The sequence below is a fragment of the Apodemus sylvaticus genome, chromosome 13, assembly GCF_947179515.1.
Source record: "Apodemus sylvaticus chromosome 13, mApoSyl1.1, whole genome shotgun sequence".
Classification (NCBI taxonomy): Eukaryota; Metazoa; Chordata; class Mammalia; order Rodentia; family Muridae; genus Apodemus; species Apodemus sylvaticus.
Window position 1 is genome coordinate 2,485,629 of NC_067484.1, and position 144,179 is coordinate 2,629,807.

General features: G+C 40.2%; 1 protein-coding gene and 2 pseudogenes across 1 annotated transcript; 2 read left to right on the top strand and 1 right to left on the bottom strand.

Moving 5' to 3' along the window:
• The first annotated feature begins 48,568 nt into the window (after positions 1 to 48,568).
• Positions 48,569 to 108,020, top strand: LOC127663591 (PRAME family member 7-like). The gene is given in 7 exon segments (XM_052155277.1): positions 48,569 to 48,960; positions 49,582 to 49,721; positions 93,955 to 94,247; positions 104,844 to 105,157; positions 105,577 to 106,167; positions 107,043 to 107,156; positions 107,158 to 108,020. Coding segments are annotated over 4 exon segments (1,440 nt in total). The 5' UTR covers positions 48,569 to 48,960; positions 49,582 to 49,721; positions 93,955 to 94,247; positions 104,844 to 104,870; the 3' UTR covers positions 107,606 to 108,020.
• On the top strand, positions 60,718 to 61,680 carry LOC127663596 (40S ribosomal protein S15-like; annotated as a pseudogene).
• Positions 108,021 to 129,331: 21,311 nt separating the features above from the next.
• On the bottom strand, positions 129,332 to 142,358 carry LOC127664128 (serine/arginine repetitive matrix protein 4-like; annotated as a pseudogene).
• Between the last annotated feature and the right edge of the window lie 1,821 nt (positions 142,359 to 144,179).

Consider the following 144,179-nt stretch of genomic DNA (forward strand, 5'->3'; position numbering starts at 1 on the left):
CAGAATGGTGTCAAAAAACAAGTGGAATTTGGGCTAGGATTTGTTTGGTTCTATGAGCATTCCAACAATGAAGACTATCCTAACAACAATGCAATCTCAGATTAGATTTTACAGAGGCCTCCGTAGCCTACCAGCAATGCACCCACGGATCTGCATCATAAAGTCCCTCCTTCCTCCAGCACTGGTACATCCTGGCCATTCCTTCCCTCTGAGTTGGAGGTCTGCTCAGGCTTTTGCATTCATGGCAGCGATGCCTGGGGCTCACACCACAGTTCTTTAGTTTCCTCCCGCTGAGGCTCATCCCTGCCTTTCCCTCTGTCTTGCCCTCAGTATCGGGACACAATGTCTCCCATACTCCTTTTTACTTGTTACTTATTTTTCCCTTCATATACAGTGCCCCTTTCCCTATGTGACTCTACAGGTGCTCTGTTCACACTTGTGTCTGCTGTTAAAATAGCAGCCCAGGTAGACTGAGAAGGGGGCACTTGTCCCAGTTTGGAAGCACTTTGTCTTGTGGCTGGTTCAGAAAGTCCAGACCATCAAGTAGGAAGTTCCTTAACTGTTTACAAAACAGTAGAGGTGATACAAATCTAGGATTTCGCTGGTTTTCTTGGGCCAGGTATAATGTAGAATTATGATTTTATGAGTCTGCTTTCTCACATTGACAGGGCTTAGCCCAGGGAAATGCTGCTAGAATCTGCCCTTTCTGCCCTTCCAGTGCTGCCTGTGCTTGTTAGAGCTTACCTGAAGCTCTCCATCCAGGAATTCAGTCTGCTAGAGAGCACTCAGCTTACTGCTTAGTCTAGTTATTTGCCATTTTCCTGAATTACTATGTTTTCTTATTTGTGTCTTTAGGTCACTTAGTATTACTTTGTTTATATTGTTGTGAAACTTTACTCCTTTATATGTTAACTAATGCGTATTTGTTCATTTTTTTAAATGGTGGGGTTTACTTTTGAAGATTAATTTCTATGTTGTCTCAGGAAGAAAAACAAAAATTTTCAGAGTTAATGTGTTTAAATATGTAACTCCATTCCTTTAACACCAATCGAAAACTAATAAACTACATAGGAAAAAAAATCTCTTCTCCACAACCAATCAAGTTTCAATGATTACTTATACCTATAAAGTCAAACATACAATCTGCAATGGCTTTTGAAGTTGAAAGGTCAAAACTTTAGATATGGGTTTGATTCTGGCTGTATGACCTTGGCTAAGTTTTTCATTCTTTTTTGAATACAAAAATTTCCTTTAGTTTTTAAAAGGAAGGTATTTCTTAAGACTGAATTTGCAGGTTCTAGGTAAGTGTTTTCTATGGAACACTCTAATAGCTATGCACTAAATATAGCCAGATATGCTGGAGAAAAGACCATGAGAAGAAACTAGTCAGAGGAGACCTTAGGTACCTGCTGTCTACAAGTGAACGGATCCTGAAATCTGGTATGGTCCTTAGTGTTTTATTAGAATGTAAGGGATTGTAAATCATAGTATAAACTGGCCTTGGTTAATCTCAGCACTAAGTAGGTAGAGGCAGGGGGATCTCTGGTAGTTTGAAAACAACCTGATCTACATAGTGAGATATAGACCAATTAGGGCTTGCATAGTTAGACCCCATCATAAATAAAGACCAACATCAATCAAAGGGTAAATTAAACAGAATATTGAAACACAAACAATCAAAAATATTTTTTTACTTATTTTCTAGTAACAATAATGCCAACTGAAGCATTATTAATGTGGATATTAATAGATATCTAAAAATGTAATTTTCTTTGAACAGAACTTGAGAGTATAATATGCATAATTCAAATAGACGTTGCGAGTTCTTTTAGTATCTCATCTCCTTTTAAACCATGACAGATTCAAGTCTTAAGTTCCAGCGTTATCTTCCTTAGATTGCTGGGTTAGCACCCTCACTGCTGTCCTTATTTTGCTTGCTGTTCCTCACATAACAGTAAGAATGGTGTTTTTAAAAAGAACTTGGATTGAACTATTTGTGCTCAAATCCTCCAAAAGCTCTGGGTTACATACAGAATTGAATCTAAGCTGCTTCTCCCTGCCACTAGGGCAGCTTCCAACCTAACCTCAGCCTTACCCCATGACTCTCAATCTCACTAGGGCTTTAGGATGCTACCCTGGCAGATGTACCGGGCACCATTTCTGGCTGGTGGCAGTTGTTCTTGACTTCTATTGCTGTTCTTTACTTGAGAGAACTTCTCCTGGTTCCTAACATAGAAGCAAGTCTCTTCCTGTTGTTTGACTCTTTTGTTTGGCATTAAGTTAAATATTTTTTCTTTTTCTTGTTCTTATTTATTATCAGATACACTTTTCACTTGTTAATTATTCCCATTAGACTTGTTGGCTTTCTCTTCCTAACTACGGGGTAGAGATTGCATTAGATTTAGTCATAATTTTATCCCTAGTACTTAGAACTATGCCTGGTACCTAATAGGCTCTTGGTAAAAATTGTTAACTAAATGAATCCTGTAGTTGATTTGAACATTTGACATCTTCATTCCAGATTGTGCCTGCTCCCACTTACTGATTGCATGACTGTGGACCGGTTAATGACTTCTGGGGCTTCATTTTATTCATTTTCTAAGGGTCTAAGCTTAGGTTCCCATGCTTGCAGAGCAGGCACTTTATTTATTTAGCATCTCCTAACCCTTAATAGCAAATCAACCAAACTCCTCCTCCTCCTCTTTTCCTCTTCATCTTCTTCTCCTCTTCCTCCTCATCTCCTCCTCATCCTCTCCTTCCCCTCCTCTCCTCCTCCTCCTCTTCTCTATCTCCTCTTTCTCCTCCTTCTTCTCTTTCTTCTCCCTCTTCTCCTTCTTCTTTTAGATGCAAGGTTTCTCTGTGTAGCCCTGGTTTTCCTGGAATAGTCTGTAGATTAGGCTGGCCTCGAACACAAGAGATCTATCCACCTCTGTCTCCAGAGTGCTGGGATTACCATTGCCTGTCTTCTGACAACATATTTTTTATTGTGGTCCTAACTTAAAATAGAATTAGTTTTTATTTTTTATTGTTTTAGGATTTATTTATTTATTTTATGTATATGAGTATACTATAGCTGTCTATACATGTCTAACACATGGGAAGAGGTTGTTGAATTCTATTACAGATGGTTGTGGGCTACCATGTGGTTTCTGGGAATTGAACTAAGAACCTCTGGGAGAGAAGTCAGTGCTCTTAACCACTGAGCCTTCTATCCAGCCCAGAATTAGTTTTTATATTTAGATTTTTGAATGAAATTTTGTGGTCGCCAAAATTTACTTGACTTTCTGTATAGTTTCTCACAAGCAAAGACTTTCCCTTATGGATGAGAGTGGAGGCACCAGTGAGCTCACCTCGGCCTCACATCCCTCTGTCAGCTTCTTCCTTGAAATCCTCATTAGTCTGAGATCTTATTTCATGGACACTGATTGCATTTGAGAAGTGTCATTCTTATGATGTGAAATATTTGCCATGCGTTCATTTACATTTCAAGTGGTTCAACATGAAAATTGTACATGTGGTAAGCATCAATCCTTTATTAGGAACAAATATATTTAAAAGTTCCATATTTTGTCCTGCTTCATTTGAAATGAGTTACTAAATAATTGCTGGAAACATTTTTTGAATTTCCAACATCCCTACAAGCACTATTCTCAATGTAGGGAAGTTTATGTTACATGGAAATAAGCTTAACGTTTTAGATAAAAGATTGTACTACAATAAGTTTATAAAACTTACATGTTTTATAAATATAGCAGTAGCCACAGCTGCTATAATCGTACCTCTGAAAACTAAGAATATCTTCAGTAAGGTTTTATGGAGTCCACAAAGACACAGAATAAATCAATGACAATTGGATAGATTGTAGTTTCTGTAGGTTTGTTACTCTGATAGCATCTTTCTACACTGAGAGCTATAAACACTTAGAGTATAGAGAAATGAGTGATTCAACAGATGTTTCATCAATAAAACCTTGAGAATCCATATATAAGCTGCATTTTAAAAGAGTGCAGACATACAGGAAGGCTGAATGGGGTCTTATGCAGTCAGCTAAATAAGGACAAACTAAATAGAACAGAATGACAGACTGTGGAAGGGTTTACCTATGAAAGAACAGCAAAATTGAGAGCAAAATTTCCAGGGGCTTGGAGGCAGAGAAGTCTGATTTAATGTAGTCAGCTCCCTGAAGATAAACCTGTGATCTAAACACATTTTCTGTTTCCAGGGTTAAAATTTAGAGTTCTTTGAGGAGAAAATACTTGAGTTTCAACCCATTAGTAATAACCTCAGAATCCCAAAACTGTGTTGGTGTCGCATTAGGAAAGGCAATCAAATTATTTCTCTTTAGGGTAGTTTAAGGAAGAGCATACCCAGAATTGCATGTTCTACCCTGCTTTCTGTGTCTTCTGTCTAAGTACTGTCTGTCTGTCTGTCTGTCTGTCCATGGTATATGTCTGAATATGTACCTGTTGAGTTCTTTCTTGTTTGTTTCTCCCTGTGGTTGAAATCCTAATAAAAAGCGTTGATTTTTATTGAACAGATCAGAAATCATCACATTTGGAAAGAACAGGAGATACTTCACAGAAATCTTTAAGTTTTAGAAAGGATGAATCTTACTGACTCTAAGTAGCCTCATTTGTTGGGATCCATAATGGGACAAGCTTATATACTAGCAGCTGACCATCCTAAAATGTCCTGCTATGGATTATTATATAATTCAGCAAGGCTGTGTGGTACTAATTTTACAAAAGTTTCCTGCTATTAATATGCTTTTCCTGTTATTATTAAACATATAAAATAATCAATAAGGAATAGCACATCCCTTTGGAGCAGATCTCTGCAGATCCATAAAGATGTACTGTCTTATAGTGATGCTATGTAGACAATAGATGACAAGTTTTGTTAATGATCCTATAAGAATTCCTAAAATTATATCTGTGATTATTAAGCTCTTTAATAGTGGAACTTCTATTAGGTCCTTTTCTGATAGTCACAACTATAAAGGGAACTCTGCCAGTCTCCCAAATGTCACCAGTTAATTGCTCTTAGATGGCAATCAGACATTCTCCTACTCAGCACATTCCACGAGGTTGGAAGGCAGTTAACCAAAGGTCATAAAAAGGGGAACTAGGATTTACTATAGGTGTTAGGACAGAAGATAAAATATTGAATGGGTTTATCTATACAAAACTTCACTTATAACTTAGTTATGGTTTTAAATTTTCTGTGAACCTGTAGAGAAGACAAATGATAAATGTCTAGCTAGATAATTACTCCTAATAGATATGCATGTCAACATTCTGTTGTAAACTTTGATTTCAATTTATGACTTTGTATTTTGTGTGAACTTGTGATGAACTTTGTAACTTGTGATCATGTATTCTGAAAGATGTTTAAGGACTAAGGACAAAGAGAAGAGAGACCAGGAGAATTTAGGTGAGTGGAACCGAGCTGAGAGAAGAACTGAACTGAGGAGAAGTTTTTAGTCATAAGAGAACAAGATTAGAAAGAGAATGCAGAGTGGAATAACTTAGAAATTATAGGTAACATAAAATTACTAAGAGAGCAATGTGCAGGATGCAGAGGCAAAGAGGGGAAAAAGATGTTGCAGGGAACAGAAGGAGCAGGCAGGCTTCTCCTTACCATGGGGCGGGACAGGTCCCATGGTAAGGACAAGACAGGTTAAGTCTTATTAAAAGAAACAAAGCTTTTTTTTCCTTACAAACATGGATTTAATTCATTTAGCATTAAAGGGGTGGGAACTTTTTCTTTCTCAATGCAATAAATATTGGAGTCCATTTTTCATCCAGAATGAGTGAGTTCTTTCTGCACTGGTGTTAGTCTTTTGTCCCATATGCATATGTAAGTATGGATGTGTGTATAAGTATGTGATTGTGAGAATGTATGCATGTGTGTGTGTAAGTATGAAATTGTGAGAATGCATGCAAGCTTTGTCTTGCTGACTTTGCATGGAAATTTGTATGTTTGAAGCTGTGTATTAATTTATGTAAGATTATGCATATTCACTTATGTAGAAGTTTTTCTTTCTGCAAGTGTTATTCTCTTCTCCTGGTTCAATAGAAGTTTATTGCTCCTAACTTCACCCTAGACTGACAAGCAAGAGGCATCTGGACAATGGGAAAAAGGCTCTAGCAACTAATCCTTTCCTTAATCTCCTGCTGTTTTAGGGTGAAGTGCTAAGTGCCTGAAACTGCAGTCTCTGGCTTCAAAGGAACACAGAAGGCAGGTCAGCTACATTAGCATAGTAACTTAGACTTAGATAAGTAACCCTTTTATTATACAGCAACCCTAAATTTTACATAAAACAAAGTCTTACCCCAGAATTTTGTAAGACAAAGTCTTACCCCTGCAGATGCTCTTCCCCCTTCTGCTGCCTCAAGAAGAACCAAGAAGAAAGAAACACCTCTGCTGGGGCTGGCTCAGGCACTCATTGATCCAGATAATAAATGAAAGAGTATATTAAGCAATGTACTATCAAGCAGTATTTATAAGCTGCATACAGTATTCATGGTAGATATTTCTTATTAGGACTGCTATCAACCTGTTTTCTGGATTAAAGATTACCATCTCTCACTCTCACTTTCTCTCTCTCTCTCTCTCTCTCTCTCTCTCTCTCTCTCTCTTTCACACACACACACACACACACACACACACACACACACACACATACTCACACATACCCCTCTTGGTTCAGAGTCATGCCAGCTTTTGTAATTTAATATTAATGCTGTATTTTTTATTATTTTTTTAATTTTTTTATTCGATATATTTTTATTTACTTTTCAAATGATTTCCCCTTTTCTAGCCCCCGACTCCCTGAAAGTCCCGTAAGCCCCCTTCTCTCCCCCTGACCTACCACCCACCCCTTCCCACTTCCCCGTTCTGGTTTCACTGAGTCTTTCCAGAACAAGGGGCCACTCTTCCTTTCTTCTTGTACCTCATTTGATGTGTAGATTATGTTTTGGATATTCTAGTTTTCTAGGTTAATATCCACTTATTAGTGAGTGCATACCATGATTCACCTTTTGAGTCTGGGTTACCTCACTTAGTATGATGTTCTCTAGCTCCATCCATTTGCCTAAGAATTTCATGAATTCATTGTTTCTAATGGCTGAATAGTACTCCATTGTGTAGATATACCACATTTTTTGCATCCACTCTTCTGTTGAGGGATACCTGGGTTCTTTCCAGCATCTGGCAATTATAAATAGGGCTGCTATGAACATAGTAGAGCATGTATCCTTATTACATGGTGGGGAATCCTCTGGGTATATGCCCAGGAGTGGTAAAGCAGGATCTTCTGGAAGTGAGGTACCCAGTTTTCGGAGGAACCGCCAGACTGATTTCCAGAGTGGTTGTACCAATTTGCAACCCCACCAGCAGTGGAGGACTGATCCTCTTTCTCCACACCCTCTCCAACACCTGCTGTCTCCTGAATCATTATTTGCAGATGACATGATAGTCTACCTAAGTGACCCAAAAAACTCCACTAGAGAACTCCTACAGCTGATAAACAACTTCAGCAAAGTGGCAGGTTATAAAATCAACTCAAGCAAATCAGTGGCCTTCCTATACTCAAAGGATAAGCAGACTGAGAAAGAAATTAGGGAAATGACCCCCTTCACAATAGCCACAAACAGTATAAAGTATCTTGGGGTGACTTTTACCAAACATGTGAAAGATCTGTATGACAAGAACTTCAAGACTCTGAAGAAGGAAATGGGAGAAGACCTCAAAAAATGGGAAAACCTCCCATGCTCATGGATCGGTAGAATCAATATAGTTAAAATGGCCATTTTGCCAAAAGCAATCTACAGATTCAATGCAATACCCATCAAAATTCCAACTCAATTCTTCACAGAGTTAGAAAGAGCAATTATCAAATTCATCTGGAATAACAAAAAACCCAGGATAGCTAAAACTATTCTCAGCAACAAAAGAAAGTCTGGGGGAATCAATATCCCTGACCTCAAGCAACACTACAGAGCAATAGTGTTAAAAACTGCATGGTATTGGTACAGTGACAGGCAGGAGGATCAATGGAACAGGATTGAAGATCCAGAAATGAACCCACACACCTACGGCCACTTGATCCTCGACAAAGAGGCTGAAAACATCCAATGGAAAAAAGATAGCCTTTTCAACAAATGGTGCTGGTTCAAGTGGAGGTCAGCATGCAGAAGAATGCGAATTGACCCATCCTTGTCTCCTTGTACTAAGCTCAAATCCAAATGGATCAAGGACCTCCACATAAAGCCAGACACTCTGAAGCTAATAGAAAAGAAACTGGGGAAGACCCTTGAGGACATCAGTACAGGGAGAAAGTTTCTGAACAGAACACCAATAGTGTATGCTCTAAGATCAAGAATTGACAAATGGGACCTCATAAAGTTACAAAGTTTCTGTAAGGCAAAGGATACCATCAAGAGGACAAATTGGCAACCAACAAATTGGGAAAAGATCTTCACCAATCCTACATCAGATAGAGGGCTAATATCCAATATATATAAAGAACTCAAGAAGTTAGACTCCAGAAAACCAAACAACCCTATTAAAAATGGGGTACAGAGTTAAACAAAGAATTCTCACCTGAAGAACTTCGGATGGTGGAGAAGCATCTTAAAAAATGCTCAACTTCATTAGTCATTAGGGAAATGCAAATCAAAACAACCCTGAGATTTCACCTTACACCAGTCAGAATGGCTAAGATTAAAAATTAATCCTGTATTTTAGTTGAAGTTGTAAAGTTGATTTCATGGGAAGTCCAAGGCAAATAAGGCTGGGTGATAGACTATTCTCCTCAAGGTAGAATAAACAAACAGGTTGAGCATACTGCAGATTATAGGTCTTAAATCTTAAATAACCTCAAGGTATATTTTTAACTTGCCACTGAAGTCCAAAAGTGAGCAAAAGTTCCAGTCTCTTAGAATGTAGGAGGTATTTCAATATTAATGTATCATCACATGGAAGAAAATGTGTGTGGAGGATCAGGTACAATTCAAAGTTCCCACTTTCCAGCTCTAACTCTGCAGTCCTGTATAATGATACAGTGAGTACTATAGTAAGGCTCACACTGTAGGTCTGAAAGGGTGGATCTGCAATGGCAGGTCCTTGGCTTTCTCCCATATAGGGTATGCTTCCCTCCCCTCTCTCTCTCTCTCTCTCTTAAAGATTGTATTTATCTTAAGTATGAGTATATTGTAGCTGTCTTCAGACACACCAGGAGAGGGAATCGGATCCCATTACAGATGGTTGTAAGCCACCATGTGGTTGCTGGGAATTGAACTCAGGACCTCTAGAAGACCAATCAGAGCTCTTAACTGCCGAGCTGTCTCTCCAGCCCAGGTATGCTCTCTCTTATCAGTGATAAAGACACAAAATTGATATTCAGAGAGTTGACCAATACAAGATCATGCCAGGCCCTCAAAGAGAAGCTGGACGTAGGAGAAGAAGCATACATACTCAGGGATTCTGCATGTTGTGGCATCTGCTGTAAAGGTTAGGGAAATTTTAGTATCATAAGGATCATAATGAAGGAAACTTCATTATGAATCATTATGTATCTTCTGGGTGCTCTGATAAAGTACCATGACCAAGGCCATTTTAAAAGACAATCTATAATGGCTTACAGTTCCAATGGGATACTGTGGCAGCCTGTGGCACTGACACATGGCTAAGAATAGGCTTGATGTACTGAGGGAATCATGTCTTCAATGGCAAGCACAAAATAGAGAGGCACTGGAAGTCAAGCATGCCAATGAAGTTTGCAAGCATGCATTCAGTGGGAACCCTCCTTCAGCAAGGCTGAGCAACATCACAAAACATTGCTATTAGCTGATGATTAAGGGTATGGAGATAAAACATTTGAAGGTCTGAAGAATTGATCACAAGGCTTCAATTTAGAGAAGTTATGTTTGAGACTAAATGCTGTACATATCAGGTCTTACTTGTTTGTAATCTCAAGCCACCTTCTTAACATCATCATTGAAAAGTACAAGCATTAGCCAGGCAGTGCCTTTAATTAATGTGCCTTTAATTCCAGCACATTAGATAGGCAGAGGCAGGCATATTTCTGATTTTGAGGTCAGCCTGGTCTACAGAGTAAGTTCCAGGACAGTTAGGGTTATACAGAGAAAGCCTGTATCGAAAAATCAAAAATTGAAAAATACATTTTAAAAAAAGTATAGGCACAATAATATCAAAATTATTAATGAGATACTCTTTAAAGTACAAACTTGTCCTGCAGAACACTTGTCAAAACTCAGAATCCTGTATTTGAGTTCAGTACTGTCTTTCTCATGAATGTATCATTCAAAAGCTATACATTTTGAATTAAGAGAAAAATTACAAAAATTTGACATTATAAGCAAACATTTGTCTCATTTGAAATCTATATACAAGGACTATTTTTCTCAAATATATTTTAGAGAATTTTTATTCTTAAAAGAGATTCATCTTCACTTCCAAAACTCCAAAACTCTGTTCTTAGGTTTCTAGTCCCAGTGCAGTAAATCCAAACTTCTGTTCTTACTGTGCCAGACAGTAGAGTTCAGGCAATGTTCTGTGTGGGACTCATGTAGGGATCCGTGAAGGGTTGGGGGCTAAGGTGAATTCTTCAGTTGAATATTTCTCTGTAATTGTTTTCTATACAAACAGCAATTTCTTAAAATACATATAAGGATTTCCTTTGTCATATCCACAGAGGTAATGAGGCACTATTTGTTCGTTGCACAACAAACTTTAAGGTTTTATATTCTTAGAGCTAAAATTGTGGCAAAAAAATGACACATTTTATTTGCTTCTACATGTGAATAGTGTTTTGGGGTTTTTTTTTTGGGGGGGGGATTTGGTTTTATTGAGACAGGGTTTCTCTGTATAGCCCTGGCTGTCCTGGAGTTCACTCTGTAGACCAGGCTGGCCTCGAACTCAGAAATCCACCTGCCTCTGCCTCCCAGAGTGCTGGGATTACAGGCATGAGTCACCACTACCCGACCTGAATAGTGTTTTGAATAAAGAACTACATCCTAAGTCCTGCATGATGGCACATACCTGCAATCTCAACACTTTACAGGCTGAGAGTATTTCTTTACCAAGAGTTAAAAGCCAGACTGGGTCACTTCACCATTAATGGATAGTCATGACTACAATGGCAGATACTGCTTCCCAAATATTATATACTTTATGTAAAACCTCAATTATAGCAATTCTGACTACTTAGAGTAGCTTATAATTATAAACACCAAAACCACAAATGCTGTATGTATGTATGTATGTATGTATGTGTGTATGTATGAATGTATGTATGTATGTATGTATGTTAGTTCTTTTGCTTATTGTATTGACAAAATACCTGACAAAATCTGAAGAAAGACGACTTTATGTTAGCTCATGGTTTGGGGTTATCCAGCTCATAGTATGTAATAATATCAGGAGCATGAAGTGCTCTAGTAGCGTATTCAGTCAAGAAACAAAGAACAATGAAAGTGGGTGCTCACATTGCTTCCTGAGTTATCACATTTTTATTCAGCTAAACATTACAGTCAAAAGATTGTACTTCCACATGCAGCATAAGTCTTCTGCTCTGAGTTAAAGCTCTCTAGGCCATCATATCGATAACCAAACCAATCTTCTAGGCCATTCCAAATCTATTCAAAGATGCAATGACGATAAGTCACCATATTACTTAATTTGACCATTAGCTTATTGTGTTTGATTGACTGTTTGGTGGTATCTTACAATTTCTGTCCAGTGTAATTTTGTAAATATAATTATTTTAAAGAGGAAAGTTGCTCACACACACACACACACACACATACACACACACACTTATATATATACATGCATATATATGTATATGTATGTATATATATGAGTATGTATATGTGTATATATACACATATATATATGTATATACATATATATATGTGTATACATACACTAGTATATGGTACAGACCACCCCAGTCAGGTATGGGCATCCCTGGGATGAGGGTCTTTGAATTCCAGGTGGGTAAGGATTTGTCAGTGACAAACAGAAACAAACACAGCAGTCTGAATCTGAGTGTATTTTGCAACTCCCAAGCAGGGGATTTTATACATTAAAAATCAAACATATCAACTCTTAGAAACCTTATTCAACAAAACTATCATGAACACCAACAAAAATCATTTGGCACAGTAAAATACAAAAATCATCTACAACTCTGAAACTACATGTTCAGTAAATCTCAAGCTGAACAGGTAACATTATTATTAATAATATAAGTTATCAAAATATAACAATTCTATAAGAATGTATTCAATAGAGCGGTCATCCAAGGCTAGTAGCATATTCTCAAGAACAGGCTAATAAATCTTTATAGTCAGTGCTCTTAACCATTGGGCTAATTTTCCAGCCCCATATGGTTAATTATTATTTAACATCTAATGCCTGATTTTTTATAAATCTTTATAATACACAAAATTTAAACTATTTTGATTAAGGCTTTCTTTAGCACATACTGAAACCTACATCTAATGACACACATGTAGCCATATGAAATCTTATTGTTGGGAAAGCTTTTATCTATCATAATAATTTTGTAAACGATTTGAAAAGAAAAGCATTGGTTTTCCCAGAGATAAGGTCATGTTAGTGACCCCATTTCTAGGGATGGTTTTGTACCCAAACCTGTAACTAATAAAAGGAATGAAAATTTGTTGCCATGAGAACTACAGCTCAATATGTTTGCTTCTGGTGAGGGTTCCACAACCAGTTCCAGGAGACCTCCTTCTTTTGAAGTCTAATGCCTCAGTCGTCTGTGGAACTTCTCACACAGATTTTATTGGGATCGATGTGGAATATATATATATATATATATGTGTGTGTGTGTGTGTATATATATATATACACATATATATACATATATATGTGTGTGTGTATGTATATATATGTGTGTGTGTCTATATGTATATAAAGATTTATTTTATTTATATGACTACACTGTAGCTGTCTTCAGGCACACCAGAAGAGGGCACTGGATCCCATTCCAGATGGTTGTGAGCTACCATGTGATTGGTGGGAATTGAACATTGAACTCAGGACCTCTGGAAGAGCAATCAGCACTCTTAACCATTGAGCCATCTCTCCAGCACGCTCATATATTTTCTAGCAATGAAGTTTTTCCTCTAGATTCTGAATTTTACATTTTTCTAAGCTCTAAAACTCTGTGTCAAATGTGATTTACAACTCTGTCAAATGACATCATGACCTATTTGCCCTTTGTTTCGTATTTCTCTCGTACAATATCTCATTGAGAACTACTTGAAAATACTTGGAGAAAACATCAATACATTTTTTGGGCAAAAGTTTGGTGATGTGTAGTAACACTAAGGGGATTTTGGATACTTTCAATAACTTCATCGATTTTGATGTGAATGCTACCCCATATGCTCACTTTGGCTGTGCTAGTGAAAGGACACATACCAAGGGGAATAATGGACCACTTCTGTGAACTTCTGTGCCTAGTTACAAGGCTTGACTCACAGGGGAGAGAAGGTTTCCTACATAATTAGATTTAAAAGCAGTGTAAGAGGCCATACATAAATCTAGATAGATGCTAATCTCCTTTTAGAAGGATCACAAAATACCATTTTTTTCCATTTAGCACCTGTTTAACCAAAACTAAGTAATTTTCCAGGAGTATGGACTTTCCAGGAGTTTGTGCATGATCAATATTCGCATTTGAATCCTGTGTGAGGTATTCACTGTACTCAAGCTCATGTCTTACCTGTCTATTCACTTCCTACTAGCCCATGGGACTACACAAGATGGCACAGTTCTTTGAAATGTATGAAAGTACCAGGATCTTAGAGAAAACAATTACTTGATTAAAATATCAAGCTCCAATGAACAAAGCTCCGTGCCACTATTCATCTATTATCTGTGCTGTTACTTTCAAAAGGTTCTGTCACACTTCATCTCGATGCACATAAAATACTAAAAAATTATCTTTACAAACCGGGTTAAATGTATGTCAAAAATTAGCCTTACGTTAGTAAGGCTTAATAAATAATAAATAGTAAGGCTTAAATAAATAATAAATAAATAAATAATAAATAGTAAGGCTTAAATAAATATTACAAAATGAATTTCTGAAATAATAGAATTATTATCGTAAAGTTTTCTTAGCAGTCAGCAGTTAGCATCATAAAAGCCCAGGATTTATAGTGAATGAGCAGTTCATAATTCACTGTCTAGAATGGAGATGTGTTTCAGAATGTGAAGTTACATATCTTTATGCCTTTCATCTTCAGATTCCAGATATGTTTTCACTTGATATTTGTCTAATTGTTTGAGGAAATCTTTAGAATCAATTTCAACAAGAACTGAGGTGAGTCTAATGTCTGAGAGGATATTTGTAACATCAGCAGTGAATATGGAGCAACCTGTTGGCACAAGGCCATTAAATGCCGTACTGTTCGGCAGGAGGGACAATTGTAGTAGGCTGTCTGAGGTCTCTTCTGGATCTGCCCAGTTAGCTAGCTGTCCATAATTATTTTTTCATTTATTAGAGACTAAAATCCCTATAGCCACACATTTCTTCATTCTTCTTTTGTTTGAGTATTCTTTCCACAACTCCTTTTCAAAATGCTGGCAGGATTTGTTAGAACTTGTCTTAATTGATTTGACAATTTTTCTGTCTTAATTGATTAAAATTCTATAAAGTATAGTATATAAATTAATTGTATTTGCTTATTTATATTGCACATATTCTTTATTGTAATAATAAATATCCCATAATTTCATGCCTGAAGAGTCCTGTTTTATTCATGACTCACGTTAATTCTTTGTACGATGATCAGATCAGCATTTTATCTGATCAACTGGGGTTTGCTATCATGTCTGTCATTTGAACTGGGTAGTGATTTCTTCTACATTTATGGCTAGCTAGTCTAGCCTGCTTTACATGGTAGAAGAAGAGTTTTCAGAAACTGGAGAGGTCAGTGTTTACTAATGTCCCATTGGTCAAAGATTACTGTGCCCAGTTCCAATCTAAAATAAATTTAGGAGCTCCCTGTAAGATGCAATATATGATCAACCAGACAAGATAATAAAAAAAAGTCATTTATGGGCCAGGTGGTAGTGGAGCATGCCTTTAATCACAGTACTTGGGAGGCAGAGGCAGGCAGATTCTCTGTGAGTTCAAGAGCAGCATGATCCACAGATAGATTAGCAGGATAGCCAAGGCTATAAAGAGATTTCCTGTCTTGAAAGCCAAACTACAACAAACAATCAAACAAGCAAAGACTTATTATTTGGCTCTAGGTATATGTGTTAACAAAAACAACATAACATCACTAACAATAACATAATTGTCTTCAGCTTTAGATACTTGCTGAATGCATTAGAAAGATAGCTGAAAAGAATTGAACAATTTAGAAGAATTGAACAGGTTTCGGGAATAATTTAGTTATTCCAAATTGGACAACAATTGCAGTGATGCAAAAGCTTATTCAATGTTGGTGTGTTGTACACTCCTTCGTTATTGAAATAAAATTCTCAAGCAAACTGGAGGGGTCAAGGACACCATAAGAAGACCTACAGAGTATGTTGTAGAAAATATTTAATCCCATTTGGGGCTTGTTCCCTGCTTTGATCATTTAGTACCTGGATCAAAAACACACAACTTTTATTATTTACAATAAGCCTAAATCAGTGCTAGAGTTGGGCAGATATCTAACATCTATACTGTTAGAATCTACTTTCCTGTCGATAACCCCAAGTTATTACTTACAATGTTTTATCTGGGCTGCTCTTAACTACAATTGGCCATACCTCAGAGCCATGCTTTCTTGACTCCTAACCAATGGTGCTTTTCTCCTCTCTCCACCTTCTTCTCCCTCCCCTTTAGGCCTCCTTTGACCCCAACCCCAGAACACCAAGCCTATGTCAATTCTGCCAAGCTATAGGCTGTATTCAACAGTTAGAAATAACTTGGGAGTTGGGTGTCAGTGGTGCATGCACTGTAACTCCAGCACTCTGGGAGGCAGAGGCAGGTGGATTTCTGAGTTCAAGGCCAGCCTGGTCTACAGAGTGAGTTCCAGAACAGCCAGGGCTATATACAGAGAAACTCTGTCTCAAAAAAAACAACAACAACAACAACAACAACAAACCAAAATCCAAAAAAAAAAAAAAACAAAACAACAACAACAAACCAAAATCCAAAAAAAAAAACCAAAAAAAACAAAAAAGAAAGAAAGAAAGAAAGAAGAAAGAAAGAAAGAAAGAAGAAAGAAAGAAAGAAGAAAGAAAGAAAGAAAGAAAGAAAGAAAGAAAGAAAGAAAGAAAGAAAGAAAGAAAGAAAGAAAAGAAAAGAAAGAGAGAAAAAGAAAGAAAGAAAGAAAAGAAGTAACTTGGGGTCAAGTTCACATTGTATCACTTGGGTCTACTTGAGGACTCTTGCTCTGGGGCAACTAAGTCTTGGAGTTTGCACTTAGCATTACAATACATAGCAACAGGCCAACCCTAAAAAGAGTCAAGTAACTTGGGACCCTGCAGGCTTACTGAGCCTTGGTCACCAACCAGGGAGCATATAGGGGCTTGACCTAGGGACTATACATATTTGTAGAATATGTGCTTCTTGGTATGGGTACTAACAAGTGGAACAGGGGCTGTCTCTGTCTTTGTTCTCTGTCATTGAATGCCCTTCCCCCTACCTGAATGGCCTGGTTGGGCCTCAGTGCAGGAGAATGTGCCTAATCTTGCTGGGACTAGATGTCTCTAAGTAGGGTCTATCCAAGGAGTACTCTCCTTTTTCTGAGAAAGAGAGGGGGAAGTTGGGGGAGAGACTTGCAAGGGTAGGACTGGGAAGAGAGTAGGGGATGTGGTGTGTTATTTTGATGTAAAGTGAAGAAAAAAATCAGTTATTGGAGCAAAAACAAAATGAAATTCTCAAAACTCTGAAGAATTCTGGACCTTGGGTGATTTACAAGAACAAATACAAATAGGATCTTGTAGACATAGGCATAATTAAACTTACAGAAGCTCAAATCAAGAAATATTTGCTATAAATACGTATGGTTAATGTAAAAGGATAAAGAATTCTCACTAGCGCATCTAAGCATGGTATGTCCCCTTATATACAAAACATTACAATAGTAAATCTCTTCAATACAATATTTTAAAAATGAACAGAGTGAGTTATTCTTAATAAAAATCAACATAATCTACAGCAAATTCCAGGTTTTGAAGGCTGATAATTTAAAATGCACTTTACATTATTCAAGAAAAATAATATAACACTTAAATGGCTATTTAAGGAACCTCATTTTGTTTCCATATTCACTAAATTAACTGCAGTTTTCTCCTGACATAATTGATCAGTTCTCCATAGGACAGGGATGAACATCATATCCCAGAGGAAAGGATTCAGACTTTCTTAAGCATATTTTATGAAAATTTTATCTATGCATCTCACAGTCATCTAAAGTTATGTGATTCTAATTGTTCATTAAAGTTCCTGTCAATTATATTTGATGAATAATCTGTAAAAGTTAGAATAAGTTTTCAGTTTTAATAGCTGGCCTGATGACACTTAGAGATGTTAACATTTTGTATAATACTTGTGCATTTGTGTTTTAAACTTGTACAAATTCAAATCATAGAATAGTCTCTGTAGCTTCATGTTTTTCTTACTAGTTTTCTTCTGTTTGAATGAAAGACTATGGTCAAAACCATCTTAAGAAGTAAAAGGTTTATTTCAGCTTAAATTTGCAGTCCAGCATTAAGAGAAATTAAGGCAGAAACACAAAAGTACATGCAAACATCTCTCTCTCTCTCTCTCTTTCTCTCTCTCTCTCTCTCTCTCTCTCTCTCTCTCTCTCTCACACACACACACACACACACACACGAAAGGAAGTCATAAGACATGTGGAACACCATCAAATACACAAACATTTAAGTATTAAGATATATAAAAGAGACACCAAGTCAATGGCATGGATATCTTCAGCATGCTCATATATAGAATGTCTGAACAAGGCTCATCTATGCATAACAACCCCCCAAAGAACAACAAATAAACAAGACAAGGAAGGAAAATCCTTTGAGCATTATTAAAACACTTAAATATATATAACAAAGAATCCATTTCCTATACAGATACCAAATACAAAAATTAAATCAGGACCAAATAGATCATCTAAACAGTCCCATAACCCCTAAAGAAATAGAAGGGGTCATAGAAAGCCTTCCAACCAAAAAAAGCCCAGGACCAGATGGCTTAAGTGCAGAATTCTATCAGACCTTCAAAGAAGACCTAACACCAATACTCTTCAAACTATTCCACAAAATATAAACAGAAGGAAACTACCCAATTCCTTCTATGAAGCCACAATTACGCTGATACCAAAACCACACAAAGATCCAACAAAGAAAGAGAACTTCAGACCAATTTCCCTTATGAACACCGATGCAAAAATACTCAATAAAATTCTTGCCACCCGAATCCAAGAACACATAAAAATGATCATCCACCATGATCAAGCAGGCTTTATCCCAGGGATGCAGGGTTGGATCAATATACGGAAATCCATCAATGTAATCCACTACATAAACAAACTCAAAGAAAAAAACCACATGGTCATTTCATTGGATGCTGAAAAAGCATTTGACAAAATTCAGCATCCTTTCATGCTTAAAGTCTTGGAAAGAACAGGAATTCAAGGCCCATACCTAAACATAGTAAAAGCAATATACAGCAAACCGGTAGCCAACATCAAACTAAATGGAGAGACACTTGAAGCAATTCCACTAAAATCAGGGACTAGACAGGGCTGCCCACGCTCTCCTTATCTTTTCAATATTGTACTTGAGGTACTAGCTCAGGCAATTAGACAACATAAGGAGGTCAAAGGGATACAAATTGGAAAGGAAGAAGTCAAACTATCATTATTTGCAGATGATATGATAGTCTACCTAAGTGACCTAAAAAACTCCACTAGAGAACTCCTACAGCTGATAAACAACTTCAGCAAAGTGGCAGGTTATAAAATCAACTCAAGCAAATCAGTAGCCTTCCTATACTCAAAGGATAAGCAGGCTGAGAAAGAAATTAGGGAAATGACACCCTTCACAATAGCCACAAACAGTATAAAGTACCTTGGGGTGACTCTTACCAAACATGTGAAAGTTCTATATGACAAGAACTTCAAGACTCTGAAGAAAGAAATAGAGGAAGACCTCAAAAAATGGAAAAACCTCCCATGCTCATAGATCGGCAGTATTAATATAGTTAAAATGGCCATTTTGCCAAAAGCAATATACAGATGCAACAGAGTACCCATCAAAATCCCAACTCAATTCTTCATAGAGTTAGAAAGAGCAATTCTCAAATTCATCTGGAATAACAAAAAACCCAGGATAGCTAAAACTATTCTCAACAACAAAAGAAATTCTGGGGGAATCAGTATCCCTGACCTCAAGCAATATTACCGAGCAATAGTGTTAAAAACTGCATGGATTCCCAGAGGATTCCCCAGCATGTAATAAGGATATATGTTCCACTATGTTCATAGCAGTCCTATTTATAATAGCCAGAAGCTGGAAAGAACCCAGGTGTCCCTCAACAGAAGAATGGATGCAAAAAATGTGGTATATCTACACAATGGAGTACTATTCAGCCATTAGAAACAATGAATTCATGAAATTCTTAGGCAAATGGATGGAGCTGGAGAACATCATACTAAGTAAGGTAACCCAGTCTCAAAAGATCAATCATGGTATGCACTCACTAATAAGTGGATATTAGCTTGGAAAACTGGAATATGCAAAACATAATCCACACTTCAAATGAGGTACAAGAAGAACGGAGGAGTGGCCCCTAGTTCTGGAAAGATCCAGTGTAGCAGGATAAGACAAAACCAGAACAGGGAAGTGGGAAGGGATGGGTGGGAGAACAGAGGGAGGGAAGGGGACTTATGTGACTTTCAGGGAATGGGGAACCAGAAAAGGGGAAATCATTTGAAATGTAAATAAAAAATATATCGAATAAAATTAAGAAAAAAAAAGGAAAGAATGCATATTGAAAGCTGTAAGAGAAAACTAACAGCTGATTTTTCAGTGAAAACTGAAATCCCCCAGAGGCTGTCGCAATACATACAGTTCTTAAAGACTATAACAGCAAACCTAAAATAATATATTCAGCAAGACTGTGAGGATTTAAGGAGAGTGCATAATTTTCCATGACATAAACAGCTTAAACAAATTATATTCAAGAAACTAAAACCTAAGGGAAATATAGGAATCATTATTTCTCCCTGAAAAGAGGATTCAGCATTCTCTTCTCCCTGAAGTCATAATGTGGAAAGTCTTCATTATTAAAGAATAAAGTACACTAAGAAGAAAACATCAAAAATCAGCGACAGGATTGGCCCTGCTTACACATGCATATCAACTGTAAATATCAGGGTCCTCAATTCTACAGTCAAAGCACAGACTAAATGAAAGAAAGGGACAGGGAAGTAGACCACATAGACACATATGTAAATATGTAGATATATAGATAGGTATCCATACATTCTGTACAGACAGGCATATATGCATATATACACATTTGATGGATGGAACAGAGTCCTAACAGGCATCCTTTATTTTTAGAATCAGCCTTTTTAAAACTTGTTAGACAAAAGTTATTTTTATAAAATTACCTCACAGATATAATGTTACACAAAAGGGAGTTACAGAAGGCTGTTGGTAGTTCAAAGCAAGATTTCATTCTCTATGCTCATAAGTTCAAAGAACAGTTTCATATAGCCTTATTTTTTTAAGATTTTATTTTATATATGTGAGTACACTGTCAGTGTCTTCATTATAGATGGTTGTGAGTCGCCCCGATGTGGCTGCTGGGAATTGAACTCAGGACCTCTAGAAGAGCAGTCAGTGCTCTTAATCACTGAGCCACCTCTCCAGCCCCCATATGACCTTATTTTATTCTAATGCACACCTGACCTGGAATTATTGATTTTCCACGATCATTAATTTGTTCCAATCCTATTTCTCTTCTTAGTGCAGTTTATGAAAGCTGATTCTATTTCTTATTACTCAACCTTTACTTACTATTCTGTGTGGAGGGGACACATTCTATTCTTGATTCTAACTTCATTATATGATTCTGAGAAAAAAAAAAACTAAAACCATCTCCTTAAACATTCTTTCTAATAATATTTGAACAAAATCAGGAATTCTATAAAATCAGTAATTCATCTAAATAGTGTTATTTCAATGAAAGTTCTTCTTCATGTTGATCTGCAGGAAATTTGTCCAATAGGGTAGACTGATGCTCAGGAATCGTTAGGATATGTAAGACCATCAGGAAAGGCATATCATTCGAGAAGGAATTCTTGGATAAAGTATCTGACACCCATGCCTCTCAGAGCTCCCCCATAATAGGCCATTCAAAGAGGTGGACCAACTCTAGAAAGCTCATTTGCCATGTCCTATATTGCTTGTGCCACTGGATATTCATTCTTTGGTTGCTTCTAGGAAGAACCTGGACATCTAGGCAGCTGTGCTCAGTCTTAACACTCATGTTACATGGGGACTGGGCTCATGACAGAGCATTTCCTTAGTATGCATTCTCTAGTTCCAATCCCCAGCAACAAACACACAGAAAAGGCTCAGGGGGAGGTAGCATAGTACGCAGTGTGTAAATGGGAATCCTGATTCAATCCCATATCCTAGAGAATGGGACTCAAGAAAACAAGGGTGAGACCAGCAGGATGAATGGTGCCAGTCCTACAGAGAAATCCTATGATAAAGAAATAGGATGTAAAACAAGAGGCACATAGGCAAGCGGCTGGTGAGATGAGGCCTTGAAGTCTTGTGGGACCTGCTTAAATCCAACATAACTCAAATATCAGGTCTAGGCAGCTAACAAAATATGATTGTCATCAAACTGCTACTGAAAGATCAGGGCAGCAGACCAGACTTGGAAGCTGAAGTATGACCCTTAAGGGATGTTCTGCAACACTTTGTTTTTCAGGACATTTATTGCCATTAATTGGTGATGTGATAAGACAGTGTTCAGGAGGCTTGAAAGTTGTTCACAATCACAGCGAATCCTACTCCAGCCTAGCATATACAAGGGAATATAGAAATCAGAGAGATGTGTTCAGGTATGTATCAGGATGTATAAAAGTGATGCCACACATTTATACAGCTTCAAAAGATAGAGGGCCAGCCAGTGTCACTTTGCTTCAGTCAACACTCACTTCACTATACAAAAGGTATCTTTTAAGCTGTCATTAAGATTTCTGATGACTAGGCAGTGACATGAAAGTATAGGGAGCTGCTGTCAAGTCTGTAGCACTTACAACTGGAAGGAGGCAATAGGGAAGCAAAATAAATTCGGCTTTAACAAGTACCCCAGAAGGAATATTCATGCTTTAGATAATGTCTTTATGTAATACTTTGTGAAGAGAACAACATACTGTTAGGAAGAAGACCTGGTAATTAACCGCTCAATTTATTTTGTGGCATTGAAAACAACATGATTATGACCATTAAAACTTCACCTCAGAGAGCCAAATGTTACTTGGCCTTAAAAGCTATGTGTTCAATATTAGGAAGCTCATTGTTCCCTGTTCTATTCATTCAGAATACTTAATGAAGTTTAGTATAAAACAGCATCATTCTAAGTTAGTCCCCCTAAAGCATCTATATTCCCTTTTAAAAAAAAATGTATGTTGTATACAATATGGGTCTTTGGTATAAATTTGGTTGCTTAAATTTTCAATAAACTTTCATTCATTTGATCTGTGATGTGTCAATTCCCTTTATTCTTATGTATTCTGAAATACTATTCTAGGCTTTGGTTTCATTAAAACCAGGATTCACATAATTTAAGTTTTCTTTTAAAAGTACAATAGCAAATGTATTTTGCTAAATTGCTGGATAATACATGTATATAGATGTATTTTTCTATAAGCACATAATTATGAGACTGACCTTAAAACATTAAAATGTCCAGAAATGGTAAGTTACTTTTTCTACATTTTCCTAATTCATATTTATGTCCCTTAAATTATCATTTGATTAACCAAAGTTCCCTTTAAAAAAATTGAGTAGGCCTGAATGAAGCAGCTCTGCAAAACACTAATACTGACCAGACATCACCTTACACCATTAGCTAACATTGACGTGAGAGGCAGTGAAGTGCAGTATGAAGTGCCACAAGAAGTCATCAGCAGGGGAAAACAGCCATTGGATTATATTTTCTTATTTGTATTTTTTTGGAGGAGACTCTCTTGCTATATACCTGTGTGTTTTTTAGGAAACCATTGTTCTACAACCCCACCTTAACAATAGAAACTTCTTATTTCTGGCAGCTAGGGTAGCTCAGATATAGGGCATTCATAGAATTGTAAATTTTGTATTCCTATCACAAAGATGAAATCCCATATCTTTCCTTTCTTCAGTACAACCAGACATTTAGAGTACACATCAGGGAGCAAAGGTCAAAATGAATATGGGTTGCTGGTCTGTATTCACATTAGCTAATACCTTCCCTATCTGTTTTCCTCAGTTGCCATATCCAAGACTGAGGACAGTGGGGATTGAATCCTTTATTCATACCAAACACAAGTCTCAAAAGAAGGTAGAGAGGCAGGTAGCAGAAGGATCTGGGGTCTCTATAAAAACCTTAATTTTAATGGCTCATAATCCGGAGACAGTCTATTTGGCAGCATCTGTGGCTTTTACTTCCTTGACTTGGGTTTGGTAGACCCATGGTGTAATGCCAAGCTACATTCACAGCCATAGGAATGGAGAGAATGATTGTGCAGGGATTTTATTTACAAGTTTGCTTAATTTCTCCTTCAGTTATGCATTTGACCCAGATAGGATCACTCTACTTGAACAAGGGAAAAGTAATAGTGGACTCAGAAGTTGGCCAGGTCACTTGAATAGTCCAATAAATAGTTTCTTTGGAGGACTGGATGACTTTTACTTCTTGAGAAAGGAATGATTAGAGAGTTCTGCCAACTGTTGGTATCAGAACTTGGGAAACAATGAGAAAGGTCTTTCAACCATAATGTCATAGGGAAGACAATACCTCCCTATGTGAGGTATAATGGACCCAAATCAAAGCAAAGGAAGGACATCTGTGCATCCTTTTCTGGACTCTAACAAAAGTTTTTGGTAGAGTTTCCTTCAGTGTCCGGTGTTTGTTTTGTTTTTTGTTTTTCTACCTGCCCAAACTCGGATGTTTATATGCACAACGAAGTTTCCCATCTATGTCTAAAACTTTAGCTATTAATTGAGAAGTTTTGGCTATGAAAGGACTAACATCTGAGAAGTATGAATGGCCCTGAAAAGCAAGAGTCCCCTAATTATGAGAGCAAGAAAATTACACTTGGGGAGGACTATGGAAGATCTGCTCCTCTTTGCTAGGCCAATGCTAAAGATAGTGTACAGAATCCAGGGAATGGTGAAATAGCAAGTGCCAATATGGTCCAGAAGAGAAGGGCTTTGGTAAAAATTAAGAAGCCGTGAAGCTGAGGTGTTAGAAAGATTATCAAGCCCAAATGATCCTGGTTAATGGTAGTCTTAGAAACAGTGACTCAAAACCGAAAGGAAATCCTTGAGACTCTTCAGGAAAGAAGAGTGAAGGTTGGTGAGGAAAAAGTGGCAAACCATCAACCAACCTTTCCTTCTTCTTATAACCATAAGTTGGCAATTGTAACTCTGCCGCAGATCTCCACATCAAAAAAGTAATCAGTTTCTCCAGGTCTGTTGGTGCTATGCATAAAGTTTATTTCAGTGAACGGGCATAATTGAACACAAATGATGGTCTATCCATTTGGAACCAAGGCTGCAAAAGTCTTAAATGCTACTTCTTGATGAGACACCAGCAAATCAGTCCAGGTTAATCATATATGTTTTTGCACTTCCTATATATTCCGGTAATATTTAATCTGTTCTTAGATCTCTGATGGGGTTGAAGACTAGTTATAATCTCATAATCAAACTTAAGTTATGTAACATTAAGACCATCTAGATTTAAATAGATGGTTTTTAGGTGATTTACAAGTTAAAGTCAAAATATAATTCAAATATAAAATATACATTTTTTTTGTTTGTTTTTTTGTTTGGTTTTTTTTTTGGATTTGGTATTTTTTTCAAGACAGGGTTTCTCTGTGTAGCCCTGGCTGTCCTGGAACTCACTCTGTAGACCAGGCTGGCCTCGAACTCAGAAATCAGCCTGCCCCTGCCTCCCAGAGTGCTGGGATTACAGGCGAGCGCCACCACCACCCAGCTAAAATATAAATTCTTAATTAAGATAGATGATAGAATACTATATCTAAATGTACAATATTGATAGACTAGATAACATCTAGTCTATGAGTAGATATCATACCTTATAATTTACATAATTATTATAATTATACTTGATTTATATGTGAAAAAAAGAGACTTTTTAACTGGAAAAAAAGCAGGAAATGGGGATTGGTCTAATGCTGCTTGGACTATGTTAATCTGGATCCGCAAAATTACACAAAAATTGAAGAATGTACTGTTGACGCCCGGATCAATTTGAGTGATTAATTGAATTCTGCTACCTCCTGTGGTTACATAGCTGTGTGTCTTTCCTGAAATCCAAAGTGCAGGTGCCAACTATACTGTGAAAATTCAGTTTACAATTTTGCATAGATTAGAAAGAAGTTCACCATTCATTATGCAGCTATTTCGAAAGTTAATTAGTAGCAGAATCTTCTAGGAAATTAATTAAGATTTCAGGTATTTATCTTGTAGATTCATCTACTGTCATGCTGGGTGTTGAGTACATGGAGTAGGAAGCACATCTTCACCAGCAGCTGAGAGCTTACTCTACATGAAGATGGCCAGCTTGTAGTTCTAGAACAGTAGACCCCTAATAGAAGCCACAAGCTGGGAAATCTCCCCCAAGTAAAAAATTCCTTTTCAGATTTTCAACTTTAAAGGAGGTATCTTCCTAGACTTGTGTCAACTTGACACAGGCTAGAGTTACCTGAAAGAAGGGAAACTCATTGAGAAAATGTATCCATAATATCCAGCTCTAAGCCCTTTTCTTACTGAGTTGTTGATGAGGGTAGGCCCAACCCATTGTGGGTGATGCCATCTCTGGGCTGGTGGTCCTGGGTTCTGTAAGAAAGCAGACCATGCCAACCATGGGGAGAAAGCCAGTAAGCAGCATCCCTCCATGACTTCCATCATCTCCTGCCTATAGGTTCCTGCCCTGTTTGAATTCTTATCCTGACTTCCTTAAATGATGACCAGCAATAAGGAAGTATAAACAAAATAAACCCTTTCCTCCTCAACTTGCTTTTTGGTCATGTTAAAAACTCTTAGATAGGGAATTGAACAACACTGTCTGACTGAAGAACAACAACACTTGAAATTCAACATTGTAGCATTTTCAGGTTTAGGAGCAGTCATACTTCAACAACACTTTAAGCCTTTGCTAGGCAAGTTGTTAGGAAACTTTTAAGCTATAGAGAGCATGAGAGGCAACACTTGAGACAAAGGACAAATTTAGCATCCGGAGTGTTATTGAAAGATGTTTGTTTAAGAGGGAAAAGTATATGGTAGAATCTTACCAAACATTTCTTGACCAGGACTTTCAGTCTCAGTATGTGAATTCACATTTTCTCTCTTTCTCTCGCTGCCTCTGTCTCTGTCTCTGTCGCTCCTCTATCTGTCTCTGTCTCTTCTCCATCTCCATCTCTGTCTCTGTCTCTGTCTCTGTCTCTGTCTGTCTCTCTCTCTCTCTCCTTATCACCATAAGCTTCTTTTTTTTCCATGGGAGAAGCAGCTGGCAGGGATATGTAGCCTGCTTTGAGGAACTCCATCAGAGTGGATGACAGGATGCAGTTTTTGCTGTGCTCTGCAAGGAAGCAAGCCTTGTGAAGAGGATTGCCAAGTCAGTGAAGTTGTGGAGCAATCTGGAGTGGAGGATCTGTCATTCCTGAGGTGAGGAATGCAGGAGGAGGACTGCCCTACCTAACAATTCAGTACTGAATTGTTGCATTATTAGTGTCTAAGTGAAGTGAAATTCCAGGAAAGGTCCTGGAATTTAGGTAGAGATCAAGAAAGCAGTGGCCTCTAAGAGGCTACATCTCAAGGATTGTTTCCTGTGGTCAAGTACCCTTTCCCTCATTCCACCACCATCACCCCCAGCCCTCTGCTCTGAATTTTGCAACTGTTACAGAGTGCTAAAAACCTGCTGGAAGAAACCATTCTGTGGGTGTTTGGTGGTAATTGAGACCTTAGAGGGGGTAGGGGAGAGATTCAGGAAAGGTAGGGAGACAGGCCACTCCCAGGAAGACTGAGCTAGACTGTGTTCTGCAGAGCAGGCTGAGTATCTCTGCACTCTCCCAGTGTGAAGCTGCTGCTTTCTCTGCAGCTGTGGCTTTGTTTCTTCTGCCCAGTATGGAACTTTGGAGTTCCATTTGCATTCCCTAGTCTGTTGCTTTCCTTTTCTCCACATTGTTTTTTTTTTTACAAGACATATAATTAATCGTCATTCCCACACAACTAACTCTGCAGTGTCCTAGCCAAACTACTCACACCCCCAAACCCCTGTAACATAAGAATTAGAGGCTTCTGACATCTTTGGGCTCTTCTTTCCAAGGAACATTTAGCTACTGGCTCAAGAGTGTTTCTGCAGAAGGATCAGCCTCTGAGGTATTGATGTGGATACACTATGCCTAAGAAGCTGCACAGGTCCAGCTCAAGCTGACCGCTCATCATCATGGAGTTTCCGTACCCTGTCTTCTAAGGCTGGGCCCTAGCCATTGCACACTCCCTTCTCTAGGGCAAAGTCTGGTCTGCTGTAGAAAATCCTCGAGGGTGTCAAGCAAAAACTTCAGTTCTACCCTGGAGTCTCTCAAATATAAGGTGTTAATACAATTTGGAAGGTATCTTTGAATTAATGAGGTTCTTAGGAATACAAAAAGGACAAGGTAGGTCAAGAATATAGATGGTTGTTTAGCTCTCTGGCAGTGCAGGTAGAAGCCAGAGTCTTACACAGGCCAGGTAAGTGCTGTACTAATTGCATCTCTCAACCTTCAAGAACACTTTCCTGAACTTAGAAGCATGTTTGACAAGGAGGATTCTAGAGAGTTTATTGTATGTATTTAAGATGTATTTCAACAAATCTTGAATAACAATCTATTATTTTTTGACACTGAAAAGCCTGTCATTCTTTAATCTGATTTTCACCTCTGTATTAAATCATTATAAAAATGTGAGTTTTCATTATGGCGTATATGTACTATTTCAATTTTTTTCTAACTATTGCTTACAATTAAGTTGAATTTCCCTAAAGCACACGTCATTTTTGTTTTTCTTTTGTTTGCGTTTTTAATCCTCTACCTCGTCTGCTAATGGGACCTTGAAAAATTTTAGGTTTAAAGTATTTTCATAATATTAATTCTTAAGGCTGTTCACAACTGAGGTGAGCTATTGATTTTAATAGTTGTTTTTTGTTTGTTTATGTTTTATTTGTGTAAACAAATGTAAATCTCAAGCCTACAATGTAAATTGGCTCTGTAAGGTTGCAGGATGCCACAGTTGGCAGCTCTAGGCATCAAGAGCATCAGAAAGGATTACCTCAATCTTGTTATGTTCTGAAAATGTTTTTATTCTTTAAATGTGTTTGTGACTAGCTGAACTCCTCATTTTCTATTTGCCCAATGTAGTAGAAAATCTGCCTGAGATTCCCATTCACAGCAAGTTGAGTCGACCAAGACCATGACTTCTTGGAGCTGGTGATGAGACATGGAACAGCACAGTCAGGTTCTTTTGTATCCTGGACAACAGGCTAAGTAACCAAAGATGACCTTGAACTCTTGATTTTCCTTCCTTCGAGCCCTCCCCAGTAGTTGAGATTACAGACCATGTATAACCACTGGGCAATTTCGTGCTTTCTTCACTTGGGGATGAAGTGAATAAGAGTAGAAGTAATATTTTCCCATCTCTTATTTTCCAACAGAAAATGTGATTTAAAAATAAATGACAGTTCAGGTGGCCACCATTTTATGAACAACTCTCCAACTCTGTGTTTTACAGGTATATTTCATTCCTCTCAGGACTATTTGGCTTATCTTTCTTAAATGAATAAAGGACAGTTATCATTGCATTGAGCACACACTTTTCCCAGTGCAAGGCCTGGTGTATTCCTTGCCGTTCATGTCACCATCTGCCAGTAATGTCAGGGCCACATAGCTGCTCTGGGGAGGAGAAAGCTAGCAGGTGCTGCTGGCTTATGACAGACGCTTGCTTTGTTAGTCATGTAGAACTCCTTGGGAGATGTAAGACTGCTAAAAGTTCTAGTTAATGTCTCTCATTGTGTACACTGAACCCCGAATGTGTAGGACAAGTTTTGTTACAAAGATTCTACAATAGACAGCCTTGTCTAGTTCCAGGCCTAGGCAGCTACTTGGATGTTTTTGCCATATGTGTTGAGGGACACTATTAGTCTGTTGTTGCTGCTTAGAACTCCTTCCTCCTGATGTTGTACTTCAGTTTATCACATGATGATGATGACTGCCACCAACTCCAAGACTAAAGAATCAGATCCATCATTTTAGGTATCCCCATTTTCCTTTCACCTGTGAGACTCTGGATATATAGTTCTATAATAGAGTGTTGGTCTGACAAGTTTCAACTCTAGGTTTGCAAAAATTTGGAGTGCTGGTTCATATCATTGGGAATTAGAATCAGGAGGATCAGAAGTTCAAGGACATACTCAGCTGTATAATAAATCCAAGCCCAGGCTTAGTTATTGGAGACTCCATCCTAAGCAAACATGTGCAAGACTGAAATAGAGCATCATTATACAGATCGGAGAATAAGAATGCACTGTTTTTGGGTATAGAATGTTAACCACAGAACAGAAGGGATGCCTGCCTCATTCCAGTACTGCTACATATGGAGTAGTGGCCACTCTCCAGGGAGCCTGCCTTTGCGAACTTCAAGTACACAGTTTTCTTTTGTTTAGTTTGTAAATGAAAGATTAGAAAGATCAGATATGTGTCACACAGCAAGTTAGGAGGCACTACACACTGGGCCCCCCACCTCATGAATTCACTTTTCTCTTTTCCACCTGCCAGTAAGTTGAAGCCCATGTTTGTGTATTTTGGAAAATATCTTCAGAGATATCGTTAGGGAGGCTGTGGCATTCTCTTGGGATGTGTATTCTGGACTGCAGGTTGTGCTCCAGATTTCAAAAAGCTGATTGATGTGCAGGTGATGACATCACAGACATCTTTTATCCTGTGGTCTGGTTTGCATTTGCTTCCATTTGAGGTAAGTAAGAGGTTAAATATTCAGTTTTCAGACTTTCCATTTTTTCAATCAACAAAGACCAAGTTTTATAATGTCTGTTCTGTGTAAATTCTTCCCTGATGCGATCCAATAGATAGCACGTGTGTAATTTTATATTTTTTATTATTCTGTAATAATCAGATAAGACATACTAATTTATTAGGTGTGACTCTTCAGAACTTCTCAAATAACTACTTGTCACACCTATGTACATGTGGATGCCAAATTACACCTCTGCCAAGGTCCACAGGGTAAAGCTGTAGAGTTTTTGGATTTTTTCCAGGGGAGCCCGGCAGTGTGAACCCACGAGAGCATGTGACATGAAACAAGTCCCTACATCTGTGTTGTCTCTGTGGGAACTGCTGTTTGGCATGATAAGCTTCTTCTAAATCTGTTACTGCTGTGATTGAAGGGTTTGTTGATAGTGTGACCAAACTGTTTATATATGTTACAGTTTTATAAAGAGGCTGTTTGTATCTGATAATAAAGCTGGCTGAGTGCAGTGGTTTAGAGCTGGATGGAAACTGAGTTGTTCAGAGAAATAACTACATACAGTGTGCACAAAACATCTCCCCTATTTTTTCTAATTTTTAACTCCATTCTCTTGTTTTCTAAATAGAAAGAAACCCTGTCATCTGCTTAAACCCCAGCTAACCAAATGTGTTATCTTAGAAGCTTGTTCTGGGATGATACATCTTGTGATGGTTAAACCTGTTTGTCACTTTAATTAGTTTGAAACACACTTGAACTATTCCCCATGAATCTGTGAGGGGATTTCCAGAAGCAACTGGAACATGGCTCAGGAAGGAGTGGAATGTCCACCCCACAGGCAGCATCCTTGGATGGAGCAGGTACAGAGAGTGGAGAGGCTCGCACAGGAGTCTGTGTTCTGTTCACCTGCACTGGGGTCTGGGTCTGCGGCTCCATCAGCCATGGATATCTGACTTGAGTATGTCACATGGTCTCAGACTTCTGATCCCATCCTCAGGTTTCAGGCTTCAATATTAGTTGGTACTGTAGTTCCAGCCTGTCTTTTTCTGATGTTTCCTGTGCATTGAACTGAGTTGCTGTTATTTAGGTTAGCTCTCAAGCCTAGAGTTGCCCACTAAAGGACTCCTCACCTTCTCAAGTATAGGTCAGTCTCATCAAGACTCCATTTTGGGAGGAATTGGGGAAGGGAAAAACCTGATCAAAATATGTTGAATGAAAATTTAAAAAAATAAATAAAAAGACAAGAATCCACTATTAATTTAGAAATTCTTGGATTGATCACGTACACAGAGTGATATAAATCTCAGACATGGAAAAATTGTTCTCTCAGCAAGGAGTGAAGTGGTGGCTCCAGCTTACAGGAAACTGAGACAAAGGAACACAGGGACAGGCTCAGCTCACCTGGGTCCCCTGCTGTGACATGAGACAGGATGGCTGCTCTGAGGCGGAGAAACAGATAGTAAAGCTAAAGCTGCCTGCTTCTTACAAACAGGCAATCAAAGGATAGGGTTCTAAAGTTTGGTTTAATTGTTCTTAAAGCTAGATGGGAATATAGATTTTGCTGGAGCCACGAGAGGAATTCTTCAATTCTTCCTACAGTTTGGAAGGATTAGAAAGAGCTGCTCACGGGTGCTGGTATTCCTTGCTGTACAAAGATAGGCTGTTTGGAGGAAGGCAGAGGCAGACAGTAAAAGGCTGCTGGCCTCCAAAAAGCAGACAAAGGATAGAGATGAGGAAATTGGATTTAATTGTTTTTAGGGACAGAAGGGATTATAATGGTTATTGTTTAAGTATACAGAGATATTAAGCTCCCACAGAAGAAAGACTGAGTGAAAAAATGCTTTAGAAGTGATATAAAAAGGTCTTGCCTGGATATTTCTTTTTTATTTTCTTTTTAAATACTTTTTTTAAAATTTCGATATATTCTTTACTTAAATATCAAATGATTTCTCCTTTCTTGGATCTCCCCTCCCCGAAAGTCCCATAAGTCCTCTTCCCTGTCCCTTTTCCCCAATCAACCCCTTCCCACTTCCCTATCCTGGTTTCCCCTAAACTGCTGCCCTGAGCCCTTCCAGAACCAATGGCCTCGCCTTCCTTCTTCTTGGGCATCATTTGATATGTGAATTGTGTCTTGGGTATTCCGAGCTTCTGGGCTAATATCCACTTATCAGTGAATGCATACCATGTGTGTTCTTTTGTGATTGGGTCACTTCACTCAGGATGACATTCTCCAGTTCCACCCACTTGCCTAAGAATTTCATGAATTCATTGTTTTTAATAGCTGAGCAGTATTTCATAGTGCAAATATACTACATTTTCTGTATCCATTCCTCCATTGGGTTCTTTCCAGCTTCTGGCTATTATAAATAGGGCTGCTATGAGCATAGTGGAGTATGTATCCTTATTATATGCTGTGGAATCCTCTGAGTATATGTCTTAGTCAGGGTTTCTATTCCTGCACAAACATCATGACCAAGAAGCAAGTTTGGGGGGAAAGGGTTTATTGAGCTTACACTTCCACATTGCAGTTCATCACTAAAGGAAGTCAGGACTGGAACTCAAGCAGGTCAAGAAGCAGGAGCTAATGCAGAGGCCATGGAGGGATGTTTCTTACTGGCTTGCTTCCCCTGGCTTGCTCAGCCTGCTCTCTTATAGAACCCAAGAGCACCAGCCCAAAGGTGGAACCACCCATAAGGGGCCCTCCCCACTTGATCACTAATTGAGAGAATGCCCCACAGCTGGATCTCATGGAGGCACTTTCCCAACTGAAGCTCCTTTCTCTGTGATAACTCCAGCCTGTGTCAAGTTGACACACAAAACTAGCCAGTACAGTATATGCCCAGGAGTGGTATAGTGGGGCCCTCTGGCAGTATCATGCCCAGATTTCTGAGGAACTGCCAGACTGATTTCGAGTGGTTGTGCCAGCTTTCAATCCCACCAGTAGTGGAGGAGTGTTCCTCTTTCTCCACATCCTACTGAAACTACTAGAAAAGAAACTGGGGAGAGCCTTGAGCACATGGGCACAGGAGAAAATTTCCTCAACAGAACACCAATAGCTTATGCTCTAACATCAAGAATTGTCAAATGGGACCTCATAAATTTACAAAGTTTCTGTAAGACAAAGGCCATTGTCAAAAGGACAAAACAGGAACCCACAAATTGGGAAAAGATCTTTACCAACCCTATATCTGACAGAGAGCTAATATCCAAGATATACAAAGAACTCAAGAAGGTAGACTCCAGAGAGCCAAACAACCCTATTAAAAATGGGCTACAGAGCTAAACAAAGATTTTTCACCTGAGGAATGTCGAATGGCAGATAAACACCTAAAAAAATGTTCAACATTTTTAGTCATAAGGGAAATGCAAATCAAAACAACCCTGAGATTTCACTTCACACCAGTCAGAATAGCTAAGATCAAAAACTCAAATTCTTTAAAAGTGGACTTCATGGGAATTCTGGAATTGATTTCTGGCATGACAGATTTAGAAGCCTAAGAAATGACTTATTCAGTAAACAGAAGGGAATTTATAGATATTAGAATATTGAGGCACTCAATCTTAAAAAATTAGAATGAAGGCAGGGAATAGAGTGCCTAGCCTATCTCAGACAGTAGAAACGTAGGCCTTGAGAATTATATCAAAAGAGAGGCTGGAAATAGGCTCATACAGTAAGCAGATAGAGTTATTAAATAAATAATTTAGACCTTGATCTCAGGAAGGTTGGGGCAGGGGACAGTACAAGCACTGTCTCAAAATGTAATATTTGTTTAGATTGCTTTATTTGCTTTGAATTATTTTAATTATCAAAATGAGTGTCATTTTAAGTTTGGTGGTTATATTAGATTTCCTCTGGGAGAGAAGTCAAGCTAAACATTTAATGATTTCCCATTGCTGGACCAAAGACTTGCTATTTTTGGAGAAAGGCTCTACATTTGTGTTGACAGGAAAGGAGAACAGGCTCTGGACCCCTTCCAGAGTGATATGCATCCAATATGACAGGGACAGACCCCTGAAGAAGTAGAGATATTCAAGAGAATCAAAAAGGACAGGTAAAGAGTCACAGTGCCATCCTTCACGTGGCAGGGATAAAACCTGATTATAATTGGTTATTAATAAAATTAACTCATATTACAAAAGACAGCTGTCTTTCACATGCTCAAACAAGAAACAGAATGTCATCCTTCACTAATCTGTCCACTCTGCACAGTCTATATGGATGTCTTAATGGTACTAAATTTTTGGTTGTGAGATTTATATATGACAGAATGTACAGCTTTGGTGAGATTCATCCTCAGATATGCTGAACTGACCTGCTTAGACCCCATGTGTTATGGATTCCAGGTTGTCTTGCCTCATTCAACCTTTCAGATGGATCTAGTCAGAACTTCAGTCAAGCCCTGAGCTTTCTAAGTGTACAGAGACTGGATAACGGTTGCTAAAGCATGGCTTTCTGAAGTCTAACAAAATTTTCTACTTCTCCCCAGCCCTTCAATTTTCCATTGGCCCTGTTCAGCTGGAAGAAGCTACAGAGAGTTTTCAGACCAATTCCCTGGATTTGAGTGTCTGATAATAGTTATTTTACAAATTATAGAGTTGTCATTTTAAGGGATAATTTAGCAATGGTCATAATTTTGGAAATAGATGGGATGGTTTGTGTAGCAATAATCTTATTTGGTAGAAATCTTCATATTGATGCAAGGTTGAAGTTATAAGTTATTACATTTATATAGAATTTATTTTGATAGAGATTTGTAGAGAGACTTGTTGGGGTGCCATGCCACCTGGCAGGAACTTGACATCAACCAAGGTGAAGTTCCTCTCCTAGCCTTTGAGCTGGAACTCTTGTGTTAGCCATTATCCCCTCCACTTAGGGTGGACCTCTCAGACCAAGGTGAATCCCATTGTTCTTCCAGGACCTGCAGTTTCCTGAGATACACTAGCTTCCTGCTGAGCAACCGAACAGGTTCTGTGGAAAGTTCCCAGCCTTTGGGGGAAGGTTCTCCCCTGCCTATGTATTTGGAGTCCTCCATTAAACCTTGAGACCTTGAACAGCAACTGCTGTCTTGTTCTTGTTCTCTTTTTGCCGCTTTCCCATACATCCCCAGCTTCCCTTCCAGGTAACCTGTTCCATGTAACTGCGAGCAGTTACAGAGATGTAAGGTTTTCATTAGTATGGATTTCTTTTATTGATACAAAATGTGAGATTGATATTGTTACTCTTAGATAGACATTGTGCCATGCAATTCCTCTAAGAATAAAAAGCTTAGACCCAGTCCTTCTAAAAACTGCAATTATAGACTGTTCTTAGAGGATTAATCGCTACAAGTTAAGGGCCAGATAACAACTTCATGTTTATGTTAGATTCCGACTTAATTATAAAAGCATGTTTTTCATATATTTCAATTAGAAATAGCTAAATAGTCAATGTTTAACAATATATATATATATCCTCAAAAACACCAGAAACCTACAGAATGTCACATTTAATGTTATTTAATCATTTAACAATGAGAGATATCTGCTCCTGAGAGCATACCTTTCTTGGTTCAAAGAAGATATCAAGCATCTTCACCTCCAGGCAAGGTTGCTTATCATGGCAGGGTGACCACTGGGCAGAATTTGCCTATATCATCTGCAGGCAGGATGCTGTCCAGGAAAAGGATACATTATACAGAATAGTATAAAGTGTTAGCTCTGCCAATATAGGGTAAACAGTCCTTAATAATTCTACTCTATAAAGGTCTGACAGATGATCCTGGGCCAGAAGGCTGAAGACTGATGCATCAATGTTTTTGAGGAATTGGGGTTGCTGTCCAGGTAAGTCAGCTGTCTCTACAGTTGTTTAACTTTGAGAAGCTACGTTTGGTGCTTCTTATATAAACAGGAAACCTTTGAGTCATTTTCAGATTTCTGACTGGGTTGAAGACTAGTTTTAGTCTTGTAATCAATCTCAAGTTTTTAACATTGAGAGAGAGGTTATAGAGTGGAGGGCATGGTTTTCAGATGGCATAACAGGCTAAAATCTAAACATAATCAAGGGATAGGATCATAATTCTTGCCGGGTATGGTGGCACATGCCTATAATCCTAGCACTTGGGAGGCAGAGGCAGGTGGATTTCTGAGTTCGAGGCCAGCCTGGTCTACAGAGTGAGTTCCAGGACAGCCAGGATTACACAGAAACCCTCTCTTGAAAAAAAAAGAGATGCATAGTTCTTTCAGTTAGAAATGATGGTAGAATTACTTTTTCTAATTGACAAATATGAAGGATTGAATGTTATTTGTATACCATACTGTGTAATTTACATGATTGTTATGGTTTTGTTCAATTTATGTCTGGGAGAAGAGATTTTTTTTGGATAGAAAAGGTGAAGTGTAGGGGTCGTTTTTGATGCTAAGTTCCTGTTTCCCAGTTGGTTCTTGATTTGTTAGTAAAGGAAGCCATAGTGAGACCTCCAGGTCTCTGGAGATAGGCAGGTAGACAAAAGGATGGAGAAGGAGATTTACAATGCTTTGGAGGGTAAAGAATCCAGCAGGCATGTGAGCACTGGGAGGAGCCAGGGCCTCTGGCCACTACTACAGGAGGATGGTAAGGGATGTTGGCAGGGGCTAAATGGAACTAGCCACTGAAGTTTAGGGCAGATGGGAGGAACAGAGCTAAGGGTAATAATAAGGGTACATTTTCCAGGCAAGAGATACTAGAGCCAGCAATAGTGTTCAAAGGCAAGTTGCAAAGGAACAACTGTCTATGTGTCTTTTATCTGCAAATTTAAGGGAAGCTTGGTGGGAGTGGGTGGTGTGGCCACTTCCTGGAACAAAGGGAGGAAGTGCAGAACTAAACACAACACTGTATCTTTTCCTAGAGCAATTTCTTTCTTTCTTTCTTTCTTTCTTTCTTTCTTTCTTTCTTTCTTTCTTTCTTTCTCTCTCTCTCTCTCTCTCTCTCTCTCTCTCTCTCTCTCTCTCTCTCTCTCCTCTCTTTCTTTCGGTGTTTGTATTTGTTTTATTTATTTTTTTTTTTGAGACAGGGTTTCTCTGGATATCCCTGGCTGTCCTGGAACTTACACCACCGCCCAGCACTAGGGCAATTTCAAATACATCCTTCCTTTGATGTCCAGTGACTTCAGAGTACATTGTTACCTGCTTGAGGTCAGGTGTTGGGATCCTGTAATACTCAACATATCGCTAGCAAAGAACAGGCATTTGGTGGATGACATCTGGATGGAATCAAGTTCACAACACTGAATTTTGTTATAAGCCTACTCACAAATTTCTCTTTTCACCATCAGTGTGTTGCTTATGTTAACATTGATTTCCCAAAAGATAATGTTAGCAAGAATTCTTCATAAATGAAAGAGTTGTACATTAAAAATATGCTAACATAGACCATATAACTTCGAGAAAATTGTGCTAAGTGAAGGATAGTGGTTGCTGTACTGTCCATCCAACAATTTAGTATCATATACTCGCTTTTCTGCTCCTGTAGGAATTAGTAATGGTTCCCAAAATAGCTTATATTCTTTCTTCCCAGTTCTATTGTATGATAACTCTTGAAAGGAACTTTCGTTTTAAAGATTTATTTATTTAATATACATGAGTACACTGTGACATGCCAGAAGAGGGCATCAGATCCCATTACAGAAGGTTGTGAGCCACCATGTGGTTGCTAGGATTTGAACTCAGGGCCTTCAGAAGAGCAGTCAGTGCTCTCAACCACTGTGCCATCTCTCCAGTCCCCTTGAACTTTTTTTCACAGTTGTTATTTTAGTATGTAAGTTTGCTTGCTAAACATCCAGGAGTTGCCTTGAGGCTATGTCCATAAAGTGAGACTTACTTTCCCTTGGAGGAAGGGAAATTTGGCTTCTCATTCACCTTTATTGTCATGGATTGCCTTCATTTTTCTCTGTCCTACCATTTCATTACAGCATGAGTCCATTTGACACCTGAATCCAACATCATTTAGAGTCCAGATTCTTCAACTGTGTGTTCAACCACATATGGCAACCAAACATGAGTGTGGTAGAAAAGTTGATGATACCAAAATATACCTGAAAGTACAAGAGGCAATAGCAGAAGATTCCTGCCTAAGGAAGGTTTTTTTTTTTTAAATTCAATATATTCTTTATTTACATTTCAAGTGATTTACCCTTTCCTGGATTCCCCCTCCCTGAAAGTCCCATAAGTCCTCCCCCACCCTGTTCCCCAATCGACCCCTTCACACTTCCCTGTCCTGCTATTCCCTGACACTGCTGCACTGAGCTTTTCCAGGACCAGGGGCCACTCCTTCCTTCTTCTTGGACATCATTTGATATGGGCATTGCGTCTTGGGTACTCCAAGCTTCTGGGCTAATATCCATTTATCAGTGACTGCATACCATGAGTGTTCTTTTGAGACTGGGTTACCTCACTTAGGATGATGTTCTTCAGTTCCATACATTTGTCTAAGAATTTCATGAATTCATTGTTTCTAATGGCTAAATAGTACGCCATTGGGTATATACCACATTTTCTGTATCCATTCTTCCGTTGAGGGACATGTGGGTTCTTCTCAGCTTCTGGCTATTATAAATAGGGCTGCTATGAACATAGTAGAGCATGTATCCTTATTACATGTGGAGAATCCTCTGGGTATATGCCCAGGAGTGGTATAGCACAGTCCTCTGGAAGTATCATTCTCAGGTTTCTGAGGAACTGCCAGACTGACTTCCAGAATGGTAGTACCAGCTTGCAAACCCACTAGCAGTAGATGAGTTTTATGCTTTCTCCAGATCCTCACCAGCACCTGTTGTCTCCTGAGTTTTTGATCTTAGCCATTCTGACTGGTGTGAGGTGAAATCTCAGGGCTGTTTTGATCTGCATTTCCCTGGTGAGTAAGGATGTTGAACAAATCTTTAGGTGCTTCTCAGCCATTCAATATTCCTTAGGTGAAAATTCTTTGTTTAGCTCTGTACCCCATTTTTAAGGGGTTTATTTGGCTCTCTGGAGTCTACCTTCTTGAGTTCTTTGTATATCTTGGAGGTCTGGATTTGTGGAAAGATACTGTGTAAATTTGTTTTTGTCATGAAAAATCTTGGTTTCTCCATTTATGGTAATTGAGGTATTTGCTGGATATCGCAGTTTGGGTTGATATTGGTGTTCCCTTAGGGTCTGCATGACATCTGCCCAGGCTCTTCTGGCTTTCATAGTCTCTGGTGAGAAGTCTGGTGTAATTCTGATAGGTCTACCTTTATATGTTACTTGACCTTTTTCCCTTACTGCTTTTAATATTCTTTCTTTGTTTAGTACATTTGGTGTTTTAATTATTATATGACAGGATGAATTTCCTTTCTGGTTGAATCTATTTGGAGTTCTGTAGGCTTCTTGTATGTTCATGGGCATCTCTTTCTTTAGGTTAGGGAAGTTTTCTTCTATAATTTTGTTGAAGATATTTGCTGGCCCTTTCAGTTGGAGATCTTCACTCTCTTCTAGGCCTATAATCCTTAGGTTTGGTCTTCTCATTTTGTCCTGGATTTCCTGGGTATTTTGGGTCAGGAGCTTTTTGCATTTTTCATTTTCTTTGACTATTGTATCATATATCTTCTATATGTTATTATACATATATTTGTATGTTATATACATAGATATATATTTCTATGTATCTTCTGCATCTGAGATTCTCTCTTCCATCTCTTGTATTCTGTTGTTGATGCTTGGATCCATGACCCCTGACTTCTTTCCTAGGTTTTCTATGTCCCGAGTTGTCTCCCTTTGTGATTTCATTATTGTTTCTACCTCTTCTTTAGATCCTGGATGGCTTTGTTTAATTCCCTCACCTGTTTTGTGTTTTCCCTTAGTTCTTCAAGGGCTTCTCGCTGTTTACTTGTGTTCTCTTGTATTTCTTTAAGGCAATTATTTATGTCCTTCATGAAGCTCTTCATGATGCCCTCCATCAGCATCATGACCTGTGATTTTAAATCCAAATCTTGCTTTCCTGGTGTGTTGGGGTATCCAGGACTTGCTATTGTGGGAGAATTGGGTTCGGATGGTGCCATATTGCCTTCATTTCTGTTAGCAACGTTCCCACCTTTGCCTTTTGCCATCTGGTAATCTCTGGTCTTAGCTGGGCCTGCTGTCACTGGCAGGAGCTTGCCCCTCCTGTGTGTGTGCCTGTAGGTCTATCTCAGCAACCTTGGGTGAGCTGCTTTCTCCTGGCACAAATTGCTGTGATGCTGCAGAGTTCTTGGGTACAGATGGAGTCCTGGTGTGGTATGTCCCAAGTGATCCTCTACTCTGGTGAACCCTGCCTACCAATCTGTTGCACAGTCACAGAAGCAAAGATGACAGCCGAGACCTACTCTCTTGTAGTTGTATTTGGGTATGTACCTCTGTGGCCCCGATCAGCTCTGAATGCAGGCTGTGCTGGCTGTCTCCTCTTCACTGGCTGCTTCGTTTAGAGTTGGCTTCCTGCACTGCTTAGAGATGGCGTGCTGTGGCCGAGGCTGTTCCCAATCCAGAGGCAGAGACCAGAAGGTTCTTGCCAGAGGCCTCCGGACTGGATCCTTCGCTCTGCAAGGCCAGACTCAACCTGTGCAGGCTGCCTCTTCCTAGCTGGCTGCTGGGTGTATAGCTGGCATCCTGCAGTGCTTGAAGATGGCACACTGTGGTGCTGCCTAAGGAAGTTAATTCAAGGTCACATTTATGTTGGATCTCAGGTGTCTGCAGAAGCAGACATAACTGTGTGGCAGCTCTCAGCTTCCCAGAAGCTGTGGGTCTGAATTCTTTTTGTACCGTGCATGCCATCACTCTGTGCAGCACCAGCAAACACTGTTAGGAGCTCCTCTGCTCAGACTCAAGCTGTTGTTTCCACAGAACACGCATGGTTTCCTGACTCTAGAGCAATGTAACAGAAAACGGAGAATTCATATTTGCCTACCATCATTCCTCAGCACACATCAAAGTAGTGAATCTTTTGGTTATGTTTAAGATTTTAAATTTGTTTAAGTTACTGTTTTGCATTTCATGCAAAAAAGAAATCAGTCAATGAATCTTGGCTGGTGTCTTAGCCAGGGTTTCTATTCCTGCACAAACATCATGACCAATAAGCAAGTTGGGGAGGAAAGGGCTTATTGAACTTATACTTCTGCATTGCTGTTTATCATCCAAGGAAGTCAGGACTGGAACTTGAGCAAGTCAGGAAGCAGGAGCTGATGCGGGAGGCCATGAGGGATGTTACTTACTGGCTTGCTTCCCCTGGCTTGCTCAGCCTGCTGTCTTATAGAACCCAAGAATACCAGCCCAGAGGTGGTACCACCCACAAGGGGCCCTACCCCTTGATCACTAATTGAGAAAATGCCCCATAGCTAGAACTCACAGAGGCACTTCCCCAACTGAAACTCCTTTCTCTGTGATAAGTCCAGCCTGTGTCAAGTTGACACACAAAACCATCCAGTACAGCTGCAGAGTAAGACAGAATCCAGCAACTTCAGATTTGGGCTTACATGTAGTTCCTCCATTTTGTACCATATTTTTCTGTATTAAAAATTATGAAAAAAACTATGAAATTGGGCTGGAGAGATGGTTTAGTGGTTAAGAGCACTGATTTGTTCTTCCGGAGGTCCTGAGTTCAAATCCCAGTAACCACATGGTGGCTCACAACCATCTGTAATATGATCTGATGCCCTTTTCTGGTGTGTCTAAAGACAGAAACAATATACTTACATATAATAAATAAATAAATCTTTGGGCCTTAGTGAGTGGGGCTGGAGCAAGAAGGGGGGGAACCTATGAAATCTGAATGTTAATCAGTTGTTAAAGTGGTGAAGGTGGCCCTTGTCCTTCCATATAAAAAAATTGAGCCAAGAATTAAGTCTTCCTGTCAAAAGAAATAAATGGCCTTAAGATAAATTTGCTTCCAACTTATAAAGGAATGTTTGAATTGCTTGTTTTGTATTCCTGTAAGTCAGAGGTTGTATAAAATTTTCTTGGTTACAAGGGGAAAGGGATTAAGCAGTCCTTGCATACATGATGACTAGGAAGTAAAGCAACAGACAGGAATTCTGAATGAAGAAACCACCTGACCTCAAAGAGATAACATGGAGCTGATCTGAGTTCTGATCCTGGCCCAGACTCTATGATACTCACAGCATTATGAGCTTATGGGACCAGCCACTTGTATTTGTGCCATGGACTGACCCAGCCGGGGAAGTCATGACCATGGGAAAACCAGGGCTTTGGTACTCAGGAAGGCATAGGTGTGGCAAGGTAATGACAGACACACAAGAGAGCGGTTTGAATCTGCTGAAACTTTAATTTTTCAGTCAGGCATATTTTTAGTATATTGAGGAACAGGTCGAGGTTGGAACACCTCCAGAAACACTCATACAGTTACTAAACAAGGTACACTTCCATCTTAATTAGAACAGTAAGTAGACATGACATGGTGCCCACAGGAACTATTGCTCTGTAAACCATGGTCAAAAGCAGACTTAGGTCATGAACTTTAGACATGTGGCATTTGAGTCTAATTTTTGGTTACTTAAAGTTGTGTTAATAATCAATAGGAGAACCTGGGCTTTCAGGCCAATTTGTATGATATAAGCCTTCTTCTGCCACCATAGTCAAAATGCTTTAAGAATGAGCAATGTTCATTACAAGAGTCCTCTGTACTGCCCTGGAAAGCAAACCCCAAGGTGGTCTGGCTCAAGCTAATATATCTCTAAAATTTAAAGAATACTACAGGACCTCTGCCCTTCAATGCTATTACCCATCTGTAACCTTCTTTACCATAAGCACTTGTATAAGGCAATGGCTCATCAGTAGTCCTATATTTTCTCCTACTGTGTTCTTCCTGCTACAAACTATCCATAACATTCCCTAATATCTCATATTCTTTGGTCACTACTTTTGCTAAGGCTAGTAATAAAGAGGGGCCCTGATGAGAAACAATCCAAGACCTTCTTTCAGTAAGGTTCAACATGAGTTCATTGAGTTCAAGACTGGGAGCAGTAGGCATAACTGCCACATCCTCTTTTCCTTCTACCAGAACATCAAATCCTCCTTTATCAATTAACCAGCTTGTAGGCTTGGATCATGCTATATAAAGAATTAAGAATAGGAAGAAGAAAGACACAGTGCAGAACCCATAACATAGAAAGCACAGTATCTGTGGAGAACATCGAGGCCCTTTTCAAGGCCAGAGGTGGGCACTCTGCCAGAGACCTCCAGGGAGCCTAGCCCCAAGGGGCATTTATCTCTCGTCTGCCTTAATGATGTACTGTCCTGTCGCACAGATGACACTGGAGTTGGTGTGGCATATTTGCACATTTTCCAGAAGACATCTTGAGCTACTCAGAGGAGTTGGTTTCCTATTTGGGAACAGTCTCAAGCCTCCTAGGCCTCAGCTTCTTTGGTCAACCCTGGGAACATCCCCTCTCGGCTAATGAGCACCTGTTTCTTCGTTTTTTTGCCCTGCCTCTTCAGCTACAGCTGCCTCTTCAGAGCACCCACGGCCTCCCTTTGTTTCTGGTGTGCCACGTTGATGTCTCCCAGGACTGGATATGTCTGAATGCTTGGCTTGTGGCTGCATATGGATATGGAAACAGCACCTGACTGTGTTGCCCAATCTGGCCTCACATTCATAGTTGCAGGAGAATCTCCTGCCTCAGCCTCCCATGTGCTGTGATGATATGTGGGTGCCATCACCTTGGTTAGAAAATACGTTTGATCAAATACAGTAATGGGCCTGGCTACTTCCAACAATGGGGACATCAAAATTCGGAGCTTCCAGCCATCTTAGCCTATGTCTAAAAGTGGGGGTCTCCATTGTCACTCTGTGGATGAGGCTTTGTTAAGAAAAAACAAGCCAGGCAGTGGTGGTGCATGCCTGTAATCGCAGCACTTGGGAAGCAGAGGCAGGCAGATTTCTGCGCTCGAGGCCAGCCTGATCTACAGAGTGAGTTCCAGGACAGCCAGGACCCCACAGAGAAACCTTGTCTTGAAAAAAACAAAAAACAAAAAAACAAAAAAAAAAAAAGGCAAAACCCCACGAAACCAACCAGGCAGCATGTAATCTTCTCAGAGGTTACAAACAATACTGCCAGGCTTAGGTCATTCAGTGATAAGGTACTTGGCATGGTGAGGGCCCTAGTTCATAGCCATTACACAGATTGGACAACAAAGTCCAGGAAGATCCCAGGTTTTCTCTCCAACTCCCAAGAAAGAAATTGGAAAACATGTGTAAGCACACAGGGCAACCTGTCTCTTTGAGTTTCAGGCAAGAGGGTGCCACTACCATAAACAAGTATGTGGTAGAGAGATGGCAGAGACAGAGAGGTGGAGAGGTTTGTATATTGTGGAGAGGGGCTACACTGGAGATGCGATGGCAGTGAGGCTCAGGCTGATGTGGATGGCCTGTGCTGCCACCTAAAGCCATGTTGATGTAGGAGGGCCCAGCTACCACTGGAGGCCACACTGATCTGGGAGGCAAGCCCTGCTCTAAGGGTGATGTCTTGGTCCTGATGCTGCTGACAGCCAGGTCTGCTTCTTCCATAGCTGGGGGCTGTGACGATGTCTATAGTCTGTGCTGTGGTCTCAGGCCAAGTGGATTCTGTGGGGGGTGCTGCTCCTTGAGTCCATGATGGTATCTTGATCAGGTCTGAGTAGGGCCTGTGGCCCCTTATAACACCAAGGACTTGTGGATGTCCATGGCTGCAGCCTGAAACCATGCTGACAGCAGTGGCTGTGCTGACTCTGGGGGGCCATATTGATGGGAGTGGTTTGCACAACCCCCTGAGGCCAAGGTGATACCCATGGACCAGGTTGTCTCCAAGGGTCCACTGTGGTTCTGTGGTCCTACAGCTGCTGGGGTGTTGTGCTGATGCAAGTCACTTAAGAATACTAGGTTTAAACCCAGTCCTTTTAATTGCTGCTATTACAAACTGTTTAGGATAGACAGTCAAACTCATGGTCATATTAGATTCTCATTTAGTTAATTATAATAACATGTTTTCAAGGTTATTCAAATAGTAAATAATTAAAAAAATTAATGATTAGCAATTCAGTCATGCTATATGTAGATAGCTTCAAAAGCATCAGTGATCCACAGAACATGGCATCGAAAGTTATTTCTTTTTTTTTTTTTTTTTTTTTTGGTTTTTTGGATTTCTTTTTTTTTCGAGACAGGGTTTCTCTGCATAGTCCTGGCTGTCCTGGAGCTCACTCTGCAGACCAGGCTGTCCTCGAACTCAGAAATCCGACTGCCTCTGCCTCCCAGAGTGCTGGGATTACAGGCGGGTGCCACCACCACCCAGCTATTTCATTATTAATGATCGTGTGACTATAATTTTCTTAATTGTTGTAATTGGATTCAATGCATATTTGAGAGAAAAGGAGGTTTGGTCTTTCTGTCTATTGTAATGCTAAGTGCGGGTCCCCAAGCCCTGGAGTCTGCATATAGACCTGTGACCCTACCCCCAAGTTATTTCTGATTGATAAATAAAGACAGAAACAGCCAATAGTTAGGCAGAGGACACATAGATGGGTGTTAGGTTTCTCAGGCTTGGGGTCCAAGGAGAACCACGAGAAGAAGAAGGAGGTGCATGAGGGAGAAGGAGAAGCTGCCTCAGTTTAGGTGAGCCATAATCACATGGCTCCGCGGGCTGGCAAATTAGAGCTACGAGCAGCCCAGAAGAAACAGAGAAAATAGTAAGTAATAATTTGGGGTTATCAATAGGAAAGTAGATTCTAATACCAAAGAGGATTCTAATCCTAGCTTTTGTGCCATTTAAGGCTTATTGCAAAAATAAAGGCTGTGTATATCTTTTATCGGGGAGCTAAAGGTTAGAAGGTGGGTTAGAAACCTGGGTCGGGATTAAAAACTTCTACAACAATCTGCCTTCAGAGTGCTGACATTAAAGGTGTGCTCCACCATGATAGCTCATTAAACAGGAATGGCAGCCCAACAACCACAGAAGGAATATGTATTTAGAAAAGCATCCTTTGCAACTCAATAAAATAGTTGACTGAGACCAAGTTTATCAATAGAGGCTGAAACATTAGATGTCAAGTTGTTGGTGAGAACTTAAGGCTGATAAAAGCATTGTCAAGTTAATGGCCAATATAGAGGAAAATGTATTTTTATATTTTAGTAAGGAAAAAAAATTTGGCTGTTACCACTCAACCAGGCAGTTCTATTTTGTATTCTATTTGTAGTGAGGAACCTGTCCCTTTCACTATGATAGAATATTAAGTGTAGAGCAGTGTGCTTGACCATTTCCTGCCAATGTAGAGTGGGAAACAATAGTGATAATGTCCCATAGTCCCAAGTTTGAGAAGTGGCACATTCCCCAGTGGCTACAGATGTCCCATTAGTAAATAAAATTTGTAGTTTTGTTTTTGACTTAAGTATATTACTTTTTTGCCTGACGAATTACCAACCTGTTAAGTTACAAATACTTAAGTTATGTGGCCTCATTTATTTGTAATCACAGAGTTACATATTTATTTTGGCTTATGGATAATATTTAAAAAATTGTTGAGCCATAATTGCTAGGAACAGAATGAGTTTGTGAATCCCAGTGTGTAGGGTAATCACTGTATTAGAATTTAGCACGTTAGATGATATTCATAATTATGACTTGATTCAAAATGATTTCTTGAGTCATTGTCTCCAGTCCTGGAATTCACTTATTTAGCAATTTGACTGTTCAGCTCCTCTGGAAATCCTGTCTCTGCTTCATGAGAGTTGGGAGTATAGGCAAGCACCCACCCCTGCCCTGCATTTATGTGGGTGCTACAGATCTGAACTCAGTTCCTCACAGTTGTGTAGCAAATTCTTGACCCACTAAGCCTTCCCCCAAGCCCTGATATCTGATGACTTTAATATATATAGAGATGAACCATCTCTGTCCTGAACTTTCATATCTTTGAACATCTCCTTTAAAATGACTTTGTCCTCCATTTTATTTGTCCTCTCTCATGGCTGCAGCCAGGGTGAATTACTAAAGTTACTTTTACTGTTTAACTCTTTCATTGATTCCTCCTCTGGAGTATAGGCTCACCAGGTCTCCAAACCCTGCAGGACCTTCATTCTCAGTCCTCCATTTGCCTCCCTAGCTTCCTCTGTCTGGATACTCTGCAGCCTATGCCACTCTCTGCTTCATGCTTCACAGTTCCTAGAATACATGCTGTCCTCCATCCTCTGCCCATGCACATGCTGCTCTGGATTTTTTCTACCTAATAGAACTAATCATTCAGTTCATATTATGACTTTATTGACATTTTCTAGCTGTGCCCCCCAAAGCTTTCCCTCAGATGTAGCTCTGAACTTATCCTGCAGCTGTTGCCTCTCTCACCACACTAAATGTGTTTTAAACACTGGGAATCGATGTGTTTGTCCATTGGCACAAAAGATGTGGTAAAGCGAGTGGTGGACAGAATGTATGCTGTGACTAACTATTGGTTAGAATGAATTTTTGTGAACTGTGGTGGAACATGCTTTTCTCAGCCTTAAAAATAGTTTTTTCATTTTTCTTAGTGGAAATAACAGCTGTGTAGAGACAATTTTTAAAATATCATTCCCCCAAATCTTCATTTTCTTTTTTTTCTTCACTGTTACATTTCAGGACATGACCTGCTGGTAAGGCAGCTAGGAGCTCTGTCTGTTACTCCTGAAATTAAGCTGTTTCTATATTTTCAGTTGTGGGTCCAGAGAACCATGCTGCTTTTTAGGGATAGGGATGGAATATTGAAGTTGAATTTATGAAGGAGGGAGAATGAGAGCGATTTTATTTGAGTATCTCCTGTTTTTTCTGGGGGAAAACACCTCAGGTTTGCAAAGTCAGTTTTGAAAACAGTACTGATTGTTTAAGTGATTGCAAACACTTTCAAGTCTCTAAGGTGGAGGAAAGAAAGAGTTGAACTTTGGGAAAGGAGTTGGTTGGGAGAGGAGTTTGAATATTTCAACAGTAAGGACTATTGTCATAACAATGGAGTCTCAGGTCTGATATCACAGAGGCCTCCTTTGCCAGCCAGCAATTTACCACCGAGGCTATGTCACCCCCAGCTCGGGAGAAGGACCTTGACTGGGTCTCTTTTCTCTCTGTGCTAGCAGCTCGCATGCACTGTGTCTACTGAAAGTGTCAGCTCTCACCCAGCAGGCGGGTCACAGGCAGGATGGGGGCGGGGCGCGCTAGAGGGATGTGGGGGAGGCGAGGAGCGGGGCGGAGCCATTGTGAAGCCAGAGGCTGAGCTGACCAAGGGAGCTAGGGGTGCGGCTCGGTGCCCCTAGGAGGCCTGCTGACCTGCTACCTTCTCCGGCCTTCCTCCTGGCTGGGGCGAGGTCACTGAGTAGCTGCGGTGCTGCCGAGGCCTAGGTGCAGTGTTTTGCGGCGGCGACCCCCCGGGCCGGGGGGCCGGGGAATGGCGCTGACCCTGGAGACCTCGATCCCCTGCGCTGCTCTTGCAGCTCAGGCTGCAGAATTGTGTAACCCGTGACCTCCGGTTCCCCCTCCGCCGCGACTGCAAGGCCACCCCGGCCCTGCCACCCGCGCTGCGTGGTTCGCTGACTTGTGCGCCCACGGATCTGCTTCGGAGTTCCGCGGCTGGAGATGCCTCCTTCCTCCAGCGCAGGTCAGTCCTGGCCATTCATTCCCTGATAGTTCTGTGCTTGGTCGCTCCTCAGGCTTTTGCAGATCTTGGCAGGGCTCCCTTCCTCTCCTCCCCCAGTCTACCCGCACCCCAGATGCAGTTCTCCAGCTTGCTGTTCCTCACATAACAGTAAGAATGATGTTTTTAAAAAGAACTTGGATTGAACTGCTTGTGCTCAAATCCTCCAAAAGCTCTGGGTTACATACAGAATTGAATCTAAGCTGCTTCTCCCTGCCACTAGGGCAGCTTCCAACCTAACCTCAGCCTTACCCCATGACTCTCACTCTCACTAGGGCTTTAGGATGCTACCCTGGCAGATGTACGGGACACCATCTCTGGCTGGTGGCAATTGTTCTTGACTTCTATTGCTGTTCTTTACTTGAGAGAACTTCTCCTGGTTCCTAACATAGAAGCAAGTCTCCCTCTCTTTGTCATTTGACTCTTTTGTTTAGCATTAAATTAAACATTATTTTCCCTTTCTCATTCCTATTTATTATTAGATACACTTTACACTTGTTAATTATTCCCATTAGAATTGTTGGCTCTCTCTTCCTAATTACAGGGCAAAGATCTCATTAGATTTATTCATAATTTTATCCCTAGTACTTAGAACTGTGTCTGGCACCTGAGAGGCTCTTTGTAAAAATTGCTAACTAAATGAATGCTGTAGATGATTCGAACACTTGACATCTTCAGTTCAGATCCTGCCTGCTCCCGTTGACTGACTGCATGGCCATGGACCGGTTAGTGACTTCTGGGGCTTCATTTTATTCAGCTGTGTGTGATGACTATAGTATTACCTACTCTGTAGCTCTACAGTGAGTAACTGAGTTAATCCATGTTAAAGATCAGAGGCCTGAGTTTCCCATGCTTTGTGTAGAGGTCAGAGGTCTGAGGTCAGTGTCTTCCAGTTGTCTCTACCTTAATTTCTCACTGAACCTGGAGCTTGTATTTCAGCTGGCCTGGCAGACTCCCAGGACCTGTCTCTTGTGAGACAAAGAGTTGGAGTTAGAAAGAAATGTGCAGCCCTGCACCAGATTTTATGTGCATAAGGATTTGTACTTAGGTCTTCATGCTTGCAGAGCAGGCACTTCAGGAAACCCTGGCTTTTCCCAAGTAGCGTATATATCAGGCTGGTTTCCAAGTCAAGTGATCTAGCTACTTACTTCTGTCTCCACAGTGCTGGAATAAACGGTGTGTTACCATTGCCTGTCTTCTGACAACATTTTTTATTGTTGTCATAAGACAAAATAGAATTAGTTTTTATATTTTGTTTTTTTTTTTGAGTGAAATTTTGCTGCCTATCAGAATTTATTTGACTTTTTAAGTAGTTTCTCTGTATGTCTAGAATAAAATAAAAATAAATTTCTGAGAATGAGAAAGCCACCAGAGTGGCTTTCCTAGGTTTTGCTTTGATGTTGGAAATAGGATTGTGGTGATGAAATAACTTACTGGGGCTTCTTGTTTCCAGACAGGAAAACTTGAAGATCTCAGGGAAGTCTGTTTCTTGAAGTATTCAGGAACGAGAGGTGTTTTATTATCTTTAGTGTGATGTTTTCTACCATTTTTGTACGAGGAGTTTTTCCTGTGTTGTATTTTGGTTCTTAAGTTGGAAAGTAAAGCAACCTAATAATATTCTTCATTCCTACCTTTGCTCTCTTTGTTTAATGTGTTGTTTTCCCTTTATTGTTTGTGAAAATGAAACCATATCTTTGTAATAATAAAAACTTTGAGGTGATGCATCAAATTATTCTAATAAACTTATGATTGTGCCTATGTCAATTATATTTCCATAGTACTAGATATTTTTACTTAGCATTTGTCCTTGGCAAAATGGCTTTTTGTAATTCCTTTTATGTCTCAGTCTCAACTTTAAGTCAGGATTCTAAGCCTTGTGCCTGACAGTTAAAAATAAACATGAAACACTACTTGTCTTTTTAACATTTGTTCCAAAATTTAATAATTAGTAAATTACTCTGTATGGACTATGTTCCAGGACTCTTTGCTAAGTGGTTTCCCTTTTGATATTGAGAAGCAGCATATAAATTTGGCACACTCAGCAAGAAACAGATTTGTAGAGATAATAATGGTACTTGGTTGGGTTACATGGTAGGAAAGGAACCAGGATTTTCACTTACTTCCCTTTCATTCATAACCCAGGTCCTAACTCTTTTGTAGGCTATATTTTAAAAGAACAGAGTTTTGCATTTTTGCCATACATTTGTAAGTGTTTTTTCCTCCAAATAACTGGCAGTTTTTCATTATTTCTTCCTAAGACAATGTCTGTTTCCTGGAAGCTATACTCATGGGTGTGTACAGGATGCTGGAATTTGGACTCCAGGCCTCATGATTGCACAATAAGTTCTTTTAACCTGGGGACCATCGGTCTAGTCCCCAGAACAGTAGTTTATAAAGAGTTTAATATAGATTTAAACATGGAGATTAGGGAGGAGAAACACATGCAAGCATGATAGGCATGAGATAAGGAGAGGTAGATGTGGGGAAGCGAGCTATGTAAACCAAAGACAGAAGTGAGTCTGGGCCAACAAGAGATGATGTGAAAAACCTTTAATTAGTTAATTAATTAATAACTACATTAATTTATTCTGTGTTCATATGTGTGTGTTAGTGTGCATTTATGGAGGCCAGAGGATAGTGACTGGGCAGGTTATCGTCCTACCACATGGGTTCTGGTGATTAAACGTAGATCCTCATGTTTACTAACAAGTGCTTTAACCCCCTTTGAAATTACATTTATTATTTGTGTATGTGGGGGTGGGCAGGAGTTGTATATGTGGATGTTGTAGAAATTATTTAATCCCAACTCAGGTTTTTACCCTGCCTTTGACCACTTAGTTCTCAGATAAAAGACACACACAACCTTTCTATGTACAATTAGCCTTAATCAGCACAATAGCTGGGCAGATTGCGCACCTCTCGCTGTTGTCTATTTCCCACTACTAATCCCACGATAGAATGTGCCATGTTTCATTTGGACGGCTCTTATTTACAGGTAGCCAACCCACATGGTCTTTATTTTACGACTCGCCTAACCCATGGTGTCTTCCCCCTTGTGCTTCTTCTCTGATGCTGGAAGTCCTGGAATGCTAAACCCTGCCTGCATGGGTTTCTTCTGCCCAGCTATTGACTGTTGTCATCTCTATTCACCAATCAGAAATAATTTGGAGGCAAGGTCACATAGCCTCACTTGGATCTACCTGTGCACTTTCTTGTCTCTGGGACAATACATACAACAGACCAAACCTCATCAATAGAGGTCCCAGGTATTGGACAGGTTATATCAGACTTGGCTGCAAGAACCTTTACCCATTGAGCTCTCTTACAGCAGCGGATGAAAATCCTTTTACAGGATAGTTTGGTCCTGTGGCCCTGCACATGTAAGCTTGTGTGTGGAGACCAGAGGACAACCTTGGATGTCATTCTTCAGGTGCCATCCACTGTTTTTTGTAAAACAGGATTTTTGATTGGCTTTGAATTGGATAGGTAGGCTCAGATGGCTGGCTAGGTAGGACATGGAGTCTCTGTCTCCCTGGCACAAGTGTGTGCCACCAAACCAGATTTTATTATTGTTGTTATTATTATTATTGTAATTGGCTTCTTATGTTTGGACTGAGTATCTGACTCAAGGCTTTCCATGAGAGCAGGAGGACAAAAAATGTCTGTGATTGATATGTGTGTTGTATATGATTGTACTTGAGCCTAGTATAAAAGGGAAGCAGAATGTTGCTTTCTGACTTAGTCTTGCTTGATCACACTCAAGATTTAACAGAAACTTCTTGAAGGTTTAGTTATACAACAAGGGTTGTATAATTCTCTAAACTCCATCATTCTTACATATGATAATTCTAAGAATATACTTTGTTTCATTTTCCCCTTTTAGGCACAGTCTGAATTATGTAGCCGAAATGGAGAATAAATTACTAATACTAAAATTATTAAGTGTTCTTAAGTTTATTAGGGTACAGGCTAGGTTGCTGAAAAAGATTGTGGATGCAATACAAACAATGTTGAGACTTTTGCCTGTTGTAGTCCAAACGTAGGCAGCTAATCCACAGAGGGCAACATTTCTCTGGCTATTCAGGACCACAGGCCAATCTCTAGGGATCACAGTAGAAAGTATTTTACTTTACTGTGGAGAAATGGCATGATAATGCTCCTACCTTGCTAGCTGCAAGGCACCCTAGGATGGTTCTGTCACTCTCAGCATACTGAGATACCGAGGAGGTGCACTTCCTCAAGCAGAGGATCCTGGTGTTCTGCCAAGCAAGCTGCAGACCTGAGGAAGTGGCTTCATGCTCATTTTTTTTCATGAGAAACTAACGTTGTTTATAGCTTAATTAGACAACACATATAACACATCTCAGAGTTGGACTGCTGACAGATTTCTCAGTCTGCAAGGAGATTTGGGTCACTTTGAACCGAGATATGCTATTGCTAAGGAAACAGCAGCTGGTGAGAACTAGAAAATGTGGGAAAATCTTATTCTGCTTTGTCTTTAAAAAAAAGTTGAAACTTTGACTAAACTGTGTATTGACTGACTGGGCTCTGTACCCCCTGTGTCCAGGGTAATGTGAAACTCTCTTGGGACCTCAATGAACTAGACTGAATTAATTAAACTGCTTTGGCTTCTGACATGTAGTGCAGTCACTGCACCTGCCCAAGAGTTCTCTTGATTGGTAAATGAAAGACACACCAGACACACACACACACACACACACACACTAGCTAATTTTGATATGTCTTAACTAAGCTCAATAGCTGGACATTTGTAATCCTGCTGATGGGTAGCACACATTTCCCTCCAGTATCCCTGGTTTAATGCATTTTAAATTTATGTTGTATCTTTGCTGCCTGTCATCTTCTGCGCCCTCTCCCCATAGGGTTGCATTCACTTTCCACCTACAGTGTAGGATGCTTTCCCTCTTTCAGCTCTTAAATCTGATCCTTCTCTTCCTCCCCCCTCTCCTTCCCTTGCACTTGAAATTTAAGTCTGCCCCTGTCTTTCTGCCCAGCCCTTGGCTGTATGGCAACTTTTTATTACTCATTCGAATCAGGGGAGGGAGGCAGGGACTCTCAGATCTGGCAGTGCAGCTTTTCTGGAGCTGAAATAAGCATTAGAACCAATACCCAACATCAGATGTTAACATTTTACAAATGTGGGGTTTTTTTTTTTTTTTTTTTTTGGATTTGGTTTTTTGACACTGGGTTTCTCGGTGTAGCCCTGGCTATCCTGGAACTCACTCTGTAGACCAGGCTGGCCTCGAACTCAGAAATCTGCCTGCCTCTGCCTCCCAGAGTGCTGGGAAAATCCTCTATTCTTAAAGGAAGTTTTGTTAATTCAATATCAAGAACACATTTGTAGAGCTGGGCGGTGGTGGCGCACTCCTGTAATCCCAGCACTCTGGGAGGCAGAGGCAGGCGGATGTCTGAGTTCGAGGCCAGCCTGGTCTACAGAGTGAGTTCCAGGACAGGCAGGGCTATACAGAGAAACTCTGTCTTGAAAATTCAAAAAAAAAAAAAAAAGATTACAGGAATTTGATCCTCTGTACTAGGGAAGGTAAAAATAAAGAATATGGTAGGCATTTTGCCTATGGTATCTGTTCATATGTAGTCACAGGTGATTGTGATCCCCTATAAAGGTACTAGATGCAAATCTTTTTTTTTTTAAACAATCATTCAGTACTCTAAATTGTGGACCCAGTGGGACATTTCTCTAGCCCATGAAGGGATTTGTGTGTGTGTGTTTGTGAGTGTGTTTGTGTGTATGTGTGTGTTGTTTTCTTTAAGTGTATAGAATGATAGTAGACTGTAGAGTTGGTTAGGTTCAACTCTTTTTCCTTTTTCCTTTTTTTTTTTTTTGGTTGTTTGAGACAGGGTTTCTCTGTGTAGCCCTGGCTGTACTGGAACTCACTCTGTAGACCAGGCTGGCCTCAAACTCAGAAATCCGCCTGCCTCTGCCTCCCAGAGTACTGGGATTACAAGTGTGTACCACCACTGCCTGCTCCCTGATGACTTTGAACTTAGAGATTTCCCTGTCAAAATCTTCTGGGATTCATAGCCACTGTGTCTCAAGATCTCTAAGCCAAGATCCAGGTCAGAGTTCATTCCAGATATAGTCAAGTTGACCACCAGGGATAGCTACTACATGGAATATAGTTGGTCTTGCCAGTTGCTTCTTGCCAGTTACTTCAGTCCACTTCACAGATAAACTAAAGTGAGGTGGGGTTTAATTTCTGGAAAACTTGATTTGTTTACTTCTAGTTTGTTCTTATTTCTGAGATACTAACCCCTTATATAGAGATCAGAATATTTGGAAGATTTGTAGACTGCAGTCCTCATTCTTTTAGTATGGTGTTTGTTAAAAACATGGCTACTTTTCAGCCACTCCTCTGGAGTTGACAGATTGGTCTCAGAGTGGAAAGAACCCCATTTGGGGAGAAGTAGCAGATCTTTGTAAATTTTGTTCTCTTCTGATACTTGACTAATTTCCATTACTTGGGAGGTGTCTTTGGTTGGGACAATTTTGTATAGAAAACAGTTTTAGTTTCTTGTGGGCTTTGCTTGGTGTTGTTTTTCCTTCAATATAGACACCAAGCTCACAGCCTCTTGAAAGACAGGCAAGTACTGCACTCCTGAGTGATCCATATCTATAGTCTAAGCATCTATCTGAGTATCAGACCTGTCTACCCTCCTTATTACACCATCAATAAGGATTTTCTCACTGGCTTTTCACAGCAGAAACCTTGGTGAGCATAGGTGCTCTTAAATGAGCAATCAAATGAATTACTATTTTTAATTTTTTATGTATATATGTATGTATGTATGTATGTATGTATGTATGTATGTATTCATTCAGAACAGATACTGTTTCTGTAGTCTAGCCTGGTCCTGAGCTCATTATGCAAATGAAGCTGTCCTTGAACTCCTGATTCTCCTCATTCTACCTCCCAGACACTGAAATTATAGGTGTAATACCCCATCCCTGGCTTCAAATTTGAAGATATATTTTATTATCTGTAGAGAAATGGCATGAGGAGATTGTTCCCAGCTTGCTAGTTTCCAGGCAACCTAGGGTCTTTGTCATTCTCAGCCGACCAAGACAGAGGAGACACTTCCTCATGCAGAGAACCTGATGTTCTCCCAAGCAAGCTGCAAACCTGAGGAAGCAACCTTCCTGCTCCCCTTCCCATGAGAAAGTAACTTTGCTTATAGTTTAATAGACATCATGATGGGCAGCAATGCAGCAAGCAGCAGGCGTGGCAGCTGGAGTAGAATGCAGAGAGCTCACATCTGCAGGCACAAAGTGTGAAGCAGAGAAAGCAGACTGAATATGGCAACAGTCTTTAACCTCTCAAAGCTGACCTCTGGGGATCCACTTCCTCCAGCAAGGCTGCATCTGTTAATCCCTTCCAAGGAGCACCACCAGCTAAGTGTCCAAATATCTGAGTCTGTGGGGACATTCTTATTCAGTTACATTAATGACTGTGACATACATATTAGCAGAATTCTCAAGTCATTTGCTTTTAAAAGTAGGTGTATAGATTCAGAGTTTCTTGGAAACAGTAATTTTCTAATAGGAATTTCTCTGACTCTTAAGTGATAAAGTCTTCAGGACTGGTAAATAAGCTACTTAAGGAGAATTTAAGAGAAACATATGGCAGTTCTGGGCTTGTAATGAATACACCATTGAACACCCTCATGCCTGCCTGGAGCAAATTTGAAAGCAAAACTCTTCTGTTCGCAGAATTAGTAATTTATCCTCAGGGCCTTTTCCATATGCCCCTAAAACATTTAAATTTTCTTTTTTACTCCTATGACTTAGCTGAAAACTTCTGTGTGTCTTTAGCCATATTTCATGTATATAATATGTCATTAATACAAATTTCAGAAAGAGAAACCAAATCAAAGGTCATTTCAAAAACTAAAGAGTCATGTGTGTGGATAAAATATGTTTTAAGTGTTAAAGATTCTTATAAATCTTATAAAAGCTAATTTGACTTTGATAGGGTATTTAATGCTTCATATAATAATCTTTGATATAAACATGCATAATTACCGAAAGCACTGTAAATATTGTATTAATTTATGAAATATAATGCAGTGATAGCCTAAGTTGTGGCTAGAAAAATTTGTCTTTGTGCCTCTTTTAATCTAATAATGAGCTTACTAGTTAGTCCCTAAAACTGAAGCTAGAGACGTGTCAGCGTTTGGTAATCCTGGTGTTGTATGGTACAGTTTAGTTCTGCCAGTGTTTTCTGTCCTCTGGCCCCCTCTTCCCTTATCTGCCCTCATGGCTCTGCTCTTGTCTGCCTCTACCCAGTCTGCAGGTCCTCACCCCTCTGCCATCTCCCAGTAAACCTCCTCACACCTGACCTCTTGCATGTAGTAATTTCTCAAGAGCACATCTTGGCATGGGTGTGCAGTAATACCCCATTGCTGTATTATATTTCAGCCTCATGTATTACATTTGTTTTCATGATAATCAGTCCCTTGTTGTGTGTTCTTTTAATGAACTTCTTACGGCGTGCAGTTTGTATGGCAGATGTGTTATACTGTGTGTGTTTTCTTGAGTGGCTAGTATGACCTAGTTTAAGAGCCATTTTCTGTCCATGAGTGAACTAACTTTCTTCCTTTTTTTTTCCTTGAGACAAGATTTCTCTGTGTAGCTCTGGCTGTCCCGGAACTCACTCTGTAGACCAGGCTGGCCTTGAACTCAGAAATCCGCCTGCCTCTGCCTCCCAAGAACTAGGATTAAAGGCGTGCGCAACGGGCTATAAGTGAGCTTTCTTAGTGTTAAGGACTAAAACAGTTTTTAAGCAATAGTTACATAGTGAATCGTTTCAATAATAGGAAATTTAGGTATTTATAAATAACAATTTAATTTTTTTACATGTAAATAAAATATTATAGAACAAAGTATACTTTCTGCATTAGTCTTTATAATGGATGACCTCACTTCTATTTCTTTCTTTTTGGTTTTTGAGACAGGGTCTTACTATGTAGGTTTGGCTAGCTTGATGCTTGTTGTATAGAGGTACTCAAACTTACAGAGAAACACTTGCCTGTACCTTCAGAGTGCTGGACTTAAATTAAAGGCATATGCCACCATACTTATATAACCTGTTCTAAATCTTAAATACTGGTTGATATGTTTAAGTGTAGAACTAAACTGTGGCTTTTAGATAATTATTAGCACATTAATATATTTACTATAAAGCAATACTAATAGTTCTATATGTAGCTTACTTAAAATAATACATATTATATTTTGTGATATTTCCACATGTTTGTGAATTAAGGATCCCTTAATTATTACTAGAATGAAAGCATAATCCATAGAAGAAAATATTGATACATTAGACATTATCAAAACTAAAACCTTTGGGTGTATGAAAACTTTTAGGGAGATGAGAAGATAGACTACAAGGTTGAGAAAGATGGCTCTCAGTAAGAATGCTTGATGTTTAGGTATGAGTTCAAGCTCCTAGCACCCATGCAAGAGCCTATAGCTGCAAATGTCTGTTAATACAAGCATAGATGTGGATGGAGACAAGCTTATATCTGGATCCCTGGAGTTCCTTGGCTAGCCCTTCTAGCCAGGTGAAAACAGGGAGCTTTAGTTGAGGTTCAGTGAGAGACCCAGTCTCAAGAGAAAGGCTCTTGGCATCCTTTTGTACCCTAAGCATGTGAAGGTATGAGTCCACAAACCCTCATGCATTTCATTCACATAACCACCACCTACAGATAATACTACATATACACAAACACTAGTTATGAATTGGAATGACTTTTTTATTATATTTGATATGTGTTTGTGGGTTCATGCATGCCAAGTCATGTATATGAGAGTTAAAGGACAACGGACAACTTTTTAGAGTCTTTGTTTTCCTTTCCATCTTTGTGTTGGATTCAGATATCACACTTAGGTCATCAGGCTTATATGACAAATGTTTTTATCCAGTGATCCTCTGTAGTCCTAGAGTATCAGTTCTCAACTTTTGGGGGTTGGGTGGCTCAAGCTACCCTTTCACAGGGTCACTGAAGACCACCAGAAAGCATAGTATAACAGTAGCAAAATTACAGTTATGAAGTGGCAATGAAAATAATTTTATGGTTGGAGGTTACAATAGGAGGAACTGTATTAAAGGGTCACAGCATTAAGAAGGTTGAGAACCACTGTCTTTGTAAGATATGTTTGGCAAAAGCCAATGTGTAAGAAACTGAACTATACAGTAAAAACCAGTCACTTAGGAAACAAACAAAAGACAGACCTTTCACTAAAGAAGGATGGATACACAGATGGCACATAAGCAAATGAAAAGATGTTTGGTATCAGTAGTCATTAGTCAGTAGACATTAGGGAAAATACAAATTGAAAGCACAATAATATATTACTATGTTGACTATTAGAATAGCTAAAAATAAGATGTGAGTAGACATAGTCACCAGTTGTTGGCAAAGATACTAAGAAAATCTTTTATATATTATTGGTGGGAATATGGAGTGGTGCAATCATAGAAAATCTTTTGTAGTTCTTTTCTTTCTCTCCTTCCCAGTCTATGGTAGCCAAGGATGACCTTGAACCTCTGATCCTCCTGTTTCTGCTTCCCATGTGCTAGGGTTATAGGCTTGTGCTACTACACAGAAGATATTTTTGTTTCTTTGATTGTCAAAACATATTTATTCTTGTAGCCATTTAAATTTATGTTTATGAGTATACTGTCCCTGGCTTCAGACACTAGAAGAGGGCTTGGGATCCCATATACAAATGGTTGTGAGCCACCATGTGGTTGCTGGGAATTGAACTCAGGAGCTCTGGAAGAGTAGTCAGTGCTCTTAACCTCTGAGCCATCTCCCCAGCCCCTTATTGTAGCCATTTTAAACCTTTAATTTTAATTAAATTTTTGTTTGTGTGTGTTTGGGCACATATGTCATGGTATGCTTGTGGGGGTCAGAGGGGCAATTTGCTGGATGGAGTCTCTTTTCTCCTACTATGCAGGTCTTTAGTATCAAACTGATGTCCATTTAGCCATCTAGCTGGCTCCTAGTCTACATTTTGTTTCCTGTTTTTGTTTTTGGCCTTTTCCAAACAGGCTTTCTCTATGTAGCCTTGACTGTTTTGGAACTTGCTTTGTAATCCGGCTGGCCTTGAACTTACAGACTCACCTGCCTCTGTCTCCTGAGTGCTGGGATTAAAGACATGTGCTATTATGCCCTGGCTTCTTTCCACTTCTTTTCTTGTGATTAGTGCAGCTGTTAATATATATGCAAAAATTTTAAGACTCTTCTTTCATTTCTTTTTTGTCTGTACCCACATATATGGTTGCTTTATTATTTTTTGGGACAGGTCCTCACTATATAGCCTTAGCTGGCCTACAGCTCACCATGTATATCAGGAAAGAAATATACCTGTCTCTCTGCTTCTTGATTGCTGGGATTAAAGATGTGCACCACATCAGCAAGTCCTGTCTTAATTTTTATGAGCTTTATTTATTCATTCATTTATTTATATTTTTGGTTTTTTCAAGACAGGGTTTCTCTGTATAGCCCTGGCTGTCCTGGAACTCACTCTGTAGACCAGGCTGGCCTCGACCTCAGAAATCCGCCTGCCTCTGCCTCCCAAGTGCTGGGATTACAGGCGTGCGCCACCCCTGCCTGGCAGCTTTATTTATTTTTGAAGAGTATAAGTTTTCAATAAAGCTGAACAGCAGATACTATTTGCAATATGCTTCCTTTCTTAGGAATAAATAGGTTCTTCCATGATCTATATCATCTACTAGAATGTAGTTAACATTTGTTATTAAGAATAGCTTACAGGAAGTTCAAGATAACAGTACAGATGCAGCCAGTGTTTCTGAGCAGCCACCAAGATGGCTGAAATGGAGAAGTGGATCTTCTGCAAATTCGCCTGCCGTGGTGTGGATCTGGACCAATTACTGGGCATGTTCTATGAGTAGCAGATGCAGTTGTACAGTGCTTTCTAGAGGCAGTGGAAGCAGTACTTACATTATTCAAGCATTTGAGAAAGACCAAGTAGGAGGTGCTACCCATGGAGAAGCCTGAGGTGGTGAAGATCTACCTGAGGAACATGATCATCCTACCAGATGGTATGCAGCATGGTGGGCTTATACCTTCAACCAGATGGAAATTAAACAGAGCTGACATGCCACTACTTGTGTGAGTTCTCCAATACCTATATGCCTTTTAAGCACAGCTGGCCTGGTATTAGTGCCACCTACTCCTGCTTCATCCTCAAGTGGCTGAGGCAAATACTCATGTTTAGTCCCTGGAGGGGAAAAAAAAGAAAGACTGGCTTACAGGTGGTGATTCATTCAAATAGTTCAACAGTGGCTGATTCCTAATGGAAAGGCCAGAAATCCTAGGAGTTATTCAGTTTATGAGACTAGATGTCACAGCAGTTCCAACCTGGTACTGGAGTATAGGATTCCAAGAGAGTGGCTGGTCTTTAGTCTTTGTTGGAATCCTGAAGAATGTATTTTAATTCCAATGAAGGAATGGGTCTAAAACAGGTTAGATGAAGTTCAATGAAGTCAAGCAGACAAAAAGCAGAAAACAAACACTCCTTATGTGTCCTTTTATGTGGGGCATAAGATTTAAGGTGGATCTTCCCACTTAAAATGATCACGAAAAATTCCTCACAGGCATGTCCAGCTATTTGTGTTTTTATTTCAGATGTATCAGTTGATAACCAAGATGAATCATCACAGGTTTACACTTTAATTTTAGACCCATGAATCCTAACTTTAAGAAAAACTATGCATATAGTCAAAGCATATATCACCTTCAGGAGAACTCTGGTCCTATAGGCATGTCTTTAAGAGGCCATCCCATTTTTTTTAACAGTCTAGCTGTTCAGGATAGTGACAAACATAGTAAGAAGCAGTGAATTATATGAGATGGCCTGCACCTCTCTGGCTGTGAAGTGAGCTTCTTGGTCAGAAGTAATGCTATGTGGAATATCATAGTGTTGGATAAAATATTCTATAATTCCGTGGGTTTAGTTTTGGCAGAAGTTTTATATGCAGGAAGGCAAATTGAAAACCAGAATATGTTGTATTTCAGCAAGGACAAAACATTGCGCTTTCCACAATGTAAATGGTGCAGTGTAGTCAACCTGCCACTTGTAGTTGCTGGCTGGTCACCCAGGGGAATAGTGTCACATTGGACTTAGTGTTTGTTTCTGCTGCTGGCAGATCTGGCACTCAGTCGTAGTGGGAGCTAGATACACCCTCAGAATACCTAGGATTGTAGAGATAGATCATGGAGAGAAATTGAGGTTTCACACTATGTGGCAGGGTTCGAGTCCCTGAAGAAAAAAACTATGAGGGTATTGGTGACAGTGCAGCCCAGTTGTAGTGGACATGCCAACATTTTGGAGATGCCTGTACTGTGAGATGACCAGGATAGCAGCAGCTATGGAGTGGAGACAGTCTGAGCCTACAAGAAAAGCTGCATGTCCTGAGAAAGACAGAGCTGGATAAATGCTGCTGCCAAGGACCCTTAAAGCGTAGTGGATCCTCAGTGGGTCCCAGACATTAAGCAGTGACTCTTTATACGTTTGAACTTTGATTTGATTTGTAACTGCCCTGATTCTGACCTCTTAAAGTATGTAACTTATTTTTTTATTTTTATGTGAGCCTACAGTTGAGGCATTTCGAAGTTTTAGAGGGAGTTTGGATATTTTAAAGAGACTGAATTTAAAGTTTTGATGTTTTGTTTTGTTTTTGTGACAGGGTTTCTCTGTGTAACCCTGGCTGTTTTGGAATTGCCCTGTAGATCAGACTGACTTTGAGATCAGCCTACCTCTGCCTCCTAAGTGCTGGTATTAAAGGTGTGTGTGCCACCACCATCATGTTCCCTTCTTTGATTTTTGAAATGGGTCTGTCTATATAGGCAATCCTGATCTGGGACTTGTTTATATTCCATGTTGCCTTCAAAACTTGTGCTATTTCTGCCCCAGCCATCCAACTGCTGAGACTATAGCTCTGTGTCACCTTGTCCCACTCAGTTTTCTCTGTACTCACATACTGGAAACACTATGAAGCTCCACTTGGGAAGAGGGATATCTGCTAACTCCTAGAATTTTATAAGGGAAGACTTCTATCTTTTCTTCCACTTAGTTGGAACTAAGTAGAATATACATACTTATATTCTGAGTTTGTATATTTCTGTCTGTCTGTCTATCTATCTATCTATCTATCTATCTATCTATCTATCTATCTATCTATCTATCTATCTCAAGACAGAGTTTTTGTAATAGCCTTGCTGTAGGCCAAGCTGTTCTCAAACTCACAGAGATCTGCCTGTCTCTGCCTCCTGAGTGCTGGGATTAAAGGCAGGTGCGACTACCTCACAGCCTGATATTTTATTTTATACTTTGGGATAAACTCTGTGTTGACAGTTTTCCAGGGATTGAAGAGTTGGGTCACATGATTGTGAAGGCTTGACAAAATTTATATGTTGCTCTTTTTACCCATATAGACTTCCTTCTGAAGGCTTAGATTTTTCAAAATCTACTTTATCTAGGGTTCTTAAATGTTTCAACCTTTCTTCTAACCCATCAACCAGGGGTAGGGAAAAAAGAAGGACAATAAGAAAGGGTGTTGTGGACTGTTCAGAAGTAATTCCTTGGGACGATTCCATTCTTCGATGTTAGGATATCAGCAGTCCATTTCAATAGCAAGTACTAAACATGAATCAGTAGTGACAGCATGATCCAGCAGAAACAGCATGACTCTGCCGAATGGCACAAGTCAGAAAAGTGGCCAGAATGAGCGGGAATACCACGAGAAGTTCTTTTGTGTGTTTCTAAGACCAGAAAAGCATTGCGGGCCTGTAGCAGTGCAAGAGTGTCCTCATTGTGGGGTTCTATTTATGTCCTTTCTAAACATCATGTACCCTCTGAAGTGTCTGTTTTCAGCAAAACAGCACATGCATGTTCTCTCACACGACAGCTTGCAGAAAAAAAACACGACACAACTGAGTTGTTAAAGAAACCAGATATTTCCACTTCATCCTCCCCTTTATTTTCCAGATTAGTAGCTTGGTTTTCATCTATGCCTGTTTTATTATTTAGACTGACCATTTAATTTTTCATTTTGGCAATCGTTTTAAATTTACTTTCTTCCCTTTTTTCTTTCTTACCTTCCCCTTTCCTTTTGTCTCCTTCCCCCCTCCCCATCCCTACCACTCATTTGTTTGCCTGTACTTGCATATGTAATATGTGCATGGAGGTACAGGCCCGTGCAGCATAGGAGACTCATCAGGCATTTTCTTTATCGCTGTCTGGTTTATGTATCAGCCCTTGAGACAGGGTCTCTTACTAAACCTGAAGATTAAGGTCTCAGCTAGGCTAGTGAGCTCCATTAATATGTGCTTGTTTCTATCTTTTCTCTATGTGTGGGTTACAAGCATACATGGCCATGCCCTGCTTTTTTTTTTTTATTGCACTTAGGTCCTTGTGTTGGCAGAAAAAAGCACTTTTACATACTCTGCAATTACCCCAGTCCTCATTTCTAATTTCTTATTAAAAGTTTTGTTTATTGTGTATATGGTGTGTGTATGAATGTGTGTGTAAGGGCACATACACATAAGCTTACATGTGTTCATTTCTTCTACTATGGGTCTAGAGATCAAACTCTGCCAGGCACGTATGGCATGTTAGGACAGCTAGGAAACTCTGTATAAAAATGAAAACAGGGGAAACAACAACAATCAAAAGCCAAAATACCTGAAACATATGCCCTACCCATCTCCGTCTTGATTGGTATATTCCCTTTTCTTCTCAGCCTTCCTCTAACTAGAATACTTTTCACTTACTGTGTGTATCATTCCAGGGGGCCCTTGGAGACTATTGTCTTTTTTAAATTACAGTATAGACCCTATGGGTCAAGTAATAAATAACATTGGAACAAAAAGGGAGGTATTCTGACTGATTTCCTTTAAAATGGTTCTTTCATAATTTCATTTTTAAAATGAGCTAGATAAAAAGTTATTTTTTTCTGTAGGAAGGGTAAGACAATACTCTGAAGATAATGTGGTTATTTTATAGTGGTTTGAGTAGATAACATTGATCCTCTAATTTAATTAAATGGTTTCTTCAGTCCCTGGGTGCATATTTTTATAAATAGTTTAAATTGGAGAATTAACAATGCCCAAAGTGAAATATTCCATGAATCCTTTATTACTTCAAAATGTTATAGATAAAATTTTCAATGAAGATTTATTTTTATTAAAATGTTTTTGATTTGTTTGTTTAATGTGTGTTTATTTTTTGTTTTATGTGTGTTGATGTTTTGCCTGCATGTATGTTTGTGTGAGGGTGTTGGATCCTTGGAACTGGAGTTATAGACAGTTTCAAACTGCCTTGTGGGTGCTGGGAATTGAAGTCAGGTCCTGTGGAAGAGCAGACAGTGCTCTTAAATCTTAGCCATCTCCCCAGCCCAATGTGTGTGAGTGTTAATGTGTGGTTTTGCCTCCATGTATGGGTTTTTTGTTTTTGTTTTTTGTTTTTTGTTTTTGTTTTTTGTTTTTTTCTGAGGCAGGGTTTCCTGTGTAGCCCTGGCTGTCCTGGAACTCACTCTGTAGACCAGGCTGGCCCAAAAATCCGTCTGCCTCTGCCTCCCAAGTGCTGGGATTAAAGACGTGCGCCACTACTGCCCGGCTCCACATATGTTTTATGTGCTACATTCATACCTGGTGCTAGCAGAGGTCAGAAGGCATTGGATCCCTTAGAACTGAAGTTGCAGATGTCCTAAAGCCACCATGTTAGTCCTGGGAACCAGTCTGGGTTCCTTTGTAAAAACAGCAAGTGCTGCCAACAGCTAAAGCATCTCCAGCTTTTTCATATTTTTATCTATTTTGGTTTTCAAGACAGGGTTTCTGTGTAGCCTGGCTGTCCTGGAACTTTCTTTTGTAGACCATGCTGGCCTCAAAGTCAGAGATCCCACTTCTTCACAATTGTCAGGATTAAAGGTGTATGCCACCACTTCTAGTTATTACTGTTTTTGTTTTTTTTCAAGACAGGGTTTGTTTGTGTAAACCTGACTGTCCAGGAGCTAGCTCTGTACACCAGACTGGCCTTAAGTCACAGAAATGCATCTGACTCTGCTTCCCTAGCACTGGGATTAAAGGAGTGTGCCACCCCCACATCCTCCCTCCAGCTGTTTTTATTTGTGTGTATGTGTATAAAATGTATTTATGTGTACTCATATATGTGTGTTTGCCAGGTATATATACCTGCAGAGGCCAGAAGAGAGTGTCTGATCCTCTTTAGCTGAAATTGGTGGAATTACCACCTTACAAGGGTGCTGGGAACTAAACACAGGTTCTTGAAGAGCAGCATGTACTCTTAACCACTGAGCCTTTTTTCCAGCCTACTTTTAGGTAAAATTTAACTCCATTGAGAGTTTTCTAAATTAGTTATCTTTATATTATATTGAACATCTGTCTACTTGCCTATCTGTCCTTTATTACTAGAATGACAATTAGAAAATTGTCCTAAGAATTAGTTCTTTTTCAAAGTAGTTTTCTTATTTGAATTGTCTTTAAATATTGGGTTTATTAGACACTAGTAAAAATGCTTTTGTTTAGTAAAGAAGGCAGTCAATCTTTGTAATTTCTATAAAATAGTATAGTAGAGAGAGTTGGGTAAAATATTGCTGTGGCATCTAGGGGTGAGACAAAACAGTAAAGTTGAAATGGCCCACAGCACTTGAGCGTTGCAGGATATTTGATTATACTGTGAATCCCCAAAGACTTTGATATTTACTGAAAAGACTTTGTGGTGGTGTATCTCAGCACTATCACACACCTTTACTCCAAGAACCAAAGTCAGTGCGAGGTCAAGAGGCAATGAGCAAGTAATCAGCCAACAGGCAGTGAACATAAGTAAGCAGGAAGGAGGGTCTTTGCATTGAAGGGTATTTAAGACAGTGTGGAGGAGAAAGTTTTTCCTTTTGGGACACTAGTTGAAAAGGAACATCAGCTGGATGTTTTGTTTTTCTCTGCTACACACACACACACACACACACACACACACACAAGTGCGAGTTGGGCAGGGGTTTGTTTTTATTTTTTCCAGGAGAATAAAAGCAAAATCCTGTCCCAACCCTTGCTTGGGAATACTTAAAAGTGGTCTAGCACACTTAGGTTGTGGAGATGGATCACCAGCCAATGCAGAACACTAAGCTCTTGAAAGTATCCTTTGTTACTAAGTGATACCTAAGTATCCTAAGACTTCATTTCAAGAAGATGTTTACCCTAAGTTTCCTTTAAGTAGGTCAGTTAGATAATATATAACTGCTTTATAGATCCTTGGCAGTAAATGCAGTTTGAGATTTCTTTCTTTTCTTTTTTGTTTTTGTTTTTTGTTTTTTGTTTTTTGTTTTGTTTTGTTTTGTTTTAGTTTTCTTTTTTTTGAGACAGGGTTTCTTCTCTGTATAGCCATGACTGTCCTGTAACTCACTCTGTAGGCCAGACTGGCCTCGAACTCAGAAATCCGCCTGCCTCTGCCTCCCAGAGTGCTGGGATTACAGGCGTGCACCACCACTACCCCAGTTTGAGATTTGCTGCCATATTCAGGTTTGCCAAGATGAGTTTAGCTTTTCGTTTCTTTTTATCCCTCCATACCTCCCTCTTTTCCTCCCCCACTCACCCCCCAAAGAATTGGCCAAAGGCTTAAACTAATCCATATTCTTGTAAATCAATTATTTTTTGTAGTCTAGAGATATGTGGATGTGTTTGGATAAAGACTGCAGTCTGAAAACCATTTACTTTTATCAATATTGTCCACATGTTTAAGAAAATATTACTTAAAAAGGATGGGAGAAATGACTCAATAGTTAAAGGTACTTACATAGAGGACTCCACATTTCCAGTACCCATGGTAGGGGAGGGAGGCTTACAACTGTCTGTAACTCCTGTTCAAGGAGACCTGATGCCCTCTTCTGGGCTCTACTGGCACCAATATGATCTGTGACATACTGTTTTAAAAGTATTAATTTAAAAATTAGCTTCTAAAGTAATAGGTTTCCTTACAGCATTTTTAATATATACTTAGTTTTGGCTGATTCTTACCCATATCTCTATCAACCTGTCTGTTCCCATCAGTCCATCTGCTTTCATATCTGTGTCCTATTGCCTCTCATCTTGCTTTCATTTAAATTCACATATTTAACAACTAGAAACTAAGATTTACATATGAAAGTGTACTATTTATCTTTCTGTGTCTGGGTTAACTCAATATACTTTAATTTTCTCTATTTTCCTGTGAAATCCATAATTTCATTTTTTATTATAGCTGAATACAAATCCATAAAAATATGGAAAGCTTCATGAATTTCTATCAGTTTAACATAAATATCTGTTCGAAACAATCACAGTCCACATGCTTTTGGTGGAGAGACAAAAAGATAGTTTTTGAAAACCACTTGCTTATTGCTTTCCTGTTATTTCTCTTTTGTGGCAACAATTTAAGTATCATGTTTTAGAGTCTCTTAAACTCCCCACTTCCCCAGAAGACAGAAAGCTGTATACCTAACCTGCTATAAGGACCCGAATAAATTGGGTGGTTGTGGCACATGTCTTAATTCTAGCACTCAGAAGGCAGAGCCAGGAAAATCTGAGTTTGAAGCCAGCTTGATCTACAGAGAGAGTTTTAGGAATGCCAGGGCCACACAGAGACATCCTGTCTTGAAACAAAGCAAAAGGTGTCGAAACAAAATTATGCTCTGGTGTGTGGGTGCCTGCATGTACGTGTACCATAGGCATGTCTGGTGCTGCTGAGGCCTGAAGAAGGCTCAGATCGTCTGGGATTGGAGATGGTTCTGAACTGTCAAGTGGGTGCTGGCAATCAAACCTGGGTCCTCAGGAGGAGTAGCCTGGACTCTTAATTGATGAACTACTTTTCCAGCCCCCAGAACCCTTTAAAAATTTACTTGATGTTTACAAGTGTTTGGTTTGCTTGCATTAAATGATTGTGTGCAGCCCATGTGGGTGGTAGGAACAGAACCTGGGTCCTCTGCAAGAGCAGCTAGTACTCTTTAACAACTGAGCAAAATTTCCCACCTATAAAAGTGACCTTTAGAAACACTATGTAGAGCCCGGTGGTGGTGGTGGTGGCGGCGGCGGCGCACGCCTGTAATTCCAGCTCTCTGGGAGGCAAAGGCAGGCAGATTTCTGAGATCAAGGCCAGCCTGGTCTACAGAGTAAGCTCCAGGACAGCCAGGGCTATACAGAGAAACCCTGTTTGTTGTTTCAAACAAACAAACAAACAAAAAAAACAAAAACAAAAACAAAACACTATGTAGCCTAGATTGTTCTTGAAGTCTTTCCTATCTTCCTGTCTGCCTTAACCTCTCCAGTTCTAGGATTTCAGACATGAGCCACCACTCCCAAAAGATTGTATTTGTAGCTTTGTATCTATGTTCCTTAACTTGGGTTTATTTACTTTCAAAGTACTTGGAATTACTTTAAGACATTGCTTTAAAAAAATATGACATTGCTATATATAATAAGGTTGTACCAAGAACAGGAAGGGAATAATCAATCACTAAGTTAATTGAACAGAATTTAGAAAGTTTTCTGTGGGTTTGAATGATCATTTTCTTTCTTTCTTTCTTTCTTTCTTTCTTTCTTTCTTTCTTTCTTTCTTTCTTTCTTTCTTTCTTTCTTTCTTTCTTTCTTTCTTTCTTTCTTTCTTTTTGTTTTTTTCGAGATAGGGTTTCTCTGTGTAGCCCTGGCTGTCCTGGAACTAACTCTGTAGACCAGGCTAGCCTCGAACTGAGAAATCTGCCTGCCTCTGCCTCCCAAGTGCTAGGATTCAGGGCCTATGCCACCACCGCCCAGCTGAATGACCATTTTCTAAAAATTAAATAGAATGATGTATTAGGGTGTCTTAACCAGTCTGAAGTCAGATACCTAGTCATAGGTAACCTTGTAACTTACACATAGCCTTGCGTTGAGCCTTCTTAAAATTAATTAATTAGTTAATTAACTGACACTAGGTGTATCTGTGGCTGTCATGGAACTCGCTCTTGTAGACCAGACTGTCCTCACACTAAAGAGATTCACCTGCTTCTGCCTTGCATTGTACTTTTACTGGATATATGTCTCTGTGGGGGAGGTGGGTACCCTGGAACTGAAGTTACAGACAATTGTGAGCTGCCTCGGAAGTCCTGGGAATTGAACCTTGATCCTTTGGAAGAGCAGCCAGCATTTTTAACTGCAGAGTCATCTCTTCTGCACCTTGTATTGACTGTCTGTCTGTCTGTATGTATGTATGTTTGTTTGTATGTATGTACCAGTGTTACTTACAGGAGCATAGATATCTTACCAGTGGTTACACCACTGAAGAAAATGTCTCACCATTCTCCAGCAACCACTAACTGCCTATGAATCCTCAGAGAGGGGGTAGAACTTCATGAAGCCCTCCTCCAGCAATTGGTAACTACTTATAAATGCTCAGGAAAGGGTGTAGGACTTACAAACCTTAAAAAAACAAAAAGGCAAGCTGGGTGGTGGTGGTGGTGGTGGTGGTGGTGGTGGTGCACACCTTTAATCCCAGCATTTAGGAGGCAGAGGCAGGCAGATTTCTGAGTTCGTGGCCAGCCTGGTCTACAGAGTTTCAGGACAGCCAGGGATACACGGAAAAACCCTATCTCAAAAAAACAAAAAATAAAAACAAAAAAAAACAAAAACAAACAAACAGAAAAACCAAAAAGTTTTGAGAAACCTCAAATAACCTTAAGATCTCAATGGCTTCAAACACAGGGGATTCTTTATTTGTTAAAGTTGGCAAGCATCTCTAATCCATGATATTACTGAGTAACAGAGTAACCATCATCTGAAATGTTGGTAGAGCTTTCTGGAAGCTCCCGCACAGTAATTTAAATACTCTTGACTACAAATAATTTTGATGTATTGTGAGGTTTACGGTGTTAATTGCATCTAGTCACAGTGTTATGTTAGCCACACACCTAATCACAATTATGTTGAGGCCCAGTAAGATAACCTTAGCTTTTCACAGCAGCATTAATAACTACTACATTTTATTACAACGTATTTGTAGAACTTGGCATATTGTAGATACTAAGTAAATATATGCTAAATGAATTGTAGTGATAAGAATCTGTTTAATTTTGCCTGACAATGGTGGTGCATGCCTTTAATCCCAGCATTTGGGAGGCAGAGGCAGGTGGATTTCCAGTTTCAGGTACAGAGAAACCCTGTCTTGAAAAACAAAACAAAGCAAAACAAAACAAAACAAAACAGAACAAAATGTCATTTAAAAGAATCCGTTTAATTTTAATCTCTTTTGGGGATGTTAGGAAAGGAATACTTGTTTTGGGCTACTGGCACATTATATTGTAAATAAGTTTTATATTCACTCTTGGAGTCCAAAAGTGGTCATCAGATTCTCTGGTACTGGAATTACATAGCTAGTTATGGGTGCTGGGAATTGAATTGTGGTTATTTGAAAGGTCAGTTAGTGCTATTAACACTGAACCATCTCTCCAGCACCTAAGCAATCTTTTGGATAATAGAATTTCTAGTCAAATTAGCATTCTCAGTGTTCTTTTTTTTCCTCATTTTTTTTAAATCTTCTTTTTTAAAGATTTATTTATTTTATGTATGTGAGTACACTGTCACTCTCTTCAGACACACCAGAAGAGGGCATCAGATTTCATTACAGATGGTTGTGAACCACCGTGTGGTTGCTGGGAATTGAACTCAGGACCTCTGGAAGAGTAGTCGGTGCTCTTAACTGCTGAGCCATATCTCCAGCCCTCCCTCAGACATTTTTATTTCTCCTTCTCCTTCACCTCTGCTTCCTTATCTTCCTCATTGTATTCACTTTGGTTCTTGTCAAAACTGCAAGCTTTACATATGAAAACTTACTGCAGCAATTCATCTATGATGAACAGTGGGACCTGAGCATGATTGGCTGTCTAATTCATGTATTTAGTATATATACTTATTGTGAACTAGCATTATTAATATTTAGTGTTTATTGAATTAGTATAAAAATATTCATGTAAAGCCTTTGAGAAAGTAGAAAGCATCCATGAGAGTTAAAATTAGTCTTCAGATTAATGGTATAAAATCAATTTATAAAAACTAAATTGTTTTGAGCTAATGAGATGACTTAGCAGGTAAAGGCATTTGTAACTATATCTGATGATTTGAGTTTGATCCTCTGAACCTACTTGATGATAGGAGGAGAGACTATTCCTGCAAGTTGTCCTCTGACTGTGGTATGCTGCACATGTACAAGCACACATAAAAATAATGTAATTAAAAGTAAAATTAAAAGTTGTATTGACAAGCAATTCTGAACTCTATATTGTTGAAATATCAGTAATAGGTGTTACTGTTAGTAAAACTTATTTAAAAGGTACAGTTGAGTTATTCAGCACTTTAAATGCAAATTATGTGAAGAGTCATCTCCATTTTGTGGTTTTGTTATATTCTTCCTCTGCCTTTTTCATCTTGAGTCCCTGAAATCTGTTCTAGTTTTACTTGTGTGTCAACATACTGAAGCCATCTCTGCTGTCATGCTTTGAAGATCAGCAAGAGATACTCCCCTGTAAGATGAGAGTTGTATAATAGGTGACTATTAGAGGCATAAACAAGTCTTGGTAAATCTGGAGATGTTTGTTTGTTTGTTTGTTTGTTTGTTTTTCCAAGCACTAGCAATGTAATACCAAATGCTTGTTGGTGCTATGTCTGAAGAAACTTTTATTTACTATGTATTTATTGTGCATTGTTACAGAAGACTTTGTGCGTCCTAAGCAAGTACTCTGTCCTAGACCTGCCTACTTAATTCTTTAAATCTCTTTTTAAGTGTCCAAGAGAGGGCTGGAGAAATGGCTCAGCGGTTAAGAGCACTGACTGCTCTTCCAGAGGTCCTGAGTTCAATTCCCAACAACTACATTGTGGCTCACAACCATCTGTAATAGGGATCTTGATGCCCTCTTCTGGTATGTCTGAAGACAGCAACTGTGTGTGTGTGTGTTTGTGTGTGTGTGTGTTTGTGTGTGTGTGTGTTGTGTGTGTGTGTGTGTGTGTGTGTGTGTGTGTGTGTGTGTGTGTGTGTGTGTAAAATAAATAACTCTTTAAAAAAGAGGGCCAGGGATGGTGGCACATGCCTTTCTTTAATTCCAGCACTTGACAGGCAGAGGCAGAAGGATCTCTGAGTTTGAGGCCAGCCTGATTCACATAGGGAGTTTCATGACAGCCATGGCTATATTAAGAGACCCTGTCTCAAAAACCAAAACAAATTTAAAAAAACCCTACTATATCTCTTATTATAAAATGACAGTTGAATAGAATTAAAATCCAAGTTAAGCAACCCTTAAACTTTTAGGCCACTAGACTTTGGTCAAGACTTAGATTGAAAACGTTCATTCTTTATATTTATTTTAAATGGCATCTTTACTGAATATTATGGCATGTATATATAATGATATGCCCAACTATTTTTTAATTTTATGATTTTATTATAGTACATGATTTGTATGATAAAATATTGCAAATAAAATTTAAAAATTATATAATAAGATTAACCAGACACAGTGTTTATATACTTCAGCGAACTATACAGTTAAAGAAAAGTAAGGAAAATAATAAAGGAATGGATACTAAATACTCTTGGGGGCCAGGATTTAATTTTTTTCCTTTTTTTTTTAAATTTAAAACAGGGTTTAACTATCCTTAGGTGGCTGGTCTGGAACACATAGACATCATCAGCCTTTGTCTGCCTCTGTCTCTGTGTCTCAAGGGCTGGAATTAAAGGCATATACCATTAAATCTGGCACTTTATTGTATTTGTGTCTGGCTGTTTAGTATTGTCACTTTACCTGTCCCCTCTGGATACCTGGATTGTGTCAGATTGCATAAGACATTTTTTGGGAAAGATTTATTTTTGGTTATGTCTATGTACACCACATGGGTGCAGATGTCTTACATGCCAAAAAAGATGGTGTCAGATTCTCTGGAGCTGGACTTACAGACTGTTGTGAACAACCTTGAAATGGGTGCTGGGAACAGAACCCAGGTTCTTTGGGAGAACACCAAATGTCTCATGCCACTTTAATAATGAAATAATTTGTTTGTAAACTGATTCAATTTTTTAATGCGCATGTTTGCAAGTTGAAGCTTGATCTTTAGTATCTATATTAAGTGCACCTAACAACGCTTATCTGAGTTTTGAATTGTGGTAATTTTTGGATCTTCCTTAGTCTGGATGGCATGATGGCTTCAGAAAGAAAAGAAGCTTTACTTTGTCTTTCCAAGTTAAAGTATTTTCTTCTGAGTTTTGCCTTTTATTTTTCTACCTCCTTAATCTGGGATAGTCTTTATTAGAATGGGGTAGATTAGTTTTGTGCAAAGCTGTCTTATTAGTTAGCTGGGTGTTTTATATTGACTGGAATAAAGAGAAGAAATAAATTTGCTGGAGAAATGGTTTAGTGGTTAAGAGCACTTGTTACTCTTGCAGAGAACCTGGTTTTGGTTCCCAGCACCTACATAGGATATAACAATTGTGTGACTCCAATTTCAGAGGATCTGATGTCCTCTTCTGCCCTCTATGGGCAATGCAGGCTTTTGGTGAACAGACACAAAAGCAGGCAAAACACCCAATACACATACCCTTCCTCCCCCTTCTTCCCCACCCTCCCCCAAAAAAGAAAAAAACAATTTCAAGAGAATAGGTTACAAAGTACAACAATATATTGATTTTTTCCCCACTGAAAAAAACAGTACTACCTAGAGCAATGACTATAAGTCCAGGACTGGAAATATTTAGAACACCTTGTCATAGTAAAAGCAAGCAAATAATTAACCATCACTGTACTGGTAGCTTGAAAGACTTCATATTGGGCAGATTATACTGAGACAATATGGGCAGATAAAAGAATAATTCCTGGGATTTGAAGCACAATGACTTATTATTAACATAACAATAAAGTTATTAACAGCACAACACCCTTAAACATCTTAAGATGTTTTAGAATCAAGTTATCTGAGGGCATAGTAAAGAACCAAGTGTTTCGGTGTACGTGTTTATGTGCATGTATGTATAGGCAGATTTCAGTGTCAGGTTAAATATCTTCATCTGTCACTTAATACTTTATTTAGCACACCCCCAACCCCACTTAAAAAAAAAAAGAAGACAATGTCTCACTTAGTAGCCCTAACTGTCCTGAACTCAGTATGTTCAAGCACCATTTGGCTTTGAACTCAGAGATAGATCCACTTTTCTAGGCCTCCTGAGGGTTAGCATTAAAGGTGCAATCCACTACGCTTAGTTCATTTTACTTTTTAACTGTTTACTTTTATTCTGTATGTGTGAGGGTTTTGCCTGCTTGTGTGCCTCTATGAACTACTCCTCTGCCTCCTGCCTAAGAGCCAGAAAAAAGGTATCCTCTGGATTAAATTATAGTTGTAAGCAGCCATGTGTTGGGATTCAACCTAGGTTCCCTGATAGAGTAGCCAGTACTCCTAATTCTAATTTTCTCTCCCACTTTCTTTTCTTGTTGATTCTTTTTCTCCTCCTCCTTTTTTTAGAGGAGGCAGGAATTCTCTGTAGCCCCTACTGACCTGGACCTTCATTTCTTTGTTGTAAACCAGCCTAGTCTTGAACTCAAGAGTCCCAGTTGCCTCAGTAAACCAAGTGCTGGGATTAAAGGCAGGTACCACTATATCCAGCTTTTAAAATTTTTTTCTACTATTTTTTTTTTATTTTTAAGATGGTATTTTCCACTGAACCTGGAACTTGCCGATTATGATTAGCTAGGAAAGCTGCCCAGCAACTACAGGGATTCTACTGTTTCTATTTGTACAGAGATTGCAGGAGTATATTGCACACCCGGGTGTTACATTGAGTGCTGGGATTCTGAAGTAAGATCGGAATCATTTAATAGTCTGAAGCATCACATTGCTTTCAGATGTTGCATTTACCTGAAATAAACCTCAATATGTGAAAGTTAATGGACAATTCCAGAGTAGACTATTTTTGAGTTTTAAATTGTACACCTTTCTGAATATTAGGATGAACTCCCAAATTGTCCTGTTCTATTTACCCATAATACAAACCATCCTTTTATTTGGTGTATTCATACTGTAGCCTGGAGTCACTTAAGTTGTAATGCTTCCTTATCCCTGTGTTCAAATAACCCTTTACTAAGAGCTGCGATGCTGGCAACTCATAAAGAAGACCTGCCAAGTACTTCATTTGAGCAAAAAGTTTGTATGTTTGTTTTTTATATTAGTACGCTGTAGCTGTCTTCAGACACACCAGAAAGGGGCATTGGATCCCATAACAGATGGTTGTGAGCCACAGTGGTTGCTGGGAATTGAACTCAGGACCTCTGCAAGAGCAGTCAGTGCTCTTAACCTCTGAGCCATTTCTCTAGCCCTGTTTTTTTGTTTTTTTGTTTTTTGTTTTGCTCTCTCTCTCTCTCTCTTTCTTTTACATTAATAAAAAGCTGTTACTGGGTGGTGGTAAGGCAGAAGCAGACAGATTTCTGAGTTCAAGGACAGCCTGCTTTACAGGCCAAGTTCTAGGACAGACTGGGATACACAGAGAAACCCTATCTTGAAAAACAAAAAATTAGGAAAGGAAAATCATATGCTTAGGTTATTTAGATGTATGGTTAGGAATGAACTCAATTTGTGAAATTGTGAAAAAGGAAAAGGACTCAGGTAGTATGCACTTTATACTGCAAAAAAATTCCTTTTCTAGTGGCATTCACTCACACACACACACACACACACACACACACACACAGACACTAATTGATTTAAGAAATTAAGAAAATATGGTGGTGATGGCGCACACCTTTAATCCCAGCACTTGGAAGGCAGAGGCAGGTGGATTTCTGAGTTCGAGGCCAGCCTGGTCTACTGAGTGAGTGCCAGGACAGCCAGGGCTATACAGAGAAACTCTGTCTTGAAAAAAACCGACCCCCCCCCCCAAAAAAAGAAAATATTTCTTGATTGGGTTTCTTGTTATATTTGTTCTTTCTTATTAATTCCTCACATTAACAAATCTACTTTACTTTTGAATAGTGACTTGGCCCCGTCTTAAAGCATTAGTGTTATTTTAGAAACCCAGTGGAGTTTTAACATTTGTTTTCCCTAGTTTTTTTTTAAATCCTAATAATCATTCCCCCCCCCCCAGAGGTAGCTACTCTAGCAACAAAAGGCTATCTGTTGCAGTTGAAGAGAAATTTACTAGTGGGATCCCCCTCCCCACCTGCAAAAATAAAAGTTTGAAAAACAGTAGTGAAATTATCTCTTTTTCCTATGTAGGCCAAGAGGGCTTGCCCTGGTTATAGTCTCAATATTTTAAGTCATAGGATCATGTAAAATTTTGACTTGCTAGCATTAAACTTCTGATATATAAAATGAAAGCTTTAGATTTAATTCCAAATTTACCAAATAATTTGAGTGCATACTTCTAAGAATAGCAACATAAAGTAAGTCAAAGAATGAACAGCATAAAATTCTTGCTAGCATAAGAGAGATAATGAGCTAGACAATTAAGTTAGAAATTCTTTTATTTTAAAGATTTATTTATTATTATATGTAAGTACACTAGCTGTTTTCAAACACTCCAGAAGAGGGCGTCAGATCTCGTTACGGGTGGTTGTGAGTCACCATGTGGTTGCTGGGATTTGAACTCAGGACCTTTGGAAGAGCAGTCAGTGCTCTTAACCACTGAGCCATCTCTCCAGCCCTAAGTTAGGAATTCTAACCTATTAGTGATGAATGAGAAGATTGGTGATGTGGATGGGTTGGGGGTAGCATGTTGATTGTCTGAGGGACTAGCTTTCTTGGTGGAGAGAAGAACCAGCACAGAAGCTCTGAAGTGGGCAGAGGGACTTACATTGCCTGGGGCACATGGGGTCTTGGTATTAGTGGGGTGAATGTTGGCTTTTACTCTCTCTCTCTCTCTCTCTCTCTCTCTCTCTCTCTGTCTCTCTGTCTCTCTCTCTCTCTCTCTCTCTCTCTCTCTGTCTCTCTCTCTGTCTCTCTCTCTCTCTCTCTCTCTCTCTCTCTCTCTCTCTCTCTCTCTCTCCTCTTGAGGCTAAATGGTTCAATAAGGAAATAAGTAGTAGATACAAAGAACTTAAATCTTTGTGCACTAGTTTTTTAAGAGTCACAGAAACTGATGGAGGATAGGAAAAGAGTGAGGAAAACAAAACAAAATCAAATTTGGTTGGTCTGTAAGACAAGCAAAGGAAGTTTCACATAGAGGTCAGGTAAGGTAGGGTGAGGTTGCCACTGGAGATAAATGTTACTTTGAGGGTGGCAGTTTCAGTGAAGTGGGCCAAAGCTTGGTCTGAGCTTGGGAAGAATGAAAGGAAAGTGAGTATAGGAAATGAAAACAACTGTTTAAATTGTACCTCAAAGGGCAAAAGGAAGCACCTGAAGTTAGGGTGTTTCATTTTTGTTTTGGTAAAATTGCAGAATTGTTAGCATAATTAATATTGAGATTGAATTTAGTGGAGAAGGAATGGTTGACACAGGAGGGAACTGGAAGGTTTTTTTTTTTTTTTTTTTGAGAATATTTAAGATGGGATTCTAATCACTGCCTGTGTTGGAAGCTTTATTTAGCTATGATCAGTTTAAGTATGATCAGTTCATCTGAAACAAGAAAGATGGTGGTGTAGTTAGTATATAAGACTCAGGAAGATTAAATATGTAGAATGTGGAAACCGTTTAGGACAAGAATAGAGACTTTTCATGAGAATTAGTCAATATTTGTTTTTCCCCCAAGATTTATTTTTATGGGGCTAGGGAGATGACTAAATAATTAAGAGGGCTTGCTTCTTTTGCACTCCAGCACCAGGGCCAGGCAGTTCAGAATTGTCTGTAACTCAGTCGTAAGAGATCTGGCACCTTCCTCTCTGCTCCTTGGATACCTGCATATACATGTCTTGGTCATGTACATAAATAAGAACAATACAAATACATTTTAAAATATTTATATTTTTGTGTGTTTGCCCATCCACAGGGGTCATTATAAGGCACTTGCTGCTCTTTACTGCTGAGCCATTCTTCCTCTTTGTTAATATTTGTAAAGTCATTATTGAACACAGAATTAATTACTTAGTGATTTCTTCAGTTACTACAGCTATCACTTGGAGAGATAACTGTAAGAATTGGTTTTTAAATTGTGCAAGTTTTTTATGTATTGCTTGTGAAGTTACAATGTGATTCCTATAGCTAGTTTATTTTACTCACCCTTGTAATACTTCAGAAATACTGGGTATTCATTCAAGTTAGGTAAATGAGTTCAAAACTTGTAGGTAAGTCATCTTTTCTTTCCCAAGGTGTTAGCCTCCACAGGTTCCACCTACCTAGACTATTAAAGCATATCCCAGAAAGACAAAGAGTTTTATAGTTTTAATCTGAAACAGATGATTTTTAAGGCCTTAAAGGATGTTTAGTGTTCAATATCTAAATAAAGGTTCTTATAGTGAAATTGTAACTGTGTAATAGAAAGTTGAATTCCTTATCAGTATTGAATAGAAAGAAGTAGTAGAGAAATTACATATAAGTTGAGTTAATTATAAGCCGGGCGGTGTGGCGCACACCTGTAATCCCAGCACTCTGGGAGGCAGAGGCAGGTGGATTTCTGAGTTCGAGGCCAGCCTGGTCTACAGAGTGAGTTCCAGGACAGTCAGGGCTATACAGAGAAACCCTGTCTCAAAAAAACCAAGTCCAAAAAACAAAAACAATACCACCACCAACAAAAAATGTTGTAATTATAGTTGTAGGATTGATTGTAAAGCTGGAGCAGGTCACATACGTTTTGTAGAGTTGGAAACAGGAAATACTTGGGAAGTCTATCTAGAGTCTCCCTGACTTTGAATACGTGCACTCATTCCTATTTTAAACTAGGATTGGAAAATTAGGGACTGGATACTTGGCTCAGCAGTTATGAGTGCTTACTATTTCAGAGGACTGGAATTCAGTTTGCCAACACCCACATGAGATGGCTTATAATTGCCTGTAAGTCTAGATTGAGGGGATTTGATGGTTTCTTCTAGACTCTCTGGGGACTTGCACTTACACCTCTCACTCCATTCCCATAATTAAACATCATAAAAATAAGTTTTTTTAAGAGACTGGAGAGATGGCTCAGTTGTTCAGAGTACTGGCTGTTCTTCCAGATGACTTACCCTCATTCTCAGTACCACCTACATACAGGATAGCTCACAATTGTCTGTAAGTCTGGTCCCAAGGGATCTGACACCCTTTTCTGGGCTCCTCTGGTACCAGATAAGCATGTGTTATTCCGACATACATGCAGGCAAAACACTCTTACATATAAAAATTTTAAATGTCTTTTTTAAAACATGTAGAAAGTTAAACTCGGTATCAGTTTAGTGTATAAGCTCAGGACATATTTTAGAAAGATAGTGGTTAAAGGAGAATCAGATAGATCTTAGTGAGGTTTCTGTTGGGTTAGTGGGAAAGAAGTGATAGGTCTAAGGTAGATTTGTAAAGAAGATCTAGGGTCAAAACCTCTTTTTAGAATACAGAGAATAGCCGGGCAGTGGTGGCGCACACCTATAATCCCAGCACTCTGGGAGGCAGAGGCAGGCGGATTTCTGAGTTCAAGGCCAGCCTGGTCTACAAAATGAGTTCCAGGACAGCCAGGGCTATACAGAGAAACCTTGTCAAAAAAAAAAAAAAAAAAAAAAACCACAGAGAGGTTGGAAACTTAAAGAGGACAATTAGAGAAGAATTGGATTTGAATCAAAGGCCAATAACTTAAAAGTAGTTAAAGATATGTGAAATGCTATTTGAGGGACCAATGGATCAGTAGATAAAGGCACTTACTTGTCACCAAGCCTTATAGTGTTTAAATCATAGCTTGTTCGAACCTTCATGGTAGAAGGAGGGAACTAACTTCCACAAGTTGTCCTCTGACCTCCACACACTCAAAGTTGCATGTTCACAGGTGGACACAAGTAAACATAAATAATTTAAGCAAACAATCTTTAGTAAAATATAGTATTTTAAGTATACCCACAGAACTAAATTATTTTAATGAATTAATGCTTTCCAAAATACTTCATTTGTTAATAAAAATAGTCAACATTTGAAAAACAGTATTTATTGTAAATGAGTTAAATGGATCCTGTAGTCTACAAAAACATTAATATAAGGGAAGGGCTGTAAGGAAGACAAAAAAATTACAATGCCAATATTAATGAGGAGACTACATTTGTAGGCAATATTTCAGTTAACAGTGTGCTCTTTTAGATAGGAAAGCGTAGTATCTGTCTGTACAGGATATAAATAGTTCAAGTTAAAATTAAATACAAATAAAGGAAAAATTTCAAAGCAGCGTATATATCTCAATCCCCCAATGAGTTCTTACAAGTTTGTAAGTTAACCAGCACTTGAAAGGCAGAAGGAAATGGTCTACATTTCAAGGTTCAAGCTAGCCAAGAGTATTCAGTAACATTGTCTCAAAAAAAAAATTTTATGGTTTATGTAAAGGAAAAGTTGAAAGTGAAGCACAAACATATATAAAATGTACTTTAATAAAATTATGGAAGAGAACATGCTTGAAAAGCTCAGGAACATAGACTGTAAAAAGTTTAAGTATAGAAGGAAATACTGTGAATAAAAATTTTATTAAAGAATTGTAGGAACTATAGCATTAATGTTTCTCTGTTCTATTTCTTGACTGTGGTAGACACTGTATGTATGACCAGTTGCCTTAGATTCTTCCCACTGTGTCTTCCTCACCTTAGATTCTTGCCACTGACTTTTTTTTTTAAATCTTAATGGATGTTATGCCTTCAAACTGTGTGAATCAAAGCAAATATTTTCCTCAAAAAATTGCAGTATCAAACCAAACTTTAAGACAGTCCTTAAAGAAAGAAAGTTTTAAAATAATTTTTTTTAAAAACTTAATCAGCACAAGGACCAAATAGCAAAGTGAAAATGTACCACAGGCATGAAGAGGTTTTTTTCTTTTTCTTTTTCTTTCTCTTTTTTTTTCTTTTGTTCTCTTCCCTCCCTCCCTCCCTCACCCTCTCTCTTTCTTATGATGGGAGGGGACAGGTTCTCACCGTGTAGCCCTCACTTAGCTGAAACTTTCTGTGCAAATCAAGTTGGTCTAGATTTTTACAAATAGCTACCTGCCTGTCTTTGCTGTGCTACAATTAAAGATGTGTGCTACCCAGCCCAACAAATCTCTTCTTTTGCCTAGGCTATCTGGCCAGCTTGCTTCTTGGACCCATCTGTCTCTACTCCACACTCAGGTTTCAGATACATTTGGCTCTTGCCTGGCTTTTTTGTTGGTGTTGGGGACTTAAACATCGGTTCTCATGTTTGCGCATCAGATGCTCTTACACACTGTTTACTCACAGAATTTTTAAAGAGGGGTGTGTGTGTGTGTGTGTGTGTGTCTGTCATTGTATGCCTGTGTCAGTTTTCTGTTGCTGTGAAGAAATACCATTACCATGGCAACTCTTTATTAAAAAAAAAAGCATTTAATTGGAGCTTGTTTAGTCTATTGTCATGTTGGGACGCATGATTGCAGGCAGGCATGTAGACATAGTGTTAAGTGTTGTTGAGAGTTCTACATGTGGATTGGCAGGCAGCAGAAAGAGAAAAACACTGAGTCTTGTTTGAGCATTTGAAACTTCAAAGCCAAACCCCTAGTGACACACTCCTCTAACGAGACCACACTTATTCCAAAAAGGCCTTGGACTTAGAGCTCATGTTTTTTTGGCCAGGGTGTAAGTCAGTAAGCTTCAGTGATTCTTTTGAAGCTGGGGTAAGTTACATGTGTGTGCAGGATACCTGGCTTGTTATGTGGGTGACTATGATCTGAACTTCTAGCTCTCATGATTCAGTAAACACTCCACCCTTACAATATCAAATTGATGGGCAATAAGTTGATATTTGTATTTTCTATTTATCAATATATGAAATAGGGTCTCATATAGCTCAGACTGACTTTCAACCCACTATGTAGCTAATGATGAACTTTAACTTAAAAAAAAAAAAAAACACTTATTTTTTTGAGACAGGATTTCTCTGAGTTGTTCTGGCTGTCCTGGAATTTACTCAAGACCAGGCTGGCTTCTAACTCAGAGATCTACCTGTCTCTTCCTCCTGAGTGCTGGGATCAAGGGTGTGTACCACCTCACCTAAATTTTTCCCCCTGCATGTATGCCTGTGTGAGAGTGTCAGATTCTCTGGAAACTGGAACTACAGACAACCGTGTGGGTGCTGGGAATGGAACCTGGGTCCTATGGAAGAAAAACCAGTGCTCTCAAATATTGAGCCATCTCAAATATTGAGCCATCAAATATAGCTCCTTTATTGTTTTGAAACACTGAGTCTTAACTATGTAGGCTTGGCTGGCCTGGTATTTCCTTTGTTAGACTGAGATGGCCCCAAAGAGATCAGCCTACTTATGCCTCCAGAACACTAGGATTCACGGTGTGTGCTGTCACATGTTGCTTTTAATTACACATTTATTTTGTGTAGGTTTGTGTGTATGTGAGCTAATACGTACCATGGGCACATGTGTAGTGGTAATCAGTTCTCTGTTTTGAACTCAAGTCCCAAAGTTTAGCAACAAAACACCCTTACCTGCCTAGACTTCTCATTGGCTTCAGCTCCAGTGAGAGTTAAAATTATGGAGGCATCTGTTCTCTAAGTAATTTAAGACATCTTGAAATTCCTTTATTCTGTTTTTTAGCCTTTTTATTTTCTAACATTTAATTGAATGCTCAGTACTTAATTTTAATTTATGATCAGTTGAAAGGACTTAGATTGTGGGTCTTAAAAAATGTTGGAAGTTTTACCATGTTGTATCCCTGGCTGGCCTTGAACTCTGAATCTATTTGCTTCTACCTTCTAGAAGTCTGGGATTAGAGGTGTTGGTCACGATGTCTGGCTGGAGTTTGATCACTAGAAAAAGTAACTCTGTCTTTTGGCTCTCAATGTTTCATTGTTTTTTTTCTTTAATGAGTTTCAAAAATGTTTATATCAGCCTGATACATTTTTTTTGTCTAACCTTTACTTTTAACTTCTTAAAGTCACCTTTTTAGGTTTGTCTCATGTAGACCCTGTAGATGGATCCATGTAGATGGATCAGGATTAGTTTTTTTTTTTGTTTTTTCGTTTTTTTTGGGGGGGGGAGGGGACCCAATTTAAAATGCTTTTACTTGTTCACATAATGTGGGTTTACTTCTCTAATATTAGTCATTTTTTGTTGTTGTTGCTTGTGTTTCTGCCTGGTTTTTTATCATCTTTTAAAATTACTTTTTAATTTGCTCTCATTGTTCTTCTCATCTTACAAAAATACTTTATTTCATTTTGTTTAGGATACCATCAATGTTTTAATGTTTTATTTTCCTTTAATAAAGCCAACATGTAATAAACTGCTAACATGGATAAATGTTGTCAAACCATGACATCATCAGTTGTAATATGGATGCTGATTTCAAATAAGCTAAAACGTGAAATTGAGTGCATTTTAGAATGATGGTCCTTTGCTGTTTGTACTTGACCTGTACAGTAACCTGTTGTTACTGAAAAGCCGAAGCCTTAATACACTTCAGTCTATTATATTTATCAAGTATCTTTTCTGAGAGCAGTTGCATGAAGGCAATATTCTCAGCATTCTTAGCTTTGAAGTACTATTCATGGCTTTCAAGTGAAAGGATGTTTTGTCTGACAATATTTTAATATTTAAATTAAAAGTCAGAATTGATTTCGGCCCTGAGTTTGATGATTTCCTGCCTTCTACTCCTCCTGGGCGAAATAGCTTCTTTTTGTTCTAGGGCTTTCAGGTGTGTCATTAAGCTGGTAATGTATGCTCTCTCCATTTTCTTTTTGGAGGCACTCAGGGCTATCAGTTTTCCTCTTAGCACTGCTTTCATTGTGTCCCATAGATTTGGGTATGTTGTGTTTTCATTTTCATTGTGTTCTAAAAAGTCTTTAATTTCTTTCTTTATTTCTTCCTTGACCAAGGTATCATTGAGTAGAGTATTGTTCAGTTTCCACGTGTATGTGGGCTTTCTGTTGTTTCTGTTGCTATTGAAGACCACTTTTACTCCATAGTGATCCCTCAACAGAAGAGTGGATGCAAAAAATGTGGTATATCTACACAATGGAGTACTATTCAGCCATTAGAAACAATGAATTCATGAAATTCTTAGGCAAATGGATGGAGCTAGAGAATATCATACTAAGTGAGGTAACCCAGACTCAAAAGGTGAATCATGGTATGCACTCACTAATAAGTGGTTATTAACCTAGAAAACTGGAATACCCAAAACATAATCCACACATCAAATGAGGTACAAGAAGAAAGGAGGAGTGGCCCCTGGTTCTGGAAAGACTCAGTGAAACAGTATTCAGCAAAACCAGAACGGGGAAGTGGGAAGGGGTGGGTGGGAGGACAGGGGAAGAGAAGGGGGCTTGCGGGACTTTCGGGGAGTGGGGGGGCTAGAAAAGGGGAAATCATTTGAAATGTAAATAAATTATATCGAATAATAAAAAAAAAAAAAGAAAAAAAAGTCAGAATTGGAGCTACACTTCTTTTTCCTTAAAACCCAACAGACTGTTCCCCTATCTATTGGCCTATAGGGTTACTATAGGGAAGTCTGGGACCAGCCTGACTTTTTTTTTTTTCCTTTTGTAGGCAACCTACTTCTGCCTGAGTATTGGCAGATTTCTTTCTTTATCCTTGAAGTTCAGTAACTTTATTAGACTCTCTTTTTTATCTCGCTCTTGGTGTGATTCTCTATTACATTTTTCCTGTTAGTGGTAAGCCATCTCGATTGGTGGGTTCAGGAAAATTTCTTAGATATCTTATATGCTTTAATTTTTGGAATTCTTTCTTAAGCATTAGTTATATAATTGCCCATCTTCATTTCCGGCTCCATTTCATTATTTACTAAATGCTTCCTTTGTTCTGTTCTGATATGTTATTTTCTTGATAATCTTTACTAAGTTTGTTCTCTTCAGTATTAGGACTACTACTTATAATGTGGATTTGTTTTGTTTGTTAGTTTCATTTTGATAGTGGCTTCACCACTTCATTCAGTTTTGTTATGTATGTCTGTGAGCAGGCTTTTCAATTTACCTTCTATTTACAAATGCTTTTAGTACTTGTAATGTCAAAAGGTGAAGCTATGTTGTTTTTGAGAAGATGGGTTCAAAACAGTTGTAGAGTAGCCATGTCAAAATCTATTCTCTGTGAACACAAAAACAAATGATTTTGATTAAGTCTTTGTGTCAGATTTTGTGTTTTGTTAATGACTTGAGATTTGGTAAAAGCTCAATCATAATTCTTTCTGAAGATGTATAAACTGCTTGCACATAGTAGAATTCTGTTTGTTGTGTATGTTTCTGTGTATCAATAAAGGATGATTAATTACTTTTTACTTATGATTAATTACTTTTTACTTATAGTCATTAAAAGTCTATAAAGGTTATTTTTTATTGAGTAAGTTACCATGCAGAATAGATGAAATTCTTTGACGTTATGATTGATGTATTCTCTATCACTCATGTGTACCACAATGAAAAGTTCTTTTGTAAGAATTTCTCCAGAGTACCAATTTGTTCTTTGTGTTTGTTCTGGGTGGGAAACTGAAGATGGTGAACAATGTGCTCCTGATCTTTATTCAGACTTGAAGGCTGTAGTGGACAATGGGACTGTGACTAGTTGTTGTTAATGTGTGAGATTATTACTCTGACTTTGAATAAAAAAGGCCATTTCACTTGTTAATGGAGCAGGTCCTCTCATGAGCAAGTTTGTGTTAATTTTCTCTCTGTCTTCTTCCCCCTGAGGTGCAAATATACATCTCAGAATTTCTTAAGGATTCTAAACTATTTTGCTTAATTATCAATATTGTGACTGCTTCCTGTGATGTTTCTGGGGTTTTTTTGTTTGTTTGTTTGTTTGTTTTGTTTTTAACCAACCATTAGCTTGTCAAACACTTATTGCCATAGATAATAGATCCTGGGGCTTTAATAAACAAAAATTCATGTTCCTTCAGAACTAGCATTCTAGGTGAAGTAAAGGAGTGAAACACAATCAATAAAATGTAGTAGAATACTAAGTGGAAAGGAAAAGTTTACATTTCCTAAGAACATGGGAGTCATAATTAAAGTTAGGGTGACATTTTAGAATGCTTGGTGAGGGAGTGAATGTGAATGTGTGAAGGGTACCACAAGTGCAGCATCTGCAACGGGGATATAGATGAGAATGTTGCAGGAAATGATAGAGTAGCTGAACCCAGAGACAGAAGGTGGGAGTGAGATACTGGTAAATTCTGAAGGACTTTTTAAGGCCCTCACCAAGTGAGATTAGGCTTCCATATGAACAGCAACACGATTTAGGTTTATAGGGGTTTCTCTGGCTGCTAAATTGATCATAGAAACAGTAAGGTAGGCTAGGTGGAAGTGGAAGTCTTCCGAGCACTCGGGAAAGCAGAGATAGGCAGATCTCTGGATTTGAGGTCAGCTTGGTCTGTAGAACAAGTTCTAGAACAGCCAGAGATACACACAGACACCCTGTCTCATAAAATAAACAAAACAAAATAACAGGAAGGTATTTTGGCTAGCATTTTAGTATACACATATAAGCAAATGTTTTATAACTGAAACGATACATTTACTAACAATACTATTTTTTGTTTCTGTTAGGAGAATGGAATTCTGGTCAAATTACGGTAGATTTGTTTGATTCCACATCTTGTTGGTGACTAACACTGTCAAATAAGTTATAGCCCTGACTTAATAAGTATAATTATGGTTGTATATTCAGACAAAATGAATAAAATGTAAATTACAAATAATAAAAGCTTAAAAATTAAATACCTAAAATTCTACTAATAAACTGCTACTAAAGAGTTGTTGCTGCTCCCTAGGGACAACTGCTTTCATAAAATATTTTTGGTTCAGATTTCCTGGGGATTTAACTCCATGCTTCTAAATGATATGTTTATAGTGTCTGTGTTTTTGGTTTATCAACTTTAGACATTCTCTCTTGACTTCTTGCTATGACAGATGTTTTCAGTCCCACTTCTCACTACTGACCTTCCTTGTTCATCGGTCACTGACTTGGCGCCTCTCTGGGGTTCTGCCCAGAAGATTTAGCCTTCCTCCTTTGCCTCAGCCCCTCTGTGAGGATTTTGCTCCCTACACTTTGCTGACCAGTTCATGTTCTTCCATCTGTCTCCATCCTTCAGAACCATGGGCAAACTATGTAGTTTTTGAAAAAAATGTAAGAATTTTTATTGCCTTAGGTTCATATTGGCACTTTGGAACTCTTGAATAATAGACTAGAATATTAGGTCAAAGGGTTTTTTTTTTTTATATATGTATACACTTGAAGAATTTAGTTTTTGTTTTGCTATTAAAATGTTTTGAAGATTTGTTATTTTACATACATGAATGCTTTGCCTGAATGTATGTCTGTACACCTGTGTGCCTGGAGTTCAAGTAAGTCAGAAGAGGCTGTCAGATGACCTGGAGTTGAAGTTAGAGATGCTTGTTAGCCACTATGCCAATGCTGGGAACTGAACCCAGGTTCTCTGCAAGAGCAGCAAGTGATCTTGACAACTGAGCCATCTCTGCAACCCCACTTTCTGTTTTTTAAAGAGATAGATGATATATTTGCCATATTTCATTCTTCAAACAATTAAATTTTCTCATGCCAGCATCTACTCTTTCAAAGTATACTAAATAGGTATGTAATTTTTTTTCATATCCTGGTACTATAATATTTCTTTCATTTTGAGTTTTTAAAGTTGTAATTAAAATTACTTGAATTATTATTGAATTTTTCCAGCGAAAATAATTTTATGTTCCAGTTATTTCTCTTCTAGGAATAGCCATTTCTAAGTCAAGAAGATAGGCTTTAAAAGTTTTGATTGCTTTAGAAAGGTTTTACAGGTCGGCTTCCTTTGCTTCTGTTTTTTTCACCTGCACCTCTTATGGTCAGGGAACAGGACAATGAATTTAGAACAGGATCTTAGACATTGTTGTATCTTTTGTTAGTTAATATTTGTTAGGTCACTGCACACTTACCATTATCATGCTTACTGAATCATTCAATTCAGGGAAGGCTTTTAAACAATACCCACAAGGTATTAAAATACTTTTAATAGGTACCCAAATATGTTGAAAGAGTATCCTATAATTTACTTGTTTACTTAAAAATATGTACTTATTTACTTTTATTTAAAAATTAATTTATAAAATGTGTTTCTAAGTTTGCTCAGCATTGTAATACTCTAGCTTTGTTTCTTAGCAGGACAGCCAGAGTAACCACCATTATTCTAATGGAGGCTTTGATTTCCTCACTCTGTAAAGAATGGCTTGCAAGTTAGGGGAATTTAATGTTTGTATCCATGTGAAGTTATTTCTGTTTTCAATGTCTTTATCAATGAGATTAAAATGAACCTTTCTGGGACTGGTGAGATGGCTCAGTGGTTAAGAGCACTGACTGCTCTTCCAGAGGCCCTGAGTTCAAATACCAGCAACCACATGGTGGTTCACAACCATCTGTAATGGGATTCAATGCCCTCTTCTGGAGTGTCTTCTGAAGACAGCTACAGTGTACTTACATATAATAAATAAATAAATCTTAAAAAAAAAGAACATTTTACATAGGGAGAAGTGCCATAGAAGCTACAGGAGGAACTCACATAGATATATTCACATAAATATAAAGAAAGTCTTTGCTTAGGCTGGCCCAAAACTTAATTTGTAGCTCTCAGCTTTGGCTTGGAGATCTCTCTGTCTTAGCCTCCTGAGTGCTGAGATTACAGGCATGAACTACCACCCTAGCTTTTAAAAAAAATTTTTATGGGGGGCTCAAAAATGACCACAAAGCAAACAAACCTACAAGAATATTTAAATTAAAAGTCAGTGATAAAGCAGAAATGACTCAGAAGACACTATATCAGTAAAGCCTTCCCAGACGGGTGACAGCTCATGAAAATTGTAAACCTGGGCTTCATTGTATAACCTGATAGCAGTTCAGCAATTTGGGGGTGTCCTTTCTAGTCGTTGTCCCCCTCCCCCTGGGGGCATTCATTTTAGCTGGTGTCTGCCTCTTCTAGGTAACTCAGAATGTGTGAGAGTAACTCTCAGCAGTCTTTACATTATACATATGCTTGGGAAAAGAGGAGCCTAGTGAATCTAATGAGTTTCAAGGACTTCTTGAAGGTGTTTTGAGTAGTTTACTCCCACAATTTAAGGAGTGTCCTTGCTGCATACAATGTTTAACTTCTCTATAAATGCCCTGTCTTAAATCATATGGTTCCACTTTCTTTTGTCTCATTCCATGTCTTGAAGAGTTGCCCTCCAATTTGGAAGGGTTTAATGATGGAAGAAACTGTGAGGCAACGTGAGAATGTCAGGAGTCCAGATCAGTAGAGGATGAATAGGATTGAGATACAGTAAAATCTTAGAGGACGGGTTTGGTTTGTCAAAGAAATTTGGTTACACCCCATAAGAGAATAGAGGCACAGAAAGTCCTTTACTTTTTAAAAAAGTTGTGCAAGTTTTTTCCTTTCTTACTCTAACTTGGTTTATGGTGGCCTATTCAAATTCTTAGACTATGTTTATTTCCACATGTGTTTCCACTAGAAGACTTTGTAAATTTTTTGTTGGGATTGTAAATTCATTTAAATTTTTTTTTGTTATATTTATCCATGTATTAGTTTTCTTTCGCTGTGATAAAATACCTTGGCCAAATGCAACTTAGAGAAGAATTTATTTTGACTGTGGTTCCAGAAGAATATAATGTCAAGGGTGTGGGGCTGTGGAACATAGCAGCACATGGCCAAAATAGGAATTATCTCTTAGTGATAGACTTCTTTTAGCAAAGTCAAATCTCATAAAGTTTTCATAACATCTTCAAAATGGCAACAACAGCTGGTAACCAAGTATTCAAATACATGAGCCTGTTGGGGACATTTTAGTTTAAACCACCCCAATGTGTTTATTGTGTGTTTAATGTGCTCATGTGGAGGTTAGAGGACAACTTGTGGAAATTGGTACTCTTCCTTCTACCATGTAATGGTTTCAGGGCTTGAATTCAGATCATCAGACTTGGTGGCAGTTTACTGAGCCATCTCACTACTTCAAATTCACCTTTTTTAAAGAAAGATAGACTTATTAATTAATTAGCTAATTAATTAATATATGAGCACATTGTAGCTGTCTTCAGACACACCAGAAGAGGGTATCAGATCCCATTACACATAATTGTAAGCCACCCTGTGGTTGCTGGGAATTGAACTCAGGACCTCTGGAAGAGCAGTCAGTGCTCTTAACTGCTGAACCATCTCTCCAGATTCCCCAAATTTATTTTTTAAATATTTTCATGTTTAATAATTGTTTTCTATAGTTAGCTGGGAAGTCTATTACAGTTGTGCTAACTGTGTAAACTGCTTTATCACTGACCTTTAAATATTCTTGTAGATTTGTTTGCTTTGTGGTACCAAGGGTTGAACTTATGTCCTTAAACATGCTAGGCAAGTTTGCAAGAGCTAGAAGGGCATTCTGTCTTTCCCCTTTCTTCCTTTCTTTCTTTCTTCCTTCCTTCCTTCCTTCCTTCCTTCCTTCCTTCCTTTCTTTCTTTCTTTCTTTCTCTCTCTCTCTTTTCTTTTCTTTTCTTTTCCTTCCTTCCTTCCTTCCTTCCTTCCTTCCTTCCTTCCTTCCTTCCTTCCTTCCTTCCTTCCTTCCTTCCTTCCTTCCTTCCTTCCTTCCTTCCTTCCTCCTCTTTTCTAACGCCAAAACTGGCTTTGAATTCACTCTGTAGCCCAGATTGGATTTGAAGGCTAGGTATTCTCCATCAGGCTTGCTAGTTGCTGGAATTATAGGTCTTTCTGTGCTACAGTGTTTACCTGTAGGTTTCTAAAAGTTAATTATATATTAAGAATTATTTGTTAACAATGAGGGTTTGCCTGCATGTATGTGTGTATATATGTATACATACATACCATGTGTAGGCCTAGTGTCTTAAGAAAGCCAGAAAAGAGCATTGGGTTCTCTTGAATTGGAGTTACAAGTGATTGTGAGCTTCCATGTGTGTGCTGTATACTATGCAAGAGCAGCAAGGACCAATGTGCCATCTGTCAAGTCCCCCTTATGGATTATTTTAAAAATATCTTAAGGCTGGGGATGATGGTATATCCTTTTAATCCCAACATTTCAGAGGCAGAGGCTGGTGGATCTCTTGAGTTCAAGGCCAGCCAGAGACCCTGTCTCAAAAAATATTTTTTTTTATTTTAAAAAAAGTGTATATGTGTATGTACACATAACATGCCAGTGCATATGTGTGCATGTGAAGGCCAGAGAACAACCTTATATGTTGTCTTCAGGACACTTTCTATTTCCTTTGAGATAGGTGATCAGAGAGCCACAGGGATTCTCTAGTTTTGGCCTCTTCAAGACTAGGATTACAACTAACTATGTGCCGTTTGTAACCCTGGTAATTCTTTGTGGGTTCTGGGATCAAACTTAGGTTCTGGTGCTTATAAGTCAAGTGTGGAACCATCCTCTTAGCCTCCAGGTATAGTTTTTAATCTTCTCAAATAATTCATGGCTTGCTTTGCAACTTATCTTTTGTCTTTTAGAACTATGAAGATACTGAACAACTGTTCTTCATGCAGTGCTCAGCAGTGTCCATATTGATTGTGTCTATAAATTTGTGGGGCAAATTACCACTTGTTTTCAGAAAACGTGTAAATCATCTTCACCTTCACTTTTCTGTTGCATAGAAACAATCTCCTTTCCCCTACCCCCAAGACAGTGTTCGTTTCTCTGTGTAGCCCTGGTTGTCCTGGTACTCCCTCTGTAGACCAGGCTGGCCTGGAACTCAAGATATAGGCCTGTTTTTGCCTCCCAAGTACTGCAAATAGAGGTTTGCATCACTACCTCCCAGCTGAGGGTTTTTTTTTTTTTTTTTTTTTGGCTTAAATTTATGTGTGTTTTGCCTTTATGTATGTTAGCATGAGCCCACTGAGCTAACATAAAAGCAATCTTTTTTTAAAAAAAAAGATTTATTTATTATATCTAAGTACACTATAGCTGAGATACTATTATATCTAAGTATCTATAAGTATTATCTTATTTTTTGCACTATGACCACTTCTATTGTTCTCTTTCCTCTTCCCTACTGCTTGTTTCCTTCCACTTCTCAAATAGTATTCCTTCTATATTCATGATATACAAACACATGCAAATATACTTATATGCACATATACATGCATAATATAGTCTTGAGAGATTTATAAGACAAAACATTAAATATTTATCTTAGTTTAGCTTATTTCACTCAACATATGATGGGTTCTATTTCCATTTATTATCTTGCAAGTTACATATTTCACTCCTTTTTTAAAATGTTAAATTATTACTTTTTTGAAACTGTGATATTTTATGAGTAAGTGTTTGCACAGTTGTACTACAGAGTGCCTGTAGAAGTCAGAGAACAAGTTTGTCAAGTTGATTTTCTTCTTTCACTTTCATGTTGATTCTGCTTATTAAAATTGCTGTTGGTCTTGTATGACAAGTACTTTGCCCTTTAAGCCACTGTATCCTTTATAGCTGAATAAAATTCCATTTTGTAGACATAATTACATTTTATTTGTCTTCATCTATTGATGGATATTTAAGCTGACTTGTATCTTTAATAGTGAATAGAATTGCAGTAAGTATTGTGCGCGCAGGTACCTTTTGTGGTAATGCTGTTTTTGGATTCTTTTGGGTATATACATAGGATTGATGTAGCTGGATAGGACAGTCCTATTTTTTGAGGTTATGAAGAACCTCCATACTTCGTCCATAATGGCCACACATATTTTCATCCCCTTATTCCCTTTTGCTCTTTTATTTTGTTTCATGTGCTTTTTTCAGCCATGTTGGATTCCCTGACTGTCACCCAGCAACCTCTGGCCATGCCCCCTGACGTCCACCGAGCCCCGCCACCACCCCGTGATTGTGAACCTCAGCCCCTGGCAGGCGCCATGTTGGCGTCCCTGTCCATCACCCAGCAACTGCTGGCACCACCCCTGACATCACCACAGCGCCCGCCTTGCATCCAGCCTCCTGGACTGTTGTCATTTCCTGTCTTTAATTTTTGTGAATGAACGTGGGCTGGGAGTTTGAATGTGCGCATTGGTCAGAGGTCTGGCAGAGGCGAGAAGGAGGTGAGTGCGTGCATTTAGCGACTGCTGCGATTGCTGAGCTTCCCGGGCTCCGAGCATTGTGGAATGGAACCGCATTCACTTGTGCATTCAGATGAAGATAGTGCTCCATGCTGCGGGGTTTTTTTGTTGTTGTTGTTGTTTTGTTTTTTTTTTTGTTTTTTTTTTTGTTTTTTTTTTTTTGAGCGCTGGAGTAACTCCACGCTGTCCTCTTGTCGTCTCCGCAGATGAAGTCTGTGAGTTTGGAGAGGCCTGGCAAGACAGGGGCTAACCGCTCAGGAAAGTTTGCAGGGGGATGGAGTGCAAACCCTCTCTGTGCTCCGGGCAGTGACAGTGGACGGGCAAGGGGTAAATTGGCATTTGGGTACAAACATGGAATCCAGAGGCCTTTGATCCCTAACACCAGATTTACATGAAGTTAGGAGTAATCACATTCTGATGCTTATAACTGAGAATGTTCTTTTGCAAGAGTAGCAATTGGTCTTAACCACAGAGATATTACTTGAGTGCCTCATATTTAAAAATTAAATATCTTGAAAAAAGCTAAAAATTGTAGAATACCAACCAAAGTTTCTCCTGTGGCCCACTCCACATCTTTAGATATATGAAGTTGTTGCATCTGTGGGATGCAAGGATAATAGCTTCCTATTTTCACTTTTAATCCAAAGCCTTGTGGAAAATTCCAAATGATGAAAATTCTGTACACTGATATTCCCTATGGTTCATGTTAACCAATTCTCCAACAGGGTTAACAAATACCCTGGTCTTCAGCAAGGAAGACACCTAAATGAAATCCTTCATTAGATGTTTACATATGCATATCAATAAAGGGAGAGCCAAATTGAGAATTTCCCCCAATTTCTTAATGACTTTCACAAAAACAGCTCCATTGAAGTGATCCCGTGTAGTAAAATATAACTCATTTATATCTGAAAATTCATATACTTCATATTAATAATCCATGTTTAAATGGTCTAGAAAAATGATTACCATATAACAAGTAACATGGTGTGAGTGAATGTGTATGAGTGCATGTGTATGTCCATGTTAGTCAAAAATACATTTTTAAAAATGTAGCCATGAATGAGCAAATGAACAGGAATTCTGAATATGTGTGAAAATAAAGAATGTCTGTTGACCTTTCATGTATAGTCAATAAACAAATATGAGATAAAAATAAACTTAATAATGTGTACAGTCTTAATCATTTGTGGCTTTGTAAATCATTGTTAATTTAAATGAGTAACTATTAGTTACAGCACATGTACTGATTCTGGAGAAATCACTCTTTAGAAAAATATTCTACTCTAGTCATCACATAAGTCTTTATTATATAACCCTTGGGTATTATTTTGACTTTTGAAAAAATTTGATGAAATGTTGAGATGTGTTTTCACAGAACTCTCTGATATCTTAAAATAAGATTGTTTCCTATTAAATGTTTTCCTTGTGCATGATGTTCATCCATGTAAAAGATTAATTAGGGAGTTTTGTAGTGTAGAAATATTTCTACTGAGAGAATAATCTCTAACAAATGTACATGTGTTTCTCTGGGTCCATTTTAAAGATCATATTGACATAGCTACGCATAATGAAATATAAGAAACTTAACCTGCTGACAGTCAGTAAATATTCCTTTGTATTCTGCTGGTATCCGTATTTGTATAGTATTTGTGTTGTACTTGTTGAAGAATTAGTTCATGGTAGGTGTGGGCCACAGTGTAAACAGCATTATATAAATTGTAACCTTCTTCACTCAGGGCCATGTCATATTTGTGCAGTGCTATCCATTCCAATGTGTTGTTGAATTTGAAATGTTCCATATTATTTCTGTTTTTAGAGATTGAACAATTGAAATAATTCCAACACAGTATAGACTCAGAAATGTATATTGGGTATTTGTTAGTATCCACAGTTTGCATAAAATTCCTAAATTTAGTCATCTCACTACCTTAATGTGCCAAAGTGACAGTCCCATGGAAGAAATCAAGACTGAATTCCTTTTTATTTGTGATAACATCGCATTGTGAAGTTGTGATCCAGATTCTCTGAGCACCTAAATATTCCCATCGTCCAAAGCTGACTTCTAAAGTGGAGTTCATTTCACCATAAATGATAACAACCTTTGCTGAAGATGCCATAATTTGCTTATCATATATCAAAGACTCTGTCAGGTATGTCTGCAAGGTTTCTGGAATCACATTTACAAAAGCTAAACAGATTTCATGACTTTGCATTTCTTCTCTTAAATCTGAGAGAAACTGAATGCCCTGGTCATCATCTGAGATGACCAGCCCTATCCAAGTCCATCTAAAATGAAGCATCAAGGTGACCATGCCAAGGGACAAATGTGTGTCCTTGGAGGCTACGTGGTGGACATAAGGAAACTGGTCATGGTCACTTAAGTTAGGATTAAATGGTCCAAAGAAAACCTAAAGGATGTAAAAGAGTAGATGAAATATCTGCATGTGGAATATGATTATTAGAATCTTTGGAATTATATACAAATAATGTTGCACACCTTTCCAAACTCCTCTCAAGTAGAGTATGATTTTATTCTAAATAGCATGTATTATTCCATTTATATTCTAGTCTGTTCCTAACAAGTCTGAATTTTCTAGAACACAGTTTCAACTGTTTGTCCTGTACATTTATGACCTGATTGTTTAATTCCTTTATAACTATCTATCTATCTATCTATCTATCTATCTATCTATATTGTGATATGTTTATACAGTGATATATATTGTGTCTGTCTGTGTCTGTCTGTGTGTATTTGTAGCAGAACACTCATAAATTCATGCTTTAAAATTTTTATTGTTGGCACATTTAAATGGAATTTAATGTTGTTGATTTATTCAGTGTCATACATTCTTACCTTTGGTGTCCTAGAATGAACGGCAAGTTTTAAGGGCGTTTTCCAAGATGGTTCTCTAATGTCTACATCACAAATTTCATATTTTAAACAGATATAATTAATAAAATCCATGCTATTGTTTTGTTGTGAATATAATATATCCAGAACTCCCAATGTATCTTGGCACAAACCAACAATGATGGAGAACATCAAAGACATATTGGGTAAAAGATAAGGATTCTTGTTGATCTCATCAGTAGCAAAAAACATTACCAGAAAAAGCTCATAACTTCTTGCTGGTATTCTAAAACAAGGCATAATAATCATTAAGGGAGATATTTGAAACTTAAAATTTCAATTGCAATAAAGTTTTTACTATGAGACATACTAAATTTCTAAATAAATGTCTTGAAATAATCATAATTAATGAGGGATCTTTAGAGATAAATATAATTTAAGAATTCATAGATGTAAGACACTAGATATGATATGAAAAATTTTCTATACATGTAAATTGATACGTAGTTCTATCTCTCAATGCCACCCTTTAACTAGATTACAGTACAGTTGAATAAGAAACTATAAAATAATCTTGGATATTTTAGTGGCTATTCCTGGTTGTCAACTTGACTATATCTGGAATGAACTACAGACTAGAATTGGAAGGCTCACCTATGAACCTAATTTGGAGGCTCAGAGATATAAGTTTCTGACCTGGATCTTGGCATGGAGAACTTGAAGCATAGTGGCTAAGACAAGGAGATCTGCGAGTTCAAGATCATTTGGGATTAAAGGTATGGATGCACATGCCTTTAATCTGGGCCACACCCTCTGCTGGAGACCCACAAGCTAATAATCTGGGCCACACCCTCTGTTGGAGACCTACAGCCTTTAATCTGGACTACACCCTCTGCTGGAGATATATAAGGACACTGGAAGAAAGAAGATTCTCTCTCACTCTTCCTTACCTGCTTGCCTCGTGGGACTGAGAAACTGCTAGATCCTTGGACTTCCATCCACAGCTGCTGCTGATCATTGTTGGGGAGTTGGACTATAGACTGTAAGTCATTGACAAATTCCCTAACTATATAAAGACTATCCATATGTTCTGTGACTCTAGAGAACCCAAACTAAGTTGGTACCGGGAGTGGTTCTAGAGAAGCAGAAGTATAAGGATGAATGTTTCAAAATTTTGGAGTTGGTTGGTTGATCCAATATCACCTGCAACTACTGAAACTTCTCCAGATTCTCTCCCTCCTGGGAGCTCGGGGAATATTGAAGACCCATGGATGAAACTATATCTTAAGATTAAAGAAGCTAATGCCTTTGATTATCTTGATGAATTAGGTGATTTGGTGGTATACAATACTTTCTCCAAGTTGGGGAAAAAAATCAGAAAATGATTTTGCTGGCTGGTTGCCCTTAGCATCTCGGGGGGAAAAAACAATGAAGGAAAGGAAGGAGTTGTGTGATAAAATTGAAGAACTCCAGACTCAAGTAAACAATCTAAAAGTTGCTAAGTGTGCCCTTGAAAAGAATCTACTCTCTAGCAGCCATAGACCTCAAGTAGCAGAAAATCAAACTGAAGTCCTCATTATAAGGTTGGCTGAATTACAGCGAAAATTTAAGTCTCAACCTCAGAAGGTGTCAGCAGTTAAAGTAAGGGCATTAATTGGCAAAGAATGGGATCCTATAACTTGGGATGGGGATGTGTGGGAAGACCCTGTTGAAATTGAGAACTTTGAATCTTCAGATTTTTAAGAATTTGCTCCACCTGAAGAAGTAGTACCCTCAGCCCCACCCCTTGAAATAATGCCTTCTCCACTTGAGGATATTAATCCCTCAGAGCCTGATAAACTAGCAGTGACTTTTGCTGAAAATACTGATGTTTCTCAGGGCCCACCAATAGTTTCTTCTAGACCTATAACCAGACTCAAGGCAAAGCAGGCCCCTAAAGGGGAGATAGAAAGTGTAGTCCATGAGGAAATACACTATACTAATAAGGAGCTTAATGAGTTTGCTAATTCATTCAAGCAGAAGTCTGGGTAATATGCATGGGGATGGATTTTAAGAGTGTGGAATAATGGTGAAAGGAACATAAAAGTAGAGCAGGCTGAGTTTATTGGCATGGGCCCTCTGAGTGGAGATTCTAGTTTTAACATGGAAGTTCGCATAGTTAAAAAAAAGGTATCAAAAGCTTGTTTGATGGGTTGGTTGAAGTATTTATCAAAAGATGGCCTACTGAAAAGGAGTTGGAGATGCCTGATATCCCTTGGCTTAGTGTTGATGAAGGTATTTTAAGGCTTAGGGAAATTTCAATGTTAGAGTGGATACGTTGTGTAAACCCCAATCCTCCACAGTGGGAAGGTCCTGAAGATATGCCCTTCACCAGTCCTATAAGACCCAAACTGGTGAGAGGGGCACCAGCACATTTAAAGAGTTTTGTTCTTGCCCTTTTCCTTGTGCCAGAACTTAGGGTTGGAGATGCTGCTGCTCAATTAGATGAATTAAATTCAATGGGTTTAATTTGGCCCCGAGTTAACAAGGGCCAGGTGGCAGCATTGAATTGCCAGAGACAAGGTGATCGTAGTTATTATAATGGACAGCGTAAACAAAACAATGTTTATAATAACATACCCTGTAATGGGCAGAGAGGTGGAATTTATAATGATATAAGTCGTTTGAACCTTTGGTGCTGGCTAATCAATCATGGTGTTTCCAGGGATGAAATACATAGGAAACCTACTGCATATCTGTTTGATCTGTATAAGCAGAAAAATCCTCAAATAATAGAAAGGCTGCATTGGATCATGGCAAAAGGCAACCTCAGCCAGTGAATCCATTTACAGTCTTGAGCCAGTTTACAGATGCAGAACCCCTTCAATGAAGGGGTGTCCAGGCTATGAATTCCAGAAGATTAAGACAAGTAGATCTCCCAGTTCAAGGTCATCTGGGATTAAAGGCATAGAGGTGCATGCCTTTAATCTAAGCCACACCCTCTGCAGGAGACCCACATGCCTTTAATCTTGTCCACACACTCTGTTGGAGACCTACAGCCTTTAATCCGGGCTATACCCTCTACTTCAGATATATAAGGACATTGGAAGAAGGAAGATTTACTCACTCTTCCTTGCCTGCTTGCCTTGTGGGACTGAGCAACTGCTAGATCCTTGGACTTCCATCCACAGCTGCTGCTGCCCATTTTGGGGGAGTTGGATTACAGACTGTAAGTCATCGACAAATTTTCTAACTATATAGAGTCTGCCCATACATTCTCTGACTCTAGAGAACCCAAGATAATACACAGGGGATCCATATTTCATAGAGATTTGCCTGCCTCTGCCTCACAAGTTCTAGGATTAAAGGCAGGTACCAAATTCCCAGCAAGTTTTGATTTCTAATTACTGGTGATTGGGCCATTTGTCATGGTGCACGTGTGGAGGTGGGAGAAAACCTTTCAGATGTGTTATCTTCCTGGGATCTAGAAATACAACTGTGGTCTTCGAGTTTGGAACCAGTACTTTTAACTCTAAACCTGTCTAGGGTCACTGGTTAAATAGGTTCTCAAGGTCCATTTGATGAACTGAGGTTTCTACAGTTTTCTTCGAGAAAGGTACCACTGTTTTGTGTTTGGAATTTGATGTTGTTGGACAAGTTCTCACTGTGTGGATCCAGTTGGCCTGAAACCCACAGAGATCCTCCTGTGTTTGCTTTTGGACTACTAGAATCAAAGGTAGGCACCAAATACTGAGAATGCATGGGTGCATATTAAAGCTTTGCCTGCCAGCCCCCAGGCCCCTGTCATCCCTAAAATAGTATCACCTTGTACAGCTCTGGGGGGTCCTTGAATTCTCTCTCTAGAGGATCCTGGCTAGGAACTCAAAGAGATCTACCTCCCTTTGCCTTCTGAGTGCTATGATTAAAGGGGTGAATCTCTATGTATGGCTAAAGAAATTTGTTCTCACTGTCTGGATCAGGCTGCCCTGAAACTCATAGACATGTTCCTGCCTTTACTGCTAGAGTTCAATGGTGTGTACTACGTGCAGGGATTGCACAGCTGTGTTGTTAGAGCCTTATTATTTCTTTGACTTCCATCTCATAATGCTTTGATCTTGGTTTTCACACTTATAACTAAGTACCCATCTTGATCATGATGGTTCTAAAGTCCTTGACCAAACATTATCCCAACTAAACTTCTCTGTAGCAAGGCTTGCAGGTTCATGCAACCAACTGCAGCACTTTCACGTCATCAACATGAGCATATGGGTTTTGTTTCTTCCTTTCTTTGTTTTGTATTTGGCTTTTAATTGTTGTGGTATTGTTGTTTTGAGAGAAAACCTCGGTATTTAAACTTTTGCTAAAATGCAACTCCCTACACAGTAAAGTACATGTTCACAGTAATGAATACACTGAAACAAATGCACAAACAGAGACATTAAAACCACATAGAGTAATTATATCCATATATAAACAAGTGTAGATATGAACTAACACAACATAAGTCAGTCAAGCAGACAGTGGAATCTGGACTTTTTAATTCTGTGTTTTTGATTTCACACAAGAAGATCCTCCTTGGAGGACTGAATCAGAAACTCTGATTCAATCAACCAACAGCAGGAAATGTGAATCTTTACAAAAACAAACAAACAAACAAAAAAGCCAGGCCGTGGTGGCACACCCCTTTAATCCCAGCACTTGTGAGGCAGAGGCAGGCAGATTTCTGAGTTTGAGGCCAGCCTGGTCTACAAAGTGAGTTCCAGAACAGCCAGGGCTACAGGGGGAAACCCTGTCTTGGGGTGGGGGGTGGGGGAATTCTTTAACAGGATTGAGTGGGTGGGAATTCAATGGACCAATGAGAAAGAAGAAGCTTGTGTGAGGAAGGTGGGGCTATGGGGAGGTGAGAGAAGAAAACTGTATAAAAGGCTCAGAGAAAGGCAAAGAGATGTCAGTGTCCTCAAGCTTGGATCACTGCCTGGTCCTGCTGGAAGTAGGAACCCTGAAGCCAGTGTCCATATCAGGTAAGAAATTTACCTCCATAAGGAGGTTTCCTGCAAGCTGGCCTAGCCTTATCATGATCTAGCTATAACTTCATTTCCAGTGTATATTGTTTAAATAGGATAGACTTCAGTTTTAATGAGAAATCGGATTACATGGGAATTGCTGAGGTTTTAAAGATAGAATGTCATTGAAGAATCTGGGCTTGAACTCTTTTTTTATTACAAGATATTTTAGATATTTTGTTTATTTACTTTTTTAAAAATTTATTTTGGTTTTTCGAGACAGGGTTTCTCTGTGTAGTCCTGGCTGTCCTGGAGCTCACTCTATAGACCAGGCTGCCCTTGAACTCAGAAATCTGCCTGCCTCTGCCACTGCTTCTGCCTCCCAAGTGCTGAGATTAAAGGCATGTGCCACCACTGCCTGGTGTTTATTTACATTTCAAAGGCTTTTCTCCTCTGAAAGTCCCCTATCCATTCCCCTCCCCCTGCTGGCCAACCCACTCACTTCTGCTTCCCTGGTCTGTCATTCCCCCCCCCCCCCCCCCACACACACACTGGGACACTGAGCCTTCACAGGATCCAGCACCTCTCCTCCCATTGATGTCCAAGAAGGCCATCCTCTGCTGTATATGCAGCTGGAGCCATGGGTCCCTCCATGTGTGCTCTTGATTGGTGGTTTAATCCCTCAGAGCTCCATAGGAGGGCTGGAACTCTTGGTCCTTCTGGTTTCATCCAGTTTTCTAGACTTTATCTGGAATTTCAGTTAGGTTCATCTTTATAATTTAATCCGTCTGTAGTCTCTTAAACTATGTTTCACAGATTATGGTTTTGCAAGTATATGAACTAGAATTTCTTCTAAAGTAGACCTTACAAATTACACTTGAGAAGGTTTCAGGAACACAAGCCGGAAATTCTGGCTTTTGGCTTGTGTCCCTGAAGCCACAGCTCACCCAGGATCTAAAGCTGTGGAAAGGTGGTTGCTTCATTGTTGTCCAGGTGATTAGACATTGTGTAAGATATGTATGTGTGTATGTATGTAAATATCCAGGAATGTAAAAAAAATGTATATAGCAACCACACCTGGAAACCAAATGAATGTACTGGGTGCAAAATATCACAATGCAGGCAAGACTTGGCTACAAGAAGACACCTCATCATTACATGAAATAAAATAAAAAGAAATAGATTATCTGGAATTTTTGCTGAATGGAAGAGCATTTGTGTAGTGGAAACAGACCCCACTACAAAATAACTTCAATGAAGACATTTAAAATACTATTTTTTTAAAGATTTATTTATTATATGTGAGTACTCTGTAGCTGTCTTCAGACTCATCAAAAGAGGGCATCAGATCTCATTACAGATGGTTGTGATCCACCATAAGGTTGCTGAGATTTGAACTCATGACCTCCAGAAGAGCAGTGCTCTTAACCACTGAGCCATCTCTCCAGCCCCTAAAATCCTAGTTTACTTGATTTTCCTGAACCTGAACTAGCATGAAATATGCTTTATAGATTAGACTGGTGTGAAATTCTCCCAACTCTTCCTCTAAAGGGCTTCAGTTTTGTTTTTTTAGAGGCTTGTTTGGCATCTACGCAGAGTTCTAAAAGCAAAGGGCTCTAGGCATGTATAGTGGAGGAAAAAAAGAAAATCCAAGGCTGCTAACCACACACAGGAGCATAGTGTGTGACAGTAAGCCTGGGCTACATAATGAGTTCCATTCAAGATTGGAAGGAGAGCCAACTGAACGGAAGCATCTTTTCTAGGCAATAACATAATTTAAAGTATAAACAAACATTTGGAAGTACTGATAGGTGTAATGTCTCATCTCTTTCTTTGTCTGAACTCTAACTTGTCATGGGAAACTCCCCTCCCTGTAGCCTATGTAAACTTGGCTTCTCCTCTAAGACTCACATGAGCAGGCGCTCTCATTCAGTAGCATGGCTTTTCAAATCTCTGGGGAAAGTTGCAGGTTTTAGTTAGGTTTTGCATTTTATGTATTTATGTATTTATTTTTATTTACTTCTTTAATTAATTAATTAATTTATATTTATTTGTTTTGGTTTTTTGAGACAGGGTTTCTCTGTGTAGCCCTGGCTGGCCTCTAACTCAGATATCTGCCTGCTTCTGCCTCCCAAGTACTGGGATTAAAGGCATGTGCCAGAACCACCTGGCATAGGTTTTACATTTTAGATGTGGTCTGATTATATATCCAGGTGGCTATGAATTTTACCTCATTTCCCAAAACAATATAATATAGCCCAGATTTCTCACCCTGGCCTTCAAAGAGTTAAGTGATACATACATACAGGCATCTCATAGGATCTCCTTAGCCCTTCCCTGGAGGGATCAATCTATTGCAAGGACAATAAGCCTGGTTGCATCTGCGACATAAGCAGAATATTTTTTTCAGGGCCTGCAAAGATGTTCAGTGTCCTTTTTCCTGACACAACACTTTGTCCAGTCTGAACCTTTGCTTTATACTAGACATGAGATTAAGAGAAGCATGGGTTGATATTCCATGCAACAGTGGATAACTTTTTCTACTGTGGGTGCTTAAAAGAGAATCCACATGCTGAGGGTGATGAATTTGTGGCTTGGAGACCACAGGACTGTATAATTGGGCAGACTGTGTTCTCCATTATTGCCAGAGCATGGGCTCTATACTTCTGGTTCATGCAATATGTGAGAAATAGGACTTCTGAAAACTTAGCCTGAAATTATGTCTCCTAAATGCTTCACCAGGTTGCTTCTGACTGAATATCTAGCAGGATGAGCACCTACAACCCTCCCACACTCCAGGAGCTGGCACTGGATGTGCTGCTGAGGAAAGATGCCATAAACTCCTCTGATCTGGTCTACCTGCCCACTGTGCTTTCCCCACCACTCTTCCTAGAGGCCTTCAATGGAAGACACACACAGATATTGAAGGCAATGGTGGCAGCCTGGCCCTTTACCTGCCTCCCTGTGGGGGCGCTGATGAAAACCCCTGATGTGGAGGACTTGCAAGCTGTGCTGGATGGCATAGATATAGTGCTGACACAGAATGTTAGTCCCAGGTAAGCAAGGCCCAAGGAGGCTAAATGGGGAATCATGGGGATAGTGGTAAGACACACATTAGGGCAGGATGAATGGGGGAAACAGCACAGGGGATAATGATGCCATTGACATGGGGATATGTGGAAATACTATTCAATTTGAAAACTGACCTAAATGATAGTCATAGGTCAGGACAGCTCAGGGTACAAGGAACCATGTTAGGATGAGCCTTTCTGTGCCTTTCCTACAGGCACTAGATATGGAATAGACACGAGTCAAGAGCAAATGAATGAAGGGATGTGGGTCATGTCTCCAGATGCAGCTCCTTGCCTGCTTGGTGCAATGTACTTTGATGGAGCTGATCTTAGACATGTGGGATCCAGGCTAACTCCATGTTGGTTCATTTTACATTATGAAACTTTGCCTTTATCTTTCACAGAAGCAGGAAGCTTCAAGTCCTGGACTTGAGAGATGTGCACCAGGATTTTTGGGATGTATGGGCTGGAAGAAAGGATGAAGTCTGCTCAGCAAAGACTGGGAATGAGAAACAAGTTGCAAAGCACATTCCTAGATATGCACTGAGGCAGTGTTTGAAGGTGGTCACTGACCTGAGCCTTGACTTCTCTCTGCAACAACATCAAACATGCTTACTACAATGGGCCCAGCAGAGAAAAGACTCTTTGAGGCTATGCTGTCTGAAGATGAAGATTTGTCACTTCCCAGTGGAGATTATCAGAGAGATCTTGAACATTTTTCAGCCAAACTATATAGAGGAATTGGAAATATACACAAAACAGGACCTATCCTTTCTAGGTTGCTTTGCACCTTGCTTTGGCCTGATGAGAAATCTTCGCAAATTCCATCTAAGGGAAATAAGATTGAGGATCTCACTTAGTGGTGTGCTTCATTTTGCAGATGTAAAGAACTGTGCTGCCAAACTCCTTTCTCAGTTCTCCAAACTCAACTATCTCCAACACCTCTCCATGAATGGTGGCTACTTTTCCAGTGACAACATGAAACTGTTGTTCAGGTAAGGAAGGATAGTGATCTGTTTCTGTTATAGCAACAACCTTTCCCTTTACTTCAATCATTTGTGGGCATCTCAGGTGTGACGGTCATAGAGGATGTTACAGTGATGCACTTATTACACTATCAATGTGTGGACTGTTTCCTTCTTAATGGAGCTCACTTGATTCGGTCCCCACTTATGTTGAAGAGTATGGGCTGGGGTAAGGAATATTGAGAAAGCTGTCTTGTAAGCATGTCCATTGTGTGGGTCAGATGCTGTAAGTGTGCTTTCCATATTACCCTTTGGGATCCAGGCAAAACTGATTCAAGGTAACAGGACAGATATGGGCAGGCTCCACAACTACCCTCTACAAAGATATGTGAGAACAGGAATCCGTTTGTTCCTCTATTGGAGTCAGTCAGCCTCTACTTCTCCATAAAGATTTGAACACAAGTTTTGACTAAGTAGACGGGAAATCTGTGACACTGTGATGGGGGTCATCAGTGTCAGGGGTGAAACACTGTGATTAGGGATAAAGATTGTGGAGATAGCCGGGACATGGATAAAGTCTGCAGGACATAGGCCAAGATATTGCCAGAACCCTTCTGTGCTAGTTCTTTCTAGGTGTGCTCTCCTAGCTTGATGGTGCAAACTCTAGTTCTCTGACAGAGTGAGGAAGGGTTGTTGCCGACATGCGGTCTGATCCCACCCTACCTGAGTGTAATATGCTTCAGTAAACAATGCTATGAGGAGACACCAACATGCTGTTTCCCCAGGGTAGACCTTCAACATAAGCATAGATTGACTCTACATATGTGGATTCTCTGTGTCAGTATCAATCTTACTAGAGTCCTCCAGCACCATGAGTCAGAAAATTTTTCTTGTTCTTTCTCTAGATGCCTGAAGAGTCCCTTGGAGTCCTTGTCTATGACTGTCTGCCAACTCTCCAAGTCAGACTTGAAACACACGTCAGTGTGTCAGAGGCTCTATCAACTGAAACACCTGCACTTCGATGATGCTTCCCAAGTCCTGTTCCAAGAGTCTCTGAATTCTCCTAGAGAATGAATCTGAAACTCTGAAAACCCTGCAGTTAGAGAACTGCAGGATGAATGACTCTCAGCTCAAAATCCTTTTGCCTGCTCTGGGCCAGTGCTCACAGCTCACCTCTGTCAATTTCTATGAGAATGACTTCTCCACTGCTGTAATAAAGGACCTTCTGCAATGCATGGCCAATCAAAGCAAGCTGGTTGTTGAGCAGTACCCTGCCCCACTAGAGTGCTATGATCACGAGGGTTATCTTATAGTGGACAGATTTTCCCAACTGTGTCAAAATCTCATGGACATTCTCAGGGCCAGAAGGCAGCCCAAGACAATCACATTTGCTTCAGAAACCTGCCGTTATTGTTGGAGTCGCTGCATCTATGATATGAAGACCAGACTTTGCCGTTGCTGGCGGTAAAGAAGAGGTTGATTCTAGATGCTAGGACATGATATCTGAGGAAGTACGTTCATCATGGGGTTCCGGAACTTTGTGGTTTCAAATCCATTGGAATCAAAATGGTGTTCTGTGTATGGAGACCACAAGGGTCACTTGAAATGAAGAATAAGATAATAACATCAGGTGTCTTGTAGAATCAGAAAGACGGTACTGCGTTTCTAAATGTGCCCCCATCGGGACAGAATCGCCAGTGACTTCCCCATGTTGTAAATATATGGCCAATTTATGAATGTTCTCCTCTCATGTGCTACTGAGTCACTGACCTCAGTTTTAGGTTTATGTTCATATTATCCTATGACATCATGATATATGATCAAAGAAATTATCATGTAAGACATATTGGTAGCATTAAAGTCAATTAAGACATTGTATTTTACTCTTTGCTTCCCACTCTTTGGCTCCTTGGTATGTACGCAGAATTGTCAAACTAATTGTGAGTGGCTCTTGAAAACCAACATCTGTCCAGAACCTTCCTTGTGATGTGATATGATGTGATTCTGGACTCAGTGTCATTCCTACACTAGACCCTGAAGTCACACACACTCTAGAAATGGGGTGTGGGGGAGTTGTTAAAAGTATCATTTTTCCCAGACATGGGCTATCATAAGACTTACTATGACCATAGTCTATCTTCTTGCTCTTCCATAATGTTGAATAGTTTTATCTGTGAAAGTGTGGTCCCACAATACAACTTATTCCACAAGTAGAATGCATACTCTATCCATCTCCTGAGGGCCGTCTGTCTTCCAGGTCACTTCACCCACAGAAAGGTAGAGACAGGATAAGCAGGTTTGTTATGCCTCAAACCCACTGGGGATTGATGTTCTCCATGTGCTAACAGTGTCCTATTATTGTTGTTGTTATTATCATTATTATATTATTTTATTTCTTGATTTATAATCTAGCCTTAGCTTGCACCCCAGCCCCCCAGTTATAGAAAAGAACTGCAGGGACAAAAATGGAGAAGGGGCTACTAGTGTTTTTTAAGACAATGGTGTGGCCGGGCAGTGGTGGTGCACGCCTTTAATCCCGGCACATGGCAGGCATAGGCAGGAGGATTTCTGAGTTTGGGGCCAGCCTGGTCTACAGAGTGAGTTCCAGGACATCCAGGGCAACAGAGAGAAACCCTGTCTCAAAAAATCAAAATCCCCCACCAAAAAAAAAAAAAAAAAAAAAAAAAAAAAGACAATGGCATGATTTTTGCAATGAAGTCCTCTATGGAGGGAATTCATTCTGCATCTTCTGGTTCATTGACTCTGGATACAGCTCCATGTCAAAACTGTTTCCTCAGCATTGTAGCTCTGACTCAGCACCTCAGGACTGTTTTGTTACACAAGCACATGCATAATGTGTTTTAGGTTGTGTTGTCCAGATGGTGCCAGCCTATAGAGCAAACTCATTTACTATTCATATACGATTGAGTACTGTGCTTTCTGTTGTGTATCCTACTTCAAAATTGGACACCTTAGAGGCAATAGAGATTGTCCAACAGATTAGAGCCCTTGCTATGCTTTTAGAGCACTAGGATTCGTTCCTGCTACCAACCTGTAGGCTCTTATCCTTCCAGCTCTGTGGAACTCAACATTTATTCAATCCTATTCCCACATCTGAACTCCTGTGTGTGTAGTGAATATAAGTTCATGCAGGCAAAACATACACATTACACATAGAGATACAGACCTGTGGGATGCAGCTCAGATACCATTCCCAGCCCAGCTACTACCACCCTAACATTCCCACATCAAGCACCTAACAATCTATAAAGTAAAAGGAAAACTCATCCTGATGTGCAGAATAGTTCTCCATCCTTCCTCACCTGAGCAACTTTTTCAGGTGGTGTCTTTGAAAGCAGACACTGTTTACCTGTGTTCTCCTGCGTTTCTTTAAGGGGGTTATTTACTTATTTATTTATTTTATTTATTTATTAATTTATTTCTGGCAAAGTCTCTCATACATGACTTTCCACGAACTCCACAAAGAAAGACAGACAGGGCATACAAGCATTCAAAGACATTATTCTATCTAGATGCTTTTTGTTTCAATCAATTGCATTGTGGCCCTGGTCATGATAGATTCATGCTAATCCTGTGGTGAAAATGCATTCGGTCTTCTGTGATCCTAACAGTCTTTAGGACCTCTTGCAAGGTTCAAAGTTCTAAAGTCTCCTCTGACAGTCAAGGCAATATCTTGAAAGCCATCCATCAAGAACATAGAGAGAAGTAGGCAGGACTCTCATGAGCAAGTGGAAGGATTTTCATGGAAGCAGGCTCCTGCCCCTTTAAATGATGGCTGCAATCCCTGCCAGGGGATTTTGTTTTTTAAAAAAAGGTTCTAGAGAAAAATCAGCCAGGACAACCAAGGACACACAGAGATAATACAAACAAATACAAAACAAAATAATTTACCCACCTACAGAACCCAGGTATGCAGATCTCATCTGAGCAACCAGAGTGTGTGGAGTTCCAGGCCCCTTCTAAGTCAAGCATCTCTGAACTGTCAAACCCCAGAGGCTGCTGTTGCAGAGGGATTGGCCATGTCTACATCCTATCTGACAACTGACCTAGGCTGTTTCACTCCTGTAGACGTGGAACTCACGTGTGTCCTAGAGTGGGACAGTATGATTAGCTGCCTCTGTTGCTGTTTACCTTGTGTCCTATTCCTTCACTGATCTGACCAGCTCACAGACAATTCCTCTAAAATATACTTCCTAAGGGATTTATTTCCTTGTTCTGAGAGTTGATACTTTTCTTCTCCTTCTCTCTGCCCCACCTTCACCTTCTCACCACCCCACACCCTTGTGAGTGCTTGGATCATCAAAGAACCTGACCACCTGAAATTTTATCAGTGAATCTGTCTACCCAACATGAAAAGAATCTCTTGGGGCTGGAGAGATGGCTCAGCAGTTAAGACCACTGACTTCTCTTCTGAAGGTCCTGAGTTCCAATCCCAGCAACCACAAGGTGGCTAAGAACCTTCTGTAATGAGATCTGATGCCCTCTTTTGGTGTGTCTGAAGACAGCTACAGTGTACTTATGTTTAATAATTAAATCTTATATATATATATATATATATATATATATATATATATATATATATATATATATATAAAGGAATTTCATTTCAGACAGTGTCTCACTATGCAGTCCTTGTTCTTTTAGAATTTACTCTGTAGACCAAACTGACCTTGAACTCAGAGACCTGTCTGCCTCTACTGTGCTAGGATTAAAGGTGTGCACAAGCATGCCTGGCTCTGGAAATCCTTATTCAATTACAAACCGTAGAGACCTTTTGCTCTTCCTCGGATACCCTCCATGAGCCCCATTTCATGGCTCTGGCAGTCAACCTTACACAGTAACATCTGAAATGATGGTGGCTTAAAGGAAGTGTTTTGTTCTTGCCTGGACCTGATATCCTGTCTTCTCTTTGTAGCCAGTTCCTAAGTTCTGAAGTCAAATTGTTCCTTTCTTGTAGATGTAACCTGCAGAACCCACAGATCCCCACAACCCAAACCCCTGCTACTTTTACCCACACTTCCACTCTGCCCTTTACTGGGAAATAAGATAAGAAATCCTAGTGGATGAGCCAATCTTTTGTTGCTACGAAGCATGTCAGTGTCCACATCCCTCCCCTAATGAAACTCTAAAACTTTAAAATTGAGAAATTTCATTGAAAATTATACAGATAAAATAGTAGGCCTAAAATCATTTCTAAATTAATTGCCAAATTAAGTACAAATATTTTGTAATAAAATAGAAGATTTACATGGAAAATATGACAAAATTGAAGAAGTATATAGAATTTTTTTTAAATTTAAGATAATCATGGAAAATTATACAGATAAAATTGCAGGCACATAAATATTTCTTAATCAATCAAGAGCCAAATTATAAATATTACTGACACAACTAGAGATTTACATGGAAAATAGTTCTGATCAAATAGAAGAAATATATAGACATCACATTAAAAATCACAATTTTCACAGAAAACTATACAAATAAAATGGTAGGCATAGAAACATTTCCAAATTAATTTGAAGAGGAATTATAAACATTTTTGATAAAATTGAATATTTACATGGCATATATTTTTGATAAAAGTGAAAAAATAAATATAAAAACATGTTAAAAGTGACAATTTTTATGCAAAATTATACAGATTATTTGGTAGACATAAAATATATGGCTAAATTAACTGAAAAATGAAGTAGGAATGTTTTGTGATAAAAAGAAGATTTACATGGAAAATTTGACACAATTGAAGAAATTAATAGAAAATCATATTTAAATCTAAGATTTTCATGAAAAATTATACACATAAAATTGTAGACATAAAACATTACTAAATTAACTGAAAGTGGAATTAGAAATATTTTGTGTCAAAACTAAAGATTTACATGGATATTATTCTGGAAAAATTTGAAGAAAATATAGGAAATAGTGTTAAGTTTTGCGATTTTCTTGAACAATAATACAGATCAATTGGATGATATAAACTATTCTAAGTTAATTGATAGCAAATTATAAACATTTTCTGATAAACTTGAAAATGTAAAGGGAAACATTTCTGATAAACTGAAGAAATATAGAGAACAATATTGAAATTTAAGATTATAATGGAAAATAATATAGATCAATTGGTTGACATCTGGACAATAATTGAGGAAGAAAGTATAAATATTTTCTGACAGATTTGAAGAAACGTGGAAAATAAAAGTGATGAAATACACAGGAAAACATGTTAAAAATTGAAGCTTATCATAGAAAATTATACAATTATATTTGTACTCATAAAATATTTCTAAATTAACTAAAAGTGTAATTATAAGTATTTCCTGACACAATTAGAGATTTACATGGAAAACATTTCTGACAAAATTAAAGAAATATATAGAAAGATACATTAAATTTCACAACTTTCAGAGAAAATTATGCAAATAAATGGTAGACATAAAAACATTGCTTATATAATTGAAAGGGGAAGTAAAGCGTTTTCTCATAAAGCTAAAGATACATAAATAATATTTTTAATAAATTGAAAAAACATAGAAATACATGTTAAAATGGATGTTTTTCATTGAAAATTTTTCAGATAAAATGGTAGGCATAAAAACTTTTCTAAATTAATTGGAAATGAAGTAGAAATATTTTGTGAAAAAATAGATTATTTATGTAGAAAGTATGCTTGGTAAACTAGAAAAAGGTATTAAATTTGACGATTTTCATGGAAAATAATATCAATAAATTGTTTGACATCAAAAACATTTCTAAATTAATTGAAAGTGGAATTATAAACATTTTCTGATAAAATTAAGATTAGTATGCAAAATAATATGGATATATTGGTTGAATTGAAAATATTTCCAAATTAATTGAAGGAGGAAATACACATTTTTTGATAAAATGGATGATTTAAGTGGAAAATATTTCAGATAAAATTGAAGAAATGCACAGAAAAACTGATGATTTTCATGGCACATTATTCAGATAAAATGGTATACATAAAATCATGGCTAAAATAATAGAAAAGTTACATCAAAAATATTTATGAAAACTGAAGAAAAATTGAAGAAATATCAGGAAAAATTAAAATTGAAGATTATCATGGAATATCATACAGATAAAATGGTAGGCATAAAAATATTTCTAAATTAATTGAAAGTAGATTTATAAGTATTTACTGACACTATTACAGAATTAGATGGAAATAAAATCAGAAAAAAATGAAATACATCGAAAAACAAATTAAAATACACTATTGTCTAGGGAAATTATACAGATAAAATGGTATACATAAAAAACGTTGCTAAATTAGTTGATAAATGAAGTAGAATCACTTTATTATACAATTGAAGATTTATCTAGAAAATACTTATGATAAGTTGAAAACATTTATAGGAAAACATGTTAAAATAGAAGAATATCATAGAAAATTATACAGATAAAATGAAAGGCATAAAAATATTTCTAAATTAATTGAAAGTGGAATTATAAATATTTACTGACACAGGTAGAGATTTACATGGAAAATATTTCAGATAAATTTGATGAAATATATCAAAAACACGTTAAAATTTCTGAATTCAAGGAAAAGTATACAGATAAAATGGTAAAAATAAAAATCATTGCTAAATTAATTCAAAAAAAGAAAAAAATTATACAGATTAAATTTTAGACAAAAAGCATTAGTAAATTGATTGAAAGTGAAATAATAAACATTTTATATCAAAATGCAACATTTCCATGGAGAGTGTGTCTGATAAAATGGAAGAAATATTTAGAGAATCCTGTTAAAATTGTCAATTTTCATGGAAAATTATACTGATAAAAATGTAGGCATAAATATTTTACTAAATTAATTGAAAAAGAAAGAAAAATCATTATATGAAAAAATTGAAGGTTAACAAGGAAAGTATTTTTAAGTGTTAAAAGTGACCATTTTCATGGATAATAATAGCGAAAAATTTGTTTATTTAAAACACATTTCTAAATAAATTGAAGGAGGAAGGACACACATTTTCTGATAAAATGAAAGGTACATGTAAAATAATTCTGATAAAATTGAAGAAATATCCTGAGAAAATGTTTTAAAATTGACAATTTGAAATTATTTCTACTTACCACTGCCGTGTAGTTTAGTTTTTTCTATATATTTCTTTAATTTAATCAGAAATATTTTCCATGGAACTATTCAATTTTACCAGAAAACTTCTACTTACCAATCAATTAATTTAGAAATCATTAATATGTCTTTAATTTCATGTGTATTATTTTCCAGGACCAGCAGTCTCAAGTAAACTGGAATGCCTAGATCTCTCAGACACTGGAACATCAACCAGGCAGTACACGCCAGCTGATATGAGTCCCACAACACATATACAGCAGAGGACTAACAGGTCTGACTCAGTCAGAGAAGGCACACCTATTCCTCAAGAGACTGGAGGCCCCAGGAAGTGGGGAGGTTTGGTAGGGTGAGGGATGTGGGTGGGGTGGCGCCACCTTGTGGAGAAGGGGAGAAGTTATTGGATGTGGAACAGTCAGAAGGTAGGCCGCGAGGGGAAATAAAATCTGGCCTATAAAACAAAGGATTAAAGTAAGAAAATTAAAACAGGAAAAAAGAGAAACATTATTTCAATTGGACTGAATCTTGGGATATGTGCAGAGAGTGAAGATGTGCTTCCATCGTGTTGTTTATTTTTCTCTATGAAATGCATTTTTGGAAAGCAATTATAGGTTAATGTTTTTATGTGCCTGGGCATTCAGTTCAACTGTGCAGAGAATGTACTGCCCATTCTGAACATCTGAGTTCTGTTCCTCTATCCATGTCAGGTTTTTCAGAGCTGTCTCTGTGTCTAACTCAAGGGTCAATGAATGCCTCTCACTTGCAGCTACACTTGTATGCACTTACAAGCACCTGTGTACCTATAGCACACACATACACATAAGTAAAATAATATAAACATTTTGTTGAAATTTTGTTAAATTTATTGTTCTAAATGGGTTGATTATGACTCATTTTATTAGAAATAATTTTATAATTCATTTCATAATAATTTTGAGCAAGTATTATGTGAAAATGTATGGATTTCAGCAGACACCTCCTAGGGTTATGTAATCTCACTTATTATATAATCATGGTGATGGGTTCACTTTATCATATTTAGTGTTAATGGATATAGCTGCTTAGCCATGGCTGGCCACAGGTGTCCTTTAAAGACATTGATTTCTTTGTAAATGATTACAAGCTAAATCTACCAATCTCCCTTTTTTATGTAGGGAGCAATTTTTGTAAACAAATAATCTTTTGAGTACTACTGGTTCTGTAGTTGACAACATAATTTTAATAATTTTGACTAACTGTGCAATAACATTTTACCTCATAACATTGCAGCAACTGTATGTGTATTAAAATATAAAATATAAGATTCTTCACATTCTATAAATCATGAGTCAAAAATTATCCACAAATTCATAGATATAAAATCATGTGAATTTTTAAAATGTGGGATCTAGCTCATGAATAACATCTTTAGTCATTTCGTTATCAGTTTATTTTTAATGTTACAAGTAATCATTTGTCCTCTTCATTAATCACACAGAGACATTGAATCTTGAATACCACCATCCAACTACTACAGTCCAGTTGACCTGTTGCCAATTTCTCTTCTCCACCATCTCCTGCACTTATATGGTGACTAGAAAATATTTAGGGACACAAAATTAAATATGAAAAAAATAAGTAAATGTTACTAAAATTCAAGGTTGGAATATAAATGTAATTTTAGAGGAGATCAGTTATTATAATAAAGTTGTGTAGACTTCCTTTAAACTCCAGTTTGAATATATATATATATATATATATATATATATATATATATATATATATATATATATTTCTTTTTGAAGTGACATCTTCCGTGAATTTTCAATGAATACAATGTGGATGTTACTGAAGAATGGGTCTTAAAGGGACATTGTTAATGATCATATTTGCATATTTGCATGAAGACTTACTTAGAGAAGTGATAATATTTGTTAATGTTGATGCATTTTAGATCCATTCTTCATCCCATTATGAGAACAGAGTTGATGAATGTTATGGATTTAATACAATCACAAACACTCAATTGTCTTTTTGGGAATATCACTGTCTTGGGAGCAGGTGGCTCCCATTCCATCCTCCCAGAATTTTCTGAGTTAAGGACCTCAGTCAGAACTGCACACCAAGGGCATGCTCTGAGAAAAAAAAAATAGCTACATGCCTATATCAGTAGTTTTAACAATCTCTTCCATACTTACATTATAATAGCATGTTCACATATCTACAATCTTCTTTGTTTCATTCTGTATATTTTAATTCTTCAGTCTTTATTATTTTAACTTATGTTGTTATCCCCCGTCCTTGTTTTACCCCTGACACTTCCTCTTCTCATACCACCTCTCCCATCTCCAAGAGGATATCCACACCTCACAACTCTCAGACCTTAACAATTCCTGGGTCCTAACAATTCTCAGGGGGTCAATGTGTCTTCTCCTTCTGAGGCCAAACCAGGCCATCCTATACCATATATGTGAGGGCCTCATGTCAGCTGGTTTATGCTGCATGGTTAGTGGTATAATGTGAGAGAGATCTTTGCTGTCTGGGGTGTTTGAGATTGTTGGTCTTCCTATGGGTCACCCTATTCGTCAGCCTATTCCAGCTATTCCATAATTCAACCACTGGGTTCCACAGCTTCTATCCATTGTTCAATATAATATTTTGTACTTGTGAGAAGAAAAAGAAATTTTCTGCCTCAGACTACTGGCCAATAAATTGAAGACTAGGTGAAAAAATAGGCAGTGCACTATCATATATGTGGTCCTACTGGAAATAAGAAAATGTGATCTGATTTCACCTTTGTAAATTATTTAGTTAATTTGTTTATTTGACTTGATAGATGGTTTCTACTTATAGACATGTCTGTTCTGGAACTCACTTCCTATATAAGGGCATAGATTCAACTGCCTTATCAAATTTTATTAGAAGTTATAAGGGGGGAAATATCCGCAAAAGCAATATGATGAATAAATTTGTAATAAGGATTTGAGAATTTTATTTCTTCCAGAGTAAACAAAGCAAGTAAAGGGGTAAAGATTTTATGGAGAATGTACACAAGATTGTCAGATATGATACTTCTAGTCATCAATAGAGAAGCCAGTGAGAGTGATTTCAAAAGTAGATACATGCACTATAATCCAATAATTGATAGGTTTGTGTCAACATTTGATAGAGTTCCTGAATTATTTATTCAAAAATATGATTTCTCCCTGACATTTTGGATAGAATTTCTGTCTGGTCTTATTAAAATGATGTAGATCTTGAGTACAAAGATGCATCCAAGCAGCCCTGCACTGGATGCTAAGATGGAGAAGATCTCCACAGCAACCATGACCTTGCCTTGGGTGCTATGGTAGACAGGGAGGAAGGTGACCCAGACACTGCAGAACACTAGCAGGCTGAAGGTCAAGTACTTGGCTTCATTGAATGTGTCAGGCAGATTCCTTGAAAAGAAAGCAACAGTGAAGCTTCCAAGTGCTAGGCAGGCCAAGTATCCAAGGACACAGTAGAATGCAGTAACTGAGCCCTTGTTGCACACAATGATGATGTGGCCATGCTCAGAGTGTTCATCCATATCAACAAAGGGAGGAGAAACTGCTAGTCTTATTGCACACAGAATACATTGGAATAGGGAACATATGGAAATAATGTAGTTGGATGTTCCAGATACAAGGAATTTTCTCAACCTTCTTCTGGGGTCTGTGACTTTGAAAGCCAGAACCACAGTGACTGTTTTGGCCAGAACTATGGAAACAGTCACCGTGAACACAATTCCAAATGTAATTTGCTCCAAGATACAGGTTGCTTTTTTAGCATGGCCAATGAAGGAAAAGGAGCACAGAAAACAGAACATGAGGGAAATGAGTAATATGGAGCTGAGGATTCTGTTATTGGCCCTCACAATAGGAATGTCATGGTGCTTGACAAAGACACAGAGTACCACAGCTGTGAATGCAGAGAAACAGAAGGCTATTAAGGCAAGAGCCATACACAAGGGGTCTTCATAGTTTGGAAACATTACACATTTGTAAACACTTTTGTTGTGTTCCGTGTTGGCATACTGTTATTTTGTCCTATCACAATGTTCCACTGTCCCATCACAGTGTCCCACTGTCCAATCACAGGGCCCCACTGTCTCATCACAATGTCCCACTCTCTGATCATAGTGCCCCACTATCCCATCATAATGCACCACTATCCCATCACAGTGCCCCACTGTCCCATCACAGTGCCCCACTATCCCATAAACATGCCCCACTGTCCCATCACAATGCCCCACTGTCCCATCACAGTGCCCCACTGTCCCATCACAATTTCCCACTGTCCGATCACAATGACACATTGTCACATCATAATGCCCCATTGTCCCATCACAATGTCTCACTTGTCCATCACAATTCCCCATTGTCCCATCACAATGCCCCACTCTCCCATCACAATGCCCCATTGTCCCATCACAGTGTCCTATTGTCCCATCACAATGCCCCATTGTACCACACAGGGCCCCACTGTCCCATCACAGTGGGGGTGGGGAGCTAGGAGTGGCCGTGGCTTCCGAATCCAGGCAGCCTATCAGGCACTCCTCCTCCTCCTCCTCCTCCTCCTCCTCCTCCTCCTCCTCCTCCTCCTCCTCCTCCTCCTCCTGCTCCTGCTCTGCTCCGCCCCGCCCTCCCTCTGCCTCCCGCAGAGTCCACTCCAGGCACCAGTGCCCCACAGGGCACTAAAGCCAGACTATTAATAACCCTCCGCCTGGCTGAGGGCTCAGGTCACACTCTGGAAATACCATCCTCAGAGCATGTTCGGTCTTGCCTCCCGCTGTAGGGACTCGCAGAAGAGAGACAAGCCTCTCATTGGATTGAGAAGCACACGGAATCCCACTTACAGTAGGGCCCAAATCTTACAGCCTCAGACTTCTGAGAATGATTTTGTTAAAAATGGCAGTTGAAGTTATGAAGAGAGGGACGTTGCCAGGCAGAATCTATTGGGATAGGTAGGACTTGGGGTAAGAAAACAGGTCGGGCACAACTCCCAGTACAGCCTGAGCCACTGGGGATTTACAGCCTGGAGGCAGAATGGGGGTCAACGGGTGGGAAATGACCGAGGGGGATCCAGGGACCAGAGGGAAATCCAGATAAACTGATCTAACTGGATTCCTGGACGGATAGACTGGGGTGATCAGACCTTGCTTTGAAAGCCATGGGAGGACAGGCAGCCGACAGGCATGGGAGGGGTTGATCATACATGGAATGATGGGGGTTGTGGCTAAACTGACTTGTTCTAGTTAGAACTGGGTGAAGAGAACGCACCCCTGGGCCTCCGAGGAGGAGTCTGCCTGAAGTTTGGTCAAGGGGAGCGTTTCTATGAGCGGCATGTCTGCCGTTTCTATGAGAGTTTCTATGAGAGTTTCCAAGGCATGCCTGAGCTGCCGGTTTTCCACCTATGGAATGGGGCAGGAGAGGAGCCTGCTCTGGACCTGTCATCAGGAATGCATGACGTTATAGACTTCGCAGGGGAGTCTGTGCTTTCAAGCTTTCATCTTTCAGTTTATCGGTTGCATGTTTGCTCTTAAGTGCTTCATAAACATTAGCCGGTGGAACCCTGCCCCTCTGCGCACGGATAGCCGTGAGCCCTACGACTGTCTCTTTCGGCAGGAGAGTTAACAAAAGTCATCAGACAACTTTTTCTTTGCATTGACTGCCTTTTGCATTCCGGAAAGCTTTTCACCACAGAGCTAGCTGCACCTCTAATCCTCTTCCTTCTGTAAAAGCATTTAACGTGATGGATTCACAAATAAAAACATCACACAGTGGGTTGAACTCGAACACCTGCCCGGTCCCAAATGCTGTCTAGCTCTGCGAACCCCTGTACACAGAACAGCCACGCCCTGGAGCCCCCACTTTGTGAGACCCGTACACAGAATAACAGCACCCTGGAGCCCCACCCCCTTTGTGAACCCCGTACAACAGAACAGCCATGTTGGAGCGTTCCTATGCGCTTTACACTTTAACTATCAATCACATCTTTATTTACAGATCCACCACACAGAACCAAACAGCAAAAATCTGTGATGGGATGGAAACTAGGAAAAAGATGTTTTCTAATGTCTTTATGACTTGTGTCCGTTGCCTACGCTCTGTCCTTCCTCATTACCTAATATGGCCCTCCCTTGATGTTCTTTCTAAATGGTACTATGTTGTCCAACTACACTATTCCTCATGGGGGAATCCTAATCTATAATTGTGTGTGTGTATGTGTGTGTGTGTGTGTGTGTTTGTACACATGTGTTGATGTATGTATGATGTGAGTGTGTGTGTGTGTGTGTGTGTGATGAATGATGTGTGTTTAAGTGGGTTTATGTAAGCAAGTAAACAGTCTCTTTTATTTCTGTATTTATTTTCAAATAGCACCTCATGAATCTTTCTAGACTGACCTTGATCTCACTCTCAGCTTAGGCTGGCCTTGAACTTTCGAGTTCCCCGTTTCAGCCTCCTGTGCAGGCTGGACGACAGACCAGCAGCACCAGGCTGGGTTTATATCTTTATTCTGAATAATAAAAAATATCTAGATGCACTGTTCTCCAGGTGGGATATTTTGAAAGCCCAGCTCCAGGAAGAGCCATTTCTAGAAACTTCTGTTCCTCCATCTTGCTAGGAAAATGAATTCAGAATATTTTAACTTACAGGTGCCTTGGGTTTGGGGTTCCAATCATCAGCAGATGGATAGCTTGGGACTTGCCATTTTCCCTTTGAGAGTATTGGAGTCCCATTGCTTCTTTCTTTACGGGGACTTTGAGTCCCAGGTTGAGAAACCGTTTTGATAGAAAGCCGTCCTCATAGGAGGTACTTTATTCAAAATAACAATTACTAAGAGGGATTGCTCCTGTGTGTCTTTCACTGTGGCAAGCTGCAGGCATGGCAGGAAATGTTCGCAGCCGTCTTTGTTAGGTAGTGTCAACCCATTTTTCAGATGAGGAAATTGGAAGCCTGTGCACACAGATGTCCTGTGCCAGGAACCCTGGTGGAAAAGCTAATTGTTTGAATCTTAGATCTGTACTGAGTGGGTGGGCTGAGACCCTTGGCTTTTGTTCCAGTAGAAAGAGGGTCCCACTATCCTAACTTGACTGTCCCCCAGTACCTGGGTGGCCTCAATAAGACACAGAATGAGCTCATCATGCCAGAAGACCTAAGCTGATGACAGGGCTGGGAACAGGCTGCAGCTGGGAGGGGCAGAGTGAGCCTGCAGCTAATTATGCGGGGAGTCACCCTGTGTGATGGACCATGTGGGTGCAGAGGCGAGGCTCTACGATGGGTGGGATGGGGGCAGCACTGTCTCTGGCTGAGTGCCTGTGGATTTGGGCGGGCTTTGCGTTGTGTGTTTAATGTGCCGCTGGGCTGTATTGATTTATGGGTGAGTCTGTTCCGAGGATGTGCTCTAAGAGGCTTTCTTCTTCTTCTTCTTCTTCTTCTTCTTCTTCTTCTTCTTCTTCTTCTTCTTCTTCTTCTTCTTCTTCTTCTTCTTCTTCTTCTTCTTCCTTTTCCCCCTTCTCCTCCTCCTCCTCCTCCTCCTCCTCCTCCTCCTCCTCCTCCTCCTCCTTGCCTAACTCTGTGTGACCTTCAGTGGCAGAGCTGGGATTGCAGCCTAGGCCATTGGCTCTGACCCAGCTGTCATGCTCTCTGAAATAAGAGTCGCAGTTCGTGTTTGCGCAGCACTGACCACATACCAAGCCCTAGTTCAGCAGGTTTCCTGTCCCTTTGTGTGGGTCTTTCTATGTGGCTCAGATTGGGTGGGAATTTGATATCTTCCCGCCTTAGCCTTCTTATTTGCTGGGGTTACCGCTCCTGCTCACAACATCCACCTTCATATTTATTCAACATAGTCCAGAGAGGTGAAGACACCTCCTCTAGGTCACACAGCCAATGGGATGTAGACTGCTCACAATAACCATGAAGGGAAAATATCACCCAGGCCTAGTGCTCCTCTGCACCACCTGGCATGGCATGATTTTCTGGAATCTTACTGCATCCTGGGTCAGGTCAGCTTTCTGCCTGAGGATATTGAGAAGCGAGGCAGCTGCTAAGCCTGCTGACTGAGATGTAAGATGACTTGTGGGAAAAGCGGTCAGTAGACACCTTAGGCCATCACTGACCAGCCAAAAGCATGGGGTCAGACTCAGAGAGGCTTTGGAGAGGGAGGAAGCCTGGGCTGGTTCTTCCAGAAAAGGAGAAACTCTGGATGTGTGTGTGTGTAAATGTGTGCACATGTGTATGAATGTGTGAGTGTGTGTATGTGTGTGCACATGTGTATGAATGTGTGAGTGTGTGTATGAGTGTATATATGTATAAGTGTATAAATGTGTGTATGTGTGTGCCTATGAGTGTGTGTTTTGTGTGTATATGTATGTGAGTGTATTTATGTGTGTGAGTGTATATATATGTGTGTGTGTGTGAATGTAGAAACGTGAATATGTGTGTATATGAATGTGAGTTTATGTGTGTGTATGTGTATATGAGTGTTTTTATGTGTTCATATACATGTGTGAGTATATAAATGTTTATTTTTGTGTGAGTATATATGTGTGTATGTGAGTGTGTCTTTATGTACATATACATGTGTGTGACTGTGTATGTTTATATAAATGTATGTGTATATAAATGTATATAAATGTGTGTTAAATGTGTGTACATGTATGAGTGTGTATATGAGTGTGTTTTTGTGTGAGTATGTATGTATGTATGAGTGTATTTTTATATGTATATATATGTTTGTGACTGTGTAAATGTAAGTGTATGAATGTATGTGCATGTACATATGGACATATGTGTGGAATGTATAAATGTGTGTGTACACATGTGAGTGTGTGCATTAGGATGCTAGATCCCAGGACCCAGAGCAAACATTGTCTCACCTGCCTGCCAGCTACTTAAAACTTTCACACGGGAAATACCACAGTTAATCTTCCAAAGAGACAGTTGAGGGAGAAGGTGACATCATCCTGCATTCCAGATCTGGACCCCACCCCCACCCCCCAACCCGCCCCCCCCCCCCGAGGCAGAAACAGGGGCTGTAGTCACACAGGCATTGACAAGGTAATTGTCTGACATCTTCCCATTCCTTAATCCCAGCACTATCATCAAAGACTGTGGGAAAGTCTCTCAAAGGCCAGGTTTCCAGTGAGCATTTTCCCTCTTGCTCCAGCACAGCCCTGGGGCTCAGGACTCTCTGGGGAAGCGGGGGTTGGGGTGGGGGCTCCTGGGGCGCTCCACCTTCACTGACACTCCAGGTCCAGGGCGACCTGTGTCCCTCTCTTCACTTTCCCAGAAGCCTTAAAGACGACACTAATAGAATCTGCAGCCTGCCGCACCTCAGGCACATAAGCACCATGCTTGGGTGTCCCTTCCATCTGGGTTCTTGATGGTAACATGCCGGGGCACAGCAGAGCCTGTGTGAGCAGCGGATGCTCTCTGGGTTTGGTTTGCCCCACCCCACCCTGCATAGCATGAACAAGTCATAGCACTCGGAAATATCCATAATGGGTAGAATGGAAGGGAAGGTTTCCGAGCAACCCCCATTTTACAGATGAGAAAACTAATTTGGTGGATTCTCAATCCCAGTCTATGTGAACGTCAAGCCTGGATCTCTTTGGTCTGCACAGTGAGGTCATTACGCTTGCCCACCCCATCATCATTTCGAGAATGGCCTTGGCGGGGATATTGAGACCCTACCCTTTCTGGCCTATTTCTGCTTCTTAGAAACTGAGGTGAGCGGTTTTCCCTACCTCAAGTTTGCTGCCACGCCACAGGCCCAAAGGCAAATAGTGGGCTGAAGCCTCAGAAACCTTTCTTCTTAACAGGTTGTCTCAGGCGTTTTGTCATAGTGATGAAAATCTGACTAATACAGTACCTGGCATTGGCAACATGGAGATGGTTAAGAGGACCGTGGTCGATGGACCTGATGGACCTACAGAGGAACCAATCAGGAACTCGATTTGACTTTGTCCTGAGTTGGCTTAAGAGCCAGAAAATGTTTGGAAATGAAGGAGACCGCAGCCCCATCACTGACACACTGGGGAGTATGTATTATGGGAGTCCCACTCCCAGGAAGCCAGCAGAGGGAGTTTGCAGTGGTTCTGGTAGCAGGTTGAGCTGCAGATAAAGGAACCGGATGTGGATAGAGTCACTGGAAGGATCCCAGGGTTGAGAAAGAGCCATCATACAAAGGACTTGGATTTTAAACCTCGCTACTGGGAGAGTGGTGAGCTACAAATAAGGAGAACCCACTAGAAAGGGAAGAAGGGGTGTGGCCTTCTGGTGAGGAGGGGGCGTGGCCTGCTCTGTTGAGGAGGGGGCGTGGCCTGCTCTGTTGAGGAGGGGGCGTGGCCTGCTCTGGTGAGGGGGCGTGGTCTATTCTGTTTCTCAATCATTCCTTTCTCCTCTGTATGCTTATGTGCAAACATCTAGCCTAAAGGGTAGAAATGGAGATGGGGGAAGGGAGAAACCCTGGCTCTCCTGAGTCTCCAGAAGCAACCAAACTGCTAATTAAAATGGCTGCCAGTGCCGTAAAGCTTTGTGCAGGCGACAAGCAAGCTCTCAGTTAGCAACCTTGTTTGATTCTCTGCTGCCAAGTTTCCCACTATCTTAGCTCTTTAGCCACAGAGGCCTCCTGCCTCTCAGACAGAAGAGTCAAGAATGCTCTCGCCTGAGACCTTTGCAGCATCTGTTCCCATTGACAGGAACAGTGTCCCCCGGGGCCTCCCGACTCATTCGGACCTTTACATTTCATCTGCTCTGGGGAGCCTCCCTAACCGTTGGCGGCAACTGTCTCTCTCCTGTACTTGACACTAACTGATCTTTATTTCTCACCTCTAATGCTGTTTATCTCTCTCCCTCCTTCGGCATGGGTGTGGTAGGAGGGAGGAGAGAGGGGACTTTAATCCAATCGTTCATGGCTGTGTCACCAAGACCTGGTACACAGTGCTGAAGAAAACGTGTTGTGGTTGTCCTTGGGCGTGTTTGTCGGGCATTTCCAGTTTTCTCCGTCTGTGGTCGCTGGTTTCTCATCGCTTCGCCCATTTCCTAGCAGAGGCAAAGCAAAAGAACAGAGCTAGGCTTTGGTTCACGGTTCAGGGATGCCATCCTCTAAGGTGGTTGGAGTGGCTCTGGCTAAGACAATGGAAACTAGTGGCAGCTGCGTGCTATAAAGCACACACCAGCAAGTTCAGAGAGCTCAGCAGGAAGTGACTCCACCCATAACACTCAAGTCCCGCCCCCTTGGGAACGTGCTTCCTCCAGCAGAGCCCCTAAAGGCTCCATAACCTCCCCAAACACCCTACCAGCTGTGCGTCCCGAGGCATGAGCCTGTGGGAACAGTTCATATCCAATGACCTCAAAACTCATCAAAACGTCAATGCCTTTCAAAGCATTTAATCTGCAGGCAGGGTCCTGAGTTGTCTGCTATGATTATCAATGTTATAGTCCCGGCTCCCAAAAAGGGATATGAAGGAGACACAAACCTAGACGGCAGCCTAACCTAGCTGATTCTGACAGGCAGTCCTTGCGATGCTCCCTTTGCATGTGTGGGAATAGCTCTATTCACAAGATCATTCGCAATATGAATGATCCTTAAATGGGCAAAGCTTTCAGTGGTCTCATCGAAAAGGTTTTGTCTGGTATTCTGGTGTCCATTTCTCTCAGTCCAGGACATTTATGATGCATACTGTTTGTCCCTTAAGCGGAAAGCGAGCTCCTTGGGAAACAGAGACCTAGGAGGTCTATAACCATAGGGCCGCTTCTCCCAGAAGCCACTGTGGTAGAATAGGAGCTGGACTGACCAGTTGGTGACTATGACACCGGGCAACAGCTTTGGGAATTTCTTTTTTGGGACTGGGAGTTGCAGTTCTTGGGCGCGTGCAGCCTGAGGAAGCTCTCCAAGTCTGTGCTTGGGACAGGGCACAAAGAGCCTGGGATAATGCGGAGAGAGGAGAGGAATACCAGGAAGATGGCTCTGTTGGCTTGGCAGCCCTAGGCTCACCCTGGATGAATGATAATTAGCTTTGTCTATGAACAACGATCACGCAAAGGGTCACCCATGAAAACTGGAGGACAGCTGATTTCTTGCCACTGCCCGAAGTCCAGGGATGTCTATCCAGTGCTGGTCCGATGCCCACAAAACCCCATGAAAACGAGACCTTTTCGGCACCTGTCACACGTGAACTGACTCTGTCCCCATCCCACATCATCACCTCACAAACCAGGGAGCCACTTGAGTCACATCCGCATCTCTGCCTGAAGAAAGATGAGCAGGACAATGAGAGACAAACACTCTAGAGAGACACTCTCTAGAAACCCGTGTGAAGATTCTGCCCTTCACTGATTGGCTAAAAGTAGTCACCTGGGGCAGAACCCGCCTAGAGAAGGCATCTTTGTTTTCTTTCTCAGTGACTATAAGTCTAGTTAAAATGAAGGGCCTGTATTATCATGGATGAAGGAGAAAGGGATACTGGGAGGGGAGGGGCACTGGAGAAATCTTCACTTTCCTAAGAGAGGGGAAATGTTGTCCAACCACCCTAAATTTCCTCTAAGTTAAGCTCTTTCAGAAAGTGGGTGAGGAATGCGTAGCCACTAAGCAGATACCTTCACACAGTACCTCTGTGGAGAGCGTCAAATGGTGGAGAGACTCTGTACAGTTAAGTGCGGGAGTCATGGATTCTCTTTGGTTAAGATACCTTAATGTAGCCGGGCGGTGGTGGCGCATGGCTGTAATCCCAGCGCTCTGGGAGGCAGAGGCAGGTGGAATTCTGAGTTCAAGGCCAGCCTGATCTACAGAGTGAGTTCCAGAACAGCCAGGGCTACACTGAGAAACCCTGTCTCGGAAAAAAAAAAAAAAATCCAAAAAACCTAAATAAATAAATAAATAAATAAATAAATAAATAAAAGATTCCTTAATGTAGAAATAGGAGTTGAGGGAGAGAGGTCGAGGCAAAACAAACTCTCTCTCTCTCACTCCCTCTGTGTGTGTACCATTTCCATCCCATTATCCTCTTCAAGTCTGTTTATTTCAGGTGTGTGTGTGTGTGTGTGTGTATAAGTATGAGCATGTATGAGAGTCTGTGAGTGTGCATGTGAGTGTGCATGAGTATGTGTAAGGAGTGTGCAAGATTGTATATGGGTGTGTGTGTGAGTGTGCATGTATGTGTATGGTGAGAGTATGTGGGAGAGTGTGTGAGTGTATGTGTGTGAGGGTATGTATAAGTGTATGTGTGCACGCGTGCGTGTGTGCGTGTGTGTGTGTGTGTGTGTGTGTGTGTAGAGTACAGGAGTGGGTATGGGTGTGAGTATGAGACTGTTGTTGAGTGTGTGTGTGTGTGAGTGTACCTGTGAGTGTGTGTGTGTGTGTGAGTGCAGGAGAGTATGTTTATGTGTGAGAAAGTATGCATACACATATGCACAGGTATACACGCATACACATGCACACACGCGCGGGCGCACGCACACACACACGCGCACACACACACACACACACACACACACATCCACGCACACAAACAACCCAGAGGACAACCTTGGGTGTGGCTCTTCAGTGTCTAAGCTACCTCCCCAGCCCCCTTTCTGTTAGGTGATGTGACTCTATTGAATATGGTTGGTATTACTCATTTCAGGTTTAGCTGTGCAAGAGTTTATTGCCAAAGAGGCCTAGTGTTTGCTGCAGTTCGAGAAAGCATCGGATAAGTTTCTATAGCAAAGCAAAGAAACACAAAGCAAAAAGAAAAGCTGACTGCCTTTTATTGTCAAGTTTCAGAAGTAGCTTGGTGCTGTCCCTAATGGAACAGCTGCTGATCATAGCAAAAGGAGGTTTGATTTGGGGTTGTGGGTCCCCGGACCCCCACCCCCAGGATGGTCCCCTGCCCTCTTATCAGAACAGTGTTTGTCAACTGCGGACAAAGCAGGACAGCTTTCTGATCACAAAAGCTAGGAGTGAAGGAGAACCAGGTAGGGGTAATTTACACGAGACCAACCAGTTCTGCTCATAGGAAGGAATAGATCCCTTCCAGTAATATGGAGATGAGCACGATGTCTTCCCTGGGTTAGCCCTTCCCTACCATTATCTCCCAGTGGATGTGCGAGCATCAGTCAAACATCATCAGAATGATACTTTGTCTCCAAGAGCCATGCTAGTACCCACATAGTTCCCCAAGCACAGGGGGTGTCTCTGGCCAAGACATGGCACTTCTGACACTAGGCAGTCATTCAGGGAATTCTTCGCAGCTCTTTTAAATTTGTGTAGCTTTACATGCTAATGTTAGGCTCCAACCCTGAACAGAAAACCAGGAGCTCTATGGCTGACTTCATCTTTCTGACACCTCTGTGATAGCAATGGTGCAGCGGGTGTATATGGGGTGGAGGCCCAGGTCCAAACCTCACTGGCATCAAGCTAGCCTTGGGACTAGCACACTTCCGGGTCAGTCCCAGGATATTCAGGGCTTAGAGCATTCATGAAAAAGACCAAGATGCCTCTGGCCCCACCCACTGCAGCCATAGCAACAGGATTTTTTTTTTAAAGGTACACAAATAATTTAGAAGATCCCACCAAATACACGAATGACCACGTATCAAGGTACACAATCTCTCTGAATAAATACATAAATAAATAATTAAATACTGCTAACAGTGAGGGAAGAGAGCTCATCACATAAATAATAAATAAATAAAAATAAATAGATCGAGGGACGGATTAACCCTGGCCTCTAGGAGATATCCTGTAAGCAGTGGGTGACTGGAACAGAGTCGTCTGTCGTCACATGTCTTGGGCAGGCCCAAACTTTTGAATCACAGATCATAGCTTTCCACAGGTGGCCCTCTCCATCCTCCCCGGTGAGCCTCAAGATGGTGCTGGTAGAGAGGCTCCTAGCAGCTTGGCAAAGGAATAGAAGTCCCTGTATCCCATGCCACCATCCCAGGAAATCATGGAGGCCAGGAGCCAGGAGCATTTAGTATCTGTCTCCCGGCAGATGGTCTGAAGGGCAGGTAGTAAAGGAGACTGCAGAGCACAGAGGGGTTCTCCGGGTGGACAGCTGGCTTGATGGAGGGCCTTCCCTTAGCGCCTCGTGCTGGCATAGCTTTCTGCCGAGCTGTAGCTCAGGCTCCGGTTCCGACTGCGGCTCCTGGAGCCCAGGCTGAGACTGCGGGAGCTGGAACTGCGGCTGGTCCGCGTCCTGCTCAGGGTCTGGCTGCTGCTGCTGCTGCTGCTGCTGCTGCTGCTGCTGCTGCTGTACCAGGAGGAGGCGCTGCTGAGGCTGCTGGAGGAGGAGGGGCTGGGTCGGTAGTAGGGGATGGGGCGTTTGCAGGCACTGGAGAGAGATCAGAGATAGGAAGTGTGAGGTTCAATGAGGCTCAGGGAGCCCCAGTGCTGTTTCAGGGGAAACAATACCCTTCTATCCCCCAGTCTCTTAGTGAGAAAAAGCAAACCAGAAAAACCCCAACAAAACAAGCAAAAGCCATCAATCACCCCACCCCTGTAGTTCTGAGACTAGTAAAGGCCTAGCTATTTCCTGCTGTATCCTGCTGGGCAGTGGTGGCATGCCTTTATTCCCAGCACTTGGGAGGCAGAGGCAAGTGGATTTCTGATTTCAAGGTTAGCCTTGTCTACAGAGTGAGTTCCAGGACAGCCAGGGCTACACAGAGAAACCCTGTCTCGAAAAACCAAAAACCAAAACAAAACAAAACAAACCAAAACAAAACAAAACAACCCCCCCCCAACCAAAACAAAACCAAAAAAAATCCTGCTGAAGTTGGAAAAAGGGATAATGTCACTTAAGAAAAAAAAAAAATCAACAAATCAAATCAGGTTTGGGGCTCAGAGTTCCCAGCTAACAACAGTGTCTGCCTTGCCACTTTAATTGAAGTTTTTGCTTTGCTATTTTTACTTTTACTAGAACCTTCTATTCCTAGTAGGTTCTGTTTCTAGGCAGGAGAGGCTGGTTTTCCACTTACTGTAGTATATCGTTTCTTTTTCAAAACAAGTGCATGGTGTGTGTGTGTGTGTGTGTGTGTGTATGTGTGTGTGTGTGTGTGTGTATAAGGGGCAGGAGGTCTGTGAAAAAGAACACACTGATTTTTAAGAAAATGAACTACATCCTTGATCAGTTAGCCAGCGGCATTGGTGACCAGCCTCCAAGATGCCAATGGATGCCCAGATGTTGGGAAGAGAGCACTGTAGGCTGAGCAGGCAACTCCATCTGTCACTCTGGGCCCCCTGTTTTTATCCTGCCTCCTGGTCCTCTCCAGGAAGGATACAGTGTGCTTCCATGATACCTGCTGGTCTCTGGGGTGAGTGGAGATGTCTAGAAAGATATCCCTATCTGGGGGGAGGGGGCAACATCCAGCCAATCCAGCTTTCAAAGCCTGAGAAATTCAATTTCTCTCACAGCCTTTGCCCGCTCTCTGCCAACTGCACTTCTCCTCAGAGACCTTAGCTGTCACAGGTCACACTTCCACCGCTTCCGACCACTGAGTCAATAATGTTAGAACACAGTGTGTCCCAAGTTTAAATTTACAAAGCAAGGTCACCTCTTCCCTTTCATCTCCTCCACAAGACACTCTTGGGAGTGATATCTTGTTTTGTGGGCAAGAATCAGCCTAAGGAGAGGAAAAGTCTCTAGCCACCCCACCCCAGAACCAGGTCTTAACTCAAAAGTTTACTCGCCACAGCACCATTTAAGCAACCTTGGAAATCTCAGGAATATTATGTGCATTCTCTGAACTTAGTTAAAGGTGTGATCACAAATAGTTTAATTTTAACCTGGCATCTGAGTATTCTAGGGTATAGGACAAGGTCAGGTTGTACTACCAGGCAAATGCCCTGCCCTGTGGGAACAAACACCCCCTAGCTAAGTACTATTCCTCATTTTGGCCCATTGTCTTCCCTCCAGTCTCCAGGACAAGCTCGGTCCACATGCTATCCGGGTCCCTGCCTCACTGCTAGCCTAGCTTGATAAGATTCCATACTAGGGAAGGCTTTGAACCAGATATCATCATTTTAGGGGTTGGAAGAGGCATTCTGGACCCCGCGAGTCCTTAAGTCCAGTTTCAGGGAGGCAAAAGAAGACTTAGTCAGGCCATCGTCCATATGTATGTGACAGTGGGGAGAAGTCTGGAAGCAGGTAATGCCCGCTCTTGGGTCTCACCTGGTTATCCTCCTGGCCTCCAGGTGGCTTGGGGAGTCTCTTCGGCGCTTCCTCATGGGCGAGTAGGACCGTCGCCTCCTGCGTGCCCGTTCTCGGGGCTGTGGTTCCTTCTCACCATACTTTGGGTCTCCTTCCCTGAAGGGGTACAACAGCCGGCGCGGGGAGGGAAGGGGGAGGAGATGTTGCTAGGTAACTAGGGCTGGAGTGGCTTTTCTACAGGTACACACTGTGTGAGATGCTTAGCTGTGTTCACTGAGGCTAGGCTTTGTCAGGGGCCCCAAACAAGACAGGAAAGGGAAGATGACCCACTCTGGGAAGAATCTGCTTCCGTGAGCACCATGGGAAGCAGGTATGGGGTGAGCTGGGCATGAGCCAGAGTAGTGGCCTCTGTGGATGCACACGCGCACATGAGCACGTGTGCGTGTGCCCCTTAGCAGAGGCACAAATATTAGTGGGTGAGGAGGAACATATCAGAAGGCCCTGGGGTGGGCAAGAGTCGGGGCTGTGAACAAGGGGGCAAGAGATTGCAGCAAGTCAAGCAAGGAAATCGAGCACCCGGATGCGAAAGGATAGTAGAATAAGGGGCACATTGAGGCCTTGTTGCCACTCTTGATTGGACAAAAAGGATTGCAAGAATTCCTGTCCCTACTTTTGCAGGGTTAGGGCTTGGACAGGGCTTGGGATATTGGTACAGAAAGGCAAGGTCAAAGGAGAAGGCTCAGGAAGGGGAGGGGCGGGATCCGCCCTGGGGGTGGGGTGGGGTGATACCTGCTGGGGCTGTATCGGAAGTAGCTGGGACTTCGACTAGACCTGGAGCTTCTGCCAGGTGGGCTCCGCTTGCCAGACTTGGACGAATAGCTGGGGGAGCGGGAGTAGGACCTGGGGAAGACAGAAGAGCCCCTGAGGAGCCTGCAGCCTGTTAGGGCTGGGACAGCGGCTAAGGCTCTGTGTACCCGGTCCCCAGGTGGCGCTCTTTGTCTTTGCGCAAGTCTCATAAAGGAACCTGTCCCTTTACCAGAGGATGAAATCTCCTCCTTTTTGAGTGATTGATAATAATATGGACAATACCCTGTTATTTAGTGAACCCTTATTGTCCTGGCCACTTTTTGTCTGTATAATCTTGGGTAGGTAATTCCACTACTCTAGGCTTCTGTTTTCTCATCTGCAAAATGGAGTAATAGTATCAACCCTACAAAGTTGGTTGTAAATCTAAATTAGAATAAATCAGTTCTCTGTCTGTCTGTCTGTCTGTCTGTCTCTATCTATCTATCTATCTATCTACCTATCTAATTAGCCAATACATTGGAAATATTATGACTGTTATACATTTTATTATGTGCATGCCAGGCATTGAACTCACTTATTATTAATGAACTCATGCATGCATCTCACTTATTATTAACTTCATATTATGGATAGAGAAACAAAGGCAGGGAGAGGTGATGTAATTTGATCAGGGTCACACAGCTAGTCGACACATGACTCCAAGAGTTTCTGGCTGCAAAATGATTTGCCTTGGGCAAATTACATTAGCCCCTCCTCTCTTGTCCACAGCCTTGCTTCTTCTGTGGCTTCATGAATGGTTTGGAAAAAAAATAAAGAAGTGGAAAATTCTAGAAACATGTAATTCACAAGTTTTACATTTCAGATCATTCTGAGGTATATGGTTAGGAAATAGATTGTTTCCTTGTGCAGAGTATCCACAGTGTGTGGACTACTTGCCTGTTACTAAGTAGCCTTCTTGTGGTCAGATCTACCATCACTGCATTATTTGTGTGCCAGCAATAGCTACTTAGTAATGGTTCACAAAAATGAGCAGAGATGCTAATTACTCCTACATGTCAGAAAGATGCAGGGACATGCTTGCCCTAAGAAGAGAGGATAAGCATCCCCCATTCAGGAAAACAATTGGATGCAGAGGGTACTGAGACCGTGGTAAGAACTGAGGTCTCCAGGCAACTGAATGAGAGCAGAACTCAGGTTAATTTGGCTATGATAACCTTGAATTGAACACATTCCCATCATAGTGCAAGATAGGTACTTAGTTACAAAAGGAGATGGGTAATGCCATTATGGGGTTGGCACTGATGCAGGAGTTGGCTACAGGCGTCTGTCGGTCCATTGAGAATAAGGACTGTATCTCCTGCGGACAGGAGAGAAAGAGCAATTCTTCATGATGCATCTCAGCTACTCATTCTGTGGTCCAAGCTCTACCTCTCTCACAACTGACGTCCCACTCTTAGGGAATATTACGGAGGAAGGAACGACTCATTCCTATCAAGTATGGTGGTGCCCCCACCTCCTGTAAAAGTGTCCTGCAGGTTTGCTGTTTGCACACACACATTGAGGAATCTTACAGAAAAAAAAATGCAAGTGCTGGTTTTGAAATAACCAAGGAAGCAACTGCATTGTGATTATATAGTTGTCGAAGAGGAACAGCCAGCTTGCTGTCTGGGGGTTTCTGTTTGAAGAGGGAAGTTGGGACCAAGGAGGCATGGGGGTTGTATTTGATGGGGTGTTCCAGTTCCTGAGATCTTGTGTCTGACTGTTCCATGACATAGTTATTCCATATAAGGTAACCAAGCAATACCAATGACTGTTGAAATTGGGGGGTGAGAATATAAAACCAGCTGTAGTTCTCTCTCTCTCTCTCTCTCTCTCTCTCTCTCTCTCTCTCTTCCCTTGTCACTACCATGTGTACAAGCAGATAGACTTGCTGGTTGATAAGAGACAACAGAATGCAGAGACAACTAATCACTGGATGACTTTCAATCCCCAGCCCCCCAGCCAACCCACCATCTGGTCCAAAAACACACGAGGGGAGGGGCTGACAACTGAGCCAGCCTGCTGAGCCCAGCACAAATCGCTAATCCACAGAGTTACAGCAACTAAGTAAACACAATTTTATTTGAAGGATGGTGTTGGTTACTTTTTCACACAGCACGAGTTAATTGATGCTTAACTCCTCCTCATGCCAAGGGAAACAATAACAAGGAAAGTTCCTTGTGTTCTAAGGGCTTCTGCCCCTGGGAGGAGCCACTGGCTGAGCCAAGCATTCTTATTCTTTTTATTGCCACAGAAGGAAGCAGGATCTCAGAGACCTTAGCTTAACCAAGGCTGTCAGTAGTAATGGCTGGAGCAGCTATTCAAAGTCAAGTCCATGGTGTGTGTGTGTGTGTGTGTCTGTGTGTCAGGGTTGGGCATCTCTAGTTACCAAAACTCCCTGCTGAAGAAGAAGATACAGTGGATCAAATGTCAAAGACACACCCACCTTTTTTCGGAGGAGGTGGACCCGCTCTGCGTGTAACTGGAGGGGAGGCTCTGGGGTTTGGGGACCTGGATGAGGGACTGGAGGATCGAGTGCTGCTGTAGGAGGAGCTACGAGAGCACTCTTTGATAGGGGAGCTCCGGGCTGTGGATGGGACCAAACTAGACTTCACCTCTGCACACTGGAGACATGGAGACTGAAGTCCTCTGCAGGAAGAAACACAGCTGTCATCACCCTGCTTACTCTGCCTTACTCCGACCTAATGCTCCCTCCCCCACATCTGCCCAGGCCACAGTTTCCTCTGTTCCTCTTTCCACCTTCCCTCCTTTCAGTGACTGATGGCCTGCCAGGTGTCTGAATTTAGAAGAGCAGAGGTAGAGAAGCCCTCACAAGTAGGTAAGGGAGACATATCATGACCTGGGGCTGATTCAGAGCATCCCAGGCAGCCTTCCTGGGCACAGTGTTAATTAAGTGACATCAAATGTGCGGTGAGAGATCCCCCACTCCCTTGCCCTTGTCCAGTCCTTCTGCTTGCATGAATGAGAAAGCCCTGGCTGGGTGCTCCTGGGTTTTTAGCACCTCTCTAACACTTTGTAATCTCCCCAAGATAAAGGAACAGGCCTTGGGGTCAGGGCCTCGAGAAGGGAACTGTAACTGACCAGAGTTAAAGACAGAGTTAGTGAGTTAATCATATCATCAGAGGTGCTTTCTATTTAGGAGCTTTTGTGTTTCAGAAAGTGATACACATTTCAATACAGAAAAGACATGATGTGATTACAATAAAGGAACCAGTGTGAATATAGTTGTTTTTTTTTAATCAAGAAAGTGGCCCGTGATTAGCTTAAGTTTGGGCAACTTTGACGTAGCCCGTTTTGCAAATGGAGAGATTGAGAGCCCCGCCCCCCCAAACAGATAGAGGCTTGTTCATAATCAGACAAGGGGTAGGGGGCTTTGCCTTACAGTCTCTCTTGTCTCGGGATTTACTGGACTCCTTCCAAGGTCCTTACTCGGGCATGTTCATTTCAAGATGCACAAGAGTCAACTTCAGATTGCATTGATAGAGCTTTCTAGATTCGTGACGACCTCTGTTCACCTCTTGTCTTGGCTCTTGACCCAACAGACTGTTCCCTCCTAAGCAAAATGTCCTCTTCTGCCCTTTATCTCCAGACCTTAGGACAGTGTTGTCACTGTCCTTGTCACCTAGCCATTCCTCTACACGTGATTCTGGTTTGACCTGACCCTGTCTTCTCTGAAAAGCCTTTTAGGACATTCTCTCTACTGCCGGTCTGGGTTGAGGGTGCCCTTTGTGTTGCCATGGTTACTCCTGCCTAGACCTCGTCCCATTTCTATACGACTCCTCTGGTCAGTCATATAATTCCACGTGCCTTTTGCTCTGGATATTGAGCTCTTTGGAGAAGGACGTGTGCCCCTCTGTGATACCCTCCACACACAGCTTGTCAAGTGCCACCTTAAAGTCATCCTCTATGTCTTGGATTCGTCACAATCATCATTTTGTTTAATCCTCCCAAGAGCTACAGAGCTGTCCCTCCTTTTATGGCTGATTTACTGAGGTGGCTCCGAAGGACTGGTGACTTGCTCAAGGTCACTCACGGTTCCAAACTTGGATCTGTCTGGCGGCACAGCCACACGCCCGTCACCACTCCAATCCCTTTGCCTCTGTGTCTGTGCTGCCCTTGGTTTCCGGCTCATATCTCTTCCACTTAGCCCATATTTATTGAGCCCTTTGTCCAGAGCTGGCAGGGCATAAATACCCATAATTTCACCATCATTTACATTCCGCCGTGAAAGGCTGCTTCTAAATTATTTAATTGGGCTGTCCATGTATATCAAAATTAAGCAGGTAACGGCTATATATCTCTTGGACTTGGAATCTAGTTTTAAAGAGAGGGGTCTGCATTTGAATGCCGCTACTGTTGCTTATTAACTAAATTTAAGTCTGCGGGTCTGTGCCTCAATTTCACTACCACTTCACAGAAAGGTTTTAATAGTGATATAGACATAAAGTTGTGGAGACACTAACAGGACCTGAGGAAGGCTGTTCATGGGAAGCATTTTTAACAGTGTCTAGCATGTTATCCAGCTCAATAAATGTTAATGGCTGTACTGGCTGGTTTTGTGTGCCAACTTGACACAGGCTAGAGTTATCACATAGAAAGGAACTTCAGTTGGGGAAGCGCCTCCATGAGATCTAGCTGTAAGGCATTTTCTCAATTAGTGATCAAGGGGGGGAGGGCCCCTTGTGGGTGGTGCCATCCCTGGGCTGGTAGTCTTGGGTTCTGTAACAAACTAAGCTGAGCAAGCCAGGGGAAGCAAGCCAGTAAGGAACATCCCTCCATGGTCTCTGCACCAGCTCCTGTTGCCTGACCTGCTTGAGTTCTAGTCCTGACTTCCTTTGGTGATGAACAGCAATGTGGAAGTGTAAGTTGAATAAATCCTTTGCTCCCCTACTTGTTTCATGGTCATGATGTTTGTACAGGAATAGAAACCCAGACTAATCAATGGCTTTTAAATTAATCAATACTAATATCATTGTTATTGCTATTACCGCTTGAGTAGCATGTGGCCAACATTTAGAAGACTTGAATCACTTAGAACAAAGGTGGACTTGGAGCCCCAGCTGAAGGAGAGCCCCAGTGCTTCTCTGGGTAGAGTATCCTAGCAGACTTTCCCCACATGGGTATCTGCCTAGTAAATTATAAACCTGGGACAGGGGCCTGCCATTTTTACCAAGCCCAGTGCTGCCGTAAGGGTGTGCCTGGTAAGAAGTTGAGGCATTGGCAACTGAACGGATGGTGCGGACTACACAATTACTCCTGTGAGAGCACATGGAGTCCTTAACGCTATGATTCACTTATTTTTTCCAGACTCTCTTCATGTGCCTGGGCATGTGTGCAACATGTGCACACGTGTGTAATAGGTGCACACGTGTGCATGGATATGTATGTGTGTGCGCGCGTGCACACACGTGTATGCTAACTGATGCCAGGGATCATTCTCCATACTCCCCTCTTCTCTGAGGCAGGGTCTCTCGGTTAACTCCAGAGCTGGCTGACAGGACTCTGCTCACTAGGCTGCTTGCCCCAGGGAACCCTGGGCTCTGCCCCCTGAGGATACAAGACAGGCCTTCGAGCCCACCTGGCATTTACATCTGCTTGCTTGGCGAGCATTTTAATCATCGAACTATTGCCCCAGGTGCCATTTGCTGTGATTGCTTGGGTGACAGAGCAGTTGGTGAAGAAGGGATGGCCCTGCCGTTGGCTTCTGAACAAACACGAAGCTGCTTTTTCTGAAGGAAAAACACAGGCAGCAAGCACAGCACCCAACAAAAAGGCCCGAACTTCACAGTGGCAGGAGGTGTGTTGTCGTGAATAAACTATGTTGGAGCATGTTAAAATTCAGCCTTGCTTCCAGGGGCTCATCCCCTGTACCCAACATCCCTCCCCAAAGGGGTCCACGTGTTAGGACTGAGGAGCCAGCATCTTACATCAGCATCCAAAGCCCACCCTGGCCCTTGGAGTTATACATCCTATGACTTAGGGTGAATCCCTGAACGGTAACTCATCATGACTATGTCATGTGTTATAGTTTCATGGCCCTAAAAATGTCATGTTCTAACAGTCATCTCCCACCCCCCAACCATGCACAACAATATTTCATATGAAAATTCAATATTTTCCACAATTTCACATAACTGGAGTTGCATGCCTGTGTGCGTGTGTGCGTGCATATGTGCGTGTGTGCATGCACGTGCACCCATGTTTAAATGTTTCTTTTGTATACAATGTTAACATGTTCTTCTTCTTCTTTTTTTTTTAGAGCCAAATAATATTCCAGAGTCCGAGGGGTTGGAGAGATGGTTTAGTAGTTGAGGGCACTGACTGCTCTTCTGGAGGACTGGAGTTCAATTCTCAGCACTCACAGAACAGTTCACAACTGTCTGTGACTCCAGTTCCAGGGGATCTGATACCCTCTCCCAGATACATGTAGGCAAAAAACACTGATGCATATAAAATAAAAATAAATCAATTATTAAAAAAGAATTAAAACAAATTCTAGAGCCTGGATATACCACAGCTTATTCACAAAGGACTTGGTTGCCTCTAACTTTTAGAAATATGAATATAACTATTATAATCATATATATATATGCAAGGGCTTTTTGGTGTGAATATGTTTTTAATTTATTCTGGTCAGTATTATGGTATGTTTTTAACTGACAGTGTCTCAAATTTCACATAACTGGAGTGGCACGCCTGTGTGAGTGTGTGTGTGTGTGTGTGTATACAGGTGCACGTTTGTGCTATATACATATCACATACATGAATAGAATGTCCTGTCTCCTGCAAATAAAGGAAAGAAAAGGGCACCATACTAAGACAGCGAAATGTTGCCGCTAAGACCCGCCCACCCCAAATACACTGACCTTGACTCACTGCTCCTGCAGGTAGGAGAGCCTCCTTGTTCTGTGGGGAGGAGGTGGTGAAGGAGTTCCCTGAATCGGAGGTGTTGCCACTGTTGGGGGTCCCGACTCTTGCTCAGATCCCCACCGGGACTCCCTTTCTCCTGGCCCGAGAGCCGAGCTGGTTTTCATGGAGGGCGGCGAGGACATGTCCTTGCCCGAGTCGTACTCCTATGAGCGCCCTCGGGAGGCGGCGAGCGGGCTGGCCGATTTGCTAAAGAAGTCAGCCGTGGACCCCGACCCAGAGATCTGAAAGCAAAAAGACCCGTCGGACACTCCTGAGCTCCCGGGCTGTGTGTCAGTAACCTAGAATGTTAACCATCATGAGTCATGAGTCACTGTATCGAAAGCAAAGAGAGAGGGGAGAGGAGAGACGCCAAAAAACAAAAGCAAAATTCCTGAAAGAATTCCACAGAAATAGGAGATCTCTAGATCTTTTTGTTTTGTTTTGATTTTTTTTTAAACCCCCTGCTAGAAGAACTGGAAGATTTAGGAGTCATGCAGGGAAACGGCATGCGATTCAGAGTAAATGAAAGAAAAAAAGGAAATTATACAAAAATGTAGTCTTCATTAAACTCAAACAAAAGAGACAAATTAATAGAAAGGGGAGGGCTGTAGACACCCTTAACCTCAAACAATAAAGAAAGGGGAACGGGGAAGAAAAAGAAGGGGCTACAGGCCTCAAAAATTATAGCTTGGAAATTAAAAAATGCAAAAGGCCAAGGTTTATATTTTAACCAGAACCCTCAGCTAACTCTCTCTCTCTCTCTCTCTCTCTCTCTCTCTCTCTCTCTCTCTCTCTCTGTCTCTTAAAAGTTGGCTGAATAAAATCCTGAAGAAATGTCACATGGGTCAAAGAAATAAAGAGGAGGTCTCTTTCTTTCTTTCTTTCTTTCTTTCTTTCTTTCTTTCTTTCTTTCTTTCTTTCTTTCTTTCTTTCTTCTTTCTTTCTCTTTCTTTCCCTCGTTCTTTCTTTAAAAAAAAAATCACGGTCACAAGCTGACAGTTCGGCAGTTTCCAACTAAAGGAGTCAAGAGGGAGGGGCAAAATAAATGTAAAGTCCTTATGGTCTGACAAAAAACCAAACAAACCAAAAATAATAACAATAATAACCATTAAAAAAAAGAAAAGTCTCTACAGGCATTTGTGCGCGTCCTTCTCCCTCGTAGGAGGCAGCTAAGCACCCTCAGTGGCTTCTAATGAAGTCTCTCGTGTCTTCGCGGATTACATCCACTCACCAAGCAAGGACTCCTCCTTTAGTAGGAGAGGTGTAAGAGAAAGGAAAGAGCGGGCAATGTGAGTCCATCCTCAGAGTCGTAAATGACAAGAAAAAACACACACCTTCCTGCACAACGTCAACCTTCACCCTCACCTCCAGCTTTGGGGCACTCAGTGCTTTGAGGGAGTGGATAGCTATACCTCGCCACTCCCTTCCTGCCCAGGTTAGATGGGGAAACCTTCGCTGCTTGGGTTCCGGAAGCTACTATAGAGACCTGCCCGTTATTTCTAGAGGACACCGGAAGGGAACTCAATCGTGATGGGGGATTTAGGGGTCGCTCGCTCCGAAGAGAGGCCTCAGAGTCCTGCTTGGGGCCTGGCCTAGGAAGACCGAGGCTTTAGGAGGCTGTGAGCAGTGAGCCCTTGGGAAGGGAATTCTATGCCGAGAATATGTTTTTCTTCAACATTCAGGCTAGGCTGTGGCTGAGAGGACACGGTGGGTTTGCTTTTGGCTCCTGGCCGTTTAGTTGCTATGGGCAAGATGTATCCTTGGACTTGACTTTGCTAGTAATATATCTCTATGAGGAGAGAAATGTGTGGGCACTCCCTGGAAACCTCTCTCGGGCTCCTGGGATTCCAGAATTCTCTGTTTAAATGGCTCCCGAGCCTCCTTCTGAGGTTATGTCTCCTCCACAGTTCTGTCTTCCCAGAAGTTACTGTGCCTCAGGTGGATCAATCTGGGGCCAGAATCTGCATGATAATGCTAAGGTGTCCAAGTGCCCTTCTGGGGCCAGTCACGCGGTTAGATAGTGACAAGATGGGAAGCCTGTGACCTTGGGATCAGATTCTCTCTCACTGCCATTCTAGTGCAGAGAGACCCTGAGACTCTGCATCCAAAGGTGACTTTCGTATCACCTTGAAGACATATTTGCTAACATACTTATTAGGGCATTGTTACTTTATTTATGAGCATTTAGACATCTTGACTAGTATAGATGTCCTATTGTCTGGCCCAGGGCCTTATGTAGTATTTTCCTATTTTAAAAATAGAAATTTACTTTCCCCCAACTTTATCCCTTATTTCGAAGACCTGCTAGAGAAGGGCCACCTGAGCTTTCCTAAGAAACCATTTCTGCCTTCAGGGGAGATGTGCATACCTGGAACTGATAATCAAAGCGAGAACCCCAACAGTTTGAAATACTAGGTCCTGGGGCTAGGAGGTAGGACTTTCTTTACTGTTCCTCCCAGAAGGCTTTGCGGATGAGCAAGGTAATAGTCTAGCCTTAGTAAATCCTATAGGTACAGTGCAGCCCTGCCTTAAACACATCATATTCACCTGGCTAGTTTTGCCTTGAAGGTGAGACCTCAAAATCAGGTGGCCAGGTAGAATTTTCTGAAGCGAGACCTCTTTTTAATAGAATATACAGGCTCTGTTCCCATTCAGCTCCTGGTAGATCAGATGTCACTTCTTTCCCACCTCTGATGTCCAATGGTTCCACGACCTCTATCACCTCTACCGGGAATGGAAAACCACCATGACGGGGAGCCGGATCTGAGCTTTCTGGCTGGGGTTTGATTCAGGGAAAGGATCAAGGCATTTTTTTTAACCTGAAGTGAATGGTGGGGTTACTAGCATATCAGAAAGGAAGTCAATCTTGGAGGGAACCAGGCTGGCAGAGTTCAACTGCGGTACCTGGGAGTTCAGTGCTGTCTGGTATCTTTTGGCTTGCTCCCTGGGCGCATCTAGACCATTTTTTCCCTCTTTCAGGAACTTTCTCATGCTATCAACTACAATCTAGAAGTGTTTTATTTTCCTGATGTGCTATGGTTCTCTGTGAGGTAAGATGTTGAGCACGTAAGTAAGTCTCTCTAGGCTGGTGCATGGATGGAGAAGGGACCTTACCTTCTGCGCATGCTCAGCCCCACAACCCGAGCCCACAGGGATGTTTGTAGAGTCTCTCTCCCTGACCATAACGTAATGCACATATGGCTTTTGTGTTTGACCTGACAGCATTACATAGACTAATGCTTTTCATCACCAGGAAGCAGAGATGAGTGCTTTCATTGGGCAAGAACGCCAGGGTACACAGGCCCCTCCCACTTGTCGAACAGTCCCATTCCTTTGGTTGACATGAATTACAGCATTCTTTACAGATCTCCTTCACCTACTTCATAAACCAACCCAAAAAAATAAATTAAAGATCCTTTAAATCTTTGGTTAATAACTTCTGCATTCCTTACTGCATGTATATCACAGACCTTGTTGTATACACTCTCAAGGCATTGCATAGTTTCTTTGAGATCACAACTGCAAAGCATTAGTAGGAGCTGTCATCTGAGTTGAGGTATGATAGACATGTTTCTACCAATTATTATTTCCCTGAGGATGGGGGAATCAGAGGCCTGTATATACGAACAAAAGAAATGTGTATGGTGTTGGCTATCGCTTAAAGTTCAGTAACAAAAATTATCTTCTAGACAGGAATTTCTTCTCTCTCTCTCTCTCTCTCTCTCTCTCTCTCTCTCTCTCTCTCTCTCTCTCTCAACGTATGTGCTCCCTTCTAATGGTATACTTGAGAGAGGGTCTTCCATCTGCCATTGTTAGTGAGAATGTTTTCTCATCCAGGTTACAATTTCCACTGAAATCGTTGCATACAAATATTCAGAAGTTAGTTTATTGACTCTTATTGCACTTCTGGGTATCTAATAAATAATTTATTAGCCTTGATGAATATGTGGCTACCTAACTATGGAGCATGAAATATGCACTGTTTCTCTAATACACTGTAGGGAGACCTGTTTATAAAGTATTTAGTATTGGTTTTATAATGCACTGTTGACAACAGGAGACCACGAAGCTCAAAGATCAATCTCATTTTGGCCCACAGTATTAATGCTACTTTATAAAGCTATATGACAGGTCACTTAGACAGTGGTCCTTACAGAAAGGACTCTGTTAGGAAGGCTGGTTGTAGTGGCTGCCAGCACAGCAGATAAATGTCTTTTTCCATGTCCCTGAGGTATTTGTTCAGTGGCTGTTGATACTGGCCATGTGATGGAACTCATCATTTCCCTGGTCTCTAGAGGGATTCTGGACTAAAAGTGCTGAGTTCTCCTAATGCAATCCTCACTAATTGGGTAGAGAGTTGATGTGACTTTGGATCACATGGGCCTGGAGGTAGGAGTCGGCAGTAAGGGGTCGGGGGGGGTGGGGGCTTACCTCCTCAGCTTTGTCTCATGTCTGTTAATGAAGCAATATTCTTAGACATCCCCTCTCTCCTTCATTCAAATCATATATGTGATATAGTTCAAAATATTTCCAGTTTTTATTTGCTTTGGGGAATTTCGTTAGCCAGGAGTAAACTTGCAGCCATTTTTTTTTAAAACGCTCTGTATATATTTAGAATTGGGTTTATGAATAAATAAAGATCAAATAATTTGGTCTAAAATGTATTCTTGGCATTTTAATTCTTTTACATGAACTCCTCAGTGTGGGAATATATGTGATCACTATAGTTCCCAAAGTTCTGTTTCTTTCCTGGGCTATATGTTCTGGAGCATATAGGCATTACTCTCTACATTCAGAACCCTTTATTGGTTTTCAGTATTTCAGATTTCAGTGTCAGTATTTCCAACTTCTAACTATACTGCCTTTAAAAAAACATTCTTTAAATTTTAAAAGATAAATAAATCTTAGAGAGAGAGAGAGAAAACGAATGTACCTATGTACATATGTATGTATGTATGTATGCATGCACCTGATTATCAAATCCCCTGGAGCTATAGTTACAGC